The sequence below is a fragment of the Diadema setosum genome, chromosome 14, assembly GCF_964275005.1.
Source record: "Diadema setosum chromosome 14, eeDiaSeto1, whole genome shotgun sequence".
In the NCBI taxonomy this organism is placed as follows: domain Eukaryota; kingdom Metazoa; phylum Echinodermata; class Echinoidea; order Diadematoida; family Diadematidae; genus Diadema; species Diadema setosum.
Window position 1 is genome coordinate 14257796 of NC_092698.1, and position 144179 is coordinate 14401974.

The 144179-nt window shown below is 37.6% G+C and overlaps 1 protein-coding gene across 1 annotated transcript; it reads left to right on the forward strand.

Moving 5' to 3' along the window:
* Positions 1-59634: 59634 nt before the first annotated feature.
* LOC140237603 (uncharacterized) lies at positions 59635-120541 on the forward strand. Its single transcript, XM_072317535.1, has 6 exons — positions 59635-59695; positions 93110-93142; positions 94947-94985; positions 96216-96271; positions 103967-104098; positions 120432-120541. Exons 1-6 carry the CDS (start codon positions 59635-59637, stop codon positions 120465-120467), a joined length of 357 nt encoding a protein of 118 aa, XP_072173636.1. The 3' UTR covers positions 120468-120541.
* Positions 120542-144179: the final 23638 nt, after the last annotated feature.

Below are 144179 nucleotides of genomic sequence, written 5' to 3' on the forward strand. Positions count from 1 at the left end.
CTGGTGATGTATTTAGACGTACTCAGTGAACCACATCATTCATTGATTAGGTTGACCAGATGATGATACTAACGCTGTTTGTCTCACTTGTATGCAGCATTTTAAAAGTAACATCTATACAGATTGTCTATAGAAAGATAAGAGCTCTTCGTCCCTTTTATCAGAAGAATGCAAATTTCTGCCGAAGATCGCGAAACTTCGATGAATTTTCTTTTGTAATTGCTGCAATTTTCCTCACATTCCGCACTGTGGAACATGAACAGCTTTTAGATTGTTACTTGAACAGTCTAATTACTCGAGAATTTACTATCATTTTCACTTTGTATATTCAATTGCGTGCTACTAATTACATGGATGAATCTCCATTCGAAAAAAAAAGACATCACAGTACAATCTCAAGCCATTTCAATTTCACAAATGAGCAAAAGAGTTTCTCGATGACAAGTCCATATCCTTAATCTATATCGAGGGTGATCACTATGAATGATTAATCATATCCACCATTTGCCCTGGGTCCCTCCATGAGGTAATTATGTCAACGACCTCATGTTTGTTCATATTGTAATTATATAGACTTAATGATAAGCAATTAACTTATTCATGATACTTTGACACTCCATGTGATCTAATTTCAAACGAACATTCAGTTCTACAGCTTCACGGTAAGCTGACTTCCTTGGCATCTGTTTTGTCACTTGATATCCGTCAGTAATACTATATTGACAAACATTATTCACGGGTACACACATCCATCCACGCTTCGTAAAATATGCTCAGGACACCAAGGTAATCGATGAAACCCCGAGACCAAGTCCCCGTTTCACATGTGAAACTGTAGGGTAAGCCGGACCTTAATACAGACGTATCATATGACGTTGCGTATAAATCGGTTGGATTGGCACTTTATAATATGATTTACTTGAGTTAGGAGCGTTTAACGAAATATTTGGCGGTCCAGCACAGGTTATGATACAATATTGAAAACACCAGAAACAAGCTGTCCACTTCTTGATTTCCTATTCTTTCTTTTTTTACAATCGAATTCGTGGTTAATGTCCTCATAAATAGCGACTAATTAGGCCCTACGTCTAGCATGATTATACAACAAAATAAATGTCAGCACAACACCACGATCGAAGCAGAAGCTAATCAAAGTGTCACAAAACAAAACAGCTTCTCCCCCACTTGTTTTGTCCAACAAATAATTTTTTTTTACATAGTTGATGATTCACTCAACAAACGTCATACCAATGTATTTGAGTGACCACTATCTAGTATTTATTTTTTTTTTTTGTATTTGGGATATGAAAAACAATGGCTATAAACAAAATGTACATAGATGTAACGTGTCTCAAAATGTTGGTAAATGCAACATGAAAGCATACATTCAAGCGATTTCAAAGGTACAATGGGGCGACGTAGAAACATACCACACTGGTATTGAAGGACGTGATGAGTTTGAGAGGAAATTTTTAAGTGCGATAAATGCATCTGTACCGCTTAAAAAGAAAAGAGTAAAGAAAAAAGAATCCCCTTGGATAACAGAAGATATTTTACATCGAATGCGCCAAAGAGATACACAATTAAATATTTCTAAATCAACTAAGACTGAAAGTGAGTACGAACATTCGAAGCTTAGAAATGAAGTCACTATGAAATGTCGTTAGGCGAAAAAAAAAAAAGATTAAGTATTGCTGTTTATTCTAACAATGGTACCTCAAAAGATGAAAGTAAGATATTATTCAGAGGGGTGAAGGTTCAGGTGTGAGTTTCTTCAATTTTTCTCCCTGTAGGGAGGGAGACAAATTGAAGAAACTCACATCTGAACTCAAAAGATGTTTAGAAATCTTTGAAGTTTATTACAACTACAAAGAATAGACAAATATAATTCATTGTGAGTAACAGCACACAGGTCAATAATAAAGTGGCAATGTCAAATTGTATTAATACACACTGAAATAGGAGAAGCCATTTTGCAAGAATATTGATTATTGAAGAACAGCTTTCCGTGATAAAAGGAATTAAACTAAACTAAGCTACGCTAAACTAAACTATACTATATTATACTATACTATACTATACTAAACTAAACCAATGTAGACTAAACTAAATTAGCCATGCTAACTAAATCAATTTATATGGCTCTTCATCACAAGGACGTGCAGCTGGACATTGATTTCAACTACAGCCATATCGGTCGGTCCACTAAGAGGGAGTTGGGGAATGATTAAAACATGTTTTTCAGTTTCAGGACACTTTCCTCTACGTGAGTCATGGGAAGGTCCTTCACAGAGATTTGATGGCTTCTCTTACTGTACTACTTTTTTGTACCACATGTTAAGTCCCTGAATGGTCTGACTGGATATAGTCGTGATGCTTATACGTTACCCCAAACAAGAATGTAACAATAATTTTAGTAAAATTTCGATTTACACATACGACCTATTGATAGAATTTATTTGTTACGACCGCTTTCAGTAAAAGCTTCGACACAGTATGGGCATTTCAACAAAGTCTGATGTCATGTCTTTATTATCATGACTCAGACTCTTGCGTATGAGACCTGCTTCTATGCTACGTCTTGGAGGTGCCGCAGCCATTCCACAGTTGCTGGGCATGGGTTGGTCAGGTTAGTGTGGGATCCTAGAGGTGGTCCGAGCTTGGTACATTCCAGCAGGATGTGGTCCGCTGTCTGCTCAGGTGCACCACACAGACAAGCTGCTGAGGAACTGAGGCCCCAGCGACGCATGTTGGCCCCGAAGCAACCTACTCCAGTGCGGAGGCGGTTCAGGGTGACCCACTCTCTACGAGGGAGATCAGCTCCTGGTGGTATGGTTATGCCAGGGGGGATGGTGAACTGTGTGGGCTTTGTCGTCTCTTGCCAATCATGTTGCCATTTCTCCATAAGGTTGAAGTTGGAGGTTGCTAGTGATTTTGCATGACGGCTGAAGGGTCGACGAGAGCGTAGGCGTTGGCGGGTGAGGTTTTGGGCTCTGGTGACGCGAGCATGTAGGAGGTGTGAGGCGTCTGACATGGGACTCAGACTGAACACCTTACAAAACCTAAGTTAATCTGGTTTGTCAGTGCAACGTCCAAGACTTCATCTTGCCTCTTCTTGATGATTATTTTGTTTCCCCTTTGATTTGATTTGCTTGTTCCTGCACCATCATCATCATCGTCATCATCATCATACATAATTGTATCCAAATGCAAATTTTGTATTTGCTCTTAAAGAATACAGTGTTACTTTGTGCATTCCAAAAAACATACACACACAAAAAGGACGTGTTACAAACACAGAGACAGGGCCTGCTGATGATACATTCGTTATTCCGAAGGCTTGTTAATCCGAAAATGAACAAGCAGGTGCGTACAACGACTCTTCTTATGTACGAACTTTTTTTCCTTCTTCGGAATAAAGAACTACTTATTCGAAAAAAAGAACCTTATTTCATTTTCGGAACTAATATAATTCGGAACAATCGGGCCTACAAATCTACAAATCTACAAATCTACAAATCTTGATGCGCTTGCAGCGCTGCATAACAAGCTTCAATTACAGTAGCATGAAACCCAGACATGTCATGGTATCATGGTATCTTCATGTGGATTGAGTGAATACAGCAATGTTAGAAGAAGCGTATTGGTGAAGTTTGAGGAAAATCGGACAATCCGTTTACAGCTTATGAATTCTTAAGTTTTGTGATTTTCCAAGGGGACCCTTACTAGTACAGTCCGATCTCTCCTTTCCGGACCTGTCGGGACCGGCGCTCATCCGGACAAGGGATTTGGCCGGATATCGGACCCTCACTGTTTAATACACACAGCTGCCTATAATAACCAATGGTAGCTACATGCACATATATATATTAGTTTTGCGTGAACTTGTCATGTCCTCGTTAGCTGGTCTGCTTTCAGAATTTTCTGATAATTTCCTCAATGAACGATCGCCTGTACCTTGCCCTTATTTACCGTCAATTTTCTGTCAATGTTCTTGTTGTGATGTGGGGATAGTAAATGTCTGGATGAATGCTATTTAAATAAAAATTTCATTGATGTGAATGTACGTTAATTACGTTAGAAATAATATGTAATTCATGTGAGTTTGTGCTGGAATTTTGTCCGAGTTTCGAATCCCCGTTTTTCCCGTAATCATTAGATTGGAAAAAAAAATCACGGCGAGATCGCGTCTGGATAATAAAGAGATCCGGATAAAGGGAGTCCGGATAGGCCTCTTCATGTTTGTGTATGGAAATACCTGCCCTCTGCGTCCTCTCGTGACGACCGGAGCAGGGTATGCCTGAAAATTTGGCACTCACTCCATTCACCCTCCTCCCTCCCAAACCTCCGCGTTTCGATCATCTCAAGCCAATCTTGAGTGCATACACAACATCACTTACATGTATACATGGACGTTTTAGGGAGGGACACGTTTCATGCAAATTTGGGCGTTTCATTACTAAGATCAGTCATTATATTAATACCATTTTAACAGCTCTCCTGAGATTTTCCACCCTATGAATGTAGAAAGAAAGAACACATTAAAATGATACGTCATCCTGATTGTTATGATCGGTCGTCTGTACATTGTACTAACACCATTGATGATCTTCGTCCATTAAGCTCTAATAACACCGCTGTTAAAATCAGATCCTTCATCACTACTGAAAGCACTAGATCGCCCACTTTACTTAATCAATGAATGGATGGCAGCCTTTGCACATGCAAGCCCACTTTCAGCAATGAAGATAACACAGTCGATGAACACACACACGCACACGCACGCACACACACACCTCCTACACATTTACACGGTCAATATTACTGATGTGTCAGCTCGTAAAATTTGCCGTGCAAATTTCGCTTTAACTCTACCCTAGCTCCAAGTCAAACCTCCCATGCGTATAAGTTGGATTCATTGGATGCGAGTATCTGTCTTGGAAGCCGGAGGTGTGAGACGCAGTGAATTGTGTTTTTGTGGTTTCCTGCCCAACGTGCACTGGTACACATCGGGAAAGCGTTCGGCTAGAACTTTTGCTTTGGTATCTGATGCGCGCACCGGGGAAGAAATCTATAATATATCCAGAAATTATCCTACTTTCACTTTTCCAGCTGTCTTGCATCTATTTAAAGTTGTATCTATTTTGCTGTCGCAGCGATGACGCTTATTCCGAGCATGCTAGTGACATGTCTACTTCTTGTTGGTCCTGAATGTTCCTCAAAACACAAGCCGACTGACCTACGTAAGTATTTTTCAAAATTCAAAAAAAAGTTTATAAAGATGGCAAGTGGAAGAAAAACATAGTTTTTCATTTCCCTTCATATTTATTATCATTTAAATGCATTGATTTCTCGCGACAAAAAAAAAAAATGCATGCATAATAAACTGATAATTTAATGAGGCGATTGTTAGACTACGGAAGGGTGTACACCCTCCCAAAAACGAGTGTTAGCATGGTTATATGTGACCCAGTATGCTAGTATGTCCAACACGTAACAATGACAACAGCTTAAAAATAGTTGCTCAATTCAAGCATGAGTTTTCGACTTTTGATCAAAGAGAAATGTTCATCGCTTAAATGTGTTTCCGACACACATTTTATTCTCTCTTTTTTGTACAATGCACGATACTAATAAGATTCTCTCCTATAAGCTCAAACCTTCATCTAGTAAGGGTGTAAGTAAAATGGCCTTTTCAATTCCCTGCCTCTTTCTCATCATTCATCCCTCAAGAGAAGGATCTATCTTGAGATATACAAGCTCTTTGGTGGACAACGTGTACAAGCACTGCTAGATTCAAAAAGTTTTTATTGTTGAATGAATTTCCGATTTGTGCTCACACATGCACACACACACATATACACACAAATACACACAAAGAATATGTAATGAAAAAATACAGAAACTACAGAAGAGTCATCGCTACTCTATTTGGGCAAAGTTTAATTGCCATATTCTCCCTCTCTCTTCATCTCTTTCTTTTTGGCAAGAGAACGCAGACTATACTTGTCTCATAGATAATATCTTAAAATCTTATGACTGCGTCAAAATGCGGCAATACTTCAATTTTCTTATGATGCTTCTTTTCTTTGCTTTTTGAAGCAAAGTACCTTGTAAAGTGCCGGCAAAGTTTAGTTTTGTACAACTCCACCTTAGAGGATACCCCAGTGCCTCGTGTGTCTGCGTATGGGTTACGTCGTTATCCTGAAGATTCATTATTCCGGAGGTTCGTTTCATATTCATTCATTCATTCATTTATTTCCATATCAAAACATAACATCTACAAATATCAAAACACAATTGCCTTAGTACATTTATACATTTTGAATGGAGGGATCATATAAAGCACAGATAAAGGTTCGTTATTAGAAAAATACACAAATTCCCTATACATGTACCTAGATGTCTGTTTATTCGAAAATGAAAAAGGTACCCGAGCATTTGTGGCGTTACTCCGAAGCGTTACTTATCTGTGCTTTTAATCTGTGCGTTTAATCTGAAAGCGAAGCAAGGTTTGTTATTCCGTAGGTTCATCATTCCGAAGGTTCGTTATTCCGAAAACGAAGTAAGCGCATCCTCTTTTCATTTTTTTTCCCCGGATTCAGATAAACGAAGCTTATTTCATTTTCGGGTGAAGGAACCTTCCGAATAATGGACCTTATATCATTTTTGGAATTTCGAACCTTCGGAGTAACGCCACAAATGCTCGGGTACCTTTTTCATTTTCGAATAAACAGACATCTAGGTATATTGGGAATTTGTGTATTTTTCTAATATCGAACCTTTATCTGTGTACCTTTATAAGAGTTTAAAAAGTGTAATCATGCGGAAGGTTTCAAGACGTAAATTTGTGTAAGTATTGATCTGAAAAGGTTGTACCTGATGACTTGTAGGCACCCTATAAAAGCAAGGATGTTGTGTTCACTGTTAGATATTCAGTACATTGTTACAGTAGTCTGTGTACTTCTCAGATTTTTTTGAACATTCTTAATATGGATGATTGCTATCCTTAGATAGGATTATGTCATGAAAACAACGTTTTGCCTCCCATCCTCCTTCAAAAGATAAAAAGAAAAGAAAAAAGGGGGCATTAATATCACTCTATCTTTCACAAATAACTCTTTTATAACCGCGTCTTCAAGATGTCAATGACCGGGTATACATTGTCGGTGATAATGTCTCTGAATCGAGGAATTAAAGTACTCGGTGTCCAACGTATCAATGATGTTCTCCAATGTTATCATTTCAGATGGAGATATTTAGGAACTAGCTTATTCAACCTGTACGTACCCATGTTCTTTATTGTAACCTTGTTCCATGTTGATACTTACGGGGAAATCACTAAATAATGATTTACAAAAGCTGTTGAAATGAACAGGTAAAATGTGGGTACAGGTAGTAATTTATGATTGAATAGATTTCTTTCTTTCCTTTTTTGTTGTTGTCGCAAGCCGTCTTACAACCAAATGTCACGTATCCTTTATCTCAGGATCATAGTCTCATAGTAATCAAATCGGCATCGAGTCTTCAGAATTTGTTCCCGAGCTCTGCGTATAATTCAAAATCTGATCTAACTTTACATTGTTCTGCACGTTAATTCGTGTCGACGAGAAAGCCAGATCAACGATATAGATTCATACGCAATCGTAAGTGCTTTCGGCTGATACTCATGCATATTTCAAGTGACATGGTCTTCTTTTCACGACGCTCCAAATCAAGGTATCAGTAATTCATAAGATGCCAGTGTACGGCAAAATGTTTCCATCGCTAGAAGATGGGTAATGCGAGGTAATTATATCTATGATGTCTCAGTATGAGACTCGACAGATACTTCAATGTTAAAATTTGATTTGTTGTTCGTCCCCGGTGTATTTTCTTTTCCAGCCGGCTGTACTTGAGTTTCTTGTGCAATATGATATCGGGGCAAACGAAAATATTTAAGATAAGATTATACAAGCACTGTTTGAATGAAAGATGGGTCGATATGAATTTAATAATATATTGCATGGCTATGAATACGTTCTTTAAAAAATCGACTCGAAGACAACACCAAGTCTTTGATTCAAGTAGTATCTGTAGCTGCGAAACAAGGCCGGTTAACGAAGGAAAAGGCACAACAAACAAACACACACACACACACACACAACAAACACACACAAACACACACACAGCTACACACACTTTTAAAATGATATTCTTTATTTAAATTTCGTTCAATATCATGCTCATTTTCACAAAGAAACTTTATAGTATGAACAAAAATAAGCAGCTGTATCCTCATCCTTCTGCTGCTGAATTACATTCTTTTCTTTAACAAACAATACAATATTTTTACCAAATCATACCATATATACAAAAGTGTTATTAAAGTAATACACACACACACACACGCACGCATGTACACACATACACACATACACACACACGCCCACGACACACATACGCAAGCGGGCGCATTATGTCATTTTTTTCCCGCTCAGCCTCAAATTACCAACTGACCTTAAATCGTTATAACCAAACGCTACAAGGCTCAAGTTCTTGAGTAATGTGACTCTATTATTCTTTTTCTGTCACAGACACCCACTCACACAGACAAGCATACGCACACACACGCACACCCTCTCTCTCCCTCTCTTTCTTGTGCGAGCACTTATCATTCACCCCATCAGTTACACAGGGTCCTTAGAGCAGGGAGGTGTAGGTGAAGGAGAGGAAACAAGAATCTCTCCCAATCGTGCCCATGCGCCGTACCGTGGAGAAGTGATGCACTCTATCGCAGGTGTTACTGAATGAATTGCTTCGACAAAAGACAGCTTTCCTCTTTCGCAACAAACAGAGCAAGTAGCAAATCGCTGTCCTTTCCATTATTTTTGGCAGCAATTATTTAGTGTGTGGAGTACAGGACACGCTGACAAAAATCCGTAAAAACAAATCTGTATTTCTTTAACTGTAAAAATGATATTAAATATGCGGAAACACTTCCGAAATATTTCACATTCAGGTACTAAACCTAGCAAACAAAATTATTCAAAAATACGCGCAAGATAGTTAAATGCCAACTTTTAAGAGCGATACTATTGTTACTTTTTTCAGTCCCGGTGTATTGATAACAAGAAAATTTGAAGAATAACTGGAAGGATTTGTTCCATAACACGTAACCTAAAATTTCCATAAACCGGATTTCAACGTTTCCATTTAAAATGGTAAAAAATCAAGAACCTCTGGAATATTTGGTCTCCATATCAAAACTGACTGGAAGAGCGGCTTGGAGCATGAGACATCAAAGCCAGTGGAATGCGAAGGATTTCATTGTCATGGTATAGTACCTATGCATAAATTTGCAAAAACTGGAGTAAGATATTTCACTCCTTCTCTAGCACTTCCCTGCCTACAGCGTCCCTGAAGCGCAAGTTCTATACGGTGTAATATGCTCTCTGAAAGAGGTAAAGCAATTAGTGTTCTGAAAACTAAATTAAAATATTATGTTCAATTCTCTTTATAATCCTTTATGGTGTTGTTACCCTGTGAATCCACAAGCTGTTGTAGTCTTCACATCCAGCGACTTCGGCAACGAAACTTTAAAAATACAAAACTTTTGCACGGTTTGTCCGACTCTCTTCAAACTTCACTGATGCATTCTAATAATATTGCTGCATTCGCTTAATCGACCTGCATGTATACGAAGTGTGTCAGAAAAGTTCCAAGACTGGTGTCGTCAGAAGAGAGTTATTACAAATCCAAACTTTAAACTGAGAGGCTTCACCTTCAAAGTAATCTGTCTGGAGTATGTAACTGTGATCTTAGCTCTCTGCAGCCATCAGATTTTTTTTTTCCTACATAATTTTACATACACACCCTCTGTTTCAGGTTGTTCAGCATTGAGCACAAGAGCAACGAACAAACTTGAAGTTTCTGGTACGGTTGAGTAAAAACTCTATCGGAAGCGCTGAGATTGTTGCAGCAAGTGGGCGGAGATGAGACGATGTAACGTACACGTGTTTTTGAGTGGTGCAACAGGTTTAAAGAAGAGAGGACAAGAGGACGTGGAAGATGAACCCAACAGCGGAAGGCCCTCAACGACCAGGACTGAGGCCAGCATTGAGGCAGATGGTGGCGATGGTGGCGATAGTCGGCTGACTGTTTGAATGATGGCAAATGAGCTGGGCATGAATCGGGGCAGCGTCTGGAAAATTCTCACTTAAGATCTGGACATGCGAAAAATCTGCGCAAAGATAGTGCCAAAAAAGTGATGACCAGAAGAATCGACGCATGCAAGTTTCATGCTCAGCTCATTTGCCATCCTTCAAACAGTCGATTGATATAGGTAAAGAGTTCTCTAAACACATCCAAAAGTTGCATTTACCTGTGACAGTTTCGACGACGGGCTGCCATCTTTCTCAAACGATGGCTAATTGGCAACTGATGATTTGGCGCCAATCAGCAATCACCCAGGTGTGACATCCGAGTGATAGCGCCATTGTAAATGTCAGACAGGTGGTATGCACCCCCATTCCGGTTCATGTTGTGGGGGGGGGGGGGGGGTTCTTTTAATCCAAATGGCCTCCCTGATGCATCTGTTCAGGGCCTGACTCTCTCTCGCTACTAACCGCGACTCCTCCCAGTTGATGACGTGATTTTCCCTCCCAGCGTGGTCAGTTATGGCAGACTGGTATGTTTGGCTTACGGATGCCGTCTGTGATCGTGTGTATGATTGTCCATCCAATTTTTGTCAGTCCTTTTTGTGTTCGTCAATTCGGGTACTTAATTTGAGACTGGTTTCCCCGATATATTTGGCTTGGCAAGAACGGCAAGGGACCACATACACTCCTTGTGCTTTGTCCATTTCTTTGATTTTGTCCTTTGGGTGAACTAGTATAGTCTCTAAGCTTGTTGCTTGTTTACGATGGCGCTATCACTCGGATGTCACACCTGGGTGATTGCTGATTGGCGCCAATCATCAATTACCAATTAGCCATCGTTTGAGAAAGATGACAGCCCGTCGTGGAAACTGTCACAGGTAAATACAACTTTTGCATGTGTTTAGAGAACTCTTTACCTATATTTATCAACCATCCTTATGAACTTATTTCGCAGTCGATTGATAGTCAGCCAGCGCCACACCCCATCTGACTGACGTGCTCAATGTTGGCCTCAGTCCTGGTTGATGAGTTCTTCCGCTTCTGGGTTCATCTTCCACGTCCTCTAAACCTGTTGCACCACTCAAAAACACGAGTGCGTTACATTGCCTCCTTACACTTCTCCTTATACTTACTGCAGCAATCTCAACACTTCTGATGGAGTTTTCCCAAACGTACTAGAAAGTTCAAATTTGTTTGTTGCTCTGTGCTCATTGCTGAACGAACTGAAACAGAGGACATGGAGGATGTGTATATAAAATAACGTTAAAAAAATCTGATGCCTGCAAAGAGCTAAGATCACAGTTAGGTCTACATACTCCAGATAGATTACTTTGAAGGTGCAACCGCCTAGTTTGCAGTCTGGGTTTGAAATTACTCTTTTCTGGCACCAGTCCTGGAACTTTTCTGACACACCTCGTACGTCTGGGTTTCATTCTCCTTTAAGATAAAAAATCTTGATAAACAAAAGATGTTCAAGCGATAGAGTCACAAATCACTGCATAATGACCAGCCACTCTCTTAGGAAGATACATATCTCACTGATGGTACTTTCGCCATCCCTACTGATAGAAGATCAGATAATTGGCGCAACGATTGATGAATTAGTTATCATAATTACTAGACAGGTCATGTTATGGGCACTAATGTAAAGCCCTGTTATAACAAACCTTACCGCGACAACGTCCGGAGGAAAAAAAAATCCTTTAAAGTTTTAATACTTTTGGATCTCCTTGAATAAACTTGTTTTGAACTTACCGGTCTCCTCATAAGGTTAACTTCACACGATTAATAATTAATGATACCGAGAACAGGCAAACAGCACAAGCAAATATCATTGACTCTTTAAAGTAGTCAAGTAGTTACGTTTGCCTTTAGAGACGAAATCCTATACAAAAAATTAATAAACTGCGAAAGAAAGAGAAAAATTCCCTGCAGAACGATAAAAAAAAATGACAAAAATCGGTTTAAGAAATAAGAAAGATATGACATTTTGAGATTTCAGTTTTTTTTTTCGGAAAACAATTTCTTGTTCAGTCCGTATGAATGTTCAACGAGCGAGTTGATGATGTTACACCCTCACATTTTTTCATCTAAGTAAGACTTTAAATTTGGAAAAATTGTTTTAGTTAGCTAATACAAGTAAAACCATGTTCCCTTACCGATATAATTATATCAGAGCTAACATCTGTTATTTTTTATTTTGAATGGTTTTAAGGCAAATTTACATTTATACAGATGAAATATGTGATGTTTGTAATTTCTGTGTATGAAATGAATAAGAAATTGTGCAGGCATTGCATAATCGACTTGCTGATTTGAATATTCATAATGACTGGTCAAGGATTGTTTTCCGAAAAAAAAATTGTGAAATTTCAAAATGTCATAACTTCCTTATTTCTTATCCGATTTTTGTCATTTTTGCATCATTCTGCAGGGAATTCTTTTTCTTTCTATTAAAATTTATTCATTTTTAGGTAGATTTCCTCTTTAAGTGTACAATGTGAAAGTTCTTATTTTTTCCCGTATGCACGGACATTTTTATCGCTGTACAACGTAGAAAGGACTAAAACAGTCTAAGAGTAAACATAGATAATTCTGTCAGTGATGTAGGTGTGATGGAGTAATTATTTGATGTATTACAGATTCAATTTCTGGGGGAAAAGAGGACAAGCTTTGAGCGCTCGTGGCGATTTTCGTCAGTTTAACAAACTGGAACAGAACAATGGAGTGCATAATTATCCACATGGGATCTTGTACGTTCGCATATCTTTACGTAAAATGCGCATTCAATCACATACATGTCAAGCATTTTCGTGTGACTTACTTATATGATTTGTATATATTTATCGTGTCTGCACAATATTCTTATCCATGTTCAGAAATGTACCTCTTTTCACAGATTGATTCGCAATAGAATGATAAAGTAAAGCGAGACTTTAAGGATTCTGGGAACAGGAATTTCGACAATCTGCCAATAGGAGAGGAGGAGGATCCTCTTCTCTGGGAGCTCTTTGAAAGCCCGGATGATCTCTCAAGCTTTCATTTCTCGTTGTCATGGGATTCTGTTTGAATAGAGTAGAAGCGGAGAGATCGTTTTCTATCGTTAAAACAAACTGTCTGGCATCACAGACGGCATCGTCTTGTTTCTCCTTGAAATCTCCTTTTCGTCCTTACTTAGAAAGTGATAAGTGTCTGAAAAACGGATGAACGCCAGACGTAGTGTGGGTTTTCTAATCTGTGCTATAGATACGTGTAAAAAAATATGAGGGCGTTTTTATCACAGTGCTTAGCCTCTTATGCTAACTTTAAGCTCCAAGTGACTGTCCATTGAGTGGCAAGGGGTTTATTTTTTTAAGCTTATTTTAATCTAGAATAAAATATTCACCTCTTGTGGAACGCTAATTGGCTAAGACAATAGGGCGATGTTTACGGTACAGTATATCATTGACTATAAATAGTTTGAGAAGGCCCTCAATAAAAAAAAAAAAAAAGATATGAAATGAGCTGCCTCAACCCTCATGCTACATGACTGAAACCCATAATGACAAAGGGCGCGTTCTATGGTATGTATTTGTTCTTAATGGCGTGTTTTTATTCCACTCAATAAATAGGCATGAACGCCACAGATTCCGTGTTCGCATGGTCATAACGTAGTTCATCTGGTACAAGGTAATTGCAAGCTGTGAAAAACATTAATACCCACACAGTCTGAAAATCGGAAGGGTGGAGAACACACACACACACACACACTACACTAAAATACTTATATATCTCGGTTCTCTGCCTTTGGAAACCATCCATTTATCTATTTTCGTACTCCCTTTCTCACCGCTATTTCCTCTATCTTGGGAGCACTTGATGTATAAACATCTCCGGGAAAGAAGTTCAGCATAGAAATGTATCCTGACCATAGGAGCTGTTTCATACCGCTTAGATTTATATATTAACAAGACAAAACATATATTTCTATACGCGACGATGATCGATTAAGAAATAGATTTCATTTCACTACTGTGTGGAGGCAAAGTATATATCTGATACTGAAAGACGCAATCGATTTCACTTCCGCAGTAAATCATTGTCCTTCGACATGCCAAAGAGCAGCAATACTTACGGCCTTTATTGAGCATGAAACTGCTAAATCATTGAAATCAGTTTGTTTCTATGTGTGTGTGTGTGTGTGTGTGTGTGTTTAGTTACAAAATACTTGCAAGCCGTCTCTTCTAAATCTTTAAATCATATCTGTTTCTTTCGTGTTGTTAATTGTTACTTTCCATTCACCTCTTCCCTATCTTAAACACACGATTTTAAGTGGTAAATAAATATGCCACCATGATACATGTGTAATGAGCTATTCAAGCATTGTAAGACTAGTATGGTACTATTCCCTCTTCCACCTTGTTGTCAACTTTGATATGAGAAAAAAATGCCGTAGAGATGTCAATAATATCATCGTACATTTTATTTGTTTGGTGTTTGTGTTTATGTCTTGTGTTTTCCATGTTAGAGCGTGAGAAATATGAAGTTATGACATTGTTATGATCATGTTCGTAGACGGGTTAATGAATCAGAGTGCATGTATTCATATTGGACATAATGATTACTAAACCAACAATACCAAAGTAAGCGCACCAACGTTGGGTCTTGGGCCCACATGCCTTGGGCAAGTGTGCTGATTCTCGTCAGCGTCCAACTAAGGGTGTTGCTGTTGCCGATAAGGAATACAGGTTGCTGGCAACAGCCTCCGCCGACAATAATGCACTCATCTACAGGACTGACCTGTCTGTACTCTGCCATCATATATTATTTTGGGCCGCCACTGTTGAAGAGGCACTTTCGCCATTTCCAAGAACCAAAAAGTGTAAGTCTCTATAATAAGACTTGTCGCCTCATCCTTTGGGGGGCAACCTCGACAAAGTGCGCGTTGACTTGTACTCGGCGCCACCGCATGATTCATCAGAGGCGTATTACGCGTGTCAGCTCAGGCGGAAGTGCACGGATTGATGCATCATACCTGCCGGGATACCTCACCAGCGTAAAACACACTTCAACATACACACACTTGTATGCTCGTGTGCGTGTGTGTGTGTGTGTGTGTGTGTGTGTGTGTGTGTGTGTGTGTGTGTATGTGTGTGTTATATCTGGTTATTTGCTTGTTAATATTGGTCTCTTTCATTCTTGTCCTAAGACAGAGTAAGATTTTTGTTGTTGTTCCTCCTGACACCCCTGCATAAGCATTCACCCATTTCTCAACACTACTTGCAGTGTGTGTTGGCCTGTATAGCTCCCCTTTCTTTCTCTTTTCTTTTTCCTTTCTCTCTCTCTCTCTCTCTCTTTCTCAGTAAATCAGTTGCGTCCAGCTTCCTATGATTAAAAGACTCCGAAAGGTAGAAAAAAAATCAAAAAAGCTGCACAATACGCATTTTTGTGGAAGAGTATAATCCATCAAAAGTGACAAAAAAAGAACCCTTATTCCCATCAAGATATCACGGTGTTTCAGAGCTCGGAGGTACGTGCCTAGTGTCGTTCAGTACAAAAGAGCAATATAGTCTTTCAGTGTGCTAAGGTCTATGGAACACCACAAAAGAATACACAAGGAGACAGAAAGAAAGAAAAGTAGACAGACAGACAGACAGACAGGGAAAAATGTGTCTATGTACGCTAAAAGGGACATTCATCAGTCATAAAATAGATGAATAGAATGAAATAAAGAGCTAAATTTAGAATGACATTTTTGTAGTATACTAGTAAAAAAATTGATAAGCAGAAAGAACAAACCAATATTCTTGATTTCACTCATTCCCGAATTTTGTCATGAATTGCTCTGGTAAACATTTTTGTGAAAATCCGGGTGGATTCGAATCGGAGTATGAGAACTTTCCAAGATTGGTAATTTATGGTTTCAGCCATTTCTCTTTAAAAACTTTACTTGGACTGCGTCATGGTTTACCTGTATAAGTACAGTTTTCAAGTATTACCAAATGAGAATTTGGAATCTCAAACGATCCCTGTAACTCATACTTGTAGTTTTGTAAATAGAAAATAGTAAGATATCAAATAACAGCAAGTATTCGGTCAGAATTATAATGAGAATATCGCAGAGACCTATATGGAAAGGGATATCGAATGACCAAAAACCCTCGAAGCAGGAAGGAATAAGGGGGCTACTGCAAACTGCCGGAAATATCACGCTGTGGTTGGAAAAATAAACCAAAAAAAAGGCAACAAACAAGCAAGAAATAAACAAAGTAAAAACGTAGAAAATCTGTGAACTACTTTAATTTAGCAGTGTCCCCTGTGGTTGCCCGAGGTGTCTTTAAACAGAGTAATCAAAGCTGTCATCCAAAGTCTAAATCTTACTTCTTTCAATACCACTTGCGTGTGGACGTCAATATGAACAGACGTTTGAATTAACTCGTGTGAGTTCACGTGTGTGTGTGTGTGCGTGTGTGTGTGTGTGTTTGGGTGTGGGCGTGTGCACCTGTGTACCTTTTTATCCCTCTCTTCGTTACATCTTTGTTTCTACTTATAATATATCTCATTTTATATTTCTGTCTCTATTTCTCTTTTTCTGTATATCTCCCGTTGTCAATCCATCTTTCTGTTCGTTTTGTCGATTAGTCGTTTTCTTACCTGCTTCTCTACTTTTTTTTTCCTGTCATTATATACCACCCATTCTGTCAGTACCTCTAAAAAACACCGGGATATAAATGCAAACAGATATAAATATCCAGGGATGAGGTTAGAAAACAACTGTCATGAGGTGTCATCATTTTGTTTGTTCATCTTCCCACAATCGATGTCGGAAAGAAATGGAATTACAAATATCTTCTCAACAAACAAAACAAACAAACAAACAAACTGCCGCTCATCAGGAGTTCACGGGTTCAACTACTTTAAAATTGAAGTCTACAGTGTACATGTTTCACTCAGACACACACACTAAGACGCACACAAATGGTGAAAGTATAAAGAAAAACTAGAAATGTCGCTATGGCGACTGTTATGCCTCCGCCATATTGCATTATTCTCCTATTGGCCTGTTGTACATCTTGAATGTGTGAGACCGTAGTTCTGCGTGATTAGTAAAAAACTGAAATGACATGTTTGAAAGTTTGATGCCATAACCCAACATGTGTTCAGCATTTCTACATTCCTTGAACCAGATTTCATTTTGATTACTTAATTGTTTCAGAGGACAGGCATTCGGGAATTTCATCTTAACATTAAATTATTATATTAATACAACGTTCTTCACAATGCCAGCACGTTAAGTATGTCACGTTAATAATACCAGGCCTTCATGATCACATTCACATCAGTCCTCTCGATGGAAAACATGTTAATTGCGTTTTCCTTTCTTTTTCATTTTTCCTTAAAACAGTGTCAGAAAAATCACACTGTTTAAGCGAAGGCTGTTAGAGAGTGTATTCGTTAGTATCATGTCTGCAGTAACTGATTATATTATTTCATCTTAAGATATGAAAAAAGAAAAGGATCACGAACAGATATTAAAGAAACACAGTGAAAAGGATTAAATGCCGTCCAGCTGGGATAGCATAAAGTGAATCATGATATTTTCTCTTTTTTTTTCAATCGTCATTTAGCTCTTCATTCATTATGTGCAAGATACAAGAAATGCAATATTCCTTGATTTTTTTTTTTGTCCGAGCATGAGCATCATATTTTAGCTATATTTCCAACAAATCATGCAAAATCTAATTTGCAGGAATGATTGCTATTGACAAAAGTCATGCTCAAACTAAAAGCTTTCCGTAAACACATCATGATGATTTTGTAGACCATCTAAATTTAGTAACTTGACCATGGCGTTTGTTTAAATATCGATCGAAGAGACTCTAATTTGGGTGACAGGCGGCGTTTTGATGATTTTAGCACATTTGAAACAGACTACAATGAAAACACAGAGAGTATTACTTAACGGAAATCGACATGCCTGTGTTTCCGTGTTAACCGTCATCTTTGGTGTCAACTTGAATATCTCTTGAGAGGTCATTTAAAGCCGCTGATAGTATCTCCAAGTCTCTCGGGGCATTGCTACTTGCTTCGGGTCCTATCTGATTATGACGCCCTCATAATGGAAACTTTTCTCAACTTCTATTTTTGTGTATTGACACGCTACCTCATCTTATGGCGGGAAACCAGTATAGATACTTGCTTATTTCCTGCTAATCCCTAATTACGCTGACCCTTCTTACGATCGAATACTTTATTTTGTTTCTTTTCATCCATTTTCCGTTATCTAGAGGACCGGCTGGTGTTCGATCTTTATGACATTTTGTCAGGCTTTTTAGGGCAATGTTATTATGAGTGAGTTATGTATGCGTGTGTGCGTGTATGTGTGTGCATAGGCGCGTGCGAGTATTGTATGATTGAGTGTGTTCAGATGTGTGTTTGTGTATTTGTGCGTGAGTGTTTATCTGTGTGCTCATTTTTGTGTCTACGTCAATGGAATAAATTATGTAATGCTTATTCCATTTAGTGTGTAAGTTGGCTTATCAGTATATTGGGATCAACTAAAGGACATTACTGTCGATCAGCATTCATAATACTACTGTCTTGTACTTGCGCGCTTCGTGCTTGCTAACTAGCCAATGTGTAATGTAAATTGAGTCCGACTTTAAACGATCAATTCTTATTGGTTGATTGATACGATTATACAACGCCTTGTGTCCTCATTCAAAAATAACCTGGGAAGATGTTGATATTAATTAATGCATTGCTAAGTAATATACAATGGAAAAGTATCATGAAGATTTTACCTCTCATTCCATGCACTCCCCCCCCCCCCCCCTTTTATTTTTCTCGGTAATAATAAATCGCAAGTGTGTCTCCCATAAAAGGTATGTGAGATCAAGAATTTCTATTTCGCATTCCTGGCCACAGGCACCTGCAATAAAATTGTAAATCATGTTCCGACAGTGTCTCCAGTCCATTAGCCGCCTGGCAGTATCAAGTGGCGGTAGCGTGTTGCATATCAATTTCTCGTTTCAATTCATCATGATTCAAGTGATTCTCCCGTCACCATAACCCATCAAAGTGCAGTCGTTCTCGTCCTTTTGGATGACACACGTACTTGTAAGTGGCGCATAATACCGTATTTTTTTAAATCATTGAACGCTGTGTAAGACCTAATAACTTGGGGAAAACACTCATGTGGACACCGTCCACGGCGACTGAAGGGACACAACAGGTGATCATAATTGTCGCATCGTATCTATTGTCACGTCCCATCGCCCTGCATCGCTTCCTATCGCACCACATCGCATCGTGTCACATCACATCACACTATACTATTACATCATCATAAAAAATATCTTGTTTGTCCCATCAATAGTCTGGTTTCCAGACCCTTTGCTAACTGTAGTGTCTTCCACCAAATACCCCTCCGTGAAGAAGTCACCGCCTTTGCCGAAAACTGCCAGCGCACGCTGTGTCGTTAGAGGGCGTTTATATTCTGGGAAGGAAAACAGTATACAGGTCTAGAAGCCAGACTAGGACATCAACATCCTCGCTTTTATCAATAAATCATAAATAGATCAACAAATTGTTAAATTTAATGTAAACATCATCTGGCAGCTCACTTATTGGTTGCTTACACTTGTTTCTCTCTTTTTTTTTTTTGGGGGGGGGGGACTTGGACTTTGGACATGGACTTATTTGACACGCTGAGAAAAGGTACATGACGATGTCTGAAAAATGTTTTGGGCACTACTATATGGGGAAAGAGTCATGACACATTTGGACATGAAAAATAATCAGATATGAGATTCTGAAACGATGAAATGACTGCCTAGATTCATCCTTGATAACAGTATTCATTTTACACATGCACTGTCTCTTTGGTTTCACACTATTGTTATTAATCAAGGCCGAGATTGATTTTTTATCAACGAATCAAAGTAGGGGATCACGATAAGATGTGATTACTGATATCCCACGTGATTACTGGTATCCCGCGTGATTACTGGTATCCCGCGTAAGAAGTTAATCTGTAAGGATATTTGCCGCCATTTCAAAGGGAGCGATCATCCTATTATAAGAATCACAAGTAGATTGGAGTCAATACCCTTTATTTGAAGACTACTCGCGCGTCAATATCGTGACAGGAAGACCTTAAAGGCAATCTTTAAGCTAATCCCATACTATGTACCTACATGTACGTGCTTTTGACACGCAATCAATTTCTTATCTCCCCTCCCCACAAAATAATACTTGTCTGGGTACCATATTTTGAATATATTCTGCTTGATGTTGATGGCCATTTATAGTCAAGTTATCCGGAAAATCACCAGGCAGTTCGTTTGGATGTCAGCGATAACCTCAATCCGTAGGCATAGCCGTACGGTCATAACAACCAGACCTGGGATGGTACGAAAATGCGTTTAAAAAATACTGATCAGCAGCGCAAAAAAAAAAAAAAAAAAAAAAAAAAATCTCACCCACACTGCAAAGACGGAGTAGTGCCTTGGTTAAAGTGTGTCTACACGATTTTTCTTGTATTTCCTCTTTATCCTTGTCATCAACAATCAGGATAACATAATTATTAAATAAAAGAGAGATTAAAGCCCATGTAGATTTGAGATTAGATGATTTATCAAATCAAAGGTGGACTTTAAAAGTGGACGCATGGGGGATGTATTCAAGAAGACTTCAAGATCCATATTATTATGTTTGCGTATTCATTGGAAAAGATGAATAAATGAATTGAATGACTACACAAATGAATAAGACCTTGAATGAACAAAAGCATAAATGGACGTATGCTCGTATTAATAAAAAAAAATATGAATGAATGAATGAATGAATGAATGAATGAATGAATGAATGAATGAATGAATAAATGAATGAATGAATGAATGAATGAATGAATGAATGAATGAATAAATAAATGAATGAATGAATGGATGAAAGAATGAATGAATGGCCTGGAAGATTTTACCGGTGAGTCATGGTTTCAGCACTAGTAATCCACACCTGTGGCATATTTTATATATTTTACTATTAAACATTGTGTTTATGTTTGCCAGCCGGTAAAATTATCTTATTTCACTGAGATATCGGACTGTTGGTAGTCGCTGTTTGTTTGTTTGTCTGTTGTTGTTGTTGTTTTCATAAAGTAAAGAACATTGAATGTGTTTACTCCTGTTTGCTTATATCAATCCTTCTTGTCTGTATATGTTTACCTCTGGTGGTCTTAACATACCTTTGGAAAGCCGTCATTTTTACAGTCATGTTGCATCTCATTATAATGTGTCGGCATTTTATATTAAACTTTCCTTTGAGTTTTTCTCGATTTTAACACACAGCGTATATCAACAATGGCAAGCCGTGTTGTACATGATTTCTACAATACTTGCTGAACGTAAATCATGATAGCAATTACAGCATCATACAAATCGTTTTGGGTGAATCCATGAGTACCTGTTTGGTGTTCGATGGAGGCCTATATCCTATATATAAATCTGTGCTCCGATTTCGGTGGATGGGGTCAATATTGTAGTTACGACATTGGATGTTCTTCGTATTGATGAAGGTGGTAGCGTAATGGTCAAAAAATGGCATTACGTATATACACCCCTATATACCATACATATATGTGTATGTATATCATATATAGTTAATTATGTAGGCCTACTAGTTTCCTAGGTGTTTTACCACAGGAAAATTGAGATTTTCAATAACTTTGTTTATGCTACCAAATGTTGTACCTGGAAGAAATAACTTTTATGATTGTGGGGTTTAGAAAAGACGAAAAAACAGACCTCGTTTGGACTGAAGTTGAAATAACTGCCCAACAGTCATTGCATCTTATCAATATTTCATAAATACGATTGCGCATTTAAGCTTAAACTAAAAACTCAAATCACCTAAATATCTGTCGGCACTAGTGGCCTAGAAATGTGAGATTTGCCCCCAATTTGCTGTTTTAACAATGGATAGAACACAATGCATGCACCCATACAAAAAACACAAGAACAACAACGAAAAAAAAAACAAAATAATTTCGCTCACGTCAAAATGGTCAATACTGGATTGCAGATTACTTCATGTGTTTTCTCAAAGGCTCAAATGCTGGTCGGGATGGATGATTCGTAGGGGTGGTCGCTTTCTGGGCCACCAAACATTTAACTTTCTATATCTACTGCACAAGCTGATATGAATATTTCATTAAATTCCCTCAAACTGATAATTGTATACATATATATATATATATATATATATATATATATATATACATATATATATATATACACATATATATACATATATATATACATATATATATAATACATTCTGCTTATATAGCGCATGTTACACTGAAGTCTCTATGCGCTTTACAAAAATTTCTTTAATAACAATACGATTAGAAAATACATATGTAATACAATACAACTGACTACAACAACAATAATTAAGAAATTACGAAGAATGACCAAAGTATTGATTAAATAAATACGTCTTTAGCTTAGTTTTGAAAGTCTCTTGTGTTGAAAGTCTCTTGGGTAGTGTTCCATAGGGTGGGTGCCATGACAGAAAAGGAACTTGAGCCATAGTATTGAGTGTTGAAGCGGGGGACTTGAAGAAGTAGTTGGTGTTGTGATCGGAGAGCACGAGGAGGTGTGTAGACGTGGATGAGGTCAGAAATGTAGGATGGAGCTTCACCAGTGAGTGCTTTGTATGTGAGAAGAAGTATTTTGTATTCTACACGCTTGCAGACAGGGAGCCAGTGGAGGTTTCTGAGGAGAAGTTTGGTAATGGTGTGTGTGGTCGCCCTTTCTGTGATTCTTGCTGCTATGTTTTGTACCCGTTGGAGCTTAGCGATGTTTTTTGCATGTGCGTTACCGAGAAGTGCATTACATGCGTCCAGTCTTGACGTGACAAAAGCATGAATAAGTCTGAGGGTGGTGCCACGATCTAGGACAGTGCGTATTGGAGAGATCTTCCTGATAGCTGCCATGGCGGATCGGCAAGTACTGTTTATCTGTGATTCTCGCGATAAGGTGTTATCAATAGAGACTCCCAGGTTCCTTACCTCACATTTCTCCTCAATGACTGTGTCGCCTACGGTCAGTTCGACTCCTGGGGGCCTTTCGAGGAACTTAGAGGATAGATGCAGAAGTTCTGTCTTATCATCATTGATGACTAGTTTGTTTCGCATCGACCAGGACCGAATGTCAGCGATGCAGTCGTGGATCTTTTGTAGTGCCGATTCCCGCTCCGATGATGAGAATGACGTATACACTTGGACGTCATCTGCATAGATCATTGATTGCAGACCATGAGTGGAGATGATGTCATAGATTGGTGTCGTATAAAGTGAGAAGAGAAGGGGTCCGAGAACCGATCCTTGCGGAACGCCACAGGAGTCCTGAACCCGAGGTGATGCACTCTCCTTTACCTTGACAACATGGCTCCTGCCCTCGAGATATGATCTCATCCACTCAAGCGCACTGCCTGATATGCCGAATTCACGTGACATTCGATCAAGGAGTATCTGGTGATCAACAGTGTCAAAGGCTGCTGAAAAATCAAGAAGCACTATGACGACCTCTTGATGATTGTCCAGGGCTCGCAAGCAATCATTCTGCACTCGTACAAGGGCGGTTTCTACACTGTAATGCCGGCGATATGCAGACTGGGTAGGAGATAGTAGATTGCATTCGTATATATATATATATATATATATATATATATATATACATTGTAGTTGCTCCGCGTATTGGCAGTACTAGAAATAGCAATAATGATGTCACAATAGAGGAATGCATTAAATGCCAATTGCCTCGACGAAGGGGGAGGGATATTTATATATAATTATATTGAAATGATGTGGTGAAAACAAAAATTCGAATTCATTCAACTGCATCACTCAACTGTTGTTGGTTTGCGTTTGTATATTGTTGATACTGACTTTGTTTGTTTGTTTGTTTTTTGTTTGTTTGTTTGTTTGTTTTTTTGGTTTTTTTTAAGTTTTAGACATTTTTATTAGTTATTAAACGTTGAGGAAAATATCTTTTAAGCGGCCCATACCTGCCATTAAAGATCGTAATGACCATAACACTCCTTACGTTAACCACCTGGGTCCTACTTTCAAACCACACGGGGCCTTTGGCGTTCTGCTTGAATATAGAGAACACTCCGCTAGCCTCACTTTTCACGTTCTTCCCACGATCGTGTCATGATGTTTTGTTCATTTTGTTTTCATTTCGCTTCCTTCATTTCCAGCGAAACTGCAGTCGCAATAAAACATTCGAATGAACATAATGGCATGATAATCAGTACCACAATGTAATCAATAGAAACAAAAAACAACAACTTTGAACTAAAAATCAGTGATGTGATTTTTGTGACTAGCGGAAAACAATGCATCAAAAACGGAGTCCCAAAAGTGTTATTTCAACGCATGGATATGTAAGACTTTGAAATAGGGTAATATTGTTCATAGAAATCAGATACAATAAAATAAGTGTGTGTTATCGAATTTTAAAGCGTCCCTTGATTTCGAGAAAATGTGATGTTGGCATTAAAAAAAAACCTCACTGTTATCTTTGTATATATTCATTTATCTTATTTTTACATACAGGTCAGTGTATATGCATATTAGATGATGTGATGACGTCAGAATAGAGCCTCCTCGTTCTGTAATAGTTTATTTCATGTGCATGGGTGGCAGGTGCATGCCCTGCGATCTCAGATAAGAAGAAACGACAGATAATACAGTATAGAGGGGAGTGGTGTCGTCATTTCATTCTTGCTCACGGAGCTCCGTCGTTCATGTTTATACCTTAGACAAATCGTTACATAATTGTAGTAACCGCAAATGGGATGTTTTGCGTCATTATTGTCGTTTAGTGTGCGTTCGTGCACTGAATGTTAATACGCGACTACAGAAATTCTTTGGTTCCTTTAACGTCGGTACGTCTACCGAACTATCAGTCCTCCCTAGCCTATGTCGCAAGGTGTTATTATGGCATTGACCTAATGGTGAACATTTTCATGAGCAGGCGATGACCGATTGGAAAAGTGCAGCTTCCTCGAGATCAACAAAGTTATGTCTTGCATCCTTGTTGTTGTCGCAATGGCCGCCCCAATCTATTAGCCCTTTGCAGTCAAGAAATGACCCGTCTCTACGCGATACTTTAACGCCTCGCCTATTCCTGAAGGACACAAATGGAACACTGACAGATCTGACGAGTGCGTGTTCAGAACTCGTACACAAGTGATTTGTCAATGTTTGAGGAAACCCTCAAGTTTCGTCACTGGCGATCTTTTGAAAGGTTAACCGGAGAAGCGTCGGAAAAGGCAGTACAGAAGAAAGCTTTATATACAACGTTTTTGGATACAAATTGACTTCTTGATACCAGCCTTCCATGTGCTCTGTGTCAAAGTCGCTTGTTACTTTGATCAAACGAGCGTCTGAAATTCCACGTCATCAAGTACGCCAAAAGCTGCTGTGTGTGTGTGCGTGAGTGCGCGTGAGTGTGTGCAATATCACATCTTAAAAGTAACTGTTGTATCATATTGCGCGAACTGTTGTTGGAGCATGAACTGATGCTAATGAAAATTTTATCAGTATTGTTTTATCTATCACCCAAGGAAGTGTGTGTGTGTGTGTGTGTGTGTGTGACGTGGTTGGTTCTTAAAAAGTGCCGATTGGCTGTGCTGTGTCATCAACAACTAACATATATAAAACGAAAAATATATCTTAAACAGTAATCGTAGAATCATATAAAATCCTTCCTGGGAATATTAGCACATACTATGTGATGTTATGAGATATGATGTGATGAAGTGTGATGTTGGTTTGGTTTGGTTTGGTTTTATTTCCCGTTATGAAAAGCATACATATGAAATAACTTTACAAATATACAGAGTTTACAGAAATGCAATGTTATACAAACCATACAAACAAGAGAAAATTGATATCATTAAACAGTACGAGTATGAGTTTACCAACAGAGAACCAAAACAATAATAACAAAGACAAAGTGATAGATGAGATAGTGGAAAACGGCTGGAAAACCCATATTCAGCGACACTGTTGTAGAGTCACTGGTTTTCCATGGGGACCAGAAGAAGAAGAAGAAGAAAAAAAGAAATATAGAAAAAAAAAGTGGGAGGAAAGGGGGTAATATCGTCCTGTAATAACAATAATGATATTCAATGTTATCTTCTTATTAAAATAAAAAATCGATATACAAATCAAAATAATCGTTAATTATACAAAAATCATGCATGAAAAATCTTTGAATTGTTCATAAAATAGACACCATTGAGTCTTATTCAGTCTAATTGTTTAACAACAATCGCTCAAATGTTACAATAAAAATTGTTGGGCAGTTACGAATACAAATGGGAAGACTATTATGCAACTTTATACCTCTATAAAAAAAAACTGTGCGTTTACAACTATTTGTTCGAAGTTTTGGTAAAGGAAGATTGTTGTATCGAAAATGATAGGGTTTTTCAACATTTTTCTTGCGAATAACTGGGTGTTAAATTGTTCAAAACTTTAAACATCATAATTTGAACGTGACGAATTTGACGAGATTTCAGAATTTCCCACTGTAATATTTCATGCTTGGATGATACGGAAAAATGAGATTGTGGCTTAATCTTTAAAATGATTCTTCCTGCTCTATTTTGAAGTTTTTGTATTTGTTCAAGAAGTTGCCCACGTGATGATTGAAATATTGTCAGGAGAGAATTTTATCTTTGATTTTGCCAGTGAAGTGAAATCGAATTTGTTTGAATTTGTAAAGATTTAGAGCTTTAAAGTTGTCCTAGAAAGCCACTAGGTCAAACTGCAAGAGACTGACTGTCTGGAAATTTACATTAAATGAGACAAAGTAAAAGTAAAAGAATAAACTGGCATAGTAACAGCATGTCTAGATCAGTCAAATTCAGACAGGGCAGTCACATGAAATGAGACAAAGCAAAAGTTAAAGAAATAGCATGACAACAGCATGCCCGGTTTGCGGCATTATGTATTAACTCAGACTATAGACATTGAGTGAATAGAGGTTATGTCATAGCTCCCATCCAGGTGGTGGCTAGGAATGTTCTCTAGCTCAGTCGAGACTCAGCTATGTCAGTGTCACTAGGGTGCTGGTTGTAGTATTATTGTCCACAAGTTCATGAGTAAAATGTTATGTAACAGCAGTCTAGACGATGGCTAGACATATATTGTGTACAGTTTCAATAGGGTTATATTTAAGCATGATGATTGGATGATTTCTTAAGTGTAGGAAAGGCATGAAGATCTATAATGTTTGTTTTATGTTATAAGTGCCGTCTGGGGCAAATTATTTGTATAGGGCCCCATTTCTCTCTCTCTCTCTCTTCTTTCGATCTTTGAAATAACAACAACAAAAGGCATGAAAAAGCAAGTGTATGGGAGTGTAAGGGACTTAAGTGTTAATCTCTATGGCTAGGGGAGCTAATAAAAAGCTGATGATTGTAGGGGATCGAGGAGAAACACTTTAATCAGACATCCAGCATAGATCTCCGCTTAGGCAGCAGTCGTTTTTCTGAGGGTTTTCCACGTCGGTGAGATGCGAGCTCCAGCTGGCGATATAAACTGAACTTTGACAGTTATTAGCCGAATTTTGGGTACGGAGCTCAATCTCCATTTGATGCTCGCCGTCGCGTAAGCTCGGGCAACGCGGGTCAAGGCAGGAGTCTGCGTGGTAGCAGGGACTAGTGAAGGCCGAGGAGCTGAGAGGACCGCCGATAGGGTAGCGTCTAGCTGAGTGGCCAAGTCAAAGGGGTGCTTCCAAGAGACAAGCCAAGCGACTGTGGCGATGTCGACGACGAGGGCATCGGGCACCGATGACGACTGAGCCGAGCTGAGGGGATCACCGGTTCAAGTCACCCAAGATAACCCAGTTATGTATTTGTGATTTGTTTCCGACTATCTTTTATGCCCAATGTATTGTTATATGCTGTGAACGAGAAAGCTACAAAGATTTGAAAGATTAAACTCGAACATAAATGCATGCAAACAGTTTGAATTTCCGTTCTTTCGGTGTCAGAGTAGCAGAGGAAAAAAAAGTCACTCACGTGACAAATATGATATCTGCATAATCTAGATGAGGTAGAATAACCGTTCGATATATCAAATCTAAATATTTTCAACTGATAAATTGTCGTAAACGACGAAGAAATGAAATCATACGACCAACCTTTTGACACAAATGATCAATATGACCATCCCATTTTAAGTTCAGCATCAATATAAAGGCCCAAATATTTCACACTCTGTACTTGATTTATCACATGGCCTTTTATGCTAAGATCCAATCTATTATACCTTTTAATCATATGACGGTTCCCAATGAGCATACTCACAGTTTCTTCATAATTGATTGTTTTTTCATAATGTGATGTAATGTGGTGTGGTGTGATGTGATGTGATGTGATGTGATGTGATGTGATGTGATGTGACGTGACGTGACGTGACGTGACGTGACGTGACGTGAGGTGACGTGACGTGAGGTGAGGTGACGTGAGGTGACGTGACGTGACGTGACGTGACGTAACGTGACAAGACATAATGCGACATATCATGATGGAATTTGATGGAATGTGATGAGATGTAATTTGATCTGATCTGATCTGATCTGATGGACATGACGTGATGGAATTTGATGTGATGCGATTATAGTGATATGATGCGATGTGATGGAATGCCATGTCATGGGATGTGATGTCATGTGACGTGATGTGACGTGGACATGACAAGATAGAATTCGATGGAATGTAATAAGATGTGAGGTGATCTGATGTAGTGTAACGTGACATGACGTGATGGATTGTGATGTGATGCGATGTAATATGATGTGATGTCACTGTTCTGACGTAACGTGACTTGACGTGATAGAAAGTAATGTGATGTAATGTGATCTAATCTGATGTAATCTGGTGTGACGTGTCGTAATGAGGTGTGATGTGATTATCTTATGGTGATGATATGGTATGATATGTTATGTCTTATTTTCCCTCTGCAACAAGGCATTATTTCTCAAGAGCACCCCATGCACGGTTGTCAAGTAATAGTCAGAATTGCCAGTACATTATTAATACATGTGGGAAGCATGATTCCACTCGCACAACGATTCGTCTAAAGATGAAAGGAAAGTTGGAAAGTCCAGAGCCTAACCCTCCATACCAGTGTAACCTTTGAGGAAACACATGAAGTTATCTGCAATCTATGATAAGTTGTGATAAGAAACAACCACGATATCCAAATATCCAAATATGAAATTAACTTAGTGAGCAGCAAATGTGTGACCCATAAACTGGAAGGAATTGGGAGACAGTGGGCGCTGTATTTTTTTTTTTAAAGAAACTTGTCTCTCTGTAGGGCTGTAACTGATCTAATACGTCTTTTCTTTTTTGGCTTCCAGCCATGATTTGATTGCGTAAACTGTGTGTCTCAAAAAATCTGTGTCACTACACCCACATTAGTACTTTAATTTGACTTATAACGTATGATGAAATTGTTCCGCTGGTTTCGAGATATTCCCTATACACGAAATATTTCCTAGACACATCTCATGTAAGGGCGGTGGTTGAAGGTCAAAAACTGTGTGTATGCACTTGTTAAGATTACGATCATGCACTGCAGGACGGGAAACCTTACTGCAATATTATTTCATATTTTCTTTATATTTCATTCCGTTTCTTCTGGACCACCCACCCCACCCACACATGTACAGTATGGGGGTGGCATGCCACAATACAAAACCTCCCCCACCTCTGTCCTGCTCCTGGACAAAGGCACGATCAATGCATTTCATATAGTATATAATCTAATGAAATTATAACAATACATTATAGCTCATACATCACTTAATATATAGATAACAATTATATATATAACATACTTTATTTCCTTTGCAAATTAAAGCATGTCATGAATATTCCTAGGATACTACCTGCCCACAGGCAGGTAAGTACAAGGAAAGAAATACAGTGGACTCGGTCCATCACACCACAATTATTGACAGTTACACAAATATATACATGCATACAAGTACATTTGCACACATTTATATATAATATAAAATATAAAACATTAATCATGATATGATAATAATGTCGGAAATTTTTGGAAGAGGGAGAGAATTTTTAGCCGCTTGGCTGAAGCGAAAAACTAAAAAGATAAAAAAAAAGAACATATACCCCGAACACAGCACTACGACAGGCATAAATCCATCTACTATTTCGGGGAATCTCCGCCTTCAAAAGGTCGAAACTCTTACGTCATTTTCCTCGTACATGACGTCAGCACTTCGTGTCAAACTTTCAACGTCTTTATCATGGAGTGCATTAGAAACAACATGTTATCAATTGTAATGAACAGAAATCATCTTTAATTAACTGCTTTTCTCCAAATTGCTTCATGTTGACTCAAGCTAAAGTATGGACATTAGAATATGCTGAACGCTTCGTATCTATTATGTTATGTCTGATCTCCGGTTTTTGCCTATTTTGCCATACTTATTTAGCCAATGAATCTCTCGCAGGAAAGAACAAAAGAAATTGTATTGTTTCTCTCTCGTGAACATGTTGAATCTTTTCTTTCTTCTGGTACGTGTAATTGAATTATAACAACTTCTTCATTGCCTTTCAAGTTTAAACCATGACTATAAAAACACCATGAAACAGGACGTCTGACGGTGAAATGCATTTTGTAATGCGCTTTTAGTCGTAACTTCATTTCTGTTCGAAACCTGCCATACAATTTACGTTCTGTAACAACACTTAAAGCAAAGAAACTAATTTTCTCTCCAAGTGTGTGTAGTACAACTGTACCATTTTGTCTTGTCTTGAAATTATATTTGTAAATATACAGTACATGTACATGTATGTTCATGTATAATGATGATACAGTAATCAATAAATCAAATCAATTAAAAAAATGTATTATGGTTCATAGTTTGTTTTTCATTGCATTGTTGTATCATTAGTATATCATATTAAACGGGTTAGTCAAATACCGGTTAGTGATGGAAGAAAATTGGTTATGTTCGGCCATGGGCAGAACATTTTTGTAATGTTCTCCCATTGGAAAACATTTTCACGCAACAAATGACAAACGATACCAAACGATTGACCAAACGATCATATTTTTCACGCAATCGATAGGATAAATATGCCTATTCTATACAATGTGAAAAAGCAGATGACCGATTATTATAATGCGTATACGAGAGTGTGATAATTTGACTAACTCAATATAACAGATGATGACTTTTGTTGTCGGGAACATGTACCAAACGTTCCACCCTCAGGGTTTGAAATGCTATTTCGGGAGGCTATAAGTCCCTCGACTTCGTCTCGGGACTTAAAACCTCCCTCAACAGCATTTCAAACCCTTCGGGTGGAACATTCGGTATGTTCCCTCCCCCGCCAGTCATCATCTATATATTAAATGTGTATTCAAAATGTTGTAGATATAATGTGTTTGAAATGAAGTAGAACGAAACGAAACGAAGCATTTTGACGTGGTAAAAGTATGTTGAGTTTAAGAGAAAGAGAGGGAGGGGAAGTTGCGTGCTGGGGTAAGTGACAACAAAAACGATAATGCCAAAATTTAATTACATGTATAAAGATACAGTTGTTGTTGTTGTTACTTTTTTTTTTATTTATCTTATATACTCGTTTCCTTTTCAGACTCACTGGAGAAGAGTTTGTTGACAATGGTGCCGGGAGAACAAGGTCCCTTGCTGATCCCTCCTCCGCCAGACAGTGGCTGGCAAGGCATCGGCGTACCTGAAATGGGTGAGCATTGTATTAGACTGAGTATGGATTAGAGAAGTTCGTTAGTCAATTTTCAAGGCCATTATTCGCAAATTTTATAGACGACTATTCACACAGACATGTGTAACGTTGCTTTGCATCCATATTTTTGGGGTCCCTGTATTGTTGAATTTGGGGCGTTGTTATGGGAGAGTTAGCATCAGGCTGTGCAGGTTTTTGACAGGGAGCGTGGCATTAGGCTTTATTCAAGACTTCACGATGCTCTCCGGGGGATAAATCCCTACTGACCATGCACAAGCGCAAAACTGCTTACGGCAAGGTTGCGCAGCTTGCAGGTCATAGAGAATATCGCACTCCCTGGAGACACCACACAGTTAAAGTGCATTGCATTAGAAGGCATCGATACTGTGTTTGTTGGATCGAAGAAACGGGCGAAGGCGTGGCTTGGTGAGATTAAACGACTTCGGAGTTTACCGACTATCATCCTCAGAAAACGCGTTACTTTGAAGGATTACGTATGTGTGAAGTTGACCACTTATAAAAGAAACGTGTTTGCGTTTAATTGATATTGCCAAAATGGCCATGAGCACGATTTAAACCATTGATCTAAATGCCAGAGAGGTGGTGAGGATTTCACAAAATATGTTATACAGCCTTTTGAGAGGTCGTGAGAGGTCCGAGTTTTTCTAGTTTCTTTTATTTGTTTATTTTCTATTCTTTTATTTTCATTGGGTTCCGCTGTCGTGCGATCCGCTACACGCACTCCACGATTGGCCGTTGGTAGCTTATCGTTGAATTTTTGTTAATGTATATCACAATTTGCGCCACGATTGAAATTATGGTCTTAGTCGTGGAGTATACTCGTGGTGATCTTATCAGAACGTTGGGTCAGTCGTGGCATCGCGTTGATCCTAGACAAGTTTTGGACAATTCTAAAATGTAATCTGCGATGAATGCGTTGCCACGACTGACCACAGGATAGGATAAAATCTGATAAAATCATTAAGACTACTCCACGAGTCATACCACGAGGTGACGCAAGATGTGATAGATACTAAAAATTCTTCGATCATCTACGAATGGTCAATCGTGGCGTACGTAGCCGATCGCACGAGAGTGCTTGGGAACCCAGCATAAGCACGTTATTCAGAGATTTGCAGATTACGTTGGCAATCCCGCACAACAATCAAACGCACAGTTAACTATCAATCTTTCCATCGGAATTCTGCAGTTAAGATTGTGTTTGCTTCTTGAATTGTGTCAAAAAAACCTCCCTGTATTTTAGGAAACTGATGCTGACCATAATTTACAGGTTTTCCCGCTCTGTTTCATACTTTTGTCACTCAAATCAATTAAAGTGCATTCAAATTCACGCACTGACGTCAAACGATCGATATCGGTCTTTCAAGATTAAAATTTGGGCAATGGAATTCATTTGGCGGCACGCGATTTAACTTATGAGCATTCAAAAAAATTAATCTGCAAATGAGTTTCATATCAGAGCATCTAATTTTTTGTTATCATCATTCGATTTATTTTTAGAGCAAAACAATTAATTAACATGCATGCGAAATCGTGAACGTACTTACAATTTCAGATGCTGTGTATTGGATTTCGATACTCGTGCATTCAAATTAAAAAAAAGTAGGTCTGAGGAGCCTGTTTGGGCGCTCAGTTTCATTTTGGGGGATTCAGTTTAATGATTCGTTATTTGATTTTAATGATTTTTTTCATTTTTAATTTGTTGTTTTTTCTATTATCTTTATATTTAATCATGTCTATATGTCTATATTTCTCTTGAAAAGCTTTGCCATTATATATTTTCATTTTGTTAATGGCAGTTCATTTTACCTCAAATCAATCAAATTTCAAACCATTTCACAACTTTAAAATTGTATATTTATTCATATGTGTGTTTATATTGATAACATGGTTATTTATATTTTTATATGTATTCCTATTTTCCATTTGTCATCAATGTTCGTTTACACAATTATTATGAGGGGGCTCTGTTAAGTCTTTGCATGATACATATCAAATGGTTCTTATTGTTTACAACTTGTAAGATGCATCTTAAATTAGATGCACTTATTTAAGACTTGCTTGCCCTTTCATGATTTTGAATGACTGAAGAAACACCTATGCTACTGCCATCTGATTTTGAATGCCCCTTTTCTAATCTTTATGTTCCTAGTTTAAATGTGAATGACTCTGTTGAAAATTGTGTTGCAAGAATGATTATTTCGAACGAAGGAAAACTATTTTGAATGGCCATTCCTTAATCTGCATGCTCTTTATCGAAATTGCAGGTGACACATTTGAATTTTGTTTTGCACAAAGAGCGAATTCCAACGAGAGAAAATGAAATTAAATAACCATTCGTTAAATCGTGTGCTCTTTCTATAAATTTAAATGACTCATATGAAAAGCGTTTTGAAAGAATAACTAAATCGAATGAACAAATACGAAATCCAATGCCAATTTGCATTGGCGATTACAACAATCAAATACAATTTTGAAATTGAACGGGAAAACCTATACAGAGACTCCAACCCAAAGCACCTTCTGATCTGGAGATTCCCCCTAGAAAACCCCTAGCAAACGGGAGACTCCAAGTTGATGTGTGCGAAGCGCAAAGTTCCTAGGGTTCTAGATGCTCTCTCAGTGGCGGATCCAGGGAGAACCGCAACCGGCGCACGCCCCCCCCCCTTTATTTTTTGTTAAAACAAAAGAAATAAAAAGAAAAAAATGGGGGAGGGGTGCGTGCGCCCCCCTTTTAATTTTGTAAACGCGCCCCCTCTTTACGGAACTCCTGGATCCGCCCCTGTCTCTGGTGCTATGTAAGGCTTATTTTTTTCAACATACAATAGCAACAAGTAAGAAATCCTTTCCAACGGGAGACACAGAGCCAGGGCGGGAGAAATTAAATCTCAAACGGGAGAACGGGAGATTTTGCAAAAATGGGTTTTCGGCGGGAGATCTCCCGTCGAAAACGGGAGAGTTGGAGTCTCTGCCTATATTATTATTTAATTAAAGAAGTAGTAACCATAAACAAGAATTCTACACTCTTCGTGGCAGGAAGAAATTATGACCAATCTCGCAGAACCTTATATACACGTATACGTACACTATTTGGTTATATCTAAGCTATTCTAACATTGTCAACATACGGCGTTATTATACTTGTTATATTGTGTGTTCTTGTGCTATTTGCATTACATTTATTGATTTATTTTGAATTCAAAGGAACTATGATTGAAAATCTTTTTAACTTCGTCACTGAGTTTGGATGAAATGTAGGTTTAATATTTGCCTAAGTCACAAAATGTGAAACACTTGATTCCCTTTTAACATGAAATGGGTAAGTGCATGTTTACAAGGCCCACAAAGTCGTACAAGCTTACTACTGCTATCTAATCGTAGACACTGTATACAGTCAATGTATCGCTTTCTTAAAGTAGTACCAGTAGCGCCCCCTACGATGTATACCGTGTCAGTATGTGACGAATTCGACAAAATAATCTTGCATTTCAGCGACCCACCTTCGGCTCGGGACAACTATAGGATAAGATGTGATATGGGGCTTTTGTTTCATTTCATTTTGATCACTCGAATGAGTTGAATTTCCCTTCAGTAGGATGCAAATTAACTTCTGGACCAGTCTGCAATCGGATGTTTGCCCAAAGTGCAGAGATTCTTCAGTTTAAACCCTAAACTTCCGAATAATAACCTTTACTGCAATTATTGGCATTAAACAAATTCAGCGTCGCCACTTTTACAAAATGACACTAACACAGACAAACACACACGCGCACAACAGACACTTTTTTTGTTTTTCCTGGATGTTTTATTGATTTCATTCAAATCATTCATAAATCAACCCATTCTGGGTGTAACATGAACATAAACGGTGCAAATACAATTCAAAACACAAACAAATCCATTTGTCAATTTATATTGCAAATCATCTCTCTTCAACATAAACAACTCGATTATAAATCAACCCTACTGACAATTTCTTCATGAGAAAGTATTGCCATTTACCAAAGAAATATCCTATGAATACTAGTATACTGAATCATGTAACTCACACTCACAAGGGCATATACATTAAAAAACAGCAACAACAATAACAAATACGTTATACAAATCTAGAATGAAATCATTCATAAAAGAAACCCAAACAACCCTTCCCCTATAGACTGCCAACCAAAACAAAACTACATCTATCCTAATTGTTAAATTCTACCAATATCTTTCATACAGTTTATAACTATCCTTCTTCAACTCAAATCCCCATTTCCACCAACCCCCGATTCACCAAAGCCTAAACCACACCCACAACCATTCCACCAACCCACATACACACACCCATACACACCAAACACCAACTCACATACATACATACACCACCCCACACACACACACACAAAAACCGATACCACCTTCCTTCCTGATGAAACGACTTCCAAATGTTGATACGTAAAACATAATGGACCGTATGCGTAAAAACAGCATCCACAAACACACACACACACACACACACACACACACACACACACACACACACAAATGATCCTTGAAACAAATAAGTAACTTAACACAATCCGCAAATGTATGCATTTACATGTTGTAGTTAAATCCAACTATGTAATCAAAGAATAATTAGAAATAATAAACAAAAGCAAGGAACAGAATCTAAAACAAAAGGTGCATTATTAACCAAGTAGTAGTGTTTATTGAGATCTGCACCGTCAGTCTCTCTGGTGTGCACCCGGACCATCCGAAATAAATCCATACTCAAACATAAATATTGTAACAAGAAAAACGGTTACTGTACGATAGTAATAATGCCGAACTCATTCCCGCCAATACGTCGCTTGCAAAATCAGAAATTGGACATGATATACGCTTATGCGTATATTTGTGAGTGTCGTAGGAAAAAAAAAAACAGCATGACTGACTGCTTAAAAAAAAAAAAGAAATGTCAGTGTGATGCTCATTCACTCACAAACATGTAATAGCTTTATAGTAACCATGTGAACTGAATACAAGCTCAACGTCAAACGTAAACTCAACAAAAGTAACACAGAAATTTCAGGCAAAGAAACTCACTTCTGCGAGTATGACGCTTACGAAGAGCGCCAGCTACAGTTCAAGTTTTTTTCCATCCCACCCCTGTCGGCATTGTATGCATGACACTGAATTTATTTCCATGGCTTTAAAGCCTCAGATTTAAACTTAGAGGTACCCGAAAGGGAATGAGTGTAACAGGTTTATTCAAAGATAATTATCACAATTTATGGCAACAAAGATTTGCCAGAGTGTTTTTAACAGTAATAAGAATAGGGCTGAAAATCCTAGTCGCTTGACTCTGTACATTACAACCAGTGCATCTTGCATTTTGTAAAAAGCAAATTATGCAAAAAAAAAGAAAAAAAAAAAGAAACACGTTTGAAAATCTGTGTGTAGGTGGATTGTCCAGATTTTCCTATGTACAAGAGTTTTAGGATATATCTATTTCAAAATATTTAGTTTTTGGATTTAGTGATAGCGACATTACAATTTAGGTGTGATTATGTGTCGCAATCTTTACCCAATCATCGTTATGCATCTCAGGTATGTCAGGCAGAAAATTTTGAAAAATTCTAAATTTGAGCCACCACCTTGACGTTTTTACAGCACATACATCTATAATCTCTATTAGTTGTTACAGCACTTAATTGTAATTAGCAAAGATAGTGCCCTATTCATTAGGGGCCAGCTGTAGTGGGGGAGGGGTTTGGCGGTGATGCGAGGAGTTAAAGGAGACCTCCGGATGATTTTCAGACTTCTACATTTGAACAACTGCAAATTAGTTAAACTGAGTACAGAGTTCCAGAATTTATAGTGATTGGGATGAGGAATTAGAATGTTTTCAAAATCTATAATAAATTGCAATGAACAAGGATGATGACATGGCAGCCTCATCATAAGAATGCATGAGTTGGGGCTCAAGGAAGCAGAACAAAAGAAGAAGGTATGCGTAGATTTTTCACAGGTGAACTTGTTGATCAAGCGGTATTGTAATGGAATTACAGTGCTACATTTCTGAAATATGAGGCTCTGATGTCATCAACACTGTTCAGTGTAATTTGTTTAAGATTTTCAATTTATTGGTTTCTCTGCTTAAGGACCACAGTAAATTCCACGAATCAATACACAGAGCTGTCGATTTACGTACTACGTAATGTGAAATTATGAAAATCGTCCGGAATGCCCCTTTAAACAAGGTTGTGCATGAGGACGAGGGTTGTGCAAATAAGCAGCGAACGAAGGACGCGAATGAAGCGATGAATCAAGGCTTTGAAAGAATAGCTTCCATATGCCAGTACATATACTGCCACGATACAGATGCAATAATGTTTAAAATCCGTTTGCATGCGCTTAAATATCGTCATTACCCATGACACATGGAAGTACAACGTTAAGCATTATGTGGTTAGACTTACTTGTAATGTTGCGTAACCCCAATGCCTTTTGTGGACGGTTGTCACGGAAGTATAATCATTTGGGAATTCATCAGTTATTACCATTTATAGATGTACTGATGATGTAATAAATCGCCAGTAGACCTATAGGGTGAAGGGGCAACATCATATTCCACCTTTTCTGGAATATTACACGTTTTCGTTTTCCGTTCCAGAACGGATTTACAATAAGGAATTTTATTACGCAATCCACATTGCAAGGACAAGAGAAACAAAGAGAGAAAGCAAAAAAAAAAAAAAAAGCAAAAAAAAAAAAAAAAGAGAGAGAGAGAGAGGGAGAGAGGAGATGGAATTACAACCTTTTTTTCACATGTGCAGTGGCGGATCCAGGCGGGGCGCACCGGGCGCCCCTCTTTTTTTTTTTTGTTAAAACAAAAGAAATAGAAAGAAAAAAAAAATCAGGGGGCGTGCGCCCCCTACAATTTTGTAAAGCCCCCCCCCCCCCCTTTACGGAATTTCTGGATCCTCCTCTGCCTGTGTAAACTATATAGAGAGTATAAATCTCTACGATGTAAACTGACATATAGACACTCACGATGTTACTATTCTATCAAAACAAGCGTACAGTTTGAATCAACGTCATTGTCTTGTCATGTCATTGCTCAAACCTTTCTAGGGGTCGTGTTACCTTATTTAACAAGAACACATGAACGCGTCTGAAAATATATGCCCCTTCTTATTTTCATTCGATTTTGCTGGCTGCTTTTTGTTGTTGTTTTCTGTGTGTATATATGTGTGCGTTCGTGGAGGTGCGCGCGCATGTGATCTTTTGAAAGCAGCTCTCCTTCACAACCTTCAGGGTGACCTTTACTTGATTTGATAATCAAAAAAAAAAAACTTCTTATATGAAAACTGCATTGACATAAGAGGTGGAGGAATCATTATCAAGTGTCTCAGGTTTTACAGGTAAAAGCCGTATAATGCGACTCACTTAGCAAATGTCGAATGAGGATGAAGTATTCTAGCCTTAAACTTGATGTATTTTTCATTTTGCCGTTTCATTTCCTATGTGAATTGCAAGTAACCGCCTAAATTACCATCTAACGATTATTCAACGATCTTCTGTCTAAACAGACATCGGATCACCAGAGCGAAAATGACAAGGAAAGGCGTGTCGGACTCAAAATTGAAAGAAATAAAAGACTCATCTCGCTTTTTCCCCACAACTTAAGTTCTGTATTAGGAGCCATTAAGATAATTTACGATCTCATTAAGAGATGAACAAATATACAAATGGACGAGGCGGTCCGAGCCATGTTTCGCACGCTTCACTGCTTGGCCGCAGCCTGTCACCCTATCGAGACACGGCCAGGCATACGCGAGTGCGCTACCGAGCTCAACTGAATTACTGTTAAATTCTCCATGGAAGGTGACGGCTTGTCTTTCTGACCGTAAATGATTTAAGGGGCAGATAAATATGTAACAAGTTGCCAGGAAATTGATGTTGTTCAGGGCGATGATGAAAGCTGTATAGAGATTGTAGACACGCAATGACTCATTATCTAATTATGGTGTCATTATTGAGGACAACTTCAATGACACCAGCGCTTTGCACAACACGTTGCCACTTATATACGACTAATCACCAACCCTGCTGCGGTAGAAAAGAAAAGAGGAAAGGAAAACGATCACAAAATCAATAGAGAAAGGGAGAAATAGGGGAGACGCTTTTAATATTAATGTGACATTATCTTTGGAAAATGAAATTGTTATAATAAAAAAGAACAGGTTTTCATTTTCTTCAAAACGTTTTCAGTCGTGAGGGATACAAAATTTTACAATATGGTGGTCTTTTCTTCTTTGATACCATTCACCTTGGAAAAACTGTATACCAAACAATCAATAATACTGTTAATCCTCCCTTATATATATATATATATATATATATATATATATATATATATATATATATATATATATATATATATATATATATATATATATATATATATATATATATATATAGTTGAGACAATGTAGATAACAGAAGATGTCGCATGAAACCGGCAGAGTTGTGAAGCTTTCGACCGTGGTCTTCCTCAGCTTTAATATCTGTTTGTGAAACGAATTATATGTTTTTGAGAATAACAAATCTGGAGTCATAAACACAATATATCAAATATAAGTTGAGCATGAGTTGATAGTTACATGGCATACTTGGCAATATTTTTTGGCACTTTGCATATATATCTCCTTATATATATATATATATATATATATATAAGGAGAGAGGACACATAAGCATGACAGGTACCAGAGTCGAATGATGAGAACAGCTATCACACTTCTAGCAGGCAGGCCCATAGGAGTTTTCATGAGTAAAGTGACCGACCATCAACACCCGATGATCATATGTGTTCAGTAATGATAGAAAATGAAAATACAGGCATACAGATACTTTATTCGTACATCTCTGTCAGTTCCAACTTCCCTGTGCTTTTTTTTTTTCAAGGTCATAATATTCAGGGACAACTTCCTCTCAAAGCAATATACTGTTCCAAAATTGCGTTTGAGAAATTTTCTTCCTTACAGCTCTCCTAAAGAAAGTGTGGTGTGTCATCAAATCCCTGTCGGTGTGAAAAATTACCTTCTAATATTTTTCAGGAATACTAGATGACAATTTTTGGTGATATATTCACGACTTATTCTGTTATTTCCTCTGGAATTCTCATATATATATATATATATATATATATATATATACATATATATATATATATATATATACATATATATATATATATATATATATATATATATATATATATATATATATATATATTATGTATATGTATATATGAGCATTCCAAGAAACAGAGAACACCAAATCATGAATAACTTATGAGGTCAATGGCGTTAAACAAAATATACAATTCGAAGAAACTGAAGGGCATAAAAAATAGCTGTACGTACTATACGCTACACTTTCCCTGTTTCCGCGAAATAGGCCTCAAAAAGCCGTCAAACGTCCGTATCAGATGGGTGCAACGTTAGACAAGTCCGGCAGCCAAATAACCGGCATTGATGGAACCGTGACGCAAAACGAGAGAACGAAAAGTGACTTATACAGCCGACGCTTTCAAAGTGCTAATTTCCCACAACCCCTTGCCCCACCATGCATTATGACCGACCCTTTTACCGTGTTTACGTCGACTATTGGCGAATACAATTGGACTGGGGCGTGAAACTAGGAGTAGGGGGGGGGGAGTGCTAAACTTGTATGTCAAGGGAAATGACGATCGTGATACAGACATGAAATTGTCGAATAGACTGATGAAGATAATGACAACCTATAATGACAATAATTTCATCGGAAATTAATGTAATGATAAAAGTAATTACACATTAAAAAGCAATGACGGTAATAACACTGAATGTTCATGGCAAGAATAGAATGACAACGCTATCGTAACAAGACTATGTGCTACCTTATCAAGTGCTAAACTCTGTTATAATCTTGGTCATCCATCGCCATAGCTGCCCCTTTAGTGGGAAAGAATCTCAAAGATTTGCGCAGTAGCACCTCACCGCCGGATCAGATATTCAAGTTGCCAGGTATACCTATTTTCAAGATTCGTTGCCTATTCGAGAAAAAAAAAAGTAATTGAGTCATTTTACTTCACATGTGAATGACATTGCATTATCATTGCTAAATCTAGGCTGAAATGAATTTCCATCAAGATAACATCACGCAAGACGCATCATTTACAGCCTCTTTTTCGTCAAGTCATCATTTTTATTTTTGGTCAAATAGTGAATCAACAATTTTTGACTCATAAATTACTTAAAAGCATCTCAAGCCATTTGCAACTCACTTTTAGCATCAAGATTAATTCAATTCCTCTCTCCTTCTTTCTTTCTTTGCACTGAGGGCGCCATATATGCTTTGTAAAAGAATGAAAAAAATCCTAGCGATATAAACTTTATACCCGTTTTAGAATCAAAAACTGTTTCATCGATAAAATTCGATCTGAAAAGAAGAGTGACATGTTGCTTGAAGGAAGGGTTATCATGTTTATCTCCTTCTGAAAGTCCTTAATGATATCTTGAATAGAAATCGCGAGGTTTTAATTGTTTAATTCAACCCACCTACGTCAAAGAGTTTGTGGGTGTCACCAGTGTTGATTCGTTGGATACAAGGCGCATGGGACGAGGAGAAAAAAAAAAAAGTTTCCACCCACACGGCATACGTACACACGCATAAGTCTGACGTCACTACATTCAACTACTGAATGAACACATTCACATCCGGTCCTCACCCCCCCCCCCCCCCAAGTGTATTTTTTTTTTCACATCGTATTCAGAGGTCGATGGTATAAACCCGAAAAGTACCTAAACGGATGACCTTCTTACGGCTACAAGATAATACTCTTGTCTAATGTTGTATTATCATTGCTTTTCTACCATTATCAGTGTCGTCACTATGATTATCATTAAAGGGCCCCTGATATCCAAATGCATGTTGATTTGTGTTGATTTACGATACCCTCAACATCACTTTTGCGGTGAAACGAATATCTAGAAACATTCCATATATTTTTAACGAAGGCATGGCGAGGGAACATGCAAGTTATGCTGAGTCGAGGGGAAGGTGCATTCCAATGTCTTTTGTTACACATTTCAGTACTTTAGCAATTATTGACAGATGAGGTCATCTGAGGAATATTGGTTTGGAAGGATTTTTTGTGGGCGATCCAAAGTAATCTGAAGAAAAATAGATGAAAAAAATCGTTAGAAATATATGGAATGTTTCTAGATATTCGCTTCACCGCAAAAGTGATGTTGAGGGTATTATAAATCAACACAAATCAACATACATTTGGATTTCAGGGGCCCTTTAAAGTAAATCATTTTCACCAGTGTGATTATTATCGCCATTGTTTTATAACCATTATCATTATTCTGGCTTCCGCGTTATTTTTATCATCATTATCATGATCGTTATACTTAACATTATTTTCATTACAAGTAGCAGTAGAAGTAAAAGTCTGAGACAATTTGTAGCCCTTTGCCATATTTGCTTGATGCATCGCTTCTGTTTTTGTGTATCATTATTGTACACAAAAGAGCTGTACTTCCTTTCGCTTACATGATGATTTGTATCTTGAGTCAGAAATGCGTGATGATGATGCACAAGGAAATAAATCCACTTAACCCAAGTCAAGAAGCATTGTGTTTTACACCCTGGCCCCTCTGTAAAACAGCGATATCATTCTATTTGATCACCTATACCACAGAAGTAGAAGACCATTCAGATCGGATACAAATGAACAGATACAAATGATATTATTCTTTATTAGTTAGAAAAAAAAGATGATTGCCATCCAGTCGAAAACAAATGACAAACAAGTCATGACATGCACAGATCGGACAAACTCATGGAAAAATAAATTGCTTAAGCATTACATAAGTTACGAAACAAACTCTATTACATGTATTACGAACAAATTGAGGATAAACATCTAGATATTTCCGACACGTACTTTATTAACGGTGATATTGAAGAGAGACTAAATGTAAAGAATAGGGAGGAAAACCGTGAGAAAAAAAAAAACGTCGGAAAATGGAAAACAGCACAAAATAGAAGGAAAGAGAAATAGAAGAATTACGGAAGGAAAGGAGGGCAGAGAGAGAGAAGGACAGGTATTAGAGTATTTTTTGTATAGAAAAAAATCATAAATTTTTTATTTTCATTCAATTACCACATAATAAATCCAAGACATTAGGTTCCTTTAAGTATTATATGATTAATGGATATGAATGGATTCTTTGCAAATTACTAGAAATATTTTCCATTCAATCATCTCTAAAATAAATGAATATCATTAAGGAAGATACGTCACACAAACCAACAATGGGATGCCAAATGATTGTAAATAGTATCATTTAGATAGTCCAAACTTACATCAGATTATCTGTTCAATTTTATTCTAATCTGCGGCTGCATCAAGCAGCTTCCTCATGGAATACGGTGGCTTTATTTTACGGTATGATTTGTATTAGAGCTTGATGAGTTCAACCAATCTAGCAGATCTGCTTCTCATCATTTGCTAATTACTTACCGGTCCTATTCCCGTCACACAGTCATGAGCACTCAGAAAACAATGACGGCTTATTAAGTTGGGTTATCGTATTTTTTTGAAGATTCTCCTTAGTGTATATTGGGTACGACTGGTTTGTTTGATTAATTACACATAATGAGCAAAGTTAACTTAATTTGTGAAGCAAATTGCACGGTACAGTGATTCGCTTCATTTTCGGGTGTAGTAACCCAAGCCCGTAGATTCATCGCTGTATACACTGAAAAGTGTTCAGAGCTTTCGAGCATCCTCGATAATTTAAAGATAAATGCATTATGTGCGTGTGCATATGAAATGTATGTATGAACATTTATCGAGTTCCGCCTCCCTGGTCTACCTAATCCGATTGTAGGAGAGCTCGGTAAAAGAACCTCGACCACCGAGAGAGAGAAAGGGGGAGGGGAGGGAGAGCTGAAAGACTGACCACGTAATGACATCAGTCCGGTTGATAATCTGAGTGGTCAGAGAGGCACAGGGCGATTACCAGAAAAGCGTCAATCTTTGCATTATCAAATTGTCGTTTCTGAATTTTCCCCCTCGTTTGTTCACCAATTGTCAATTATCGCCATTGTAGAAATATAGACATCAGATGTAGCGGGCAAAAACTGTCACTTTTTCATGGAGATTTTTCAAGAGAGATAGAGAGAAACAGACAGACAGACAGACAGACAGACAGAGAGAGAGAGAGAGAGAGATAATGCAAATGAGAGATGTATTCCCTGATCACCATTTACGTTACTATCATGTGTCCGGAGAGATCTACCCGAAATGGCTTTCCTTTGGGAATAGTCGTGGAATCCCCCAAATCCATTTGGTAAGGATGGAAATAAACAAGTTATTTATGGATTGCCTAGACAATATAATATGTAAACATTGTTTGGTAACCTTTCGAGTTTTCAATGTCTCGTAATTTTCTGATTTTTGAATGCTAAATATTTTGTTCTATAAGTAACTTGTTGTTGTTCTCTGCTGTTACACTCACCGCCTCGTGTATCTTTTTATTTTCGATTGAAGCATAGTCTATGATTAAATAACATTATCTTTACTCTGAGAAGCACCAACGCCTATATTCTTAGTTGCAGTTTTCACCTACGGAATATTGAGTCGTAAATCTACAATCCTTTGTCATTTAAACACGCTCTACAAATCCGATAAGGACTCTTTGCTCCGTTTGAGGGGGTGTGGATTAAGGATACCACTCTGATTTTTTTTTTCAAGAAAAAACATAACACTACGCAACAGACAATGATTTTTTTCGAAAGGCAGATACAGGAAAAGGAGGGGGAGGGTGACCCCTTTTCTTGAAAAAACAAAACAAAACAAACCAGGACGATTAATATATTTGTATCGTTAAGTGGGTGCTGGGGGGGGGGGGGGAGTTGGTGATAATTGGATTGTGGGAAGCCAAATAAGTTGCATTCCTGTAAATCCAAACAACAATCATCCTTTATGATCTTCTGAAAATCTGATTTTCTATTTGTTTTTCTATCCGTTGTTCATTTTTTCCCATTCTGTCAACACAGATATATTTTGATAGGTTGAGAATAAGGCTCTGAAGAATGAAACACATCTTTTTTAGGTTTTCAACACAGTTTTTATACGGCTTTTCCAACGGAAAAAAAGTACACTGATTGACTGAGATATAGCCGAAAAAAATCTAAATCGGACGTCCCATTTGAGGTATCTGCTTATTGTTTCACGCATAAATCCGACATCTTTGTAGTGACGACCTGACACATTTTGTGAAAGAAATATTCAGTACTAGTAGCAGCAGTGGCAGCAGCATGTGGTGTATAGAAAAGAAGTGTTGATTTTTGTTTGTTATAAAAATATCCTTATTATTGTTGCATTATCATCAACAACAACAACTTTAGTATAGTAATACTTATAAAAATAGTAGTAGTAGTAGTAGTAGTAGTAGTAGTAGTAGTAGTAGTAGTAGTAGTAGTAGTAGTAGTAGTGGTAGCAGCAGCAGCAGCAGTAGTAGTAGTATAGTAGCAGCAGCAGCAGGTATACACTTTTACTTCACTGTTCCTGAAAAAGAAGGCGTGAAAGTATACCAACCATCCTTAATCAGGAAGAGATGTACCACCCCGAAGTATAATGAATACTATAGATTTAATCCTATATTCACTAGTTCAATATGAAACGTAAATGTGTATACATGAGTCCATCGTGTTAGGTGTAGGGTATATCTCTGATTGTTTGTTGTTGGTTTTTTTAAATGGTGCAACGATATAAGGGCATTATTGCATTTCATGGATAAACCACCCACTCCATAACAAAGATCGTTCAATGTATTATAATCATCTGCAATTACCTCCTTCTGGTGTTTTTTTTTTCCTAAATAGTCTTTTAGGTCACGCTGAAGTGTTACATGATACCCTTGGGTATCATGCAACACTTGATGGGACTCAAGAAGGTGAACCATGCATCCATGTGTAACTAAAAACGCGGATGGTAGTGAGCCACGCTGTTGCGCTCCGAAGACGACACTCAGCGGCATTCTCTGTGTTTGTGATTTAAAACGAAGTACATGCGACCCCAAACAAGATCTTGCGCAGATGGAACATGCAACAGCAACGTTTATGTAGCTGTGATTTAAAAGCGCGCGCAGACACACACACACACACACACACACACACCTCTCTCTCTCTCTCTCTCTCATACACTTATGACAACAGCCAAAGGAGATGCCAATGACTTATCTTGAAACTGAAAGAAGATCGAAACTGCGCCCTCGTCGGTGACTGTGGTACCGAGGCTTATGCGATGCGAGAAGGTGACTTGTTCAGTGAATGATAATAATAATAGTAATAATAATAATAATAATAATAATAATAATAATAATAATAATAATAATAATAATAATAATAATAATAATAATAATAATAATAATAATAATAATAATAATAATAACAATAATAATAACAATAATAATAGTTGCATTTATATGGCGTTTCATACTGTCATTTCTAAGCGCAATTCAGTTCAATTCAATTTCAATTTATTTTCATATTTCTCGATGAAAAAAATACATCAAATATAACAAAATTGAATGAAATACATGATATCCAGCTAGGAGACATACATAGAATATTGCAAATATATGAAACATATAGTGGTCGATCTATGAAAGGTTGGAATCTGTGTATGAATGCTAAAGAAATATGAAGGAACCTACCTAAAAGCGAGCTTGTTGAGCGTAGGTTCCCGTTAAAATCGACCTAAAGATTGAAATGAGGAGCACGGGTGCAACAAATGACCGAAACATAGAGAAAAAGAAAATGAAAATACAATTGTACAGTTATACAGCAAATTCTTCTCTAATGCAGGTTTGGGGTCGGATAAGCCACATGCTGTAGGCGGATGAACCGTTGTCATTCTTGCAATAAAAACAATATGAGTCAATATATAATAACGATACGGTTTGGACAATATCGAAAAATTATACATTGCGTGCATCAAAAAAGGAACACATGCACCTGCAAATCCAGAAAAAAAAAAAGACATTCAACAACCAGTTGCAATGCAGTGACAATCAAAATACCAGCTGTTACCTCGCCCCCAAAGTCTTTAAAGAATGAAGAATATACATGAACACAGTGACAGAATTTGAGAGCGCTAACAGCTGGGCTCAAGTCTGGTTTAACATGACAACAACCCTGGAGTACAGTACAGCGGGATAGTCCTGAACAACACAAAACAGAATTTCAATGAGCTGAATTAATGTAATTATTCAATAAATACTGTCTTCATTTGCATTTAAAGGATGATAGTGATAAACAACCTGTGAGTTCAGGGGGAGATCGTTTCAGTATTTCGGTCCGGCATACATAATTGTTTTCATCGCGACAATTGTGCGATTACGTGGAAGGTGATAAGCGTCCCGTTGGCGAGTGGGATAATTATTGTGAACTGAGTAGTTTCTTTTGAACATGTGAAGAAAAACATCAGGAAGATCATTCGTGGAATATTTATATATGAAAATACCTAGGTTGTAATCCTAAAATTTTATTCTCGTGAAAAAATTCATTTGTATGAGATAGATACCCGGCGTTATTGATAATTCTGATGGCCGTTTTTGAAGAAGGAAAAGCGAATCAAGCAAAGATCTGGACGAATTACCCCATGCTAGAATTCCATAGTTGAGGTAAGGGGAAATCATTGTTGAGTATATAATTTGTAATATATGGGGAATGATATTTCAGCTTATCTAAAATTTCTATGTTTCTGGACAAAATTTTGCTGAAATAGTTAATGTGGGTTTTCCGGGATAGATCACTATCGATATAAAGTCCTAGAAACTTGATACTATCTACCTGGTTTATATTGATACCATTAATCTTAACATAATCAGAAACAGAGTGCAGAGAATTGCTGAACAGCATGTAATACGTCTTATCAATATTTAGTGATAACTTATTTGCGTGGATCCAGGACTGAACAAGTTTCAGTTCATTGTTTAACATAATTATGTATAAGCGTGTTAGAGTTACGATGTGAAAGAAATAAATTTGTGTCACTAGCAAAGCGTATGAACTGGGACGAATTTTGGAGGTCGTTTATGCACAAGATAAATAATAACGGGCCAAGTAGGGAACCCTGGGGGACACCACAAGAAGTTGTTTTCAAAAGAGACTCATAACCGTTTAAATAAACATATTGCTTTCTATTAGTAAGGTAGTCTTTAAACCAATCTAGAGCTGTCCCACGACTGCCGTAATGGCTTAACTTATAAAGCAAAATATCATGGTCAATCGCATCAAACGCTTTCGAGAAGTCGAGAAAAACACCGATGGTATGGGAAGCGTCGTCTAAATCATGTGCTACTTTATCAATGAAAGCTAACAAAGCGTGAGTTGTGCTAAGCTGTTTTCTGAATCCAAACTGAAAATTTGAAAGAATATTTGAAAGAAAGTTGATAGGGAATCTAAGAGTTCGTTTGTGAACAAGCTTTTCCAAAATTTTTGAAATTGAAGTTAAAAGAGATATTGGATGGTAATTGCTAACCGATTCTTTGGCACCCTTTTTGAATATGGAAACGACTCTAGCAATTTTCATCTTTTCAGGAACTTTTCCAGTTGACAAAGATCGATTGAAAATATAAGTAAGGGGAGTAATTAATTCAGTTATTATGGTTTTCTTAGAAGAAAAACTGAAATTCCGTCATCACCTGTACTTTGCTTGTTATTTAGTTTGCGAGCAATGGGAACAAAAAAAAAAAACAAAGTCTGTGCATTCCTATCCCTTAGAAACGAATGAAAAGGTGTCCCGGAGCGAGGTATTTTCTTGGCAAGGTCTGGCCCAAGGTTAACGAAGAAGTCATTGAATACATCTGCCATCTCCCCTGGATTGTCTATCAGGCGACCCTCTTTGAGAATACGATTTGGGGAACTAGATTTCAAAGCTGTGTGGATCACCTTCCACGTACTCTTTATATCAGATTTACTGTTATCGAACTGACGGAAAAAATACTGTTGCTTAGCTAAGCGTAACGTAGAGGTCAGCTTATTTCGATAACGAATATAACGAGATTTAGTTGAAGCTTTTGGGGATTTACGGTATCTACAAAATAATCTGTTTTTCTTATTGATAGACATAAGAAGAGATTTCGTGATCCAAGGCTGTCTTGGTATTTTTTTTTTAATAATTAGATTTAGATCGTTTAAACAAAGGTATATAATTATCACAAGTTTCTATCAAACTTTTCATAAAAACCTGAAAGGATGAGTTTACATTTCCTGCGTTGTAGACAGGAGACCAGTCAACGGACCCAAATCCCTCCCTGAGCCTATCTAGATTGCGTTCAGACGTGTCACGAATACCATGGTTAAGTGCTGGAGTTTTTCTGCTTGTGAACTGAGGTACAAGGGTATAAATCAGGAAGTGATCAGAAATGTCAGAAACTACAATACCAGATGTGACGTCAAGAGATAAATTACTAGCAAATATATTATCGATGAGAGTTGAAGTGACATCGGAAATTAGTAGGTTTTCCTATGAAAGGGATGAAGGATTTAGACAACATAAGGTTGAGAAAATCTTGACAGACAGTAGTATCATTGTATAATTAAGGACATTTGGTCTCCCATAATAATGCATGTCTTGTTATCAAAATACTTATCAGAGAGGAGATCATGAAGCAACCCAATGAACTCAGTAGGGTTAGAACATTATTGTTGAATAATGTCTCCAAGGCAACAGGTCGTCTTGGCGCCTCGGCACCATGGCGATTTTTTTCACCAGTAGCCGTCTCACCTTCGAAGCCACCGAGGTAAGATTTGAGAGGCCGTCGTCTGTGCTCCTCGTCCAAAAGAGGGTCCAGCCAAGATTCAGCAGGTCGCGCGTTTAAGAATGGCTACTCCAGATGATTTTCAGACTTTAACATTTGATCAACTGTAAAATCAATGATTATACTGGGTACAAAGTGTCAGAATTTGTAGTGTTTGAGAGGAAGAATAAGAATGTTTTCAAAATCGTAACAAATCACAATGAACAAGGATGATGACATGGCAGCTTCACCATAAATAAAACTGTACATTCATACCTCACGAGACAAATCAATGAATTCCATTTACCACTCTCTAGGACGATTTTTGCAAAGTCTATAGTCTCCTCCGCTGGACCTAAATTTTGGAACTCCCTTGACAGCAGCATAAAAGAATCTCTAAGTTTTAACACTTTTACTTTGAAATTAAAGAAAATGTTTATCAATTCTTATATCACTAGGGATTTGCATTTCGAAAGTTGCTAACTGATTTCTTTGCTGTTAAAGTCTTTACTTTGTTTAATCTATTTCATAACTGTTATATATATTACTTATAGATAGTCCACTTCTTGGTAAGACCAAAGTCTCATGTGCCCTGGCGTTGACCCTTGAACTCTTCCTCCTTTGTCCTTTTCTCTCTCTTCCTCTGTCTTCCTGTCCCCCTCTGGCCTTTGACCTCCTATTTATTCTTTCCACGCGTATGTAGGAGAGCAGCTTTGTTTTTGTCTGTGTGTGCGTTTTGTGTGCGTACTTGTTTTATTCTCTGTTTCCCGAGGACTATGTCAAATTGTCTTGTTGCATTATTACTATAATTTTCACGACTCACGAGGGGACTGCATTCTACAAGCTTGGCTTTTTAGCAGTCCCCTCCATTTCCGACCTTTTCTTTCTTATGATTCAGTCACATTTTGCCCATGTACTTTTTAAACTAGTATGTTTATTGAGTCATGTAAACAAATGACGTGTATCTAAATTTCATTTGGAAATGTACTAGTTACATTGTACTTAATTTGCTTATATGAAATTGTCATATTGTATGTTTTGGCCGGAAATGAAATAAAAATGAAATGAAATGAAATGAATAAGAATCCATGAGTGGGGACTCATTGCTCTTGGAAGCAGAACAAAGGAAGAAAGCATGCGCAAATTCTACACAGGTGAACTTGTTAAGTAAGTGGTTTTGTACTAGAATTACATTGCTACATTTCTGACATAATTATATGAGGTTCCTATGTCACCGTCCTTGCTCAGTGTAATTTGCTTTAGGTTTTCAAAGTATTGGTTTCTCTGCTCAGGAACCACAATAAATTCCACAAATCTATAGATGGAGCTGTCGATTTATGTACTGCATAGTGTAAAATTGTTGGACTTTTAGTACATGTATTATTCTTTGTCTGTGCTTGTTGCCCGGCGGTCCTATTAAAGGTTGTGATACATTTACCCTCATGCCCCATTCATCTTTCTCTGTCTCTGATCATTATTTGTTATATACATGCACCCTGTCCACATCTCCAATATATTCCACGCGAAATGAACAGTTACTGTAATCTAATGTTATTTCATCTAAGTTCTTATGTATAAGAAATCTTACATTTCTGGTGGACTTGCAAATGTTTACCATCCTGTATCGATAAAAAGAACTCTGAAACACTGGTGAGCTGTCGCATAATATGTCAATCGTTAATGTTCAGTTGATTTGATTTATCGATATCAACTTTTTGTTCTGTACCATCATGCAACTCTTCAAGGAGTAGAACATCTGTGTATGCACACATTATAACAACTTCAAAGTTTCAAAACAAAAATATTACATACCTTTAACATGAAAATTGGCCACAACTATAGAAGCAAGCCTTCCAATATAAGACCATTCAGTCTTTTGGCAAAGGTACTGCAGGTGACAGACTTAATTATTCCATTTTATCAATGCATCAGCCTATCTACACACGTCATTTTCATTATTTATCAATTGATCCATCTATCCGTCTGCTTCACACTTCTCCTCTGTTCATTCCGTCTATCCCTCCCCTTCCCCCTCTCTCCCTCTCTCTCTCATACTTCATGGTGGTTTCAAATCGAAGATAAATTAGCAGACACCTCTTAGGGATGTCCATGATATACTAGGACGGGTGGAGCGTGACACATGGTCGTTCGGTCTCCGGCGGTTGATCTGCGATGGTATGAATAATTGACGGCAAAACTCATTATATGGATCGTAGTGAAAGGGGTTGCCACGCTTAGTACTGGTAATGATACCTGCTTATCAAACTTTACCTGCTGCGACCAATAAAGGGAATTTTGAGACCTTAATTTCAGTGGTTCGTTGGCTGGAAACCAAACGATGTTTTAATTTTAATCATGATTATCTGCATTTTTTTTTGTTTCAGTCTATTCCCATTGTTGCCCTAACGACATCTAAAAACAACAACAACAACAACAACAACAAAAGAGAGGATATAGTTTGACATGCGACAGGTGGGAATAGAGTTATCTATGCAATGACTAAGGGGCGTATGGTTTTTCTGTCAGAATAAAAGGTTGATCGATAAGCCAAATTCCTTTTACACTGGCAAAACCAAACAATGGAAAAATTCAAACAAACGCGCTTTTTTTTTTTAATCAGATCTATTTTCATTAGAATCAGACTCTTTGGTCAGAAGTGGGCAAGCGTATCTTAAAAAAAGAAAAGAACAAACACCCAAACATGCTAATAGCCTATTTCGGGGGAGGGGTGAGGGTTTGGCAGTTGCATGTAAACTTCACACGAAAAATGGGTTTTTCGAAAACTCGGTGTTTTCACTGAAAGTGTAGGCGCCCCTCATACTTTCTAGCTATTGTAAATTTCAGTTTGCCCAGAATGCTACTCTCATCGTTTTCCCCCACTAACATTTAAGGTTGTTATCAGGCTTGCCTTCAAAGTCCTATGATAGTAGAAAAAGAAAAAAAAAAAGGGACTCGAGGCATAGAAAAACATAAAAGAAAACGATGTTTATGGTAAAGGTCTCCGCACACTGAACACGGTGACGGCAACGGTCTGGGGTTTGTTTGTTTGTTTGTTTGTTTGTTTGTTTATTTGTTTGTTTGTTTGTTTGTTTGTTTGTTTGTTTGTTTGTTTGCTGCGGCGCGCCAAAGGGAACCATTTCTTGTTCTGTTAAATAATCAATGATTTTGGTACAAAATCACCCCCAAAAATACTCTTATGTTAAAATAAAGAGCAAAAAATCACCAGTTGAATATTTTTTGTTTGTTTTGGTAACAAAATTATTATCGAGGAAATGATATTGTAACAGAACCGAACATGGTTCCTTTCTGGGCACCGTAGCAAAAAAAACAAACAAACAAAACAAAAACAAAAACAAACAAACAAACAAACCCACGGACCGTTGTCGTCACCGTGCTCGGTGTGCGGAGGCCTTTATATGTCACCCAGGGATCATACGTTTTCCCTTTTGTCTGCTAAACGGTCACAGGCGTAGACACGTGACTTCTCGTCAGACAAATTTCATGTCACAGGGTACATAGTATGAAGTACCTTCACTTCGTGTTCATTCACTCAGCAATTGATATATCGATTCACATATAGATTAGTTCATTTTCACAGTTATGCATTTCTTGACCGCCTATTTGGTGATTGTTTGATGAATGAATGAACGAACGAATGAATGAATGAATGAATGAATGAATGAATGAGTACATTGGGTGAATGATTTCGGCTTCTTGCTCGCCTTATCGCTCCCACGCCAAGGAATTCCTGCATCGACCCCCCCCCCCCCCCATCATACCAGCGAATCGACATTAAACCATTAGTATGACAGTGGAAGAAGATCTATGGCCAGGATCTAGAAGATTTGGGCCGACGAGTTTGCTAATGTGAAAGAAAAAATAAGCCAGGAAATTGTTTCTGAGCTTTGCCAGAGGAAAGGCATAATTATTCAAGGTTATGTGCGGTGAAATGGTAATGCCCTATATTTCGACAATCCAGGCTCAAGGATTTATGTAGTGGAGAGCTGATAAGTTTAAAAGACAAAATTTATCCATTAATGGATGGGCATCTAGGCTATCTTTGCCAGGTTTATAGTTATTAAGCCTAAAGAAACTTTGCCAAAGGAAGAAAAGAAAAGAAAGCACCAATGATTTACTCTTTCATGATCCAAAGGAAATAATTCAGAGGTTACACCATTCAACCTAAGAAACAACAACAAAAAAACTTGTCCGCATATCTATCTCATTGTTTGCGTGATCCCAGTGTTTTCTGTGTCAACGGCTTAAGATTGAATATATATATATATATATGAAGAGTTTGTTTGCAAAAACCGATAAGTCCATATTTGTCAAATGGAGATATTTGCGATTAAAGGTCAAGAAAAATAAAGAAAATAATAAGAAAATTTGTGTTTCTTTTGACCATAACTTCAAAAATATACCTTTATATGTAGTAACCAATGTATCATTTAAAAGGTATTATTTTGTACTTTATGACAGAGACCGTACTTCAAAATCTTCAAAAATGGACTTATCAGTTTTTGCAAACAAACTCTTCATATATATATATATATATATAGATATATATATATATATACATATATATATATATAAATATATATATATATATATATACATATACATATATATATATATATATATATATAGAGAGAGAGAGAGAGAGAGAGAGAGAGAGAGAGAGAGAGAGGGGGGGGGGGGGAGAGAGAGAGTGCGAGAAGGGGTCTCGACCATTTACAGCACCGGTGTAGCTCATTCATTATTTATATTCAGTGCGAGAAGAAGAGCATTCGTGGACGTAGCTAGATATCAACGTGCGTGTTTATTGCCGAGCTTTCGGTCTCGTTAGGACCTTCATCAGGGCTGTAATGATACAAAAATTACTCACTCGTATGGCTACACTTGTAACAATATAAATCTAACTAGCGTGAGTCTATTAATGACTATGTCATCAATAAATCCGTAATTGTATAACAGAATACAATAATAATAATATACATAATTAATTTCATATTATTGAATACATTTCATATCAAACTTGGGTTATTAATTGAAATGATTTATATTGTTACAAGTTACAAGTGTAGCCATATGAGTGAGTCATTTTTGTATCATTACAGCCCTGATGAAGGTCCTAACGAGACCGAAAGCTCGGCAATAAACACGCACGTTGATATCTAGCTACGTCCACGAATGCTCTTCTTCTCTCACTATATATATATATATATATATATATATATATATATATATATATATATATATATCATGCTCCCCACTTGATCTAAAGACATATTACTCAGAATAATTGAATATACAAATATGATATATGTAAATACGATATTGTGTTTACTGAAAACTTTCTTTTGTTCAGCTCTAAAAGAGAGATGAGGCCATAGGGAGATTTGACTTGTGAGGCTAAAATTCCTCCCGAAGTTTTCAGTCCAGTTTCTCTTTCGAGAGGGCGTGCTTCCTACCAAGCCACAAATTAGCCTCCCAGATGTCGATCACTATTGAACTCGCAGTGAGTAGCTCTGGGAAAAGTTGCGTATACTGAAGATAACGAATGTATCCAGCGTTAGTCTTCAGACAGAGGTTTTCCCCCTACTTGTACGAAGTGTATACACCGTTGTACATGCCAGAGAATCAGACGTTTCTAGACGTGGGGCTCTGTATCATTTCCCAAACCTGATCAACTCACAGTCCCCATCATCAATATCAATTATCATGAAATCATGGCTAACATTTTAACGACAACAATGCTAAAGAAAGGAAACAAACAAAAGTAACTCGGAGAAGGCTTGTATTGGATTTTTTTTTCTCTTTACGTAAACTAAGTTTTTCTGTGTTATCAGATTTCCTGATATTTTTTCATGACTATCATTGTACATCTTTCGTCAGTCGAGATAGAGCGCTTGTATCTAGAGAGTTGATATTGATTTATTCATCTTTGTTGTTTTAGTTTTGTTGTCCAAATGTAAAGAGAGTTTTCTCTCTTTTCCAGAGCGGCATTCAACTGGTTAGATTTTCAAATCGCTCCTAGGGTTGTTGTCACATCCCTCGAATATTTGAAAGAGTATATTTTGTAGATGGCACACTGTTGGTTCATTAATGAATTCTCTGACTCCTCCTCGGCTCAATCGTTAGTAGGATATCATGAGGGATTTCCAAACAAATCTGTTAAAAGTGGTGTCTTGACAAGTGTTATGCTTATGCCGTCGGCCGACAATCGTCTGATTTTATTAACATGGAGATTGAATCCCTGGTTTCCTGGGAAAAATGAAAACAAGCATGTTATGAATTTACCTCAATTTCTCTCACAATTATCTAGATATGTACGTGTACAATACTAGTGTGTATATATATATACATATATATATATATATGCGCGTGTGTATGTTTGTATGTATGTGTGTGTGTTGTGTATCCATTGTTTGTATCAGTTGTATGTATGTTCATGTTCATCAATCCCTCAACAGGCTTGCATACTGTGGAAAAAATCTACCTTACATTCATATTTTCTATAAGAAACTATACACAGAAACATCATCCAGAATTGTGCAAGCGTCATTAGATTTGGAAAATGAAATGTTTGTCACGATCCCATTTCCCCTTTAGTTTCTATGTTTGAAGAACGGTTGTAAAACACAAAATCCCTCCCCTCAACTACTTTTTATGCTGAGTCATTTCAACACTTCAATTATTGAAATGGAAGCAAGGTTTTATTTCTTCGTAATTTCACATAAAATAAAATTAAAAGTTTTTAACGACTTATGTACAGGGCTCTCTCTCTCTCATTATATATGTATATATATATATATATATATATATATATATATATATATATATGCAGTATATTGTATATTTGGCTTCACTCTGGTATGAAGGAGTCAACTTTGGGCTTGGAGTTGAGAATCACCCTATGAAAGTACAGCAAATGTGTAGATACTAATACGTTACAGTGCAACAAGGAGACTTGATCATGACGACAACGGTGCTTTGAGTAAACAGCGTAAAGTGCAATATGCAATAAAGTCGGATCTTTCCTGATCTATTAGGTGTGTTTACCTATAGATCTCAACAACATTTTAGGTTTGTCACTATAAAAAAAAAAATGCGTGTGTTTTGTGCATGCTTGTGTGTGTGTGTGTGCGCGCGCGCGTGTGTGAGGATGGGAAGAGAGAAAAAATAGGCCAATGACTTCGAGATACATGTATATCATAAGAAACTACACTCTAAGAAAAAAAGGTTCTCAAATGATTTTTGTCGGCTGCAAAATGGTTCTCATCCGATGGTTCTCGCAAAACCGGTTCCTCAGAGAACCTGTAAATGGTTCCCAATCGAAATGGTTCCGTTTTCCACCATTTGCTAGTATGCAGCCCAGTTCCCTAGTGTTATTTGTGGTACTCCTGCAGGTCAAACATTATCTTTAGTTCCTCATTCATTTTCCTCTTGCTCTGATATGGATGCCAGATGTAAAAATTATCAAAGATTGTTTTACGCTATACTAGAATCTTAATCAATATTGTGTATGTTTCTATACTTGGAGAGCTGTCCTCGACAAGCTTACTTGGATTTCGAAAAGGAAAGATGTAAAGAGCAATATAACTCATGGTGTGGATTATATCATTACATAAATGCTGATGGAAGGAGACATATTTTTGGTCTATTCCAATGTATGTTTGTGTGTATGTATGTACAGTGTATATGTTTTAAGCCGGTGACTTGTTTTAGCAAATGGTGACGTTCTTTTCAGTCGGAAGCTTAACGTATTTGTCCTAAACTTGATCTTAATTTTTTTTTTCTTCCGTTCAGGGCATAGAAACACTTTTATTAACAAGCGCTATGCAAGAAACGTGTTTAAAATTATGCATGTGTGTGCTTGTGTGTGTGTGTGTATGTGCATGTGCATGTGTGTGTGCGTGTGTGTGTGCGTGTGTGTGTGTGTGTGTGTGTGTGTGCTCGTATGCATGGGTGTGGATGCGAGAGATAGATAGGGAGAGACAGTATGTGGGTGTGTCGTATCCTGATGAACAACTGAATGCAAGTATCTGCATTTCGAGAGCTAGAGAGAACATCTTAACATCAACAACAACAAGGGCTAAATCAAATGAAATATTGACTGCCTGAATCACTGGGCTATGTCAGTAGTCTACATTTTCTTGAAAATATGTAAGGAATGTGGGTATAGGCATTCTGGCGGATTTCATAGTATAAGCAGTGAAGCTTCCCAACTACTCGATGGTACCTATTTGGAATGTTCTTTGCAATTGATTTAAGCATTTATAAGTGAGACCGCGCCGAACCAGTGTACTCATTTCACGGATTGCGTGGCACGCAAAGAGTCGTTCTGTCCACATGCCATGGTGATCTCGGCGGGCGTTCCATAGACATATGACAAGCAAAGACATCGAACGCGGGCAGACGACACCTTCCTTTGATTCGCGCGTAGTGTACGCCGTCATTCAAATCGATCAGAGTCACACCGATAAAACCTCCGTCGAAACAATACCGATTTAAGTGGCGATTAAGAGAAAAACTTCAGGTAAACTGCACATGATTTTTATGACTTTTGTTTTTTCTGACGAAAAACAGGAACAAAAAAAAAAAGTAATAGCAAAACTTCCGATAAGCTGTTGGTGTATTTCCCTGTTTGTGAGGAACTAAAGTTCGAAAGGACCATTTTTATTCCAACCAAGACGCGGAAAGTCCGGAGCCGGAGACACAGAACTCTTGGAGATTTCTTTGCGTCTGGAATGCTAACCACCTGTTACTGTACTAAGAACCTCGGGAGCTCTCTTCGTCAGAACTGCAAACCTTTGGACATGGCTAAATCAACGCTGATTCCGGTGACATGGCTTTTAACCTTTCTGCTCCTTGTGTCAGGTATGCATAATAATATGATATATTCCATGAACCAGTAAAGAGAGCAGAGATTTCCGAAGTACGTTTTACAGCAGCTTACTTTTTACGGGTTACCATGCAAGTCCATGAATGATAAAATCTGTGGTGAAATGTTGTTGGATTACCATAGATTTGCCTCTTTAGTGACGTTAGTAATAACGAAGATGTGTCACATGGAATAGTTTGCCTCGAAAATTCGGTAGACATAAACATGTTGAAGTCATTAGTATCCTGATTACAGGATCTTCTTTAATTCCGTAGGTATGGTGAAGAGATATATGTATTTGAACAGACAAAAGAAAAAGAAAGATTAGATCTGAGAAATGCTGAATGTCAGCTAATTCTCCACTAAATTTGTCATGGATACAAGGAAACTGATCTGTTACTCCTTTTTTTTTTCCACAGTCAAATTTCTATTAAGACTGTAATGTATATCTAGTTTGAAAGAGTGTCTCGAGAATATGAAGTGATAATCTTTACAGGTGGAGTTTCCAACTGTTGTATCGACCCCCCTCGCGGTCACTTTGCTATGATGTTGCCCGGGGCCGCTGCCCGTATCCCATTAAGATCTCTTGATAACACTCGCATCTCTGTTCTCGTATTTACGCTTTAATGTGTCATTAGGAAGCCTGTCGGAAAATTGACAATTATAATCCAAGAATGCCTGTCAGACGAGTACATGCGTAGAGCTTGAAAATGGAGCAAATGCATTTTTTTTTCATTGCGTCACCAGAGTAATAACCAAGTACTAAGTTCTTAAGTATCGTATGACAGCGACAACTACTCGACTATTAAACGTAGCTTACTGTACAAACCCAAGTGTTGCTAGGCTAAGCTGTTGCTAGGCTGTTGCAAGACTGTTTGTTTGTTTCAGTTTGTTGTTGTTTTTTTCGGGGGGAGGGGTCGGTAACAACAAGCCAGGTAACGTTTTGTAACATCGACAAACTTCTTCGATTAGTGAATAACTTCTATCAAATAAATAACAGTAAAACAAGGTGGTGATATTTCGTATAAGATATTCCCCTCTGAAATCAGTGGAGGAGTCTGCTCTGCGGGGGAGTCCGAAATGCCATCTAAACGTTCAAGAGCTCAGGAGAAGCGGTTTCTCTTCACCACAAATCGATTCGTTTCCTTTCTAACTTTGAGACATATTTTCAAGATCTTAATGCATCACTTATTCACTCATTGTATTCATTACATTCCTCTTGATGACACGTCTGTTTATATCACCTCCTTCATCACTAAATGCAAAACATAAAACTGTCGAAGAGGGTATATCGGACAGATTTTGTGCGAAAACACACCGTAACTGACTTATTTTCATCAGAATCTTTCAAGATGTTTCTTGTATTATCGTTTACACTTCCGTATAAGCATCACTCGGTTATAAATCCACTCACAACTTCATCATTCAGTTCAATAGAGTGTTGTCGAATCAAGTATGGATATCAGATAAAAACGATTTTCGCTAATCTTTACCATCTTCTGATGAACAAATCACCATAAGCACAAAAATGAAAATTATTGGTACATTTGATAGCAGTTTCGAAGTTTTTTCCTTTTGACAAGTCTCGCTTTAGCTTTACTATGATTGGTGCTTTATTTCGCGAGATTTAGCTTCGTCAACTAATTCATACATGATAAAAGCATATGAAGGCAGAACATGAAAAGATAGCAACATCTGCTTGACTACTGGTTCACGAAAGATTGAACTTTACACTTATTCTTCCCTCATTAACATCATTGTTTCCGTGTACGTGAATAGCGATTTTTGGCTTCTCTCTATAATGTGATAAGATGAATTGGAAACAAGAATCACGTCATAATGAAAATAGTGGAGATGTGGCATTTCTTTCAAGGTGTCCCCAGCGATACAAGGACTTTGACATTTGTACTCACTGAAGCGTGCTCCCAATCGCCATTATTGTTGGGCCCTCACAAAGTAATTGGCACAAAAAAAGTATTTTGCGTGCGAGTTATTGATGACTTCAACGGATAATGATTATGCACCGCGTATATATGTATATATATATATATATATATATATATATATATGTGTGTGTGTGTGTGTGTGTGTGTGTGTGTGTGTGTGTGTGTGTGTGTCCATATCAGGGATACATGTTCATGATGAAATAGTACTTTCGGAATGAGAAAAATACAAAAAAGACATAAACGACCCGTTCGTAATACTGCGGCAGCGATTAATTTAACAATGGAATGGGAAACCAAGCGAAGAAAAGTAAAACGCCTGCTCGTTTTTCGGCATCAGTTGTTTCATTTTCCAAGTAATTCTAAAATATAGAATTTGAAATGAATGGGCGATTCTAAATGAGTGAAAGACTGTGGGAGATTTAATCTCCTAAATTGATATTGTGCCGCTATGAAGAGCGTTCCTCGGAATATAATTATCATGATTATTTCCATGGCCCGTTAACAATGGTCAACAAAACAGTAGCAGTGTTTCACATTGTCGCAATGTGGCGTTTGCAATAACGTTCAAGGGTAAGTCAAGAAGAAGCACAAGGTAGAGTCGAAGCAACTTGACCTTCTGTATCATTGAAACTATCAAAATTAATCAACTTGATGCTGTAGAGACATGGTAGCTCTTACTTTTTCGTTACATCGTTACTTAGCTCTCCGCAACAAGGTTTGATGAATGAAATGACGGATATAGAAAGATAATATCAACGTTAATCGAATATGGTGTAATGAGCGTTGTAACTTGTTTATTGAGCATTACAATGAAATCAGTATGATAAACTATATGATCATCATCATTATCATTATCATTGTATTACAGTAAACCGCCAAATTTAGCACACAAACACATATATAAAACTATTCTTCAAATGTAATGGAATAAGAACCCTCCCGAAACTTGCGAAGGAAAACCATGGCAGCCATTTTCCAAAGCACCTTCGATATACTTGAGTATGCTCTGCGCGCTTCATAAGACAGTGCACACTTCCCATTGTGTATACAACATCATTAACGTCGTGTTTAAGGTTTTGACCATATCAGTTTTCACCAAATCTGGATATCTGCCTGTTGTTTGTGTCGTTTTTCCCAACCCATATGACAGTTTTCAATTCTCTAATGAAATAATGGTTTTGGCATCTGAATGATCTTTGTTTGATCAATTACGTAAACAATTGTGCATACGTTACATACCATATATATATATATATATATATATATATATATATATATATACATGTGAATTATGTTCACACCAGTCCATACGGCTAGACATGTGAATAGAAGCCATTTTTGTAAAAGGCTACCATGGCTCACGGTCAGAAAATTGCAGGGCTCAATGTCTAAATTTACTTACAATATAACTGTCAGTCTACATGAAGGTCACATTAGGTGCTTTTAGACAAAACTGATTAATATTAGTCTGACAAATTTGACTTTACCGCTGAACTTCATGGAATTTCCTTTCACCATGTTAATCTGTTACCCAGTCTCTTTCGAAGGGGAGGAGGGGAAATTGCCGCTCCCAAAATCATTTCTTTTTTTCAAATCTGCCTTTTAATTTTTTTTCTTTTCCCTATTTTTCCTTTGAAATGTATGCGATGTCTATCAATAAAGTCTTGTATATTGATCTACGGTCTCCTCGATAGACAAGTTTGCGATCTATTTTGTACGCATGCCTTTAATGTATGGCTTTATCATCCTTGCGAGGATACGCTATGTGACTCCACCTTCTCTTTTCTCTCTTCGTGGTTGTCTACACGAAACTGCAGAAGAATGCTATTCGCTCCCTGGGTCAGATCTTAGTAGCCTAGAGCAACATGAACGTTTTTCTTTCATTCACGTTCTTTAAGAATCCTGGTCGTATTCCATGGGCATACTTATGTTGCATACTGGTCCAATTGAATTGAATTGAATTGAATTGAATTGAATTGAATTGTTTATGTATTTGTATCAGAGCAACTGGAGACTGTCGCATGGCGTGTGTTTAAGAATGACCGCAAATAAAGCAGTCTCATCGAAGATTCGCTTCATGCTATCTACTGAAGATGTTAACATGCTAATTATTATAGGCCCTCTTTTACGACTTTGTAACATGCTAACCATTATAGGCCCTCTTTTACGACTTTTTGCAGTAGACCTACTTTAATATGTAAACCCAGGAAGCAAAACAGACAAAAAAAAAAATGGCTTGTTAGATAGCTCGTATAAAAAGCTGGAGATCCAGTGTATCTCTTGAGTGGACAAAGACAACCGAAAATACAACTGAACAATATTTTACCTTTCTAGATCGTTCTATCTTGATAGGAATTGAATTTCTGAATAGGAAGCTTAGCCAAATGCAAAAACAGGACGACATCAGGTACAAATGAAATTCTTTTATTCTTTTTATTTACCCACATTAAAGGCAAAAGTTAAGATGCTCCATAAGGCGTTACTAGGACAGAAGTTAGATAGTTTGACTGAAAGGAAGTTAGCAAATTTATCTCTTATTTGATTTGATTTGATTTGATTTATTCTCTCTATGGCATGGTGTGCAATTACATCAATTTTCAACAATTTCATTAACATCGTAAATAGAAATACGACATTACACAGTTATATGGGTATTTCTTCACAATTTCAACAGTTTTCGTTGTATTATATCTGTAGTACGTGTATATAATCACATGCGTTATGTCTTAATTTCCATACAGAACGATTGGCAAGAATGCACACATACCTGTTTGGTAACCGATAGTTTGGATAATATTAATAAAACAAAACAAAACAAGGGGATCCAACATGAAACTCGTGGAATAAATGGTGTGGAAAGAGAAAGAGGGAGAGAGAGAGAGAGAGAGAGAGAAAGAAATGGGATGGGTGATAGAAACCTCCCGATGCTAGTCTTGCCAGATCAACTCAGATCAACTTAGTGCCAACAATATCAATACCTCAACTGACATTGATGAATCGTAGCGAAGAATGGATGATAATAAATATTGGTGTCTTACGTGTATATTCTCTTTGTTTTACGTTATCACTCTTCTTTCTACTATTCTTGCATTGCATTTCCCAAGAAAAAAATCCCGACACAGCTGCCTCTATGCGTATGGAAAATACACTGATAAAGACTGTGACTTCACTTCTAGTGAATTGTATTCTTTTTTCCATTTACATATCAATTACTTGATTAAAATTGACAATGCCGCTTTCCCAAAATCAGCTGAAATATTACAGATAAAGGACAGCGGTAGCTTGAATTGACATTATTTACAATACATGCTATATACTGGAGACGTTTGACTCTAGTTGTGTTCTGTACTGGGCTGAAAAATTGAAAATACATGGTAAATCATGACGCAAATCAAGAAGTTTGTCAATATATCCCCCCTTCAAGAGCGTGGCTCTTCGTTTCTGAAGTAACGTCTTAACCCGTTCTTTACGGGAAGCTGATGGCCTGCGTATTAAGTGTATGGGCATTTCAGAATTCAATATGGAAAGGGTTAAGTTTCCAAGAGGTCGTTCTCATAACATACTAAACGTTTGTTTGGTTGTTGTGGTTGTTTAAATGTTGTTGTTTTTTCAGAAATAAGACTGAAAGCAGAAAATACCTTGTTGCTTTTGTCAGTAGCATGTAGGAACTTGTTTTAACCTGACGTGCTCTCAGCTTCAGGGCCAAACTAGACAAATGCTGGAAAATCTATCAGAAAGAGCCACTCTGGAATAGAAAAGAGGGAGGTGTAAAGCGGTTGAGAGATCCAGCATTGTCCGCAATACATCTTTATGTAAAGAAAGAGCACCAGAAGGGAGTGTAAAAAAAAAAAAAAAGAAAACTGTGCTAAGAGTCTAGGAATCCAAGCTGGTTATACGTGCTGTATGTTTCCAATAGATCCGGTGAGAGGGTTTTTAAGAACAGGATCGGATGTGAGCTGTAGAGGCACGTCGGAAGGATGCGAAGCCATTTTGTCCCTCCATTAGAATATATCCAGTGAAGATTTTATGGAGAAGATGGAGTTTGAATACTCACAAATGCAATACATAATAATTTCTGCGTTCGGTTTCGACTATAAATGAATGGTTTACGTAAGTATGGAGTACATTCGGAACATCTAACAGTAGTTGGAAAATTTTACCAAGCAACAAGTTAATGTCATGACTGTGACAGATTATATGAACATGAATGTGAAATGCCTGTATTACATTCACGTGAGTCTTATTTTTTGTGTGTTTTCGCGTGTGTGTTTGTGTGTGTGTGTATGTGCGTTTGCCTTTCAAACTATGCATGAAACAAAAATCCCAAATGAAACAATAGATCGGCACACGTAGATATTTTATTTGAGTAAAATGCCTTAATAATTCATCACCCTTCCTTTCACATTACTACTTTGACCGGATGCGTAGAGACTTTTTTTTTGCCATTTTTTTTCTTTTTTTTTTTTTGTTTCAAGTTCAATTGCGTGAATGCTTGTATCTTTTCTAGCCACCTGTCAAAGGGCAGCTTGTTCAGAGAAAGGAATTCGGCTAGAAATGTGTGCTGGCGTTGGGAATTGACAAACCAGAGGGGAAGAGATGGATCAGATATCAATACGTGTTCTCGTATTCATGCCAGCAAGACCCAAATTAGGCATGTAACCCGTAGGGTCCAAAGTCCCCACTTCTATTAACTCTATCAGCACCACAAGTGACCTGCTTGAAATACTATATTATTGGCATGTTCATATGGCGGTCTCGAGAGGGGTTAGAGCTTGGAAATGTCCACCGAGTGCCAGGACATCGACCGGTGCCTCCAGTTTCCTCCAAAATTCCGGGCCTTTCTAACCCCAATGTCATTCACAACCTCGTCACCAAAGGGCTGCTTGTTAAAGAAGTGCCTAAATCCAAATTCTGTACTCTCATGACTGCGATAAAAACGTGTCTTGCCTGCTTGGTTCCTTGGTGGAGGTATCGCGACTGGTATCCAAGGCATAGAAGTGACGTCATGATGCCTCAGAGCGCATGAGAGGAAAAGGCCAAGAATTGGTAGCTGCACCTTGTCTTGCTTTCTGTGACACTTAAGAGGGTATAGCTTAAAGGTTGAACCATACCAAAGTAAAATGATATGACTAAAATCTGGCGGGGCATGCACAGAAGGGCTAAAGATAATTGACTTCATAATGTGAAAAAAAAATGAACAAGGTGCAGCTCAAAGGAGCGCTACACCACATTATTAACTAGGTACATTTTACAAGATCCTTGTATTGATAAGGTGTAGGGGGAGGGGAAGTTGACTTAGCATGATGACAGGTTTGTGTGCCCAATCAACTTTAATGGGGAAGAAATTGGCCCTCAGATCAACATGATATTAAAGTTTTATACCTTTTTCAAAGATTTGAGGCAATTTGTCTCTCATCAAACTTAATGTTCACCTTCTAAGTGTTGATCAAATCATTTCTGGACAATAAAATGGAATAACACCTCTATGAAACATTCATAATGTTCCCTTGATCTATTACAAGTAGATTCCATAATAGTTTAATAGCCTAGCCTACCTCCTGAAAATTGCTGGGCAATATTCGTAACGAACCGAAAAGAGGCTCTTCACTTAAAATACTATTACTTCTGCACAGCAACAGAAAGTCACTTGTGCAAATTATCATCTTGTAGCAGTGTCGTTTTAATTCCCCTCAACATCCTTTTCGCGACACATAAGATTCCCGGTAGGCCGATTTCTGGTCTGCCACAGTAATGGTTATCTGCTCCCTGTGCGCCGCCGTGCCACCCGCAGGCTGGCGTGCCTTCCGCTGCCTTTGTACGTCCGCCTCCGATCGATCGAGCTCTGACTGGAAGACTCTTTCACTCTCTTTTCACTCTTTCACTATGCCAATGTGTGTGTGGGAAAGAGAGAGTGGGGAGAGGGAGAGGGTCGAAGAAGAAAGAGGGCGAGAGAGATAAAACAAAGAGGGAACAGTGTGCGTGCGCATTGCTTCAGCCTGTGAGTGCCTATATGCGTTTGAGAAGGAGAAAGAACGTTAGCTTGTGTGTATTATCTAGATTCTTTGAAGGGGGAAAGAAAAGGGAAAAGAGAAGGAAAGCACAGGAAAAGCATGTAAAAGATATAGAAAGGGAGAGAGTGAAATAGTATCCCCAGAAGCATGACCAGTCTCCTGGCAACAGGTGGGGGAGGGGGTGGGGGGACACTTTGGAGGTGTGAAGCAGTGGGCGTGGTCTCCGTCTTTTGTTATCACCTCCCCGGTAGGAAGATAGCACTTCCCTGCTTGCAGAGCTGGACTTTACCCCCCGATGATTAAGTTTAATACGATTAATTCAAAATGTTTTAACTTATCGTCTTGAAATGAAACAAGAGACGTCAGGAATATACCAATCTTTGTGCAGTCACATGATGATTTTTCTTTTGAATAGCAGTCCGTGTAATACAAAATCAATGATGATTTTTTTTTTTTGAATATCAGTCCGTGTAATACAAAATTAATGATATATCAACAACGATCCATGTTAGGAGCTTTGTGGACGCCATCTTTGTTGCGCCAATAGCCCAATTCGTCATGAATACTCGCCGCAGAGAAGACGATATTTTATCTAATTCATTGGTAAACGCCTGTAATTGTTCATGATTCATCTGAGAAACCATTGTGTCTTTTGTCCACCATGTTCGCATGTGTCTCTATACACGTCTGTCTGTTTTTATATGGCTATGTCATAGTATGTGTGTAGTTATTTTTTTTTTCTTCCCCCGGACACATTAATTGGCCGCCTCGGCGTCTGAATTATATACGAGGAGGTCGCCTTAATTCTCTTGGGTCAGAGCAGAAGATGCAACCAGCTCCACATTGCGACCTCTTCTAGTCAACCACTTTCACGATCCGTCGCCTCAATCGCATGGGTGGAGCGCTTGGGAATACATCAATCTTACGAGTGAATGGGGTATTTTTTTTTCACTCAAGAACAGTATATGCCGGGTGAGAACTAAGCGAGTGTGAGAGGAAGACCATCACCTATCCCGCACAGAAACCGGGGAAAAAAGGAAACAAATCCCTAGATACCTCCCTTATTTCTTAAAATGACACTTACCAAGTTCTTGTGTGCTTGGTTTTCCTTTCATATAATTTATTGTCATTTCATTTTTTTTTTTAATATTCATAATGGTTGATACTGTGTGAAAAGGTTCGTGTGCTATTACACCGTATTGGAGCCGAAAGAAAGAACGATGCGTCATATCATGATGTGGTAACTGTTTGATGTCCATAGATACAATATTCTGCATTAATTTGTTTCGCTTTCTTTATATTATCAAAATTCAGATCTGTGACTTCCATTTCAATATAGTTTTAGTGATGCCCTAAGTACTAAATGAAAGGTGACTATTTCTATTGCAAAGGGAAGCTGTTACAGTAGTGATCACAGTCACGCAGCGATAATGATATATTTACACATTTATATGCGTGTAAAAATATGTTCAAAAGTCAAGCAATATTTATTGAACATGAATGATAATTATTAGGACGATACTATTACATCATACAATTCTGCTGATAATATACCGACACTGAACATTTTACACACATACGATTTGGCAAGACAGCGTTCTGATTCATAAATCCCTTTCGTCAGGCGCCCTTTCCCCAGCTGTGCCGTAATGGAAATGACAATTAAACCTTGCCGTACACATCTCCGCTCCCACACAACTTTCATTGCTTAACGTATATACACCAATAATGAGAGAGGATATTGACTTTTCTTTCCACCTTACTTGGTGGTGCTTATCTTAAACTCTTTCTTGATGTTTCTTACGTGACGCAGAATGTTTGCAAGGGGATTTAAGTTCAGCTTGTCCTACACGAATTACAGTGGAGCAAATCATTGATCGTAATGCTCTTAATTATAATCATAAACATCTGTTATGAACTTTTGACGAAGGAGCGCAGTTGATTACATTTTCTTACATGTAACACCCTGACACTTTATGACAATCACAAACATTGGCCTGTACGCCAATATCACAGAATTACCGCTTACTCTCTTCTTTTTTGGTCATTTTAGCTAACTTTACCTTTTCTACCCCTCGTTTTTCTTATATCTCGGAAAGTTTCGTCAAGAAGATGGGCGATATTCCTTAAACGTTAGTTTGCAAAGTTGGCAATGTAGGAAAAGCTTTAGATGAAAATGAATGAGTTGGATCTGTCTGTTTGTTTGTTGTTTGTTTGTTTGTTTGTTTGTTTGTTTTGCTTCTAACATAATCAGGGAAAATATCTCTTGCAGCTTTGAACATTACAGGTCTCGTCTTTTTAATTTTAGATCACTTATGCAAGAATTTAACCGATTCCGAGAATGTCTCCTAAACATGCATAATGAATTGCATTTGCATGTTGGTCACGTGTTTGTAGTGTGATGTAAAATGAGAAACTCCATGGCCCGAATTCACGAAGGTGGTACAAACAAAACCATGGTCTAAACCATGGACAAAAACCATGGAGCGCCAAGTGTCAAACAGAATATTTCGTTACGAAATTGGTCATTTCGTCGACAAAATGACTGTTTCGTTAACGAAATTATCATTTCGTGGACGAAATGTTCATTTAGTTACAAAATGTTGTCATTTCTTTACAAAATAATCATTTCATCGACGAAATGACTGATTTCGTAGCGAAATATCGCATGCGACACTTGGCATTCCATGGTTTAAACCATGGTTTCATTTGTACCACCTTCGTGAATTCGGGCCATAATGTATGAAAAATGATATTGTTTGGTTCCAGTGTTACAATAACAGTTTTCCAATTTTTTACTGTCACGTAATTTCTAAGCTTTTATTTTGATATTAGGTAAAATCTGTTAGTGTGACATGATCTGAAAATATGTTATACGTTGGAAAACGAATTATTTTCGTTATTCAATTCGACCCAAACTATCCATGTCTCATCAATGTTCAAAATCTTAAATCTTCAATAGCATAACTGCAACTACGTGTCAATTAAACACACATAGCATACATTTGTCTTTATACTATTCAAGTGAACATATTTTTCAGAGTCGCCGCAGCGGCAACGTGTATATGGTAAAATTTCAGATGACTTTGTCACAGTTCCTGTAGCGCGCAGCAGCAAATAGTAAAGGGTAAATGTTTATAATATACACGCATGCGGTTGTATTGACTGTGTCAAAATCCGTTCACTTGATGGCTGGCTTGATTGATTGGTGGCAAAAGGTCGCTACTTCACTTTAAAACCTTTTCGACACCAGGCTCTTCATCGACCCTCTATACCCCCAATCTCCCCCACCATATAGCAGCGTCTGTACACGGAGCTAATGAAGACGTCACCATTACCACTATGGCTGACCTACTCCAAACACTGGAGGCGTCAGTCCCAGTGAGAATCCGGAAGTATTTGCTTACGTCACGAGCCCATTCCTTTAATTGTCAGGAGTAGAAAAAGTAATTATCAATAAGCTGAAAGGATCATGGAGTGGAGATATTGAAGGTCATGAAGTTGCTTACAAAATATTTTAAAGTAGACAATACATAATTTCTTCAAAATTTACAGTTTAAGCGCAGGTGAAAGAAGATGTTCACATCTGGAAGAAAAAAAATATTTGTTAACATTTCTGTTCAGACCAAAGTGCAAGATTACAGTCAAAGTGAAACACAAGGACAGAAATCCGTCATTCTTATTGCCCAAAATAGTCCATAAAATGGAAAGTCCACAGCGAAGAGCTTATGTTTACGTGTAAACCACAATCAACGAAAGAAAATTGAAAAGTTTCTTCTGTGATGTCGTTCCAATATTCACCCTCTTGCAAAGTAGACATCGATCAAAACACGAACCACCTTTCATGCTACATCTGTATCCAGCTCAGACGTATCAAGTTGTTGTTTTTCCCCACTTAGCCCTTGTCCACTGATACACGTGTATATGTCGACTCCGTTCTCGATAAACCATTTGAGTAATTATATGTCAGCCCCCAGCAAGTACTGTGAGTAGTTTCTCTTCTTTGCGCCCCTCAGCGTGAAAAAAAAAAAATGGTCTGGCATTTATGGCGGTATGATATAGAGTTGGAGATCTCAAGACTAAGCTTTCCATTTTCTTCCCAACGTCTTGCTCTTCTCCTCGATTATAACCGCCAGGTAGCAGCTATCCTCTCTTCTTGGCAAATGGAATTAGTATTAGGGGTATATTTAATCAGCTTCTTCTCCTTTTTCTTCGTTTTACTCGCGGAAATCATGCACTTTAATCGAGTCCGCTTCCTATTCGCTCCAAAGTGTAACAATGCTTCTGGTGCACATGTGGTAGCTGCACGACAGGAATGCAAGGGTCGAGGTGGATGGACGATATGAATATTTTGTATTGCTAATTGATCTCCCTCTCTCCCTTTCTCCCCATCTCTTCATCTCTCCTCTCTCTCTCTCTCTCTCTTCTCTGTAGTGCAAAAATATGACTCGCTTTTGCTGCTACCAGATTTGAAGAATCATTCTTGCGATAGAAGCAGTTAGCTTTATATTCCTGAGTGAATAGCAACCACGCAGCGGAGAGACTCCGCTTTGGTCAAATCAGCGTGGTTGCAAGCTCGTATTACCTCTGACAAGCGTTTGGATCCAAGCAATTCGTCCTCATTTGGATCTAGTTTCGATGTTTAACGTCAAATTCAGGGTTCAGATCCAAAATACTGGACTATTAAAAAAGAAATCTCGATCCCAACTCTCAAACAGTTCCTACACTTTGTCCACTCGTTTCTCAACGGTAGTTAGCGATTTCAAAACAGTACATTAATCTTAGGTAGATAATCGCTGAGTCTTGCAAACGTGAACTCACTGATTCACGTACAAATCACACATACTATGGTGGATCAATGACTATCACTCATCAGAGCATGTTTGAATTCGACAGCCTCCTAAGTTATCCCCAACACTGTTGATATCCAGACTTTTTAAACAATAGCAGGTGTAACCCTGCCGATGATTAAACACGAACTAACAACGATAATAGCAAGTATAATATTGATATGGTCATATAAGCACGCGATTTGAACTCTGGACCTCGGTTGTAAATTCAATTCTTGTCCACAATACGACGATTGATAATACTAGTATACGCAGAAAACCGGTCCACTTTCCAAATATCTGCGCATGCGCCTTCACGCTATTTACGAACTTGTGTAACAAGTTTGTGCATAAGTTCAAAGATAATTTACAAATTTCCTTCCTCTCTCTCCCTCTCTCTAACTCTCTCTCTCTCTCTCTCTCTCTCTCTTCATCCTCCAAACCCCTCCCTATCGCATTCTTGTCCTCTTCCCTTTGTATTTATCTCCGAGAAATTTATTTGATTTATTTTTAAAGATATAAAACATAATTTTCCTTAATGTCAAACTTGTCTATACTGATTACTGTTTATGAAAAGACAACTACAATCTTCTTCTTTTTTTTTTTCATTTGAATCAGCAAGACAATAAATAATAAGCAATAAAAAGGCGTAATCAAAATGTCGAGATGGAAAGATTGTGCTTGTTTATATATTTCTCTTAAGTTGTGCAGGCCTCTTAGACTCATGTGTATTCTTTTTTTCATAATTATGTTATTAAGGACACTATATCTTATAAACTTCTTATTGACCTGAATCCATTCTTAATTATGAAAATATAAAAAGATAAATCAAAATACTCCCATTCCTCTTACTTGGATTCTCGCTTTGAATCGACCTTTACCAAGTGCAAATCACTGGTTTGCTTGAAAAAAGAAAAAAAAAAGGAAAAAATGTAACCGATATTTTTTCAAAGAAAGTACTTTCACTCTTATACCCTGTTTAACTAAGCCCCCCCCCCCCCCGAATATAATATTGCACGTTTCAGGTTCTATGCTGCTATGCTGCTAGAATTACTGAATGCTCGGATGCAATACAAGAGTGAGTATTTCTTATCAACCTCTTTGTGTATTTCCGGCGGGGAAAACAGTGTTGGGGCAGTTTGACGTAACACTGCTTTCATGTGGCTGTCCCTTGTCACAGCGACTACCGTTTATGCTCGACCTTTTCTCCCACTCCCACCATCCCCCTCTCCCCCTCCCTCCCCCCCCCCCCCCTCTCTCTCTCTCTCTTCCTCTCCTTTCCTGAATCCGATTTATTTTGGATTATACAAATTTGCCAAAGATGTCTGTTTACTTTTTCTTAAGTGTACATAGTAGGTTAATTGAAGAGCTCCGCTGTCACTAATGATATTAACATTTGGGGGGAAGAAGTAAGGTGGCGATAGTCACAATGTTGCCATTGATACATCGAGAGGCGGTAACTAAATATTGGGACAAGGCGAGGGGATGATGCTCCACGGAGGCAAGTGTCAGCGGTGGTATATTCCCCGGGAGCCAGGCGATGGATTTGATCGATGTATATAGGCGGCTTAGCGAATCGTGAGTGTGTGGTCGAGTGTAGCGAATCATAACACGCGGTAAGAGCTCGTAAAGGTGGTCGCACTTATGTCATAGCATATAATACAATCATATTTAATGAATGACGAAAATGGAGGTGAAACAATGACCATGCGAATGCGAATTTGTCGTTGTGACATCGTATGCCTATAGCACGAGACACGTGATTTGGGGTTTTAAAGGTATGATTGGAACCGTCATGAGGAAAGAAAGATTAAAAAAAAATGACAACGAAAATGTAACAGAAGACCTGTGATAAATGGATAAATGGATCACTCTAATGATGTCGGTCAATCACTATATATATATATATATATATATATATATATATATATATATATATATATATATATATATATACATATATATCTATATATATCTATATATATATTTGTCTTTAACCACTTGGCATCTTAAATTGGGTGTCTGCGTTGTATAATTGGGGCGTCGATATCTCTTGCTGAACTTATCTTTGGCTCTCTCCCGAAAGCTGATTGTGTTTGGTGCTTACTTGAAATAAACTCTAAGTGAAAGAAGTTCTTTAGTGTCTAAGAATGTGTAGCAATACAAAGTTCCAATTATAAATTCTTAGCACTCTTCCTAGACAGCACAAATGCAATGTACACAAAAATCAGTCCCGCCTCAATCATTTTATAACGAAGTTATATGATTGAGATCAATCGTTGATCCCGTCAACGTTGACGGGATCGTTTAAAGCTATAGCCACTGATTTCCTGATGCTATGAATCGTCATTGTATTATTTAAAAGAAATTGAGTATTATTGGTGTTGTTTTTAAGTACTCTACTAGTAGTATTATTCCTCATAAACTTGCATCTTTAAAAAAAGGATAAAAGTCTTCGCATAATATTTAATACATTACCTGTATTATTCCACACCAAGAATTAGTTGGCGGTATCAATAGTTATTGCCCTCATAATGGTCTTTTTATCTGCCTGAAAGAACTGTTCTGTATGTCTAGTTCAGGTTTTCGACTTATTACTCATTTCCTCTTGTGCACAGTTGCACTCCGCAGACGTGTAATAGAACCACTCACCGACCACTCTCAGCATAAGTGCATTTTTCAAGGAGCTCATAATTTGCCAATAATTTCATTCACCACATTTTCTGCTGTTTTATTCAGCTGCTCTAAATGGGATACGTCGGCCAGTTCTCCAGTTCCCCGGTTTTCCACGACGTGAATATAATATGATAATACAATTCGTGCTTCCCTTAAAAGGCTTAGATTTAGTTACAGTCGATGAATTTTTCATGTATAAAGGTACAACCTACGTTTCAACTTCAATCTTTTCCCCTCCTTTTTATCATGTTCCATGTGGAGGTGGAAACTAAAAGACACTAAGGAGGACTGCAATTTACACTATGCTACCCATTACCATGATGCGTTTCAGACATGAGCGTTTGGTGGGCATGTTCTGCTTTTTAGCAGCTACCAAACATACACAGTCATGTAAAGCAAAGAATTTCAGCAGTAGCCGTAACGTGTCGTATATATATATATATATATTTTTTTTTTTTTTTCTGGTTTGATATACTAAGATTGGAATTTCATCAATCTGGGAGAAAAAAAAAGAACGGTAAGGCTCTGTTTTGACAGGGCAATATACTTTCGACAAAGACAACGACGTTTTATACTTGCCGTTCTTCTTCAACATGAATCATACAACTTGGCAGTAGTTTGGCTCCCTTCCATGAGAAAACGATAGCTATCCAGAGTGGTAGTTCCATTGAATTTGGAATCATTTCAGAAATACAGGATTAGATTCGCTGAACTAATCTGCCATGACTGAGAGAAACGTCAATTCTATCCATGTCAGTAAAAGCAAGCTGTGATAAAAAATTCCTAGAAGCTATGAAATAACGGTTTTGTTTGTTTGTTTTTTTTTTTTTTAGTTTTAAGTACAGCACGACATAGTTAGGCATGTCAGTTAACATACCATCTACAATTACCCTCCATAATAGATATCATTTCAATTTGTTTGCCTGCAGAATGAGATTTATTCCAGTATGTTTTCGTCCTCAGGCGTTGCATTAAACCCCTGGGATCACTTTATCATTCTTATCTTGATTTCGGAGAGGAAGAATGATAATTCGCCATCATACCGTTGTGGTTAAAGTGAAAACCAACCTTGACAGCCATTGCTGAAGTCACGTCAATACGACAGAAATCCCAGTGCTTACATTTAAAATTATGACTTATGTCTGCTATCGAGAAACGCGGATAGCTAATACAGCAGGCTTAAGATTCCTCCGTACATGGTACGAACAGGCTTCACCCTTTATTTCACATCGAGAAACAGGTCAAATCAATTGATTTACCCATTGATTTGACAAACCTGGCATTCACGCGATGTAAAAGGTTCAGCTTTATACCGACAGTACGCCGACTTTGACAAAACCACATTCACTTGGTTATTCATGGATATAGAAATCGCTTTATCAATATTACGGAACAGTACCCCGCCAAATCAATATAGTCAGCCAAAGAGATAGAAAATAAGGAAAAGACAGTGAATAAAACAGAGAGGGAGAGAGAGAGGGGGGGAGGGAGGGGGTGGGAGAGAGGAAGGCACGGATATAGGGAATACAGGTTGACTGTCAACAACTTTGTCATGACAAAAAAAAAAAGTTTTGCTGAAATTTGACGTTGCCAATTCAATATAACATGAACAGCAGAAATGCTGCATGTATGGAAGTTCGACTCATTTCTGTTGACATCACTTCACAATTCTCAAAGCTTTAGAGATATTCAAAAAGAAATGTTCCTAAGGTACTTCACGTTTAGTTTATACCGTCACAGCATGTGTGATTGTGTGATACCATGGCACAACATTTTGTCGCCAGTCCTCTTTAGCAAACTGATCATCCGCTAATAACCAACTATCTACCTCAGATCGCTGCAAGTGATGCATGCATTAACCAAGCTTACTCTGCTTGTTGCTAGGAAACACATGTGTGTGTGTTTTTTACCACTTCTCATCACCGACTTCCATTTCAATGATAGCTTTCACTCATATGTGCATTATGTAAATGCCATGACGTGTTCTTTTGATCTATCTAAATAACTCCTTATACCGTGTGTTTTTTTTTTTGGCTTTTTTTTTTAGAGGATAATCTTTACCTCATTAAAGTAAAGTGTTAAAGTATTCGAGACGTCTATATCTACCTGTCTTACACATGGTTGTTTCTCGGTATTGTCCCAGTGTCATCACTGGTATATACCACTTGTCTCTGTTGTGTTCTGTAAACTGCCAGGTGTACAGCAGTAATCCGAATTTCTGAGATTTGCATGGGTAATATCTCCAACTCGCCCTGTCATCCCTTCCCGTAAGATCATCGCCTTTTTATCATTTATTCCCAGGCTCGAACGGCAAACATACAGCTTCTATCGTTGTTGTTTTGTGACAAACGTTCTCGAAATGTTTACCTGTATTCATTCATTCTCGGCTATAACATCTCAACAGTCTGGCAAACTTCTGTCGTGAATTGACCACGAGTGGCATAGAATTCTAGTCTTCAGTGAACCGAGAGTAATTTGAGATACATCCAATGAAATCGATGGCTCTGTTCAGCAGTGATTAGTGAGCCATTTCTATTCCATCTTTTGAGAGAACGAAAATTCGCTGACTTATAGATAACATTTTATCTATTTATTTGTTAATTTTTGTTGAGGGGGAGGGGGTTGCATTGAAGCCCATTTTCACAGCTTGGCCGCTAAAACTCGCTATGATATGAACAACTGCGTGTTGACATGAAGTCCCTCACATGATGGAGGTTTGATTTTTTCATACATGTAGATAAACTCTATTGGTGGTCAGTGTACTTGTCAAGATTCATGCTGCTAGTGACAGTACCTCGATACATGTACTACCTCTCTATCAGTGCACTCAAAATGTATTACATGCAGTGTATGTCATGTTCGTAAATCATATGAGTTTAAATAATAATTATGTGTTATTTAGTCACCATGGAAGGTAGTTACCCTGGTGTCTCCATAGGTTAAGAGTTGTTGTGTGTATGATTATCCCAAGTGTTTCTCTTGTCTTTTTCAAATTGTTGCCAATTGTGTGTAAATAATGTGATTTTGATTTGATTTAATAAAACATATAGATTAAAAAAAAGTCCCTCACATGATCGAAATGAAGCTTAGAATCGTTGTCTGTTCATTTAGTGCCTTTCAATCTAATGTCTTCCACTTTAGTTTAATCTATTTTTCTCATATTTCCCAAAATAAGTAATAGAACAAAGCTACTGTTGTAACAATGTAATGAACATGGTGATTACCACATTGGGTTAGAAGACACAGAATTGCATGATCATAATCATAAAACTTTAATTGAGTGGTACGAGGCATTTTAACCTGCACCTCTTTTTATGAGCAAAAGGCCTTTTATGTTCATACTTTCTAGCATTTAGGATTCTTTTCTCTCTCTGCTTATAATTTTGTGTTAATGTTTTTTTCTTGTATTGCACTTCATTCAAAAAGAAAAAAAAAAGTCCAAGAAAGATGCCTTTGTACCTTTCATTAAACATCATTTTCATTCAAAACATATTTTGGTTGTACAAAAAATCAAAACTCTCCGTGTGCCTGTGCTGTGTGCTGAGGTACATTTAAGGTTACTGAAATCTCTGGTGCAGTTCAAAGAAAAAAAAAAAAGGAATACCGCGGTAAAAACAAACGAATCGATTTGAATATGCATTATCGATTGGTTTCGGAAACATTATTCTACGCAGCGATAGGACCTTTTTCTTGTTATTACTAACAACTCACTGACCGGTTTGATTCATTGGCCAGTGCATGACGTCATCGTGTTAAAATGGACCCGAGCACTCGATCTCTTCAATGAAAGAGGCTGTCGTTATCGATAGCAGATCGATAGTCAGGATGAATTGGTTTGCAGATAGCGGAGTGCTGGAAGGAGCGGTTGGCCTTTCTGCGTCCGTTCACTCTCTACTATACGCATAGATAAACATGATTTATTCCTTGTTTTTTCCCCCTTGCCTTATTTATGGGGAATTGACAAAGTAAGCACTAGATGTGACGCTAATGTAATGATTAATCGTGCATTTTTAGGATGTCTTTCTGACATTCTTTTTATAGCCTTTTTTTTTTGTCTCATACGCCGCTCTCTCTCCCCCTCTCTCTCTCTCTCGCTGATGGCCCTCTTTGATACTGCAATTTATCTCTTTTTCTCTGCTCTTCCAAAAACTCTCATCTTTTCCTGTCCTCTCAACGCCCATCCTGTCTGTTCATGTTTTCTGTGCACATCTCTTTCTCTCTTCAAATACACACACACACACACACATATATATATATATATATATATATATATATATATATATATATATATATATATATGAAGAGCTTTCAACCGAAAGGCGCTAAATCCACTGAACAAGCTCTTCATATATATATATATATTACATCTCGGTCCTACATACATATTGTTTGGGTGGGTAAGACAAGAAAGAAACATGAACGTGTACACGTGTACACCTATGAGCGACCAACATAAGTTGGACGTCATAGAACTTCAATCAAACTGGACTGCAGCTTATTACATGCTCGCTGATTCTTCGGCATCCACGAGAGTTTACACCTATCAGCGGATTTGTGTGGCCAGTATATGGATGGTGAGACAGTTGAATTCATTCGCCCTTGGTCGTGAAGAGATTGTGTCAATGAGGGAATCGCTTTTGATGCCTCGGTAAACCAATCGGTGGTGGAAAGCAAACAGGGCGCACTCCAGGACGGACGGTCTCGTGCGTGAGGACCAGCGACGCGTTAGTGATTTTAATCGAATTCTTCCTGTTTGAGAGATATAATATATAAGACGATCAAATAACAAGGGTGTAATTTGAAGCCATGAGTCCGTTAACTCCTCCTTCGTCTAGCATGCTTTAAACACAGCTATTCTCATACGTCTTTTCATCTCCCTATATAAGATTACGATGATCTGCATGGACCTTAAGTAGTGTGGATCGCAAATTGTACATTCATAAAAAAATAGTATATTCACATGAATCATATATTCAGTGATTTTCTGATGCATACGAACATAATGACCGACGGATGTTACTTTAATGGACCTTGAACTTCAGTAAGATGGCACGTTTGCACGAAACAACAGTCATGAAGATGTCGGTGCCCATACTGTTTGAAACACAACAATCAAAATACGACTATTATCCCTGGGAATCATTTACGCATGTAGTCACAGAAATACAGCAGCACACTGTGTTAAAGGGATTGTATAGTTTTGGTTGAGGTGGGGCTTCCGGTTTCCAACTATTTTTGTGTGTGAGATAATGAGAAACCTCTTATGAAATATGAAAGAGCATTCAATTCTAGGAGGATCCAAAGTTTATTGATAAAGATTGGTTTTGAAATGGCTGAGATATACAAAAAAAAAAAGTTCCTAATAAAAGTTGTGACCCGCCTTTTATCAGGACCACTTTGTTTTACTTTGTATTTGAATACTTCAGCCACTTAAAAAAAATTTGAAAAATTGAATTCCTCTCAGAATTATGTGACTTTTAATATTTCATAAGTGATATCACATTTTCTCCGAAAAAGTTAAAAACTGAACCCCCATCTCAATCAGAACTATATAGATTTAGCTGTTGCCCTCAATCAAGCCTTAATGCACAGGTTGAAATATAGTCAAATGCTTCGACTGTGGTGTTCTAAAACATCTTAGAATACCTTGAAATTCACTTAAGATTCGGCTCTTAATTCATTCACGTATCAACGTTAGAACAGGGAGGTGGAAAAGGCCCCTCCCTGGTTAGAACATGCCGTATTATCAACACTGTATGCCGACGCCTCACTGTTCTAATAATTCTGATGATTCTTTTTCTAATAAGATTCAGGGAACATTGAGAAAGATAGACCAGTCAAAGGGCATATCGGAAATAAAGTTACTGAAGTACAGCATGATCGCGCCGTGGGAGAAGCTGTTTCATACGGCAGGCTTGAATAAAACATCTTGTGAACGTATCAATTATGTGGCTATCGATATATTCAGGGCTTATAAGGGAATAGACAAGATTGGTGTCCTTCTAGTAGTTGTTCCACTCCTCCCCTCTCGACTTTGTGGTATGTGCTTTGAGTACCCTTCTGATTTTCCAACGAGGCTTGTGAAACAGCAATGAAGCATAGTGTTAAATATTTAATTAAACATGATACTTAATTCATTGTGGAATATATAATGATTTCACACTTGTAATAACATTATTTATCCCTCTGCCTTGATAATTGAGATTCAACGGGGAAAGAATGGCGGTAATAATACGTCTATAAGGATTCAATGTTCTGGTTACTAAAGTCGTTGTTGTCTTTTTGCTTACTTGATTGAAAGGAGTATATTTATACTCTTAGGAAAAATCTGCTATCACATTGCGACGCATAGAGAAGAGTCTTGGAATGATTTGGTAAAAACATCTTCTCGGACATACTTCTTTGACTACAGCCTGACATAGTATGTGAAATAATATGATCCAGTCAGTTCTGAATGCCCTTCGCCGTCTTGTCAGAATGTCTTCTTCTGGGAGGAAGGGAGTACGGAAGTTTATTTATTTCATTTCTGCCTTTATCTATCTCTCTCTTTCTTATTTAATAAAAAATGTGCGTTCCTCACGAGGCGTCAAGTTGAATCATTTCTTGCCGGGATCGGCACTTTTCGAACAAAATTCTTCCGAGGTTGAATGAACTTCAAACTATTAGACTGGCTGGCCATTATATCTTCAGCTGTCTAGAAGCAATTTCCTCCACGGTCTGAACGGGGCCTTTTTAGCGCTCGAGTCACGAGCGGATAAATCGCATAGGAGCGTCGGGGGGTATGGCTTACCATGAAAATGAAAAATCTTCTTCATTACTTTTCCTACCCATCAATTCAGCAACACCAAATTAGAAAACTGTCGGGATGACCCACATAACATGGAATTCTTGGCATTGTGTGGGAATGTGAGAAATGGCTGCGTTCCCTTCTATGAACTCTCTTGAATAAAATCTTTATTTTCTCTTTCTATCTCTATCTCTCTTTCTCTCTCTCTCTCTCTCTGTCTCTCATTCCTTTCTTTATTACCTTGTTTCTCTTGGTGGCCTTCACAGATCGCAATTTTGCCGACATTTACTTCTGATTTAATTTCATGATGTAGGCATAATATGATTTGCGTGAGGGTCATTGCTTTCATCATGCCATTCGAAAAGGGAAGAAGTAGAATACAATCAGCTTCTAATGATTAAGAAGATTCAATATCTTTTAGAGTAGAAACAAACGAGTAAAAATGACTATAATATGAATACGTGAGGTTCGTTTTTTCCCACCAATTACAGAGTACTTTTCTAGTCCAATGCCATGCATTTAGTTACTATTGTCCTGTGTTTGTGGTTTGAGACAACGAAAAGATATCATATACACCGTTTACAATATTCTGACCTACTTCGGATAATCAAGATCTGACTACATAAGACGATTTTTTTTTTTTTTTTTGGGGGGGGGGGCCGTAATAGCTTTCGTGATCCCAAGCTATGAAACATTTTGTAAAAATAACACCCGATTAGCGCACTTTTTGATGCTAGTTTTATACGAGGGAAATGTAAAAGCATATAACTCCCATGTGTTGGGCGGGGGGGGGGGGGGGGGGACTTAGCTACCAAGGGACCATAGGTCTTTTACAGTAGCTTTATTTTTTTTTACGCCTTATCTTTCTAATACTTTGTTACATTGTATTATTTTTTTAACGTAACTAAAAAACATAATGTACACTTATATAAAATTTACTGATCCCATATTTTATATACATTTATATAATTTTGCATATTTGGTTCCATTTTTCTAATGAATTTTCTCACATTCTTAAAGAAAACATAAACCATCTCTCTACTATGTCTTACTGTCCTATATATATTCCTCCCCTCTTTTATCGTAATCCTGCACAATCTGACCTATCTATACTCTTGCATTTTCTTTCAATTCTCTTCCTCAAACGTTTCACGTGCCTATGTGTCGTCTGCTGTGTGGCAGTCTCATTTTCAATCAATAACGTAAGATTGCATTCAGAGTTATCCAAAGGGGAAACAAGACATGTAGGGCTTGTGGGCGTGGAAAGGCACTCATCCTTTAAGCGGGCTCACTGGTATAGTTATACGTCATCGGGAGAATATTTACACATCTCATAAGGCATTATCTACACAGCCAAAAATAGATGGAATCCATTACATTTCCGGAATAACGACATTAGCAGACTGGATTATATGTTTATCATTGCTTCTGACATTTCGACATAATTATGAGAAAAAGGAACACTGGGAAATGAGAATGCTGTTTTTGAGCAATACTTTATTTGCGTGTATCAATTTACGTTTGCACATTGTATGTATGGCTGGTGGGAGTTCTTATTTCGTTTGATATGACTCACATCATTCATCTTTCTACACCCTGCTGTTTCGCCAGCGCTGCAATGGAAGAAAGGGTTAGAAATGATTGAATTATAAAGCATTATCCTCCATGAATGTTAGGAATATGCTGCATTCTATATAACGCTCAGACGATTCATCAGTCTTGCCCATCAAGTGAAATACTTCAAACCATTAAGAAATCCATAATGAAGGCGATATCATCATGTTCACATAATGACTGATGAACGTTGGTTTCCCAGCTGTGATGCTTACATTTTAAAGGGATGGTATAGTTTCATATGAGACCTGGATTTAGGTTTTTAACATTTTTAGATGAGATAATGAGAAACCTCTTACGAAATGTGAAAGAGCGTGTTATTCCAAGAGGAATTCAATGTTTACTTGATGAAAATTGGTTTTGAAATGGCCGAGATATCAAAAACAAAGCGATACGAATAAAATGTGGGTGGATTGCTTTCTTTTATTTTGTGTTTGAATATCTCAGCCATTTCAAAACCGCTTTTCATAGAATAGACTGAATTCCTTTAAGAAGCATATGCTCTGTAACATTTTTATAAGCAATTTCGTAGTATCTCGCGAAAATTTAAGCTCAATCCGCATCTCCACCAAAACTTTGACATCCCTTTAATAGTTTTTAATAGTTTTTGTTTAAGTGATATGAATAATATCTTGTGATGCGTGAGAACAAAAGCAGAGATACGGATAACTGACAAGCTCCACGAGCGATCATCCAAAACTGGCATACCTTGATATATTCTATAAAATGTGAAAATGATGACATCCCATGCATGATATTACAATTACAATTACAATTACAATTACAAAATTACAACCTCCAATTATGTCATCATGATTCGTAAATCAGTTGAGTGACGCCAGGTAGTTGGTTTCATCACTACTTTCAATTCAATTTTTTTATTTCAAGAGGTGATGCATAATGCAAAGTATACAAGTAAAAAGTAAAGAAGTACAGTACACTATAAAGAATACTACTAAATAATATATGCGAATGAATATATAATCGCATAAAACAAATAATGCATACTTATGCAATACCAATTTTGATGTATATGTGAATGCTTGAAGTAAAGTCGAAGAGGACTCTCAAGAGTTTTCGAAACAAACGAAGCTATAACGGGAAAGGGCTCGAATATACAATTTAGAAGAAAGATATACGTTTCAGGGGTTGACTTGGCGTGTGTGTTACCACTGTACTTTGGACCGAAGACTTAATTGTGTCGTCTTCGATTAAACGTTTAACTTCATCCTCCCTTTCCGAGATCGATCCGTCGAGCAGATCGTACTTCCTGATAAGGGTAACCAACTTTAAAACTGGCGGCGATCTTCCAGTTGTCCCTCTCCTCACACACATTGAGTAAAATCAACACCGCTGCTGACTCTCCTTTTTCCTTGCACGGTAATTATCCCCTCTGCGCGGCAGGGATGTATGTCTCCCCGAGCTGGCTCCCGGATAGCTTTCCGTGCAGTCCGCACTTATTTTGCCTTCCTAGTGCGCTGGGCTATCCGGCACGTTTTGGAGATGTACGGCGAAGGAGGCGGGAAAATGTGTCGTTACACCGTAGTGAGGAATTTCTGATCATCTTCGGAAATGAAATGAGGCCCATGAATTAACCAATGAATAATTCTTAATCAACGGTCCATCGTTTTCGAGTAGTCCTTTCTTCCTCCTTTGTCTCTGCACCGAGAGGGTATAGTGTGTAAGAGCCAAAGTGATGTGGGATCATTCTTTAACTACGCGTGAACGGCGGCGCAAAGAAAGATGGGCAGAGCTGCTTATTAATATAAAAGTCATCTAATATGTGTTCTTTTAGTAGGAGAAAAATATTGTTCAACCAATTGTCATGCGATATGATTAAAATTTCTGCCACTTCGCCTGTCTTAAATGCCCCAGATAAGTAACAATTAATTTTTTTTTTTTTTTTTTTTTTAAGCTACAGTGGAAACGTGACTGGCACAACAAAGTGGCGTAGTTGTGCGACCTCGTCTTTTTAGTGGTTAAAAGACTGTGACGCCGCTTGATATTCTGCATTTTGAAGTAAATTCATATACTTTTTGGATACTTCTGTGAACGCCATTATTCCTAACAAAAAGGGCACATTATCGTGACAAATTACTCAGGGCAGAAGTGGTAGCTTTGGTTGGTGTTGTTGCTATTCTATAAAAGGAGAAAGTATTTGGTTCATATACCAAACACTGAGGATTCCCACGTATATTAAAGGGTATGGCTCGTAACTGATCAGTGGGAATGAGTGGGAATGCTGGGGGATGATTGTTCCCATTCCTGTGGGATTCATTTAAGAGTACACTACATCTATTGTTGTGTGAAAATTATTCGCTTCAGGGGGGCATTTCATGAAGGAACTTGTCGGATAAAATATCTGACAAGTCAATTATATCCGACAAGTTTTGAGAAATGCTTTAGTCTGATTGGCTGATTTCTCTGAACTTGTCGGATATAATTGACTTGTCGGACATTTTATCCGACAAGTTCCTTCATGAAATGCCCCCAGAACGGTCTCATATTCAAGTAATGTGCCGTTTGATGCCCCGTCACTGTACAGGCATGCCAGCCTGGAACCATTAAACTGCACATTACTTGAATGTGAGACCATTCTGAAGCAAATAATAGTTACTAGCCATCCTCTTTAACGTAGCAGTCACGTGACAGGCTCAGTCAGTCTGCCGTCTATACGAGGGCGTCAGTTATAGACGTCTTCCGGTATCCAATAGGTGTTACAGTCTTAAAACATGTTTGATGTTATCTCTGAATTTTAGTAATTATTTGATTCGTCTTTAACGATTTCCCTCAAAACAGCTAATTATGAATTCTTGGAAATGCAACAAGAAAGAATTTCGAATTGCTAATTTTGTTTTCCGATACCAAGCCAATTTAAGATATGCACATATCGAGGTTCTCTGTAGCTGTTTTAGTTGATATTGACTATAGGTTGTGATGAAAATCAACTGTGTCAATTTTGTAGATGCCTTTGCTCTGAAATGAGTGCGAACATTCGATTTCCTGCCAAAATTGCTCTTTATATTGACCATCTTTATGGATGGAATGCATAATTATTAACTTTGCGAAACGTTTTCTCCTGACTTGTCTTCCCCGCAAACCCAAGTTCCCTTCATGGTTCCTAGACGAGCGCACCCCCCCCCCCACAAAAAAAAAGCCAAAAAACCCCAACAAACAAACAAACAAACAAACAAACAAAACAACAAATTGAGGTGTCTAATGACAAGTTTCCTTTTATGGTTCCCTTATTAAGAAGAGCGTGAAAGCAAATTGAGGTGTCTAAAATGACGGTAGCCGGTCATGTGGTTGACGATCGAAGATTTCACGGTCAGGACACTCTATATTTGTATTTTCCTTCGTGTTTTTTTTTTCTGACCAAAAGAGGTCAAACTGAATGTGAAGCCTCTGTCTCTGTCAGTTGTGTCATATCCGTTATTTTTATTCAAGAAATAATTGATGCCGATATTTGTGGGGCCCATTTTCTCTTCGATTATTTCGTCACGACTGTTACCAGCTATGGTTTGGTCCCTATACTTTAGGTCCCCGGTGTCTTTTGGCCCTAATCACACTTATCATTAAATGCACGAAAGCTTTAGCAGAGTGCTGTGGAATGTCCAGAGTGAGTTTCCTTTATAGCTCGATTGCTGCTTGAAAGTCCACTTGAAGGATATTTAACCCATCAGTCCTCGCTAAAGTGTTCAGTGTGTTGTTATAATTCACATCAGTCTCTTCCTTTCTTGCTCTCGTATTTCATTTTTTATTTCATTTATTCATTTTCGTTATTTTTTCACAAATAATATAAGACTATAGTATACAGTGTACAAAACACCCCGTGCAGTAAAACAAACAAGAATAAATATCTATATATCTTTTATATATCGATATATAACATGAAGACACAATAGATAATTTGTGAAGCCAAGATACATGATATTCAGTTTTCTAAATGTTGAAACGGAATATCAAAAAATAGTATTTATTCTCTGTCTTTAAATGTCTGCCTGTATATAAATATATTACATCTCCAACTTGATATTCGATTTGAACTTCTTTCAGTCTATTCCATTCTCTTTCTGGCTTGTCACTCTCTCGTATCATTATTCTATTCCTTTATTTACGGCAGAATGCCATAATTCACAATGTTCCAAATAAATTATTGACATCGTACCAACAGCGTTCCAATAAATCTGACATAACCACATGTGTCTCGAATTCATCTTTGCCACTTTTCATACAAACCTTCTTGTCATGTCCACAGGGAATCGAGCGTGTTGTGTTTTCTGTTTCTTTGAAGCACTTCACAATCATGATAAATGGTATCTATGCCATTCATTCTCGCCACGTGGTTCCATTTGGAAATCGATCGGCATACACAAGCACTCTGATCATGCTTGCCTTTATTCGTAATGCAAGCAAATTGCTATTTATTGGCAAGGGGACGGAATATTGCAGGGGGTGAGGAAATTTCAACACATTTGGGAAGATGATACGAGGAACTGACACATTTTCATGCTCATTTCAAACATGGCTTCCAAATAAATGACCTTTTATGATTCTGCTCTGATAGATACAGGTAGATTGCTCGATCACGAATCAGACATTACCTGCTTTTATTTTCTTCTTTCCTTAGCCAGAGGATTTATGCTGAGCTTGTAGAATAATGGTATTCAATTTTGTATCATGGTCTAGAAGAATTGCTTCGTGGGGGATTTTTTCATCAAAATCAATTTTGATGCTTCCTAATTTCATTATTCTCGTGTATAGATATTTTACTTAGGAGAAGAGGTAATTGAATATTACATAAGTTGACCTTTTTATAATCAATGTCAAAAAAAAAGGTGTGCACCTTAATTTTCTTGCAGTTATATTCGAAGGCATTGATATTTACATTCATATGTACATTGTATGAAAGTCTGTATGTGAGTATATCTAAGTGATTGTGTGTGTGTAATGAAGCAGATATTGATTAATTTGATCCAGATAGTTTTTTTTTTCTCTAAGAGTTATGCAGAATTTAATATAATTTTGGTATATAGAGTTTGCTCTGCAAAAAAAAAAAAAAAAAAAAATATGTAAAAAAAGTAAGTAAAAAAGTTTTTGTGTAATGAGGCAGATATCGATTGGCTTGATTAAGTTGAGCAAGATAGCTTTTTCTGAGAGTCATGCACAACTTTATGTCATTTCTTATACATGGTATGATTTGCCCAATAAACAACAAAAAATAAAATGTATTGTGCTATATGTTGAAAAAAATACGATTTAGCAGCACAAGACAGAAGAATACAGCCGCTTATTTTTGTTCATATTAATTTCATTGTTAACATGGACCTGATATCGAATGAAATTCAAATGTAGAATATCATAAAACAAAAATGTGTGTTTGTGTGTGTGTATGTAGTACTATGAATATGACAGACCTCGTGGATTTTTCGATGTCATGCTTACGTCACAGTTTTCTGGTGGTATTCAGTCGGTCCATGATGAGGAGAGCGATTTCCAGCGGGGGTGACTGACTCTTTGGGCAAAGATTCGAGTTACACACCAGTCCATTCCCTGAAGCTTTTCAAACTCTCCCCTCTCGCCCTCCCTGTACACTTCCACGTATCAGGTTATCCTCCTCTTATTTCGTAACTCCTGCTATATGTTTTCTCATCTTTTTCTTCTCGGTTCTTTCTCTTACTCGGTCTTGGCTCATCCCCTTCACCATGCTCACAGAATCCTGAGCGAACAAGTTATATTTTTCTTCTTCTTCTTCTTCTTCTTCTTCTTTTTCTTCCTGTTTACTCACCGGATATTCGTTTGAGATAATTATTTTTAGTTTGCCTTGCAAAGTGAATGAATTCAGACTTCTGACATTTGACACAACATTGAAAATTCACTTTTCGATTCTCTGAGAATGACCAAAAACGAATTGAATTCAAAATTTTGGTCAGCTAATGTCGCAAAGGTTAAAACAAACACACCTCAATGTTAAACAACAGGTTTAAAGGTTAAACCAAGTCAAGTTTGATACAAATTTTCACCCCCCCCCCCCCAAAAAAAAATAATAATAATAAATAAATAAATAAAAAAAAATGTTGTTTTGCGCGTTACAACATAATATGATAATGAATGTTATAACCTGTAAATGTAATCAATTTTGTTTGTTTTACTTACGGCAGTGAAAATAAACAGGGAGAAGTATACTGGTTATATCTGTCACGTGAACTTTGCCCCCAAACCAGAAATGAACGAACAGACGGGAAATTACTAATTCGGATTAATCATATTTTCGGTAGTATGCAGTCCTCTAAAGAATTTGAAATGCGACAGCTCATTTTCCTTTAAAAGAATTACTTTTTTCACTTTCCTTGTAGCATCAATAGGAAATTGCTATTTTCTACAGCATGATGAACTAGTTGTTTTGTAACAAAGGAAAGACAGAAAGGAACTATAAGGTGTAGAACACCTGAAGCATTACAACCCGGTGGAAAACGTGTCATAATCACACGAAAACAACAGCAACCAAAACTGTAGCTATTAGCGTAGAACTTTGTCGCGTTTCTGGCCGGAGACAATAAAGTGATTTTGGTTCTGCTTCAATTAGTTCTTATGCCTCAAAAAGTGCAATCTGGGAGGTGAAAAGGGTGAATTGACACTTCATCTCATCTCCCTTTAGAAGTACTGCGTCACAGGAAAGTGAGATGTAGTTCGCCTTTCTCCTTTCACCTGGTACAAGGCAGTGTCATTACTAGTTACTTTTTAATGGTTTTGTTTTAGTTTTCTTTTCTTGTGGAGCGTGGGGTTTACTTGCTGTGTCTGCGATGACCAGTATACTCTCTCTCTCTCGCTCTCTCTCTCTCTGTCCATTACTTTATCGGTTTACCTTTTATCTCTCTATCTCTCTCTCTCTTTGTCTATCTATCTCTCTTTATCTCTATCTATCTATCTATCTATCTATCTATCTATCTATCTATCTTTATCTCTATCTATCTATCTATCTATCTATCTATCTATCTATCTATCTATCTATGTATCTATCTGTCACATTCCAGATTATCTTGTAACTCTATCTATCTGTCCATCAATCACTTTTACTTTGTCACACAGTGAACCATTAGCGACCTTTTGCGCTCAGTATTCAGTGCGTAACCATCCAGCTCCCTCCCTCCCCCTCTATTTCCCCCTCCCATCAATTCTCTGACTTTCTATCCCAGCATGACGGCATCTTGAACTTCTTGGAACTTTAGGTTTCAATTAGCTGTTGCAGTGACGATATTGGGTTCCTGATAGAGTAGTTTATCGAAAGTAGAACCGGTGAAGTGGGAAACATCAGCGGTGTGGCTGGGTCTCAACGTGCATATTAAGACATTGCCGTCATGGTTGTTTGAATGAGAGTTAGATGTGTGAGTGGCTGTATCATAATGGGAAGGATCATAGAACACCCACCTACGAAAGCAAGAATTGTAATAGATGTAGATATTAACGGGAAGACTTCCTGAGCGTTGCAGTAAACAAAAAAGACAAAGAGACTATAATACTATAAATGAGCAGTTACATCCGTATGGAGATGCATTATAGTTTTAGATGGATCCCGTTTACTCCAGATGAAATGTCACCTACAACAAAACGGTAGAAGACAACATTAGAACTAGGAGATGACACCTGTCATGCATTGGCCTATCACACATATCGTGCCGATGAGTTTACGAAATAGTGACAACCAAAAAGAAAGGTCTTAAAGGGCATATCGCATGTGAAACAATCGTTTCAGAAAGGATGTGACCAGGCAAAGAGGAAGAGACTACATCCAAGACTTGAGAAAAAAAAAACTAACAGGGATTGTGCCGCAGCGAGGATAATTAAGAATCAATAGTACAACCTTTGGTGAATGAAGATGCTTGCTGTGGTGCACTTACGTCAGTATGACAAACTGATTCTTGGTTGCATCTTGGAAGACCTTGATACCCAGTGATTTCTTCTTCCATTTTTGTCTTTCATGCGATTGTATGCCACCTTTCTAGTGGGACATGTTTCGAGGTGAACGCATTCACATTTCCGCACGGGATTAATTTGCACGTAGCGTCTCTCCACAATGTGTGAACGTCTTTGCAAATCACACGTATTTTTGTTTTGTTTAGCTTAATTTTTCATTTTCTTTCTTCTCTTTCTTTTTGCTTATTAATGGTTTTTACTATCAGTAAGATTTCATGGACAGTACACTTTCAGAAAGAGGTCATCATAATTTTTTTTTTCGTGTAAATTCCTGCGGGGCATTTCATGAACCGTTTTCTGAGATTTTTTTTCTTCTGACAAACTGTTATAAGCTACTGAAATTCTTGCATCTGATTAGCTGAGAACATATTAGTCAGAAAAAAGGAGATATCCGACAAAACGCTTCATGAAATGTCCCCCCCCCCCATCATACTTGAAAGATAATGGCGATGGAGGTAGCAAGGACCCTAACGCTTGTGAAAGAATGGGTATTTAGAATGTTGATCAATAACACAGCATTGAGTGACACCAGAAGCCTTCGTTCTGAATCCTAAGATGAATTTAAGCACTTATAGATGGGTGTACTCTTCTGCCTCTTCTAGACAAGATGTCGATGTACACAATATAATATAATCTAATATGATGTAATATAATATGATATAATATAATATAACATAATATAATATAATATGATATAATATAATATAATATAATGTAATATAATATAATATAACATAATATGATAATAATGATATACGTCTATCAAAAGACGAATTTTACATGAGAAATCATACAAAATAAATGACATTATTTATCCACTCTTTCTTTGTGAAGAGGAAACTGAACAAAACAAAACTTTCATTTAGTCCAGTGAAGACCCGATAAAGTCTTGAAAAGAGGAAAAAATGAGGGAAAAATCTCTATATGATGATTTCTTCTACACATGGCCATCATTGCAGTTGGAAATGCCAACAGAGCAGTAAAGAGAGCTAGGACATTTGGACTTTAATTTATTGCCCTATTTCTTGAGTAATTTTCAGTTATTCAAGCTGTAATAGACAGTCTGTGATAGCTACGACTTCTTCGCTTGCAGTGACTCTCATTCTAGTCAAACATATCTACCTTTAATCTAAGATAAACACAAAGATACAGAGCGCATTAACCTATTTGTTCCTTGAAATATCTTGATGAGTTGAGTTTAAAAGAAACAAAGAAGAACAAAGAAATGAAACACCTAATATATGTATATGTGTATAATAATATTCTATGTTCATACGTATTACCAATCATGACAGTATCATCTTGTTATGCGAAGTCACGAGTAAAATTAATGTTTAAGGGAATGAAAAGGGCAGGCACACTATATCTGAGCAACCACTTGGATGAACTTAATTGTGTCGATGTTTTAAGCAATTCTGATTAAACAAGTCTCCCGATGTTTTGTGTGTAAGTCTGTTACCTGATTGCAAATGCACCTTTTTGTGTTGTTTTTTAACGTCTTTGTCTGTTTGTTTGTAAACATGCATCTTTAAAGTTACCCTTTTTATTGTCTTGTTTTCTTCTTTTTTTTCAGTGTCGGCCGGATGCAATTGTGGAAATAACAAAGGTGAGTGGGCTCTTTCTATCCATCTTATTCTCTTTGTGTTTTTGTAATTATCAAGAGCATACATGTACATATTATAAATATGCTCCTGATAATTACAAAAACACAAAGAGAATATTTGTATATATGTGACATTGTAACTGCTTTAGTAGAAGTTAAAAGTGCACTTACGTCTGAGGCTACATATCAGGTAGGTTCATCTCACCCGGAAATGGATGGAATGATATTGACGGCTTGCTGGAAAGAACACAGTGTGTTCACAATGTGTTCACATAGTCACTATGTGAAAACGCTCGAATAAAACAGTGTGAAGATGATTTCGCACTGTGGTGTGGTTTTTTCACACAGTGTTCACATAGTTATATTCTTTTTCACATTGTGAATTGATGAGTCACAATGTGTTCCACAAGATCAAAATGTTCGAAATTAACAGTGGGAAGAAATTACACGCTGGGTTTTACACAGTGTTTCACAATGTGGAACACTGTGTTCTTTCCAGCAGGGTGGATGTTACTGTGAAGGTAAAATACTATAGATAAGCCAGCTGAGATAACGCCTCAAAAACATGGCGCCCGCTTTCTGAAGGATGAATCACATCTCCAAAGAATTTTTCATCATCATTTTTGACTCTATAAGTCCAGATTGTGAATATAATCTATCTTTAACAGCTAATAATGGAATACACATCCTCCCGGAATTTGTAATCTACAACAAATCACTTTTCCTAGTTCCTCCTACCAATACCCGATCTAACGGTTCAAGATCTTTGCAATCAGCATCCCCTCAGGTAATCTACCTGAATGCATAAAACAAACTGATCCAACAGAAAAATTCAAATACACTTTAAAAAAAATAATTTGTTCATTCAATAGTATCATGGTTTAGCATAATGCAGGTGTTAATCGTTATTTATGTCTGAACATTCTGAAACTGTACCTTCTTCTTTCTTCTTTCTCTTCTTCTTAGCGATTTAAATAGAGAAATTTTATGAAATTCAGGCCTATACAACTATCATGAATTATTATTATCATATCAATAATTCTCACGCATATGTGTATTGTTGTTATTAGTTAAAAAGTACATCTCGTCAACATTCATTTAAACATGTTTCGATGGTTATTCCATGCAAGGGTTTACGTTTTATGTTTCTATGCTTCCTCCTCTCCAATTTAAGGGGAATGAAGCAGGCAGGGATTGACATACCGTAAAGACTGCTTTAAAAATGTATTGTTTTTTACAGCGGTATGTGCATGGTTGTGGGATTTTCAGTGTGCGTGCACTAATTGCTGAGTATGACTATGACGAATGAGTGGGCGAAGAGATAGGTCGGAATTTTGCCCTAAGACTATGCCACATTTAATTTTATCATCGGTCAAAGTGAGCAACCCAGAAGGCGTTAAAATTTTGAAAAATTTAGGGGTAATTGAAATAGAAAAACATAATACATTATCATTAGTATACATTACGTGTTGCAGTTGATTAAAGTTGTTAATGTTGTTGTTGTTTTTTGAAACATTTGTTAAACACTTTAACAGCGTCAAATCACAATATAATTTGTGCTGGGCCAACAAAGTAATGTCAATTAAGGCCGGAGGTGATCACTTATTTTGATATTAGTAGTTAAGAAAATTATAATGCCACATGAGAAATAAAAGAATTCTGATCTTTGTGATTCAGCTGTGTAATACTGTGAATTTATTTGACATACCCTACGGGAACATGTGCTCGTCTTCATTATGGTTTATATATGTATGTATGTATGTATGTATGTATGTATTTTCCATAAATGTTTCTGCTTCTTTTATAGACTGTTGGATACGATGTGCCAGGATTCATCAATCAGGCAGTGAGTATCGTGAATGGTGTAACTAACATCATCTCTCTACATGCATTGACGGGGTCATCCCACAAGACCGACACCCACGGGTCATACAGCCCACGAGGTCCATGAGTCATACAGCTCACGAGTCATACAGCCCACGAGTTCGACACTAGCCAAATAAAGCCCATGAGTTCGACACTGTAGATAAAAACAGCCCACGAGTTCGACAGATACAACACGGGGCTTAATGTGTCGGTCTCGTGGGCCTTGTTAGCTTAGCGTCGAACTCATGGGCTGTGTGACTCGTGGGCTGTATGACTCGTGGGTGTCGGTCTCGTGACGTGCACCCGCATTAACTTGGCGAAAAACAAATACTATTATTCAATGCGCTTGAATACCTTCAAGGAAAACCCACACTTTAAGTGCAAACAATAATTATGATTACTTGAATTGACAAACAAATCATTGTGCAGTAGGCCTAAATAAAATTATGGCAACAACAATTCACCTTTGAGAAAACAGCAGAATCAGAATGGGAAGGTGTAAGTTTGGATTACCAACAGTTATCTGGTATTTACTGAACCGGAATTAAGAGAATATCCAAAGAGAAGTATTTCATGTGTTTTTTGAATTTACTGACTTATAAAACTTCATGACTGTAATGGAACATGTGAATTATAAATTTCAACAATCCATCTGGGTAAAGTATTTACTGAGCCCAAAATGAGAGAACCCCCCCCCCCCCGACCACCACACACACACACACACACACACAAAATGATGTGGCTTGGAATATGGTGATTATAAAACTTCATATCATTTTTTCGTGAATGATATTTTAACGAATCTCCGTGTTGAATTCTGTCTTATTCTTGGATTTACGTGATAGTAATGAATGAAAGAATGTAGGTATAATGTAGCTATGATACGTACAACTATGTAGGCCTTTAATGTATAATAGGTGTATGTTGGCGTGTCAATTTTCCATCAGTTACTAATAAATTTCCTTAAAAATGTCAGAACATCAATTTACTGAGAAAAAAAAAATGATTCACAAACACGTTTACAGATGTCGACACAACTCTGTAATATTAACGCTATAGGGTCATGTTACTGATTCCTACGACATTATTTCAATAATTATACTCACGCATTTTATAGCGATACGTACAAAGTACAGTTACCTAAATGAATGCAAAAACATTCGTGTGTTTTACGTAATTATGTTTTATGATTCTTACTTGTTACCTATAGAGAGAGCCATGGACATCTCAGTGAGTGGAGCTGACTCGCTCAAAGATATACTGCAGGTGAGTATTTTCTCTTCCACATTACATTATGACGGTGTCAGGTAGAAACGTCAGAGGTAAAAATGTTATACCCCAGTCACACTATAAATTCGGAATCAGCACGAATCAAGCAGAACCAGCTAGAATTAAGGATTTTCAAAATTCGCGCCACATTCGGGAGAAAAATTCAAATTCTAACAGCTTGGTACAGAATGCTGTTCGAATACCTGGAATACACTTCGAAACCTTCTCGAATCATTCTTGCACATTCCGCATGAATTAGCATTCGAATGCTGCTCGAATGTAATTGGAACGCTGTAGGAATATTCAGAATGCTGTTTGAATGCGGTCAGAATTTTTAGAAAACACTTCGAATGCCGCACGAGCGCAGTTCGATTGCTGCCCGAAGTCTGATGGTCGGAAAGCACCTCGAGTGCAGTACAAACTCATTTCGAATGCGGTCAGAAGGTTCCCGGAATGGCTACCAAATATACTTTGAATGTTCACGAATTCAACAGAATGCAGCCCGAAAAATTAGAATACATTTAGAATGTACTTAGAATGCAACACGAAGGTCACGTGTGTGTCAAGAATGCCGCCGGAATGGTCTCCGATAGCGTATAAAAAGGTGATTTTCACCAGTCTCAACCCGATCATCCTTGGACCATGTTGCTTTGCTACAGATTGCTGTCCTCCAGCAAGACCTCCTTGAAGGAGAGTGTCTAGGGCAATTACCTCCTGGGCAAGTACCCCAGACCCTTCCCGTGACCCTAACCCTACTCCCAATCCTGAACCTACTCCTAACCCTAACCCAAACTCTAAACCTAACCCTAACCCTAACTCTAATCTTTACTCTAACCTTTTCACTAACCAGTATTTAACTGGGGGTAATTGTATGAGCATTTGAGCATTTGAGCATTTGAGATATTTTGGCAGAATTTGAGGTGCAACACCGTTCCGATTCTACCTCAAATGAGGTCAGATTGTTTCAAATGCTGTTAGAAAGCCGTAGGAATATTTAGAATGCAATCAGAGTCCAATTAGAATACCCTTCGAATGCAGATCAATATTTCTCCACTTCGAATGTTCCTCGAATGTTTTAAGCATGGGTAAAAATTCGGGCTGGCCACAAGAATGGGCCCGAATGTTTGGAACGCACTCAGAATGTCGTCAGAATTTTTAGAATGCACTTCGAATATGCAGGAATGCAGGAAGAATTTTCATTCCAACGGCATTCCGGCTCATTCCGGCGCTAGTGTGACGGGGGTATTAGGAGTGAAAATGTCAGAGAAAAATGTCAGGGGTGAAAAAGTCAGGTTATAAAAATGTCAGTTAATTGCCAGTCGTAAAATGTCAGAGGTAAGAATGTCAGGAGTACAAAATAATGTCAGAGACAAAAAAAAAAAAATCCAAAAAAAAAAATCAGCAGTATAGATGGCAGAAGAAAGAGTGTCAGTGGGGGAAAAAAATGTCACTGGTCAGAATGTCACAGGTCACGATTTCAAGGGTAAAAGTTTAACCTTGACCTACCCCTAATATCTTTACCCCTGACATTTTTATCCCGAATCATCTTCATTCATATTCATTTAGTATACATTAAGCTATCCATATGGCTATTATCTCTGTTTTACAGGCGGCGTCATCAGGTTCGTTTTGCTACATTTGGTGACAATATGAAAATAAGGAATTACATTTGGGGACGAGGCTGGGTTCTATACGTAGACCTCCGCTCTCATGTATTTTAGGTTCTTTTAAACATATAATTCTTTTTTTTTTGGGACATTGTTTGTTTGTTTTTTTTTCCTCCAGGGCATAAGAGTCTACAAACAAAAGTGACGCTGTCATTTAACTTTCACGAATTAGGAGACTTTCGAATTTCATGATGTCATTTTGAGATTAATGCTAGTCAATAGTAACTTTGTAAAATAATATCACAGTTGTGTAGGTGGGAAAGAGGGTTGTCCCAGCTGATTCTTTTTTTAATGTGATGCAGATCCAAACGTGGGATGTGGCGTGAGACACAATATCTACACCTACCATGTTCAACGTCGCAACATATCGGAAACAGCGCTCGCCCGGGGGGGGGGGGGGGGGGTGGGGTTCCATTTTTGTAAATGACTCTTACAATGATATTGAAAAATAATTTTCCGATTTCAAGTAACATAAAATACCAGCTCTGTTCTCCCAAATTTTGGGTTATGACGTGTTCTAGCCAGTTTCAGGGTTTATGTCCAAGGGGGGGGGGGGGTGGGCAAAAGAGGGCTATATGATTTAAGCCGCAATGTAATTTACAATGTCCAGAGATTGGTACTTTACATCACGTGTACGAACCATACATTTCCACAGTGCACATAGTGTACATGTTCATCAGTGCATGCGTGCGTGAGTATCCCTTTGAGAGGGAATATAGGCTGTTGGGACGGTTAACACAGAATGAAAAATCACTTCATTGATATTTTATGCAGCTTGTATCTTCTGCATGAACAAAGTGATAGGTAGAGATGGGCTAGGGAGGGTTAAAGGATTGTGCAGAAAAGCATCAATGATTTTTTTTTCTTCAGTTTTTTCGTCTGCTCGATTTAGACAAAAATAAATGAAGAGTGAATCATATTGAACTGTAATTGATATTAATTTTCTTTTTCCTTCTTGCCTTCTCCATTTTCTTACTGGTTTTGTGTACTGGTTTGTAAATTTTAATCATGAGGTGAAATGTCATCATTTTGTACTATTGTTATTTGCATGCACTTTTTTTTAACGATCTGATCAGGCAGCACCAATGAATAAACTATCTACTTTGTGTTATTGTTAAGTAACTTTGAACAATTCCAAGGATCGGCACTTGTAAGGCATTATTTTGATGTTTGATCCGATGTCAGCAGAAGGATATTTCAACGCGAGTCACAAGCATTACATTTAAACTAAACACGTAAAGTTTGAGAAAACAGACTGAATAATGTATCTTGAATTAAATCATTACTAGCTTAAAGGGATCGTATAGTTTTGGTTGAGACCTAATTTCAGGTTTCTAACATTTTTTGGTGAGATAATGAGAAACCTCTTATGAAATATGGAAGAGCATGTAATTCTATGAGGAATTCAACATTTATTTGATGAAAATTGGTCTTGAAATGGCTGAGATATCCAAACAAGAGCGATTCTAGTAAAGTGTGGGACCCACAATTTATTACGATCGCTTTGTTTTACTTTGTTTTTGGATGCTTCAGTAATTCCAAACCCGATTTTCATCAAATAAACTTTGAATTCCTCTTAAAATGGTATGCTCTGTACTATATCATAAGTGTTTTCTTGGTATCTCGCAAAAAGTTAAAAACCCAGTTGTCATCTCCACCAATAATGTACCATCCCTTTAATCATAATCATTGTTCATGTTTTGAAAACTTCAAGTAAAAGCATTTCAAAACTAATTTCTTATTCCTATACATCATGTATTCTCCAATACAATTACTATAGAAAGAAAACACACAAAACAAACCCACATACACACCCACACACACACACACACACACGCACACACACACACAAATAAAGTTTTCACATGTAGGCCTATTCCCTAATCTAATATTCGGGCCTTCACCTCTGGCAGAAATAGACTTCTCTCAGCCGCATCCACTCCGGCCCCTCCCCCATACCATTCCAGCCCTTCTTCCCACTGGGTGCTAAAAGGCGGCTAAGGCTGTATCATCACGCCTGTGCAGGCTCCTGCCGCGGGAGGGGATAAGGGGACCTCGCGAAAAATGATATGGCAGTTATTGCTGGTGTGATCACGAATAGTTTCATGTCATTAGAGGTACTCAGTCGAAGATACAAACGGTACTAATGGAGATGTGTTTATCGTACGTGCTAGCACTAAGCGTTTACCATTTCAATTAGCATGTGTGCCCGTGTATCTGCTCTACATTTTGCCTCTTTCCTTTTTACTTTACTCTTCGCGAACATTTTGTAATGAAATCACATATTTTTCATTTTTAAGTGTACATTCGACATATTTGCTAGGTAAATGACGTGTCCCGTACCCTATCGTCAGTATTGTCTAATCTTACGCTGTCGAACAAAGAAGTCCAAACCAACAAAGAACCCGTATTGACATTCACCTGGCTCTCAAAGTATACAAAGAAGAAACAGAATATGAACAAAATCCTTTGCTACAAACTTGATTCACTTGCTTGGAATGCATTCTTTTATGTCTCGATCACAGGCACAATTAGGTGCATGGTGCGCGCAAATACAAAATTGTGTTAGTTGATTGCTACAAGTCGAAAACCATTCTTCATTACCGTCACAATTCCCACGTGTTTTGTGGCGCTCGTTTTTAGGCAAGCACGACATCCGGCCTTCCGCAAGCATGCACAATCGCTCATTGTAGGCTTTAAACTGTCCCTGTTTGTCACCTCCCGCGTTAAAAGGGCGCCACACCTCTAGCTCTTTAATGCTATAGACAGATAGAGTGCATGTCTACGTATTTGAGAGCAGTGTGTCCTATATTTGATCTGGGACACGATAACGTGAGATAAACCTGATGTTAAATTAGATAAAATCGTTTCTGCCGATAACTTGAGAACTTACATCATAATCCAATCTTGTCACGAGCCCCAAGTACACAGAATGTTGAACGAACCGTGAATATAAAGGTAACTGATGCCCCTTTCAGCGTAAAAGAGTGCACAGCGGGAAATACCACCACGAGCTTTTACTTCTCGATGTTATAACCCACACGGAATTAGGTATGTGTTATGCAGTTCACTATTATATAGAGAGATATTATAGCTCGGAGGCAACCTGTACACACAGGATGTTCTATATAATCTATCCCTATGCTAGTATGATAGGCTGTGGGAAAATTTTCACCGTGACATCATACCTGACATTGTTTTAGAGTCTTCGGATTTGGCAAGGTGCAGCACAGTTTTGTAGCACGCAATTGAAGCTTTCCCTTACTGGTATCCTATGGGAGGGAAAACCAGTGACGTAAGCAAGAATGATTGTGAGCGGATTTGGAACATGACAATAACCTACTTCGTGAAAATAATCCACTAATTCTTCGTCTACACTCTTATATAACTCTCTGTCTCTCTCTCTCTCTCTCTCTTTATATATATATATATATATATATATATATATATATATATATATATACAATATGTATAATACATAAAAATATACGTATAGTATATTTAAGATATGTATTATATATATATATATATATATATATATATATATATGTATACAATATGTGTAATACAATATACGTATATGAGATATGTATTATATATAATTACCCCAACCTATCAAATGTTTCATACTTTCATTCTGTATATGTATGCATACTTATGATATATGAATTAATATGATGACAGCAATAGTTGTCAGAAAAAAACATGAACAGTATCAGTTGAATTAATGACTTTCCTGACAGCTCTGATTTCCGTATACTGATGACAGTGAATGAAATTAGTCTTATCAATGATATTACTATCGCTACCACCATCATTGTCACAACTACACCCCATATGTGATTTTAATCATGCTAACATTATTCAAGACAAATTGATCGTATCAAAACACAGGCCAAATAACACACCAGTGAATATTTTTGTCATTATTATTTTTGACAGGTCAGATGTAAGGATATGTATAAAATCTCCATTGCTCTAGGTGAGACCTATTTCGATCATTTCTGTCAGACGAACAGTCACTTCCTTGTGCAATACTCTAGTGAATATCACCCGAGAGAATGTACTGTTTGATTTGGTCGCAACAGGAATTGCCTTGACTCAGACTACGTGGTTTTAACACATCCTTGCGTCCCTGCCTCTGATCTCCGATATCAGTATTTCCAGCTCATTCGTCAGCCCATGCACGCTCTGCAACCTTTCTTTAAATCATTAAAACTAATTTGAAATCTAATTAATGTCCCAGATAATGGTGGTAAATGAAATGTGGACATAGATCATGAAACTACATGGTGATAGTGGCTCCTTTTGAATGATGAAGTAAAGTGAATAATGAATTGAATAAAATCGAGTTACATTTGGTATGTTGTTTTTATTGGAAAATAGTACATGGATCGTATCAGTAATATCAGCCAACGTTCATTGCCCCCGTACGTATACGTGCACGTTATGTGAACACATCGCAGTGATTTAAGGGACATTGTGTATCATCAGTGTTTCTAGACTATAAACAGTGAAACACATTAATTTAGCTGCATTGCGTGTCTTTGCAAGATGACATCGTGAGCAAGCAATTAGCAGAGCATTGATGGAAGCGACATGACTCAAACTTTATAAATTGTCTCGAGACGAGCAGGGGAAACGAACTAGACACCCATGAGTGATACGGCCCACGAGCTAGACATAGAAAAAAGAAAAAGCTTCATGATCCATACACCTACGAGTCATACACCCACGAGTCATACACACCACGACACGAGTAGATACCAAGTGACACAGGCTCACGAACTAGACATTATGTTCAGTACAAGCCCACGAGCTAGAAAGTAAAAGCAAATAAGGTCTACGAATTCGACACAACGTAAATTAAGCCCACGATGTAATGTCGAGCTCTTGGGCCTTATTTGCCTCGTGCCTGTAGCTCGTGGATCATATACAGCTCGTGTCGTCTTCGTGGGTCTCCTTCACCACTCGTGCTGGTGATAGAAAATGTTATACCAAAGCTTCATCGTAAGATGATGCAAACAAACTCACAAAATTTTCACGAATACCTTGTACGTTAAGGTGACATAACATATACAAATCAGTAAATCATTTCAGCAATACAATCTTATGCATGACAAATATGGTTTCAATAAAATCCTGTTTTGATGGTTTTCTTTTTCGGTGTGTAAACTGCACATAAAGAGTTGTAAAGTATCGTTTAACCATGTGCATTTCACGCATGTTAATCATGTCTCAATCGATGGACACAAAAAAAGGTGGAGCTGTGCAATTTCTTTCTAGAAGTTTCGGAGAAATGCGATTGATCTGTGTTCTGTCATGCAGATCGCTGACCAGTTTTTAGTCTCTCTACATTTCTCTCTCTCACTTGCCGATGTATGAAATTTCAAAATGACCGCTAGCTTTCCGTCACGTTAAAATCAATTTTGCTATACAAAGCAACCATGCAGAATGTATAAAAGTATCAACAGGTGCTAGAGACCAGTCTCGGCCAGCCCATCTTGATGACTCCACGAACGGTGATCTATCAGTTGGTCTACTCCCACTTCGTCTAATAGCCATTTGATCTCAACCCACATGGTCTAATCCCATTCCGTCTACAACCAGTTCGTCTATTGACCATTTAGTCCAATTGCCACTTAGCCTCATTACCAGTTGGTCTACTTCCAGATGGGCTATGTCCACTTCGTCTAATACCCACAGTTTATTAGACAAAATGGGGAAAAGTCCAAGCAGACAAAACTGCAATTAGACCATCTGGTCATTAGACAAAACGATAAGTACATGTGGATAGCCAAACTGGGCATTGGACCTAGTGAGAAGTAGACCAAACGGGCATTGGGTGAAATTGGTGGTAGACCAAGTGAGTTTAGCCGTAGTGATGTTGGACGAACTGGGAAGTAGACCATCTGATAGTAGACCAAGTGGCAATAAATCCCACGAAATGCTAACCAAATTTAGCAAAATGGCAACAAGTTGAAAAATAACAAGACTGTCCTCAATTCTTCTCTGTATTCTCCAGCAATCGTCGGAGATGGGGAATCTCATTCAAAAACTCGATGGAGGCTACAACGATAACGACGCTCCCGAGCAGCTCAGTCTCGAAGAAATTGTGGACAGCCTACCCACGGCATGGAGGAGAAAAATATACACGGTAAGTTTAAGACCCCTGTTGCTTTATAAATTTACATTTCATACATAGGCCCTATACAATTGCATGGCGGTACGCAGAGGGTGGGAGAGAGCAGTTCTTCTCCCCTTCCCGAAACTTTCAAACAACACTTCTCCTTTTTTTTTTTACTCTGATGATTTTCAAATTAGTTTACCAGTATTCAATTAATGAATTCTTACGATTGACAAATTGGCAATCTATCTATTCTTCTTGTCACCTGTCTTTCTCTCTCTCGCTTTCTCTCTCTCTCTCTCTCTCTCTCTCTCCCTTAATCTATCTACAGGGGCTCTCCACTTTTATGAAATGTACTATTGTATATGTTTGTATATGTTTGTTATGTATCGTTGTATCATAAATGTGATTTGTTACTGCAGGGCTCCCTTGGAAAGCAGGCCTTGCGGCTTGAATGGGACTACCATGCTTTTATAAAGAAGACAATAAATAAAACTAAATGAATAAAATACATATCAATCATTGCTAATATCAACCATCGACATGAATAAACACCGAATCAATCGGTGTTTTAGGGGTAGACATGATAAAAAGGCGCAAAGCACGACAGTGTAATAAAAATAACTAAACGCACGATTTCATTAATTGGAACAAAATACGCAGTACTCGATGCGTGATATAAAGATGAGAACTAGAACTGGCTGTCGGGCGGCAGCTCGGTGGTCCAGTGGATGTGACGCCTATCTGGTAATCAGGAGATCGTTGGTTCGAACCCAGCGCGAGTATGTATGCCCATGATTATCTTATCATGGCTGCTACTAAAACACTGATTATTAAAGTCGGTGCTTATTTACGTCGATGTAGGGCAGTTTGTTAATCAGTTGCAATTTGATCAGTAAGGGGTAATCCCCTCTTTCAACACTCTTCCTTGCTCGGTACACCTCTTTTATACTTTCCGTTCGCAGTGGTGACGCAAACACAGAAAAAGACGTGACATTATACCACAATTTAGCCATTTACATTGTCTCTGAATATATTTTCTCTGACTGTTTTGACTGAAATTTCTAAATATTCTAACAAAATTGTGTACCAGGTCGTTGAACTTCTATTCTAGTAATATATGAAAATCTCCCTCATGTGGGAAGGGAATTCGCCCTCCCCCACCCCCCCCCCCCTCTTTTCACCTCCATAAAATTAGTTCAAAGTCAAAGACGTACAAGCGGGCGGATCAGGAAGTGACGTAATAATGCACTAGGTTTTAGGCCTTCACATTGTTCTGAAGATTTACACCCAAAATTTGAGGGATTTTGAGGATTTGAGGAAAATTTTCCTATAATATTTCAGAACAAGTGGGCACCAGGAGGTTCACTTTCATTATATAAAGGCAAAATGACTCCCTCCACTTGTTCGGTCTCCGTGCTTCCTCGCTTGCATGTCCCTCTCTGCTCTTCCAAACATTATTAAACATGCTCTTACCCCCCCCCCCCCCCCAAAAAAAAAAAAAAAAAAAATCCCGCGTACAGCCATGGACATAATTATACTCAGTATTTTCAATCAATCTAATGTACAAAACGTAGTGAATACAGAGTAAACGATGCGTATCGTCGGAGGCAACGTGAACAGGATGATTTATGTCTATGTCTATGCATTTCAATGATACATTGGATTTTTTGTTTTATTCTTTGTTTGTCAGGGAGCTCCTGATAAGCTGACAAAAAATATAGCACAAAGACATAGTATCTAATATATGCCATAGTAAGATTCCAGGTCACCTTTTTAGGATATTGGTAAATCAACAATTAATTTCAAGTATTCTATACAAATCATAACTATATAGCTTATTTACAATTATATTTACAATAATGTAATCAATGTCAACGATAATTCAGAATAACTGAGAGAGATGTATTAGAGTCTATACACAATAAAAAAAATATCAATATAAAAGCATGTGAAGCGCATTGTGAAATATCGAAAGGCACCAGCAATGCTGAATGATCTCAAACTAGATAAAATTTCGAAAATAAAACAAAAACAAAAACAAAAACAAAAACAAAAAAGCGAAAAGTTATGAAGAGTTTTAAAGTGCGACATGTAGCATAAGAAAATATTGTATATTATATATTTTCATATCCAATGTCCTCTTAACTATTGTGTAATTTACGCGTTGAGCATTATTATACACCGCTTCGGCCCAAATTTGAAATAATTTTGTTATAGATATAATCTATGGACTTTTTAATGACATGCTTGGAATATTTTGAACTTGGTCTCATTTTTTGTTATTAACATTCGCTTCACCTTCTTCGTTAAGTCACTATTACGTTTAATTTTTCATTTTCTTAAATCTACATTTTCATGTAGATTTAACATGTCTTTTCATATCAGCGGAGTTTTAGGAAGAAACCAATTGATAAGAAGGCCTATTTCTCCCATGTAATGCGATTGACAAGTATAACTGCATTTGTTTGCTGTATGAATAAAATTCGAGTTCTAGGGTAATTACCCCCTGAGCAATTACCTCAGACCCTTCCCCTGACCCTAACCCTAATCCTAACCCTGAACCTAATCCTTACCCTAACCCAAACTCTAACCCTAACCCTAATCTTTACTCTTATACCTTATCACAAGCCAGTATTTAGCCGGGGTGGGGGTAATTGCCCTGATACATAAATTCGAACATATCAAGGCATATGAATTCATACGAGATATAGAAGAGAAAGTTGCCAACAAAAATACCTCCCCCCCCCCTTTTTTTTTTTTTTTGGTTAAATACGTGGGGTTATTGTCAGTCATGTATATCTTTTGGGTAATACCCTGACTTAATAATTAGTTTCGTCAATACCTCACACATACGTTCCCTTGCTATAAAATGAGGTCGAAATAGAGCAATTGTTGATGATGACTACAATCTGAGAATTTTAAAATGTGCTCAGCTGTTAAATTTAAAGATAGTATAGGATAAGTGCTGCATTTGAGTGAAAACTCAAGTACGGGTGATACTGAGTATTTGATAGGACAGGTTGGTAGCACCGCACATCGAACCTATATAATGCAACTGAAAATGCAAAACCTTGTTGGAAATAATAAGCCGTAGCATTCTGTTTGATTTCAATCGAGCGAAAAAAAAAAGTTAGGGTGCGAATGTTGCAGATCCACCGCGCCAAAGTGGGAGGACGAATAAAACTGGAGGAGTTAGTCATACAAAAGAGGAGAATGATATGAACAGGATACAGTGAGAGGTTGTTTACCTTTGTGTCGAAAGAGAGATCAGTGTTATCAATCTAAATATACAGAAAAATCGCCTTGCAAGCTTAGCTTGAGGAGATGATCGGTCTAATGGTGCAGCTTCTTTAAAGCTCACTTATTAGACATGGGCTCGAAGGGGCTGGAAAGATAATTTCTCTCACGGCGTGGGACGTTCATTGTTTGCCTCTTGCGTAGTGAGTTAGCACTTTTTCTATTTTCATCTCGTTTGAAACGGGCAGCCGAAATCATCCTTGGCTGGTATCATCTGCAATGATAGAAAGTTGCAATCAATCATTATGATCATGACCAGGTCAGGGTTGCGCCTTATGAGCTCATTCAGCAATTTTTTTTTTTTCAGATTCTTTGACGGATCAGCACCTAAAGGGAACTATAGCTTTGAATGGTATGCAAATATCTGAGTAGATGCGAATCGGAGTCATTGTCGGATGCCTAATAGAATGGATGAGAAGAAATATAGCAGTTGCTTTTTTGTTTGTTTATTTTAAAGAATATGTTATTCTTCATCAATGAAAACAAAATGTACAGAACAAAATTTAATATACAATATCTTTACTTAGATTCCGTATCCTTACATTCTGATCAATTATTTCACCAAACATAAATCACAATTCATACACTGCATAATTCTTTTTAGTACAAGTGCTACTTTTCTCTCTTTTCTTTTTTACTGACAATCACTTTACAGTAATATTCATTCATCATTATACAATTATCTGCATCAATAACAGAACCTCTATACTCACATTCATTCTACCTGACTTTAGATATCAACATGATCAATATCCATTGATTGAAATTTATTTCTGAAACGAAAATATACCCCCCCCCCAAAAAAAAAAAAAAAAAAAAAAGCACCCCTCCCCCTCCAGTAAGAAATTGACTTTATGACTCATAAGTTAATAGAATGATTCTATTAACTTCAATCTAAATCTCAAAAGGATTTTCTTTTGGTCTAAATCAGATTTATTAAAAGTAATTTTTCGTAAGCAACGTCAGAATCATACCTAATTACGCCTCGTGGGTATAGAGCAACAATTCGGATGACTAGAAGATAAGCTGCTCACGATTATAACGTGCATGCTTCCAATGAATAACAGACAACGTCTGATTTCATATCATCGATGTCTCCTGAAACAACTATCATTTTGCTGTAAATCTCATTTGAAAATGGAAAAACCGAAACAAAGGCCCACTTCTGAGACAGATTAAAGCCTCAATTGTAATTATATGACATGGGGAGTCATACTTAAAGTTGAAACGAAACTAGTGAACACGAAAGCGTTTGTCTCACGAGAAAATATACATACGTCCATTTTCGGTGATGCTGATATCGCTGATACCAGTATTTCATACCTATCGCATATTACAAAGACGAACGTACTTTTGGCAGGTTATTTAAAGCGTGTATACATTATGGAACAGGAACGAGCAACATTATATATTGATCGAGCAGTCTATATATACGGGTTTGCGAGTGTCTCAAAAGCGTGGATATTTGGGAACCAGTAAATTCACCGCATTATGCTGCATTATTCATAAGCAGTTTGCATTTAAATTCCTAGAATTGATATAATCATTTCAAAGTAATAAATACCATTAATACGTCTGAACACATAATGATGTTAAATGATGCCAGGGATGTACATCAATCTAGGCAGCGTGAGCGAGCGATGTAAGTCAACTGTACTCCTCCGAGATCAAAAGAAGTCCGCATGTTTTGGGAACAAGAATACCCACCCATCCCAGAAGTTCGACGATCATTCCCGCCTAGATTTGCCAGATGAAAAAAAAAAAAAAATCATAGATAACAGCTTAAAAACTGACGGGTTCTCGGGCAATACGACCATGCTCAAGACTATATCACTACGATTATTTGCAGTTCTGCATTTGTTTGCTTGTTTGTTCATTTATTTATTTTTAGTGTGTTTTTTCAAGTTCTGTTTTTTTTTTTTGTGAATGACAGACATAACATGCATAATGCTTCTGCTAATCATTATCGTTGTGATCATAGGACATTTACAATATCAATGTGAATGAAAGGATTTACACAAATGCATCATAATACAGTAATTGTATTGTATGCACGTGTGTTCATTTATATCACGTTGTGTGTGCGTGTGTGTGTGTGTGTGTGTGTGTGTGTGTGTGTGTGTGTGTGGATAAGATTACTCATTGACGATGGGGCGATCACTCGTGTCTTGATTATTACATTTCTATCATTTAGTTTTGCGCAAGATTGGAAACACGTTACCGGACGTATAGCGTCACATCCTATGGATCTTCCAACAATCAATGTACAAAATGTTTGTCCATCACATCACTCTGATTTTTCTCCAAGAATCGCTGACAAGCCATATCTAAAGCTGTTTCCAACAGTACGTAGTGTAGTTTGTGGAACGTTTGACACAAAACCTTACATGGTTAAGATTGATTCTGTGAAAGCATATAGGCCTATACTTTTATGTCAGAACTTTCATTTTCATTTTTTTTTTAAATTTTGATTTCTTTAGAGTAGGGCCTATGTCTTTTAATAATAGATTTCAAAAGTAGTCACTGAAATTGTTTGAAGTGGTTATAAATGAAATCTGTGTGTTTTTAGAGTATCTGTTTTTCTGTGACGGAGTATATGTGGAGAAAAACCATCCCAAGATGCTCGCGTCAACCGGACTTCCGATTTTGATTCCTTGCTGAGTAGAATTCTTTTTTCTATAAGTACACCCATGTACGTGTTAATTCGTGTGCGCGGGCGTTTATGCATACGTATATAATCATGTATAGTCCAACCTGCCTTAGCTGCCATCTGCAGTATACCGCCACTACAATACCCACCCCCCCCCCCCAATAAAAAAAGAAGAAGCCACGTGAAAGACCGTGTAATGGCGGCCACCAATCTTGTATCCGATGGTAGATTGCCGACTGCATATAGCGGCCACAGACCAGTAAACCAAGCAAATGTATGACGTATAAATGAAATCTATTTAAATGTTAGGTCTATTTAATTATATTAGGTACAGGACCCCGTGAAAACCATCAGCACCTTCACCGCCTTGTCGTTGTCGTTGTGTCTCTAAATATGTTGCTGTGGAATTCATTTAACAGAATTCAATATCATTTTGATAAATATTGAATGACGTTTCCTATCGGAAAAAAGTGTCCAGACAGTGCTATGTACACGATATATGTTTATTTGTGTTTTCATTCAGAATGATAAATATTTACCATCTAAACCCACCACAATAAATATATGCAAACCATTGAGAAATTTGCCACAGCAAACCCTCAAAAAAAATCTTCAAGTTTTTTTTTTGTTTTTTTTTATAGAATATCCATACTTGTATTAATAGCTATATGTTAGCAATAATATTCCACGATGTCGGTATGAGAGAGACAGACACGTGTTCAAAAAAGAATTATCATACGAATTATGAAATGTGCTGCGTCATGTTCAGACAACAATCCAAGCAGAATGGAGGAAATTTATTGAGCAATTTTGTTTTCTTCCTATTTTCCAATTTGCGACATCAATCCTTAGTCATCACTGACAAGGTTTGCATTCCAGTGATTTTTCAGATGTATCGCAATATACCAGTCATGGAGTTATCTCCTCAATGTAGATGTCAATAAACTATATGAATGCCGCGGTACAAAGCATACGAGATCCACCTAAAACCACACTCTCAGAACGCATTGGTTGTGTGCATTATCACCGGGATAATTGCTTCCTATTTACAAAGGACTGTATAAACGATACCGAGAATACAAATGTGCATGAATATCTTTATGCATGTGTATGAATATCTTTTTTAATGAATGATTTGAATGGCATCTCTTTTTTTTTTCAAATGATAGGCACCTGGCTGGCTTGTCTGCTATACGCTCTCCCTCAAGGATTTTTCTACATTCTTCTTCCTTTTTTTCCGAATCAATACTCAAAAAAAGAAAGAAAAGAAAGGTCTGATAGAGTTGAAAAGACATTAATACTTCTTTTTTCATAACTTTCTGCTTTAAAGCAGTATCTTCATGATTTCATCCTCGTTCTAGACACTCGCGTGGCACCATACAATAGGTTACTTAATAAATGATTCTATCAAAGCCCCCCCCCCCCCAAAAAAAAAAAAAAAAAAACAGAAAAAAAGGTAAAATCCGACGGTTGGTCATCATAATTTGACTCAGATACGTTGTATATATTATCTCCTTCATCGTCCCGAAATTGTAAACACTCCTATAACGATAATCACACGAAACTTACTTGCCTCTCGAAACATTTTCGTAATACCATGGTACCTCTTCCTACCAAAAGAAAAAAAAAAATGCTGACATTTCCATTATAAAAGTCTATACGAAGATCCACAATCCACATGCTTGGAAGGCACAACTATATACTACACTAATGAAATCCAATCTTACTCATTGAGTATGGAGAGATCAGGGTCTAAGATCGCTCTCACTTGTGATATTGATGATGATAGATACCTTGTAACCATGTGGTTCCATTTTAGATAATTACGCTCTTAGTTGCAATTACATACAAGTGCGCACTTGGTGGCCTATGCATTTTCTCGCTCTTCTTTCGTTCCCCTCCTTTTCCCACTCTCTGTCTGTATAATTATCTCTCTCCTGCTCTTTCTCTCTGAATGCGTCTCATTCTACCATCTCGTCTCCGTAATTGCGTTCATTGGTGTGCCAATCGACTAGACATTGTTGCGATGAAATTTCCTAGTTTTGAACGGGTATGACTTTAGCTGCAGTCAATTCCTTTCGCGGTTTCTACGTGGCTGTAATCCACGATGATTATTGTTATTAGCGTTGCATAACCCATCGCTCTCAGCTAACTCGTTGTTATGTCTATATTTTCATCTATTCTTCATCATTCTTATTTGTGTTCTATGTGCGCCTGCTTGCTCGACCTGAGTTCTGCTGTTGTTGGTGTCTGCTCATATTCTTATAAATAATCTGTCATTCTTAGTCGATCAATGTGTCAAATTGTAGTTTGTACTTTTCTGTGGAGATGTTAGATTTCCACAATTAAAAAGAAAATACAACAAAGGAGAATCCTTCATGCAGTCTGTTTGATTAAACTAATATGAATTACATACCTTGGAGCTGATGATTGGATTAGACAGTACTCCTCCCTCAACCTCATTGTCGGGCGTGGAAAAAACCTTTGCTTTTATACTTCACTTATACTTCACTGTGTTAAAGGTATAGAGTCCCTGTACGCCCAGAATTGGTTGGGGATATGACTTAACACACGCTAATCATGAAAATAGACTTCGTTTTCTGGAGCATCCTTATAGCTGGTATGAAGACAGTATGTCCAATATACCTTTTATGGACCTGGTGGACTCCTAATTGTGATGTGGTCAAGCAGGTCAGTCTTTACAATTTTCTGGGCCATGTATACACGTATTCAGGCAAGTACTCTGATCACCTCGGTATTACCGAGATAAATTCTTATTTCGAATATAAAGAATGCACTAATCACTAAGACGTTCAATCATGTAGATAGGATTACTCCTTCATTCACACAGTACTTGATTCACAAAGTGTAAAATCTGTCGTCCCAGTGCAGATTTGTCGAAAAGGATGTGGCTTACATTTAGATAAAGGTACAATTTGCAATTTTTATTCACCCTTGCTAAGAACAAACAAACAAAAATCACAATAATATATACGCCGACTGATCTGAAGTTTCTATTATTTGATTATACTGTCAAAGATACTGGAGAAACATTAGCAAATCGTAACCCTCTCATCAAATCTGGAGTACGTTAAAATAATTATGAACTTACGGACAAATACCCTTCTCAAATTTACACTTAAAGAATACCACTGAATGACTCCTTTTTAGGCTTCATTATGTTTCAATTCAATTTTTCCATTCAATTATACTTTACTTCCATCCAACCAATAATAATGCCTGATAAAAACTATGTTTTACCATTCAAAATGTTTAATAAGTTGAAAGAAGCTCGAGTCATAAAGTATTATACAAATATGACATGCAAGAATGATTATAAAATTTAAAAAAATGCACATTTTGCAATGGTTACAAAAAGTAAATGTAGCAATGGAAAAGAGTGAATTACTGAAAAGTGGAGCTTGTAGGACGTGGATCACTCGAAAAACAATATGCCAATAACATGTGCAAAATTAATTCATGTTCCGTTTTGGCATTTGATAACTGACATGATGCTAATATGATATTGCGATATCTGGGTAGGCCTCAGGCCTTGAACGTTTGGGGCCTTGTCAGAAGCAAAATTATTGGACAGATTAAAACATCATTGATTGGCAGAATCTCTGCAATTGATAGTGATCTACCTTCTTCAACAGCAGACTCCCTTGGTTGCTACAATAAAAGCATAGCAAGCATCGATGTATTCGGTAACAAGAGAAAAAAAAAAAATGCCGACAAGTAGTCGCAGAGCATTGGCACTTCATAATCTCGGTTGGTATCGGACTGAAAAAATGCCATGCACATTTCAATAAGGTTGTGAACGACAATGTTTTCCATCAAAAGTCCAAAACGATATCTATAGTCGTGATAGTCCAATCCCTTTACGGGCGGTCACTCCCTTCTATTTCCATTTGTTGTTGTTGTTGTTTTCTCAAATGTGCCTTAAATTGGGATCAATTTCATTAGTTAAATCTCACTATCCCCCCCCCCAAAAAAAAACAAATGCTTTGCAGCATGTTCATTCTGCAAGTCTTATTCCACTTGACTTGCTCCTGCTGATGTCACATAACGAAACATGATTAACATAATCCATTTTGCGAGACTTCATACCCGGGGGAATGGAAAGTTTATCAGCTGGTTTTATGAGGCAGCAAAAAAAAAAAAAAAAAAAGCAGCGGACGAAGTGGCACAGGGGAAATCAGCAGATATTGAAGGAGTACATAATGTTGTAGTAAGACTCGTATAATCATGTAGTGGTAGCTCACATAACATCTCATTACCTGAGAGAAAATAGGGTTGACCGTCAGTAGAACAAGAGTAGTAACTGGTAGTTAGCTGTAATAAGGTGGCTTTGATGCTCGTATAGTAAGCTTTAGTAGTAGCGGAGGTGATACAAAATGTGGCTGTATAAGCTACATCCAACAGAAATGGTAAGTGGTGCTAAGTATCATGTGGTGATATATAGGTGTGCATACAAAATCAGGGGCAGTTAACGTTTTTTGAGTGTGCAGGGCTCCATGTGTGATGGGGAGAGGGGTGCAGACCCTATTACGTATATGTATGTATATATATATATATATATATATATATATATATATATATATACTGATTGATTCATTTGTTATCTGTTTCTCTCCCTTTTTTTTTTTGTCATCTAATAGACAAAATTATGTCATGTGTATTCTTTTGTGCACTTTTTAAATGTAACTGCCTGTCTTGCCTGTATATCAATTTCAAGCAAAACGTTGAAACACACATTTCTTAATACATCTGCCCTCCCTCTGACTTGCACTGACCATTGCTAAACCATTTATAACACAGAATTCCTTTCATTTCCTTTACACAAATCCTTGATTTAAAAAAAATGACACAAACAAGCAAAAACATAATTATATATTTATTGTTTGTTTGCTCGAGCGCTTTCATCACAATTTGCATTTTCCTGAATTTTTTGAGACAAGAAAAATCTGGTAATTGGGGCCCCTCTTGTGTGAAATGCCAGCCACTTTAGCGTGGTTTTGAGGATCATCACGTTTCTGGGCGAGCTCTCTTTCTGTGGATGGGATCAGTGATGTGAGAGATAGGTATAATCCCTGCCTCCGGACACAATCCAACGAATCTTACATATAGCTTGGTGAAGATTAAAGGCCAAGGGAAAAGTTATTATGATGCTAATCATCCTGTTCTATTTTACGAGGTACGTAATGATCAAAGAATGGGTTGGCGTAAAGGTTTACACTGACATGACCAAACACACACACACAAAACAAAGCAAAACAAAAACCAACATCTGGTACGAAAAGTTGCCGCTGCTTTCATAAGTAAAAGTACTTCATACATAATTATATATATATATATATATATATATATATATATATATATATATATATATATTGTTATTATTATTATTATTATTATTATTATTATTATTATTATTATTATTATTGTTATTATGCATATATAAAAACAAAGAATAACGCCTTATGTCACTATCATCAGTCTATATGGTGAATGTTGTTTGGAACGTCAACTTTATGTGATTATATTCGAGAAGTACCAATTTAACCAGGATAGGCACGCTTACAAAATTATGCCATTGTCTTAAGTACGACAGTCGTACTTACAGCGGCAGCAGCATTGCTATTGTTATTGCAGTCATTTTTCTGCTGACCCTTTTCATGGATGATTTATGGCGGTAACATATTCTTTTGAAGTTGTTGACAATACTATGATGTACATGTCAGCAGAGATTTTTAAATCTTTGGCTTTTTTCATGGGGGAAAAACTGTCAGGTGATATCATGACCACATCTTATTATTCATAGGAGATTGCAATGGTTACAGCACGTCATTCTAAAGGTTCGTAATTCCGAAGATTCGTTAATCCAAAAATGAAATATTATTATTTCTATATTTCATTATTCCAAAAGTTCGAAAATCCGAAACTGATATACGGTTCGTTATTCCGATGGTTTGTTATAAAGTAAGCAACTTCTTGGCATTTTCGGATTAACATGATTAATGGATCTTATTTCATTTTCAGATTAATGAACTTTCGGAATAACTAACGATATTTCATTTTCGGATTAACAATTAACGAACTTTATTCCATTTTATGTTTTAATTAAAGAACCTTATTTCATTTTTGGATAGAGAACCTCCAGAATAAACCATAAATGTTCTAATTAAGGAGCCCCACATTTCATATTCGGATTTAGGAACATCAAGGTATAAGGAAATTATGTGTTTCGGAATAACGAAGCTTATATCATCTTCGGATTAACGACCCTTTGAACGAACATCATCCGATTGCGATATGACCGATCTCATTACTTTTTGAAGAGACGCAAAAATTGTCAATTCCAATAACTTCCGTTTTCTTAATTTTCATTTTTGTTTCCTTGCTTTATGTTTATTTCTGTTTGATTTAACCCACCGAGTCCTTGAGGAAGTTTCGTAATTTTATCCTCATCAAAATACCTAATTATTACTCCGAATTTTACTACGTATCCTACTATGGAGAAAAAATAAAATGAACTAATCAAATTAATTCTATCTGAAAAAATAAGAAAATTACTTAGATAGTCTATCATGCAAAAGGTGCATAGATTTGGATCTCTTTACACCTTTTCACACTTTACCTCGATAGGGCGTATACCTTTTTTTTTTTTTTTAGTTTAGAAAAAGGCAAAGAGATATGAGGCAACATGAGGGCGAATCGAGCAACAAGAAAATTTGATTCCGTGAGCCTATGCTGCAAGTTGAATTATAATGGAGCCGTCATTATAACAGAAGTCTAATGTTTTATTCCAATTTTGTTTTCTCCCGAACACCTCTATTGTTTCTCAGATCATATTCTTTCCGGCTGGCACACGTTTCTGTCGGATAAGACTAGTGATGAATATACCCAAATGCATGCATACCCTATCTCAACGTTTCTCAACCTTTGTTGTTGTTGTTGTTGTTGTTTTAACCCGAGTCCCTCTTTGGCTTTCACATTCGAGGCCCAGTTTGAAAGAATGCAAATATTTGGTATTTAGTTTTGGGCCGACATCCTGTTGCATGGCCCACCTGAGAGAGCTTCACGGCCCACCGGTTGAGATGTGTGACCCTATCTGAGCTGTTAATTTGTCTCCATGCTTTTTTTTTGTTGGTACATTTCAGATGTGTGTGTATGAGTTTGTGTGTGTGTGTGTGTGTGTGTGTGTGTGTGTGTGTGTAGCAAGCATTCTCAAATCTGGATATCGATGAAATCCTATATGCAAAAAAAAAAAAAAAAAATCAGGTTTACTGCCTTGTAAGGATGACGACAAATATGATCTCTTTAAAGGACGTGGATTCTGGTTTTGTTGTTTCTTTGTGTGTTGTTGTTGTTGTTGTGAGGGAGTGTTAATCTTGACTTCAAAATAGAATGTCAGCATGTTGTTTGCCGTTTTTGTTGTTTTGACTGCACGCAAACAACCCCATCTAAGCGCGTTACAAAAATAATGTGTCATTATCATCATCATTATTATAAAAATAATCTAATATATATATTAGGATGTATTCAACATTTTCCACCCTTATAGGAGGTATCTTACCGAGGATTGATAGATTATACCCACATTATATGAGATGATTGTTGCGATGGCTTTTGTGACACGTGCTGAATTTGTTTATTTTTGCTCTAAGGAGCAAATCATTTTCCACGCCCTCTGCACTTGGAAGCATTTTGAACAAAGAGAAAGTCACCAATCATTATTGGCCAAACAGTGCTAATCGTTGATACATCCTGCAGAAATCGCACTGCAAACACGATAAGTACCAAATGTGTCATCTTAATATCTCTCTGTCACGGCTTTTCAAGGACAGGTCTACGAGAGATAACGTAAAAAGCGTCGACATGACCATCTCCCCAGAGCAATTTTCAAATTGAGCAAAATGTCCCATCAGTGTGCCCATAATTCGAACCTGTCATGATATTACGTATTATGACGAGAATGCAAAAGAACTATCTTATCTATAAACAGTAACGGGAATGAGAGGAAAAATATGCACGTTAATGAGTTGGGGGGGGGGGTTGCGACTAAATTGAACATTTGGATTGCATGATAAAAAAAAGTAATTTCATTGTACAATATATTTCTGTATACAGTGGTTGCTGGAGACACCAGGGCCAAACGCTCAACGAATCTTGACGGGTTTGTCAAAAATCGATCTGAAATGCATGTTTAAAAAATCTGAACTTACGTATTCGTACAAACTCGGACCTTTTTCCCGAAATTGTCGACACCTTCCCGCACAAATCTCCGCTTATTTGTTTTGTGGCGTAAACGTGGGAGAAAACAACATAAAAAACTCTTTTAGAGCAACTCTCGCACAGGAAAAATCTCTCGCCTACTATATCCTCACCTTTTATCGGATTTTCCTCAGTTTTCTCTTAGTCGTATAAGCTCTATTCTGTTTTTACACCATCAAGCTTTAAAATTGCTTTCATCATTTGCCACACAGAAAATGTTTCGCTTCATATGATGCCCGCGTGTATTTCGCGCCGGATTACGAGGAAGAATTCCTTCATATCTACTCAAAGCATCAGAAAACGAATAAAAACACTCTTGATGTAAGGCGTAAATAAGTTGGAAAGGTTGTTGCTCTTCAAGACTCGTTTTTTTTTTTCCTTTCGGGTTCTTTTTATCTTTTTAAAATGGGGGTAATCATCCATGTTTTCGTCGAATAAAACCAATTCTTTATTGAAAGTTTAAGATTTGAAATGATTTATCGACGACCAATTCTTCACATGGAACAGATTGTTTAAATGACCTCGTTTAAAAGCCGTAGTAACTCTAAAGACCCAAACAGGACAGAAATTGTGAATTCCTCTATGATAGATACAGACTAATCCTCTTTTTTTTTCAAGAATATTGATCAGTATACTTCCTTGATAGATACAAGATTGTCTATTTAGTGCAATACGCAAACACACTATCGCCTTTTGTACGATGAAGAAGAAAGACGAAACTTGATATCGGCTTGTAGGCCTAGTTCATGATCAGAATCATAACATAAAGATCACGAGTCTTATGTATTTCTGTATGTTTTTGTGTGTGTGCTTGTTCGTCTGCCCAGATATTTCAAGATGAGTAAGTTGAACATTGTTGGGAGAGAAAGTATAACGCCATTTTTTTCTGGTGACTTATTTTCATGGAATTCGTTAGAGGTTTTGCTCAGTGAGTCATCGCATGTGAATGTGGCTATACTTGGGTGAAAATTATGATCAAACCATTATCATATCTATTCTGTGTGTGGACGATCCTAAACGCACTTTAATTCTCGAAAGTACATAATCACACTATGCATAATTATATATATATATATAATGTAAATACGTTTTGTCGTACAGTACGTCCTTTGATGTGATGTCCTCTTAAAGGACGGAAAATGCTTTTCTCAATTTTCAGGTGGTTGCTGACGCAACACACACGAGCAAGACACGCAAACAAAGTTAACACATACATATATCTTATTATTATACATATACACACACACACGTGTACACACACACACACACACACACACACACACAATTACCGCCACAGCCTTCGGGCTCCACCTTCTGATCTAGGTCAACGTCTCTCTCAATTGCACTGTTCACGTTTCACCGTGATATATATGGAGAACATCATCTTTTATTGAGGGTGTCTTGGGTCTGTGCGATCATTAATTCAGTAGGAAAAGACTTTATTACGCCATGCTATCACCATATGAATATGATTGAGGCATGTTGAGGCGGTAATTAGAGAAAAAAGTAATCTACCGGTTTCATTAAAATGAGCTTTGTTTCGATTATAGTGACAAGAACGAGGTTCTCTTACTTGATAACCTTAATATATCATTTCAAAGATGAAGCTGGGCGTCTTCCTTTGAAAGTATTTGAGGAACCTTGATATACATTATATATTATTATACAATTAGGAGAGGTAACCATACGTAGTAAAGAATGTTCATGGATTCCAGCCCACTCCATTAAAAATATATGTATACGATATGGATAATTTTTATTCTATCGTAATAAAATTTGATTGCCTTGCTAACTTATGAGCTTATATCTTTTTTTCTCTCTCTCTCCTTTTCTTCCTTCTCATGCCATGTTCTGCTTTCCTCTGATATATTGCTTACCGTTTCTCCTTTCCAATATTTCTCTTTGTCTCCATTTTTGTTTGAAATGATTTGCAATAATTTGTGATAATTTGTAATAATTTTGTATTGTTCGGATATGGAAAATAACATGAAATGAAATGAAAAAATATATACATATATTAGGTGGATATGGAAAATACGATGAAATGAAAAATCAAATGTTTTCTTTTATTTTCTATTCTTCCCACACCCCTTACCGGACCTTCCCTCTCCTCTTCCCCCCCCCCCCCCTCTCCAGTTGATCCAACTTGCGGAGATTGAGAGTTCCTTATAGCTCTACAAGCACACCTCGTCGTGATGTCATCTCGTCAACTCATTTCAACCGAGAGAAAGAGAGAGCAAGCAACTCGAGGCCTAGAAAAAACGGCACCATCTCATTTTAGAACCACACAGTTTGCTAGTTCCAATAAGCGCAAGAGTTTTGATTTGACATTTTTATTTGTCTTTCAAACGAGACGAGAGGATTTTTTTTTTAATCAAATAGGTAAAGAAATTGCTGTTTGTAATTACATGAATTAAACTAGAACCCCAAATATATCACACGCAAACAATATGCTATATAATATATATATATATATATATATATATATATATATATATATACATATTGTTTGTGTGTAATATTTGTTATATAACATGTATGAAACAGAGTGAGACATCCACAATCTGGAGCTTGTTATGGAGTAGTTTATTTGTAGAAAAAGTGCGCATTTTAGGTTCCCCCTTCTTTAAGGGAACGAAAAAAAAAGCAACAACAAACTCAAAAAATGCAAGAAATCATGATGGACTCCCATTAATTCTAATTTTTCCAGATTCACGTAATAGCTAATTCCCTTCATCTTGTTCCCTGTTTGCTTTTCTGTGCTGTTTAAATCGATTTAGCGTGTAATGGTTGAACCATCTGTGGCAAATAGGGTGTCGTTATTAGCTTTTCACGACCCGACTTACCAGGTTATGCACGTTTAAGTACATAGTGATTCCGCCAGTACATGCGTTACTTTTATTAATTCATTGGGACGGCCTCGACGCTATCATGACCCGTTGATGGATTACAAGATTTGGGAAACGTGGCAAAGGAATAAGGTATTCATTACTTCCCCTCCTCATGTAAAACTCTGGAGATAATCTTGGGGGAAACAACATAAACGGATTAAAACATTCATGATGAGTTGATAACAACATTATATCTGCTCGAACAAAGTGCCCATTTTATAAATAAATGGCGATAAGAAGTACAGGTAAGTGAGCTGACGTATAAAAAAATTTTATTTTCCCCCTAATGGTTAATCAATTAATGATAACATTAGAACACTAAAGATCTAAAACAAAAGTAACAGAGAATATTCAGGCTTTGTATTTACAAATTGCTGTAATAATATCATAATGATAATGGTTCCATTTACTTCGACGAGTAAAAACAAAGGCCATGTTTTCTTGTAAGATGGTCGCATATCTCTTTGTGTATGTGTGTGTTTTTATTTTTATTTCGTGTGCAACACATCTTGGAAAGCAAGCAGATAAACGGAAATATGCAAATCAGTGTACTTATCTCAATGATCAATTATACTTTGATATATCAATACCAAGTATAAGAAAGTCAGGCACTGCGTACACCTTTCTTTCCTTAGATAGATATTGATAGTGAAAGTAACATTTATCCAAATGTTTCAGTTTTGCATGAGACAAACTAAAGCGCGGAAATCCTTACTGAGGATAAATTTCGTCACCGTAATGCACACGCCTCACTTATCACTTATCTGGCCTGACCTAAAAGGAATTGGAAAGAAAATGCACACACCGAATTTTGTTTCCACAGCTGAGAAGTTATCAAGTCATGCTAGATCCCATAGTTTGAACCCAGTGTGTAATGATTATCGTGGAGATAACTCTTTGTAGTTAGCATATACAATGTCTTTCTTGACTTCATAAACCTGTTTTGTTCAAAAGAAATTGAATACATGTGTCAACTGGAATTTTGGATTTCAGGACGAACAAAAATAAACGACGATATGAGATTGATACTAAACAAGATCTGCCATTTTAAATCACTTGAAAACGTCATGCCTTTAGTACAAAGGCCTGGACTTAATTATTTTTGACCCGGAGACGTTATTGTGTACATCAACATACTAGTAGATATTGATTTGCTTGTGTGTATTTTGTGTGTTGTAACAACTTGAGTTATCGATGGAAGCGTTGAATCAATCGCCAACAACAACGCAGCAAAACAAAACAAACAACAAAAAAGGTCACAGAAGATACCTTTATTTCACAATTCTCTACCGTGTCAGATGCATTATCTATAATCATGCTGTTTGCGTGGATATCTATAATGTTGGACCAACATACTTAACACCAGGTGTTAAGTATGTTATCTACTCAACTTCCTTTATCTCTAATTACTTTTGTCTCTGACTCATAAGTCAATAACATTACCTTATCAAGATGCATTTGGTTTATGTAAATATATAAGATCTAATGGAGTTCTTGGGAAATGCTGTTGGGAATCTAATGGGAGTATCGCTAGATATCAGATCTCAAAACCTTGCATATATCGAGGAATGATTACATTGTAACCTATGTCAACAATATAACAATGATTTTTTTTTTCCATGAAAAAGTAAAAATGTATTGTATCCTTAATTAGGTTCTATTTCAGTTACCATTGCCCATAGCAATTGAAGTTTGACTTACAGTTGTAGATTTCGGGACTTATTCCTTCTCTTTTGAAAAATAGTAATCATTAAATTGGCTTCTTGTTTATAATATGCGTGCGAAAAAGACGATTCTTGTGAACAAACGTTCAGTTATCCTCGGTAGTAAACGCATTTTTTTTTTTTTCATCTGTGATTAGATAGATTCAGTACAAATTTTCCTATAGAGATAAAATATGCTTACATTCGCTGGCATTAAAGCACTGGCCAACGACATTTGCATTCATCTTTTCTCCTCTCTTTATATTCTTGGTAGATAAAAAGAGGAGCGGTTTTCTCAATTCATTTTAGCGTTAGATTTATAAATTAGCATATTTGCTCCTAACTCGTAATTATGCGAGAGACTGCGAAGAAACAAATCCGATTCTATGATCGACTGTCAGTGGTGATGATCCCAACTCTGTTTCAACTTTGATGTTCTCGATGATTCTAAAAAATCTCACATTAGTGATCTTTAAGCCGCTTCGCGAAAACAACTACTTTGTCTTTGTAATCAATGTTTACTTAAATGGTAATTATGATAATGGTTCTGCGGTTGTATTTAAACGAGTGTAAGATTGTGTTTGTAATTCATTGTATTTTCCTAATTGTACGTTTATTCTAATTTTAAGCTTCCCCTGATTACAGTGATTTTCTTCTCTGCCTTTCCTTCCCTTCGATTCTCCCATTCTCTTTTCCTATTCTCACTTTAATCAGACCTTGGTTAAAAAAAAAAAAAATCATCCCCTTGATTCGATAATAATTTCCTCATCACGTCGCAATTTGCTGGCACCTGGGGCAGGGACAGTCGGTGAGTCTTCACGGGCTAGTCGTAAGTCCTTTGCCAAATTCCCCGCCAGCCTGTAGTTGAGTAGTTGAGTGAAATGGTCACGCATATAGCCCACCCGCTATTGACTTGAATGTTGTCAACATGGAAGGTAGCTACAGTTCTATTTCACGCTTGGCGTTCACATGCAAATGTCGTATGGAAGATGATTATGGGGAAAATGTCCCGAAAATGACCAAAAATCATAAATTTTATTCTCAACAGAAAGATGCAACGAAATCTTATTGAACAAAACGCATACATAATTACATACATAACGTGATCTCCGTATATAGCCTGTATAATTAATCGCATGGTTCATATCATGTTTGTAATCAATTGGGTTGGTAATTAAGTTTGTTTGTTTTTTGTACATCTATAGAAGGTTACTAAATTGTACAAACATATTATCATTTTCTTTCTTTTCGGTGATTTTGGTTAAGATACACCACTGTAGGTAATGAGAAGTGATTAAGTTAAGATATTTAAACGCCTTTCGGAATTTGATTAGCATGAAACACCTGACCTTCCCTTGAAAAATCCCGAATGTCACAAATCTGGGACAGGTCAGACAATTTGGCAATTGTATTTTGGTGGTTTACTGACATTTGAACGTAACGTTCCCCTGCTGATATTTCTTTGTCTTCAAAGTCATCACGTGCTGCTGCAGCTTTAATTTCATACCATGCTTTAATGAAAAAATAAACCAAAAACAAAAGCAACTTAACTCTTGTAGGGGAGGAAAAAAGTGAGTCCATACAGAAAACTGGCTATTCTCATAAATTTCTCCCGATTAGATCTAAAATCAGTTCACGTCTCTGTCGGTCATAGTCTATCCGATGCCGGTTACCGAAACTTGCTAGTGCACCTACAGTTTGCTATAAAATACTTCAACATAGAGACGTGTTTATAGATTTTACTCCAACTACTGCCCATTACGGCTTGTTTGAGAGATTTCTAGTAATTGCTGTCTTGGTTTATTTTGTTTGACAGATCGTGTAAACCTGATGTCACTTAGTGTTGCTGAATGTCCGTGTTCAGTTGCATTTGAATTTAGTAGAGAACAAACAATAAACAATTAAGCACTTACCATTATTGTAAGCCGAAGTGAAGCCGAGAGTTTTTCAAGCTTACATCAGGATTCCGCCTATGTATTCTGTAGTCCTAGAAAGCAGCCCGTTATTCTCCTCAAAGTGCCTTACATGTCCAACGCTTAAAGAAGGTGAAATAAATCTGCTTCGTGAAATAAAATAGCATAAAGGACAAATCGGCCTCTCGGTTGTACCCGCATCACCATCTCGTAGATTAACGCATTACAACAAAACACGCAAAAAAAAAAAAAAAAAAAAAAGTTAGAAGAGGTCACCTCAGTACATATTCTAGAAATTTCTCTCACATATTCCAATACAGTGGTGTCTCCATAAAAAGGATATGTACGTCATGTATGATATGCTAAATTGTATATTTTTCTCTGCTTTTCCGCATGCTGTTGTTAATCAAGCGATCATTATAGCATACAGATTGTCGGTGTAGAATAGTAGTATTAGTTTCAATTAAAACTGTCATGATTATTATCCGTAATATTTCCATGATGAGTTATTCGGTTTGTTTCTTGAGCTTGGTGAGCATTTTTGTTAGAGTGAAGAGTGAAAGTTTGTGCATGGGATTTGAATTGGTATGAAACCTTTTTTTTTTTATTATAATTTTAAAATGTTTGGAATTAATTCACGCGTGTGAGAGTGTGTCTGGAGAAACTGGTCTATATATAAAAGGGGGAAAGTAACAAAAGTATACTTAAGATTTGCGGTGTAAATTGACCACATTTTTATGTCAACATGGTACAGTTAAAAATAAAGAAGACAACAACGACAAGAATTTACTTCAAAATGACAGGTGGTATTACTATTAAAAATATTATTATACAAGAGTAATAAACGAGGTTAGAAAAACATCGCGATTGCACGCTCAGCTCAGCTTGCTGCTGCATGGAATCTACAAGCAGAAAATGCGTTTCGGTATGCATTATTCCAATCAGCTTTTGTTTTCGACATCAGCCCTGGTATTCCTGGCGTATCATCTTCGCTAAAACTGCGGCATGAAAGCTGTACTTTCTTTTGAAAACGCTTGACAAGTGCTTCTAGGCCTGTAATGATCACTGCATTCCCGACAAGTCCCTTCGAGAAATCATATGGTTCTGTCATTATCGACTGTATTCCTGCGGCAAGTTTGAAATTTCAGGAGTCCCACTTCAATTTCTTTCGCCCATTCATAGACCTGCAGATCATCATTGTGTCTTCCTAATCGTAATGCACCACATGGGTTTCAAACGTTATAATACAATTAGTGAAAGCACCAATCTTTAAAGTGTAATGGGGAAGATTTCTTGAACAACCAGCAAGTCGAGAGCCAATCATTTCATTAAAAGAATGACTCACGAAACTTATGACTGCCAAAGACATAAACACACACACACACGCATTCATAATGTGCCACCATTTTATTAAAGTATTTTGGTCCTTCAGGAATCAGTGATTTATGAATATGAATCTGGTAAAAACAAAAATAAGAGTATAGCTGCGAATAAAACAAATAAAAATATATTTGCATGTACACATGTACAAAATCTGAACAATAAGCTTCATTCATGTGAGTTTTTTTGCAAGCATCGTAAATAAGATGGGTCAAATATATTATACACACATTATATATATATATATATATATATATATATATATATATATATATATAAAACAAAACTGGAACAAAGTTATTCATGCTGTATTCACCAACGATTTATTTCTGTACACAAATTTTCGAGCGACTCGGTCTTTCTCAAGTGTTGATGTTAAGAGAATTTATCTTTTTTATCTTGCCAACACGTGGACAACCTACTCAACGTATATGTATGTATATATATATATATATATATATATATATATATACACACACACACACACACACACACACACACACATATATATATATATATATATATATATATATATATATATATATATATATATATATATATAACGAAGAATCCAGAAATAAACTAGTACCGGTAATGCATTTTCTTTGCCAATAAAGAATGAGTTCATTGTACTCGAATTTTCGGAGGCCTCCACCTTCTTCAGGAGTCCCGTCGAGACTCCTGAAGAAGGTGGACTCCACCGAAAATTCGAGTACAATAAACTCATTTTTTATTGGCAAAGAAAATGCATTACTAGTTTATTTCTGGATTCATATATATATATATATATATACATGTAAATATTATATTTGTTCGGTTATCGCATTTGTTTATTGTATGGTTGTATTTGTACTTTTCATGATGGTTATGTAACAGCGCCATGAGCGTCAATCTTGATGGACTTCAGCGCAATATGAAGAGGCCACTAAATTCGTCTGTTGAGAATGATTAGGGCGTTAAGCTGCCACTAAACCTGTAGTGTTCAAGACAACTTAAGGCCCTTCTCATTCTCAACAGACGGATTGTTATTATTATTCATATTATTATTATTATTATCATTATTATTATTATTATTATCATCATCATCATCATCATATGCTCTACACTGAAGTATGATACACACATCTTTGAATGTACACATTATATATAGTATATAGTGCGAGAATCCTCTCACTGTATCGATGTAATAAGCATTATATCGTAATTTCTCGTAGTTGTACATAAAACCCGTGACAAGTTGGAGAACAAAGTTAGACTTTGAGTTCAGTTGCTTGTCAAATAGTTATATCATTGCTTTATTCTTAACATTGAAGCATAGCACTATACAGATTCAGACAGGTGAGCAGATAGTCTGGTGAAGGGGTATTCTTTCACTGTATACGGACGTTGTCTTTTTGCCAGTGTTTGTTTGTTGGTTGGCTGGTTTTTGTTAGTTTGTTTCTTTGATTGATTGATTGATTGATTGATTGATTGATTGATTGATTGATTGCTTTATTGTCCGCAACGGAAATCCTTGTTACACTGGAACTAAATAAACATAACATATACATGTACATTACAAGTACACCAAAGATAATGTATATCAAAGGGTGCAATTGAAACTTAACCATTAACATGCAATATCACATACACCATAAAAACGTGATACATTAGTCCGACATTTACAACTGAAACAAAAACTATTTACATAATTATATCATTCATTTTTTATACAATTATTTACCTTATAATGAATTAATTGACACCCTTTCCTGGATCATCACTACATATCATCCCATATTATTATAATCAAAGGCACACCTGTTTCAGCGATAAATTCACTAAAATATAATAACATACAGAAACTAGACAAGCACTCTGAGAGCTCAGACCTCCGCCAAGCATGCAGCCCATTTCCATCCGCACTGATCTTGTTCTTCCACAGAGATGATGATGATGATGATAATGATGAAACAGCATTTATATGGCGCCATTTATCTGTAGAAGCATTCAAAGGCGCCCAGCTCCCAAAAAGTGTCACACATCACTCACAAAGTTGCTGGAAAGAATAAGTCTTCAATGCAGACTTGAATGTATTGAGGCTGCTGCAATTCTGAAGCTGGACTGGTAGAGAGTTCCACAGACGTGGTGCAACAGAAGAGAAGGCTCTATCCCCATACATCTTTAGGCGGGTATTGAGATCAGTGATTTCCACCCATACGTACTGCATTGTGTGCTGAAAGCCGCCGGATTTCCCAATATAGAAGCCTTCGGTACGTCATAAACCCTCAGCTGCACAGCGCGCCTCGCCTTAGCAGAAACTAGAGCACGCGCTTTAGTGCGCGCATGCAAACCTCAAATACGCGCAGCCTGAACTCCCAAGTTCATTGACCCTACCTGCCAAAATATCAAAAATCCTTCATAAATTCCCCCAAAATTCTCGGATCATTACCAAAAGTTAATCGTTTGTTACTTGTGTCATTTTCAACCTTTCCTGCAAGTTTCATTCCAATCCGTTAACTACTTTTTGAGTTATTTTGCACACGGACAAACGAACGAACTAACTAACGAACGAACGAACATATGAACGAACTAACAAACAAGACATGCACTCCGAGAGCGCAGACCTCCGACAAGCAGTTACTTTCCACCGATGATCTTGTTCTTCCATATAGAGGTCAGTGATTTCCACCCACTGAAAAATCGCCTGATTTCCCAATATAGAAGCCTTTGTTACGTCATAAACGCTCAGATTTGCGGCGCGCCTCTCCCCAGCAGAAACTAGAGCACGCGCGCATGCAAACCTCAAATACGCGCAGCCTAAACTCCCAAGTTCATTGACCTTACCTGCCAAAATATCAAAAATCCCTCATAAATTCCCCAAAAAATTATCGGATCACTACCAAAAGTTAAAGGTGCATGGTCCCGGTGTTTTAGTCAAATGCGTACGCGGGCGCACGGTGCAAGTTTTCTACAGAGACCTACGCTATTGACTCCTCTTTAGCGCTTACGCTTTGGCCCACTTTCCCGAGTCCGACGAAGTCCGATTCATTGTAGTCAGTGGTCGGATCACAGTTCGGCTCATGATTCGGCTGAGGGGGATGACAGCTTTAGCAAACTTCTTTTGTGATGTCATAATAACAAGCACATATGCACGCACCCTGGCATTACTACAAACTGCGCGATGTGCAGAGAAGACAACAAAGGCAACGTTACTTAGCAACACCTACGCACTTTACTCTTGATGACAGCTAAACTTCGGTAACCTTCGTATCAATGCTAACGGTGATCGGCAGTATCATCAACAGCGCCCTCTACACTACCGGGACTATGCACCTTTAATCGTTTGTTGCTTGTGTCATTCTCAACCTTTCCTGCAAGTTAACTTTCCTGCATCGGGCGGCTTTCAGCACACAATGCAGTACGTATGGGTGGAAATCACTCATCTCTGTGGAAGAACAAGATCAGTGCGGGACGGGTGGAAATGGGCTGCATGCTTGGCGGAGGTCTGCGCTCTAAGAGTGCTTCTCTAGTTAATGTATTATCAGCAATATTACTGGGAAAGTTATGAACTGATTTTGACATCAAAGGGAGGTAGTAATAAGATTTTTGATGATGATGGGGATCATCACCGAGATCCATTTATCTATCCATTTATTTATTTATTTATTTATTTATGTATTTATTTATTTATTCATTCATTTATCTATCTATCTATCTATCTATCTATCTATCTTAAGGAATCGTCTAAAGTTCTATGGCAAAGGTATAGCCCCATGGTCTTGGGGAAGGTTCTTCCTCTCCTAGTGCTTCTCGTCAACTTTATACTTCACTTGTTCCGTTTGCCAATAAAAGAGTTAATGTCTGTATACACATTCCGTACAACAGACATGGAAGAAGATAGTGAAGCTTACAACAACAACAACAACAACAATCCATGTACGAAACATCAATACTAAGCGGTGAGTATTATGATACAGCGATAATCGATAGTTTTGATGATGTGACTCGTCTTGTAAAGACATAACGAAACAAATGGAATTAATGGAGGAAAGTTACACTACAGAGCGCGAGACCGCTGAGAAATTAGGCAACATTCTATACCTCCTCCGAGCAAAGAAATACCTTCCTTTACGGACTTAAATCACTGGAGTATTCGAGACCCATTGACGATTGGTAAAGTATTGATTCTGGACTATCTGCGTTAGTTCGATATCATAATTATACGGTGAGTATGAAGTGAATCGATAGATATTTTCCTCTTGATTCTCAGCACGAGTAGGAGATGGGTTATCAGCTGGTTATGGCTGCATGCTGGCAGCGATCAGCTCATTAATCTAGCAAATTCTGTGCGCTCTTCCTGCGTTTTGACACTATCTTTAATAACAATCCTATTGAAAGGCGGATCCAAATTACTTCTTTTTAAACAATCTCTACAGTAATTCCCTATAAGCACTGACTAGCATGATTCATTCTGAAATAATAATGTAGACTGCAGTTTGAAAATACATTAAACCATGCCACTGTATTAATGAACCTGATTAATGTCTACTAAATTTCCAGAATTGCCTGTGAGTGAATAAAATCATTTTCATATATTGTCACACTGCATTACCGCAGAAAACGATTGCTATTAAAGATACAAAATTAATTTGATATGATGGTTGTTATCAGTTATTATTCTATGGCCGTCTATTGTTACAGTTCAAAACAGAACATAGAATTCATAACTATCATGAATTGGAATCTTTTCGCAACGTGCGTGTGCATAGCCATACCTTTGTCAGAAATGTATATCTAATCGGGAAAACACAACCATGATTGCAAAAACGGTGGTCATCCGATATCTAAATTTGATGCTCCAACAACAAACATCCTTCATTCTTTCTTCTTCTTTCTTTTTTCAATCCCATCTTTTTAATTCTTGTCTTCATCATATACATATACAATTATACCCTCATCGAAGTCTAATCACGTATGTCTATACGTGGTCAGAGTAGGCTACTAACCCCTTCGCAGGGCATCGCCTCCGGGCGAACACCCCGCATCGGGGATGCCTGGGCAGCTGACATATCCCAGTCTGGAATACTCCTTTGCGTTTTTCATGAATAGCACCGCTCAGATTCTCCTCAAGTTATGACGCCAGACGCTTTTCCGTCTATTACTTGCAACGTTCATTTCAACCGTTCAGTTATTTATGTTTCATGGAAGAGGTTACGAAAATAACGATACTCGATTCATTTTGGATGGATGTCGTTTGAGGCTGTTGTCGAACATTACAACATACACGTAAAAACACAGAAAAACGTCTGATTGAAAGGGGGAAAGGGCAAGAAAGGGCAAAGAACGGAGCATTTACTATACTAAACTTTAGGTTATGTCATGAATATGCATTTGTGCAAAGTGGGTGTGCCTGTTGAGCCCACGTTGGGAAGAACATGGATCAAGACTGGGACATGGCGTTTGAGGCGAGGGGAGGAATACAGTTTTTTTTTTTTAAATTCATGAAATTCTTCCGTCAGTTGCAATGAATGAAGTTTTGTTGTTAAGTGTGGTATGGTGGTGCTGATTTGTGTGTTCTAAGAGGTGTGTGACATGTTGTTGTGCCACCAATATTTTCCTCCCTTCCCTAATTTATTATGTAGTTATTATAAATTCGCAGCACCCTCTATGACACGCAGCAAACACCAGCAATAGACCAGTTTGCAGTTAGGATGGTTCAAATGACCCTGATTTTTAAAGCATTGAAACAGCATTGTTATAGAACTGGATATTACCCACTTACGGAATTCAACATATAATGTCAAAAACAAACAAACAAACGAACAAAACTCCCTTTGACTGTTAAGAAATGCTCTTTTGCTGCAACGTAAAGGAACCACTCAGATTCTCTCCATGACACTGCTCATTGTAAGTGTCTCAATATGTCGTTCTTCTCAGATGACATTCTTCTGCTCATGCGCAGAACTCTGGCCTATATAAGTTCAAACAGCCTGAAATAAAACTTCGAAGGGAGAAAGTATGCCAGCAGCCAATCAGACTTGAAAATTACTAGATCATTTTCATTTGTCATGACGATATGCGCTGTAGGTACTTCATAGTGTACTGTCCAGTTTTCAATTTGTAATTTTTAATTTTATAGCAGAATTGTCAGTGTGCACATTACTGTTTTTATGACAAAATAGAAATGCTACAATGTATTGACTGCACTATCACCTACTGTCACATCACATCCCATTCCAGTTTAGTTCGGAGAGAGCCGCTTCATGGATTGTCTGGCCAAGGCTCAAAGTTTGGTCTTAATTTGAATTTGATCTTAAATTTAAGTTTGATGTAATTCCTGCCATTCTAAGGTACTTGAATCGGCAGGTAGTTGAAATTCCCCTCCCCAAGTCCTCCATCGGGGGCTCAAAGCCTGACTGGTCAATTGTCTCTACATTTTGGAATTGTGCAATGTGAGGTAATAGAGTAAAACTATACCAAACTTAGAACATCACTTATACATGGAGAAGAGCTGTCTTGAGCATGGTTACAGGGAAAACGTCTTCTCAAACTAAGATTAAAGTAGATTGAAATGAGCCTGAAATAAAAGAAATATAATCTTCATATTAAATATCTTCGGAGTAAACCATATTTTACATCATGGAGCAAAACATAATTACGGCCTATTCTCAAAACATCATTTTTACGTGAGACTGACATTGGAAATGTATGCAATCTATAGTTAATATCATTTAGATCAGATTTGTGAGAAAAACAATGTATTTACGAGGCATGCACTCGCATTCTATGTTCTTTTGAAGAAAAAAAAAGTGAGACAAAAGTAATTGCATTGGCTTGAATTAAACACTGTCTATTCGAAGGAGTTGAGAGAAATTGAGTCCGGCAATAAAAGGGCTACGACCTCGGCTAGTAAATTATGAGGGCTATTCAAAATATTCTCCTGTACTTACCAAGTAACCACTGTTTGTAGACGTGTTTCTCGAATGCTGAAAGTCCTTATTTAGCTGCATCTTGAACGACTGAGCGCAAACTGGTGACGAAAATTGTCACGTCTGACTTCAAACTGATCAATAACACTCAGCATAGACAACGAGCACGCTCAGAGACGCGCAGTTACTGGACTCATATTGCTTAGGTATACATTGTCAAAAGGTAAACACAAGCACTCAGTGGATGAGATGACGACCAAACGATGACGAAGGACAAATGACGTCTTATGATGTTCTACTGGAGGGGCAATTACAGGGATAGAGACAAGGATAAGAGAGGGTGAATTTCATGAAAAAGAGTACTAGGATCCTCTCTTTAACGATACTTTCATTTCATAGATGCCTAATAAAGTCCAACCTTCCCTATCCGGATATGTCGGGACCGGCGCTCATCCGGATAAGGGATTTGGCCGGATATGGAAAACTCAATGTTTGATACACGCTGCTGCATACCCAATGGTAGCTACATGACTTGTGCATGTATCAAATTTGCGTGAACATGTCACATCCTTGTCACATTTTCAGAATTTTCTGATAATTTGCTCAATGAACGATCGCTTGTACCGTGCCCTGATTTAATGAAAAGTTTTCTGTCCATGTTCTTGCTGTGATTTGGGGTAGCGAATGTCTGACATCTGAATGCATGTTATTTAGATAAATTTGACGTGAATGTTAATTATGTGGGAATAATATGAAATTCATGCGAGTTTGTGCAAGGATTTTGTCTCAGTTTGGAATCCCCCTCAATTTCCCCCGTAATCATTAGATTGAAAAAAAAAAAATATCACGGCGAGATCGCGTCCGGATAATAGAGAGATCCGGATAAGGGGAGGCCGGATAGGAGAAGTCGGACTGTAAGTAAAATATGTCAGCTGACAAAGACAATATACATTTATGAGAAGCAACATATGAAATTACATTACCTGCATTCTAAAACGCGTGAATTGTGTAAAAAAAAAAGCAACAGAAAGAAAAACACACACATAAAAACAACAACAACAAGAGCAATTATGTATGCAGGGTGCTGTAGCGGTGGTGTAGCGGTGGCCCGATGGCTCGAACGGGCCACTAAAAGTGGATACCTGGCCACCACATTTCCAAAAAAGATTATCTTTTGATGGCTCGACCGGGCAACTAAACTTCAAAATAGATTGTTGTGTTATCCTTCATCCAATCAATATCCAACAAAATTTGAAATTTCAAGATTTTAGTGGCTGAACAGGCCATCAGAGATAAAAAAGTTAGTGTCGAGGCCGGCCGTTGGACAATTTGATTAAAAGAAAAAAAAAACACAAAAAACTGCACGTTATTGGCCGTGAAAAGGGTCAGCACCACCCACAGACACAGACACAGAAAGACATCAATGCAGACGAACATTTAGGTCTTACAGATGATGACCGTCGACTTTCTGCCAACGGTCCACATCTCGCACTTTCAGGAATGACTCATTTTTTGTAACATTATTATCATCAATTTTTTTTTTTTTTTTTTGTTAGCACGTAGCGGGTAGAAGTACTGACGACTGCAGCCCACACGATTGAAAATTCTGTCTTGTTCACAATCACCATTCGACATTTTGTTCGAGAGTATATACATCTACAACGAGAACTGAGAGTATCTAGTCGTAGAATGCCATTGTCTTGACCGCAGCCGACTCTCAACTAACCCCAAGCAGAAAGGCAGTAACTGACCCTCAGCATGCACGTAGTTTGCTCGTATATCTCATTCCACGCCCGCAGAACTGACCAGCTACACGGATGTTGGCACCGTTCCCTGCCAGTAAAACACACGTATCATGCTCGTAGAATGCCCGAAGATGACACGCGTGTCCGGCGCATAGGCACAGATCTGAGGGCAATCTACGTACTTCAAGCGGGTTTACTGCCTGTGACTTGCGGCAGCTACGGGCCTCCTACTGGTGTTCTGCGTGGACCTCCGCGCTGGCAATCCCCGCAACTCACCCAGAACAAGTTTTGAGCATGCTCAAAATTTTTCTGCGGGTAAATTCTACTTGCGTGCGCACCTCCGGCAACTACGGGCAAGATACGTGCTAGGTACTGTCGGATGAGGGCCATCTGCGGGGACCCCCGGTTAGCAAAAATCGTCCCCAGCAAGTCACGAGCAAGGCTTGCCGGAAAGGTATGACAGGCCTTTGAGCATGGTCAAAACCTGTTCCGAGTGAGTCGCTAGGATTGCCCGCAGAAGTCCATGTAGAATAACAAAAGGAGGCTCGTAGCGGCCGCACCTCGCACGCAACTCCTACGCAGGTAACATGCAGTTGTACCGCAGGTACTTCGCAATGCCCGTTTGTCGCCCGTAACGAGAACGTAAGTAGAACGTAAGTAGCACGCGTTCAGCAGGTAACATGCACGCGAAGCTCGCCTAAATCCTCTTCCGCCCACAGAAAATTATCCTGCGTGTCGAAAAATTCCTACACGCAACAAGCCCGCGTAGCTTGCCCAGAAAGGTGTGAAAGGGATATCCACTTTAAATGTCGAACGAGGTACAGTGTACCAGGCTGCCAAGTATACCGAAGGTATGGTTGACAGAGGAAAAAGAACTAATCGCTTTTAAGGTACATGTATCAAAAGATGCAATGTAAAAGATAATAGAAAATAATAATGTATGTTTTTCTGTTCCTTGGATCCAGGGGGAGTCTTTGAATACTTCTCGCCCACCTCGACCTTCAATCTGTTGTGGTATGGAGCAGAATCTCTCTTTCTCATTGTCACCGTTGACGTCTCCTTTGAAGCGAGACTTTCCTCCACTAACAAGACTAACAAATAAGCTTAGTAGAAAACATAGAAGCATTCGTAAATACTATTTACATTTCTCATCACGGTGCTTTTAATGTCGGAATTTTTGTGTACACCGCAAATGGATACATAACACCTTTTCAACATCTTTCATGAAAGATCATTAACCAGAGGAGTGCCACAAGGATCCTTGTTAGGACCGTTGTTGTTTAGTATATTAGTCAATGATATCAATTCGGGTTTTTTCTGACTGCAGGGCCCATTTATACGCCGATGACACGATCATCTATTACTCACATAAAAACCCGAAAGTTGTGAAAAATGTTTTGCAAAAAGAGTTCGTATGTATGGAAACATGGGTGGCTGACAACAATTTAAAAATCAATTTTGATAAAACTGTTTGTATGTTATTTGGTACAAATAATATGTTAAAAAAGCAAGAGTATTTGAATGTTAAACTTAAGGGTAAACAATTACTTCAGGCGAATAGTTTTAAATATCTGGTAATTATTGTACCTGATAAGTTACTGTGGGATGTTCACATCGAACAACTATGTAACAAGTTAAGTAAAATGATTAGTTATATGGGTCGTTTGAGACAATTTCTTAATAATGACTGAATTGAAACTGATATATAATTCTATTGTGTTAACTTATTTTGATTACGGTGATGTAGTATGGCAATCCGCCAACGGTAACTCTCTTTCCCAACTTCAGAAGATGCAAAATAGAGCCGGGAGATTAATTTTGAAAGTTAACCTTATTCCCATATTACTACCAGTGATGTTCATTATAGCTTAGGGTGGAATACAGTAACCAAAAGACAAAAAAAAAAATCATCTGCTTTCATTCATGTATAAGAATTCATGAACAACATGGCACCCGAATATATGAAAGATATGTTTAAGTACAAGACATCATCATACTCTCTCCGTAATCAAAACGAGTTACAGTTACCACGGCCTAAAACTAATTATTGTAAGAGATCATTTTCATACAGAGCTGCAGCAGCGTATAATAACATACCTAATGATTTACGTCAACTTTCCTCTTTACCCGTTTTTAAGTTTAATTTAGACAAAACCGAAAACATTTCCACTTGATTTTTTTTTTTATGCTCCAAACCTTTGAACAATATGTAATAATATGGTATATAAGGTAGTCACAATGTAGTAATGTATGTACCGTTCTATTTGTGTTTGTGTTATATCTTATTCTATTATCAGTCCCTGATTGTATGAAATTTTTGTGAACAGGGCCCCATGGAAGACCAGAAGTGACTATCATTGTCACTGCTGAAAATGGGCTACCCTCCGTATGTATTTTTCTTTTCTGGACTTTTATGTATGAAATATGTTGATTTCTAGTACGGAAATAAAACAAACAAACAAACAAACACAATACATCTTTACAGATGGCATGAAAAAGACAACGGACAAATTTATCATTATGTGTGATTGTCTGCTCCTTGGAGGGGGAGTCTTCGTACTCCCCGCCCACCTCAAGGATCTTGCTATCCGTTGCTATCCGTTGAGCAAGATCTTCCCTCCCCATTGTCACCCTAATATTTCTCGGAAGACCTTTTTTTTTCTTTTCTCCGCTAACACTGGTCCGTTTTGCAGGAAACATAGAAGCATTCGTACATACTGTTTACATTTCTCAAACTGATGTTTCAAATTTCGGAATTTCTATGTACACCTTTTACCTGCGAATGAGTTACCAACGATTCTTCAACACAGTAAACGTTTACAGATGGCATGAACAAGACAGCAGAAAATTATTATGTGTGTTTGTCTGCTCCTTGAAGGAGGGGGGGGGGGGGTCTTTGGAATGGTTTATTGATCAAACTTCGCAGCCGAACGGCTGAATTGTGTCTGATTTACATCGATAAAAATACAGTTAGACAAAATAACTTACATATACAAAACACGAACAAAATACAATCATTACGACAACAACAAAACAAATCATCAGTACATCAGTAGTGGAGATACATTCAGTAGTATTGCAACAGAAACAGAATTGAGTGAAAAAAAACCGTTTTACATGTATCTTATATCCTCCATTAGTGACGTATCACAACCCTTTAAGCTAATAAAAAGGGTATAGAAGAATAAGGGAAGACGCGTGGAATGAGGAATGTTGAGAGATAGAGAATGCTATATGCTAGATAGAGAATGCTATATCTACAGAACCTTGTAGATGTAGATGCCGTAGCTCTCCTTCCTCGAGGAGACTGCAAAATACAAGATTAGCTTTTTAGCATGTCTCCTCCATTTCCTGCAACTTAAGTTTCAATTCAATTTTCATTGTTTACTTTGCTTTTGTGATGCGTAGTATTGTCAAATTCACGTATTTTTCTTTGTTACTACATTGCATTGATGTTGTGCTATTTTGTGTATGAAAATGTTGTTGGAAATGAAATAAATGAAATGAATGAAAGTGTAAGGCTGAACAGAGTGAGGGGGAGAGAGGAGAAAAAAAAGAAACAAAGGCTGGGGGAAAAAAGGGAGGCACAAAGCGAGAGCAGGAGAAATGTGAGGATAAAGGAGAAGAAGAAGAGGAGTGAGCAGAGGAGAAAAGGAAGGAAAGAAAGGGAAAGAAGATGTATGCGTCTGGATGAATATAAAAAACAGACAATTCAAACGTAATGAACATACAGATGTAAGCACATTATTGCACTTCAGTTGAAGGACAAATGCTAACATAAACATATTTCTATATAAACTTCTGCATATAAATACTTCAAATTATTCAATCTTCGTACCAGTTCTTTGATTGTCAAAATATATACAGAAATAAATACACTCAGCAAGTCTGAGCATTATTATGCAACAACAGTAATTATAATATAATTCCAACATTAAATAGTTGAGTCTTGACCTTTCACCAAATCTTTACACCATACATGCGTGTATTGAAATTTCAGAAGCATAACTTGCTTCCTTTCTATTCTCTTAACAGTTAACCTTTAGACTCTGACTCCAAGACACAATCCCCCCCCCCCCCCAAAAAAAAACAAAAAAAAACAAGCAATTGTCTGATATTTAATACACGTGTATAAACGCGCTGTGTTTCATGAAAATCATACGCTATACCTTCAGACGGAGTAAACATGGGTTGTGTAGTAAATCACAAGACGTTACAAATTTCAAATATACAAAACCAAAATGTAAATAATATATACGCAAGAAATTGCGACTTTAAAACTCGGCATACAATGTCTTTGTACTTTCAGCCCACCTCTTCTTACTGAGCAAAGAACAAAAAAACAACTAACTAACTAACAAACAAAAAACCAAACAAGAAATTACATACGTCAAAATCAAACGTCTGTGCCAATGACAATGTTAAGGTCGAACGAGGTGCGGTGTACCACACTGCCAAATACCGAAGATATGGTTGACCGAGGAAAAAGGATAAATTGTTTTTCAGAAACTGTACCAAGATGGCATGAAAAAGACCATATAAAGTAAAAATGTGTGTCTTTCTGCTCCTTGGATCGAGGGGGAGTCTTTGTACTTCCCGCCCACCTCGACGTCCGTTGTGCTATGGAGCGGGATCTTCCTTCGCTATTGTCACCCTTGACGTCTCCCATGAAGCGAAACTTCTCTTTTCTTGTCCCCACTAAACAAACAAGTTTAACAGGAAACATAAGCATTCGCACATACTGTTTACATTTCTCAGACTGATGCTTTTAACGTCGAAATCTTTATTATGCACCTTTACCTCCGAATGAAGTAACAACAACATTTCAGCACTATACATGTTTGTAGGCGGCATGGAAAAGACAATAGATAATAATGTTTGTCTACTCCTTGACGTCTTTGTACTTCCCGCTCACGTCTACCTTGATATCCGTTACGGTATAGAGTTTTGATCTTTCCTCCCCATTGTCACCCTTGACGTCTCCCATGAAGGGTGACACAACATTTGTTCCTGTGACAATTGCTCCAGTCTTATTTTCTCCATGGACTTAGTTTTAGGGTTAGGGTTGTGATAGGGTTTTAGGTTTAGTTTGATGTGAGGATTAGGGTGAGGGTTGTGATAGGGTTTTAGGTTTAGCTTGATGTGAGGACTAGGATTAGGGTTGGTTTGTAAGTAGAGTTTATGTTTGGCTCAGCGTGCAGATATTTCAAGGGAGCAATCATTGTCGCAGGAGCAAATATCATGGAGCCCCAATGAAGTGAGCCTTTTCTTTTCCCCACTAACTATATTAGTATGAAACAACATTCGCACATACTGTTTACATTTCTTTTCACGATGTTTTCAATGTCGGAATTCGTATGTATACCCTTATCTTGGAATGAATTAACAAAAACTTCTCAACAGAATACTTATTTGCAGATGGCATTGAAAAGACAATAGTAAACAATTATTTCTGCTCCTTGGAGGGGAGGTCTTTGTACGTCCCGCCCACCTCAACCTTGCCATCTGTTGTTGTATAGAGCAGGATCCTCCATCCCTATTGTCACCCTTAACATTTCTCATGAAGGGAGACCTTTCTTTTCTTTCCCTACTAACAAATAAGTTTGAAAGTAAACACAGAAGCATTGACATTTCTTATCAGAATGTCTTTGATGTCAGAATCTTATGTACACATTTTCCAGGCGAATGAATTACCAACAACCTTTCAACACAGTACGTGTTTACAGATGGCATGAAAAAGACAACGGAAAATAATAATGTGTGATTGTCTGCTCCTTGAAGGTAAAGTCTTTGTATCTTCCCGCCCACCTCAACCTTCAATCCTTTGTGGTATTGTTGTATAGAGCGGGATTTGCCCTCTCGATTCTCGCTCGTCAAGGGCGATCGGAGTCGATCAACCTTTGTCGTCAGGCCCAGCTTCCTACACAACAATTTTTGACATGTCAAAACAAATTGTGAAGGGGTCGAGAAGGCGAGCAATCGAACAGCGATCGGATATTGATCGGGTAGAGGTCGAGCTGAGTGGGAAACGCCAAGGGGACGCCATCTTACAAACATCTAGTTTGGTCTGGATGGATTTTTTTTTTCTACCGATCAGTACCCGATCAACCCGATCTACACTTGACTACGACACGACTGGTTCCCGATTAACTTGATCCAGGTTCGATCTGTTTTGATGAACAACTCGACTGACGATCGCTACGCCACTGCTTTTGATCACTACTTGACCAAACTCGCTCACTATTAGACTGTTACTCGACAGCACTCGATCACATCCCGGTCATAACTTCATCGCTCATTTCATTTCATATCAGTTATTTTCCATATCAAAATAATAACAAAATTATTACAAAATGAAAATGACGATTTGTACAAGAGTGTGAAGTTGCATATCGGTGCATATTATAGTATGGCACAATGAAGTAACTCCAAATACGTACAATAAATAAGTATCAAACAATAGTGACTAAAAAAATGTTTACACTTGAAAACTTTCCACTCATTTAAAAACCAGCCATGAACAAAAAAGGGTTTATCGTACATGTTCTGAAAGTGTTTTATCCCAAATCATACGGTATCACTTTTGTGTGGTATGTGTTCACGCTTAGATAAACAGGAGACATTGTTTAAGAGGGTAACAGCTCGTTATTCCGAAGGTTCGTTATTCCGAAGGCTCTTTAGTCCGAGGATTCGTTATTCCGAAGGCTCTTTAGTCCGAAGATTCGTTATTCCGAAGGTTCGTTATTCCGAATTTCATTTTCGGATTAACGAATCTCCGGAATAACGAACTTTCGGAATAACGCCACATTAATGTTCGGATTAACGAACCTCTGGGTATAGGGAATTTGTGTGTTTCGGATTAACGAACCTTCGGAATAACGAACCTTCGGAATAGCGAACCTTCGGAATAACGAACAGCACCCGTTTCGTTTAAGAGAGTGCAGAAATCGACTTCTGCTAAAGTATAATAATGCTCATGTGATGTTTTGAAAAAGCAATTGGAATCTTGGTGTTTTTAGTTCGGTCTTTGCAGATCCAAATGACAGTCCTAGACAAAATTAATCATGCCACACAACCATATCAAAATACACACATAGTCGCACTCAGTCAATCACACAAAACACACACACACTTTTTTTTTTGTAAAAATAATCTTTATTCACTGACATTTAAAAGAATGCAATTATAATATCTTCAACCGATGCCGCTATGCAAACAGAAAATAGCACACATTTTTTTTTTTTGACGCAAATAACAACAGTGTTGCGGTATGGAGCAGGAATTTCGCTCCCCATTGTCACCATTGATGTCTCCCATGAAGGGTGACACGACATCGGCTCCTGCGACACACACACACAAACACACACACACACACACACAGAACTAATCTTCAACTTCTTGGACGTCCTTTGATGAAGTCGTGGCTTGTTCCTGTTCTGCGGTACTTATTAAAGTACAGTTTACCAAAATGGATATCTGACGTTTGTAACACATCGTTTGAAGTATATCTCAAGACGTCTCTCACATTGCCTTGAGATCAGGCACTTTCTTACCAAGAAAAATAAATTGCTGAATAAACTGAGGACGCCCCATGTCTGCCCTCTTCAGTGATGTGATGTGATGCCTGCCAAGAAAAGAAACGTATTAAAAGTTACCATTCTTCATGAATAATTTGCCCTATTCATGTGATACCTGGTAAGAATTTCCCATTTAATATGAAAATGCTACATGCATGCTACCTGCCAAGTTTGGTGAAAATCGGTCATGGGGTTTTCGAGAAAATGAAAATGTAAAAAGTTTACGCGCGACGTACGGCGCACGACGCACGACGCACGACGCACGACGCATGACGGACGATGGACGAAGAGTGATCGTAATAGCTCATTTGATTCTTCGGCTAAGGTATATAAGTTAAAAAAAAAATATCTGCATACGTGCGTTTAAGTAAACAAATGGGCACTCGCGATTCAGAAGAGATAAGAGGAAGAGGTCCAAGTAAAGCGATGGGACAAGATGATGCGCACGCACGCGCGCGCGCCCGCACACACACACACATAAAGACACGGACACAGATACAGAAACATCCATGCGAACCCGAGCAAAAAAAAAAAGTAACGCTGGACAAAAGTTCATGTCATAATGTGGGCAATCACTGGACTTGAAATTAAGGTTGTCCGATGAATTCGCTATTTCAGTAAAGATTTATTATATTCTTTTAAGTTAAAGCTAAATACATGTCAAGACTTACTGAATCTTTCATTTTAGCCAAAAGGGAGTTCCACATAGGTCCGCTATAATTATGTCACCCTTTATCACAGGTCCACACCTATCGTTCCGAACCCCTCCTCCTCCTCTTCCACAGAGGAGAGATGAGATGCCACAAAAACACTATAGATCTCTCAAATGTCTCTACACTGTGATCTTCAAGGTCTTTCGTGGTTCCAAATGATCTCTCAGTGAAATACTATTATGATCGGAATGGTATTCATCATATTCTGACCGTCACTTTGTGGTTTGTGAGGAAAGCCGACTACAAGTGAATACTCGGTGGTATCTCAGCAAGCGCTCAAGGCTCTCATCACCAGTCTTCTAATGTTCTCTAAACAACTTCTCATCAAACGCAACAATTTGAAGAATTGTCTGCCCTAGTGGTAGTAATAATAATGAGTGGAAGATCATTTACAGAGCTGTGAAAAAGCAAGAAAAGTCAGTGAAATGGCTTGGAAATCATTTTGGAGACCGTGCTCTGCGATAGCAGAGGGGCTAATAAGAAATCGGGAAGAATTTTTGGTCCCTTTATCAGTGCTCAATATAGAACGTGTTCTTATAGAACGTGTCAACATGATTTTTTTTTTTCAGAGGTTCTTGGAGGCTGTTGAGATATTTTGCCAGTATAGTTTTCGTCCTCCTGGAAAGGGGTCCTATAGGGGCTCTGATCTTTCATCTTTATTTCCCCGCACCTCATTATTATTTTGCCAGTGATTTTCACTGTTGAGCAACTTGACTTTTAATCGTCTTCTAAGGCGTGAAGACACAACAGTTATGAGTATAAGACTTGGCTCCCTCTTATCGATCCTGACATAATGTAACACCCTTTTTTAACGCCTATAAATATAAATAGATGAACAAATATGACCAAAAGTACACGTATGCTGCAGTTCCTTTGTGAGGAATGCTACAGCTCATACTCTTTTTGAATCCATAGCCCTCCACCCCCTGGTTTGCGTTTAATTTTGAGCATGGAAACATGCTTACTCATACACGCGTTTTGCCCCTCCAGAATTTATCTGCTGCCGACGAAATATACAATGGTTGATATAACCGGGTGCTGTTCGTTATTC

Bases quoted from the DNA above. Each gene is read 5' to 3' on its own strand.
- LOC140237603 (XM_072317535.1), top strand. From the start codon at position 59,635: ATGGCTAAATCAACGCTGATTCCGGTGACATGGCTTTTAACCTTTCTG. The intron at 94,986-96,215 runs GTGAGTATCGTG...TGTTACCTATAG, and splicing joins CAGGATTCATCAATCAGGCA to AGAGAGCCATGGACATCTCA. The intron at 96,272-103,966 runs GTGAGTATTTTC...TGTATTCTCCAG, and splicing joins CGCTCAAAGATATACTGCAG to CAATCGTCGGAGATGGGGAA.